Source organism: Cupressus sempervirens, chromosome 1 (genome assembly GCF_028749045.1).
Source record: "Cupressus sempervirens isolate cs-2001-9-10 chromosome 1, ASM2874904v1, whole genome shotgun sequence".
Lineage (NCBI taxonomy): Eukaryota > Viridiplantae > Streptophyta > Pinopsida > Cupressales > Cupressaceae > Cupressus > Cupressus sempervirens.
This window is the reverse complement of record NC_143118.1, coordinates 695078405-695222583: the sequence shown is the minus strand read 5'-3', so window position 1 is coordinate 695222583 and position 144179 is coordinate 695078405. Positions and strand designations below refer to the sequence as shown.

Here is a 144179-nt window from a genome sequence, read left to right as displayed (position 1 = left end):
CAAACTCTATGCGTAGGGACAAAAATCTAGTGCATAGGGACAAATATCTAGAGCTATAGGAATAAGTACAAATGTTCTTGCCATAAGTAGATCACATGATAGCATACAAAGAAATTATGTAAACATCTGATGACATGATTAGGTCAATGGGATAAAATCTAGAGTATAATGAATGAACATTGCTATCTGGATCCTTAATAGCTCTGTGATTTGGAAGTTAAGGGTCTTTTGGAAAACCTATTCAATATCAAAGAAGGTCATTAACTATTGAATATCATTGAAAGAGGAAAAGTGAAAAAGGTAACAAAGATCATTGAAAAGCTACTTATATGTCTCTATCCCTACCTATGTTTAGTAAATTCACTTCCTCAATTGTATATTCATACCATATCAATAGAGAGATGGTTGAATGTAAGGAAGTTTATCTTGAGCTTTTGTTACACACTATCTGGTCCTAAATAAAATGATTTAACTTAATTATCTAAAGTCTCTAATGCACTAACCTATATTTGAGTATATTAAGCTCTTATAATAGATAATCTACAACAATGTTTTTAGACATATGTTATTGATAAATTGGTTGGTGTCAAGCTTTCAGTTCTTTGAATTATCAGTGAAATTTATTCTACAATGAACATTGATGTTAAACTTCATGTGTAACTTGAATTAGCCATTAAAATAACAAAAATCTAATTGATCATTATTGCACATCAAAGGATTTTTTCAATATTCTACACTAGCACAAAACCCATACATTATTTATTTTTCTACATCATTTGTATGTTTGTTAGAATTAGACATATTGTTCAATAGAAGTACAAATCCAGCCAATATGAAATCATTCTTTAATAATTTTCAAGAAAGAGTGGGAAAAAGTCTTCTAAGCATGTTATATTATTCCCTAGTTTAGTAACATTTACGTAAAAATATACTTTAAAATAATATATAGTAATGAATCATCCTTCAAAAACAAACATTTATTGCTATCTTATTTTCATATATCTAAATAAATTCAAAAGCCTAGTTATTAACTTAAATATTATTATTATCAAGCATTTATTTAAAAATGAACTCTAAATATACCATTATTAAATTAAATAAATATTATCACATTCTAAATTTATTCTTATAACTTTTATCTTCAAATTTGATTATTTTCATTTAATTAATTTCCTAATAAATTAAACATAATTAGATATTAAAATATCATAATAGTTTCACATTAAATTAAATCATTACTTTTATCTTTTAATTAGACTTAATTAATGGAAAAATCACCAAAGACTCAAAACAAAATACAAAAACCCATCATTTAAAAACACATACAAGATCAAACTAAAGGGTTATAATCACAAATTAACATCATTCAACACATTTGCAAGGTACTCAACTCAAATAATTGTCCTAATTTTCTAGGACAAATGGCTTAAAGGTTTAGGATTTGGACTCCTAAATTTATCTCCCCTCTCTTACCATTGAGATAATGTGATGGGGTATGCTTATCCTGCCAATTTAGGGAATTTGATACCCAATACTTGCAACCTACATAAAATTTGTACATGTATAAACACAATATCCTATGCCAAATAAGTAATGGCAAGAAGTGGTCCATCGTGTAGATCCCGACTAGTGGGTGACTATGACTCCCTTCCTTAACCACATCAAAAATGCCATACATAAAGAAAACATACATGCACACCATACACATGCAGTATGGGGTAAGTATCCATAAGAAAACACATATGATAATTCATCTAACTAATCATCATCAATAACTAAAAACACTATAATAATCATCATGCATACATGAAGTATAGAGCACTAAGTAATCTCATCATATATGAACTAAATCTAAAAAAAATCTGATAATCTAAAAATAATGCTAGTAATCCTAAGTATAGAGTACCAAGTTTCTTTTGCCAATGTTGCAAATCATGGGGAAAGGATGGTTGAGGTTGATTCTTAATACTTTTGAGGATTTGGAGCCCAAGTATATCTAGCACCTAAGGAAACTTATAGGGAAACCAGTGTGGGCCATTGGACCTCTCCTTCCCATGAGTTATTTTAGTGGGGCTGGTAAGTATTAGTAGATTTGGTAAAATAGTTGTTTTAGTTAGTAAGGTTGGAAGTTGTAGGAGTTTTTCGGGTTGAATTCATAGACATGTGTTTTATATCTCTAGTGAAAATGAATGGTATAACTAGTATTCATTACATCTAGGTGTGTAGTTCTCAATTCAATCCATTGACTATGTTTTATGAGTAGTGGTTCCCAAGAACTCATCTCTCAATAAAATGAATCATACAATCAGGAGACATTTCATAGAGGTTGCTAGTTTTAGATTTTAATTCACTCACCCATGTTTTATGAGTACTTGTTGACACAAACCGATATCTAAATGGATGGTACTCTTGAATGGTACCCATATTTCAAGAGTAGTGGTTCACAAGAATCTTAGTTCCAATATATAATATAGAACAAATCAATTATTATTTAAGTTCTTATTTAAGTTTTTTTTTTCCATTTAAGTATGTTATTTTGAATTTTTACTTCTCTCCTTTGATATGGAAAGTGCTAATAAGGCTCTATTAAATAATTGAATGGGGATATAGATGTTTTGGTTGATGGGTGATAAAGAGTTAGATGATCAAAACATTTATCTAATGAAAGCGGCCTACTTTGAATGTATAAATCATTTCCTTATTTTTTATGTAATTTAAGTGGGATGGGATTGTTAGGATGTTTAAGTTCACATTTAATAGTTTAGTAATTAGATTACTAATAAATCTTATAAACATTCTATGGTTCAGTGCAATTAGATAAGAACATTTGTATAGAAATGAAGAGTTTAGATTCATGTTAATGTCAAGTTAGATAATCAAAATTCTTTATGGAGACATGAGAAATTTGGGTTCATGTTTATTTGGTGTTAAATAATTTTGAAGTTTTTTTAAATAAGTATTGATTGGTGCTACTGCATTTTCCTAGAAGGCTAGATATAAGAGTTAAATTTGATGTTAATATAATGTCTTCCTATTATTGATCAATAATGTAATTTAGGAAATTAACCTTTACATTTCCTTACTATCTCATGTTTAAGGGTGGCCCAAAATGAATAAATATATGAATAAACTAAAACATTCATAACAAAAATTCTTTCTAAATATAGTATTTAATGTAAATATTTTCTTTCATGTTTTTTTCCTTTTCTATAGGTAATAAGGTTAGCACATGTGGGATAATTGCAAGCATTGCTATAGATGAGTTGGTCAAATGGCTAGACTCTCAGAGAACTGGATCTATTGTCTATGTTTCATTTGGGAGTGTGATCAACCTTTCAAAAGAGCATCTAAAGGCCTTGGCAAGAGGTATAGAAAGCAACCAACAACCTTTGATTTGTTCCATCAGAGTTACTAAATCTAAGAGCTCAAGAAAAGAAAACTATCTTCCAAAGGGCTTTCTAGAGCATAAAAAGGAACAAGGGGTGGTCATATGGGGCTGGGCACCACAGCTCTTGACCCTTTCACACATGTTTATGGGTGCCTTCTTGAACCACTACTTGAGAGCTTAAGCCTTGGTATTCCAATTGTTGAATGGTCTATGTTTACTGAGCATTTTTTTAATATAAAGATTTTGGCAGAAATCAGAGTGGGGATTTTGTTGTCTCGACATCTTAGTGGGTTTCCAAATGAGGAAAAGGTGAAGGAGGTTTTGAGAGAGGTGCTTAGTGATCAAAGAGGTCAAGATGTGTGAATGGTTGTGAAGAAGCTCTGGGATATAGCCAGAAAAGTTGTTGGAGATTGAGGGTCTTCAAAAATACATGTACAAGGGTTCGCAAGTGAAATGCACAAGTTGTTAAAGATGAGGCAAGAGAAATCAAGTTTGTTCTAATTTGTGTGTACAAAGTGGTCTGTTCATTCAGTTTGAGATTTATTGTTTCTCTACTTTAGTAGTAGTTGGAGTGAAGTAGCATAATATGGTAGGAGTGAAGTTGTCTAATATGGAGTCTTGTATTTTGGTTTTTTTATTGTGGATTTGATAAACAAAAATTTATTTTGAAAAAGTTATATAGTCTCGAAAACACAATTAGTTGTTTATAATTTATTTTTTCAGAGAATAAATTTAGTTTAATGGTATGGAATTTCTCTTAGATCCACTAGTGTCTAAGTTTTCATAGGAGATTATATATTTAATATTTGTAGGAAGACATTTAATTTATTTTATTTTTGTGTCTGAAATTTCAAATCATATAATGACTCTAGATGTAATATTTACATTTAGTTCAATTAGTTGTTGCATCCAAAATTTCATACAATCATGTATCGACTTTAGATCTAAAATTTATATCTATTTTAACTATGGTACCCAATAAACAAAAAAAAACTAAAGCCTCTTTTCTCTTACGATACATGTTGATAAGAATATTAATTCACAATGTTTTTAAAATGTAACATTATAATGAACTTATTTGAACAAATAAAAATTATTGTTGAAATTGCTGAATATCTATCTCAACATGTTAACTTTATTATTGATAAATATAAGAAATCTTGACAATTAATTTTCATTCCAAGAAGACCATTATACTCTAATTCTAAACATTACAATACACATCAAGTAAAAGTTGAATCACCTTAGGTAACATGAATGCGATGAATTTTAAAACAAACTTAATAATAAGCCATAACTAGTGTAATAAAATAGGGATGTTCATTTGAATTTAGGGAGGTTTTTGTGAACAAGAAAGAGAAGTGGGGTTCTTGGGTAATGATAGGATGTAGTAAGAGGGAAAAGAACTTGGTCCCTGTGGAATAATAAAAGTGTGAGAAGATGAAAATAGATGAAACAAAAAGACAACAAAACACATACTAGGGAAAAAAACAAGAGTGCAAGAAGAATAATGTGTGGATGAAGAAAGATGGGTATTGTGTTTCTTATTTGGATTCATCATGGATTATGGAAATGTGAATTTTTGTCAAAGAAAAATTTCAGAGTTCAATGTTCTTAAAATTGATGCCATTATAATATTTTATTTTTTGTGACCTTGATCAAATTTTACTAGATGCCTAAGGACTTCAAACTATGAACAATTTATACCAAATACTTATTTGTTTAAGTCCAACGTTGCCATTCCTATTTGGAGGCTAATGTATCTAAATGGTTTTGATAGGTTATAAATACCAGTTTTAGGTAATGGATTTTTATCACTATAGTAGAATTAATTTTGTCAAATAAAGTAATTTTTAACCAACCTAATGTGTATTTTGTTCCAAAATTTCATGTTCTAGGTAGTTATCAGCACGATATTTGTAGTATTGAAGACACTGTACTTTGCCAATTAGAAATTCCTACACAAAACAATGCATACCCAATTGCAGTCAATCCATGAAAATAATTTGTAGTAAAGCATCTAATCAGATATATTTATTTTAAATAAGGCAAAAAAATCCTCGCAATGGAAACTTGAAATATATTAGTATCCACAACTTCAATTTTTTTTACCTTCAATAAAATCACTCTAGTTCCAACATGTTTATTGAAAGGTACATGTCATGAAATAAAGACATTGTGGAATTATGAGCAAAGAAGAAAGGTACATTTCATGAAGATGCATAAATAGAGTTTATGCTTTGTCATTGTAACAATCAAAGGATTGCAATAGTTAGTTAGAAAACTCATTCCATATACCAAACCTAAGAAAAATTAGATAAGAAAGATAAGTGGCTGTCATGAAAGTATGTGAGAGATTTTTGAAAGTGAAGGCATATTGTGAAAGAAATACAAGTTATTTATAGAGAGAGTGGTGGTCTCAATTAAATAAAAGGAAGGACTATAAGATTGGTGTTTAATGCAAATGACAAGTTTGCAAGGAAGAGATAGAAGCATAATAATTCCCAATAGGATAGAGATAAGGGAAATCACACAAATTATATGAAGATCATACTAATAAGGGATAGATGGAGAGATGATGACAATCCACATAAGAGCAATAAGACTTTAGCAACAACAAGCAACAAAGGTTTCATGAGGTTAGACTAAGGTATTGTTAGAAACATAGTTTCACATTCAAAAGGAGATTGACTCTTATAATGACATTTGAGTGTGACCCTAGAGAGGTTCATCCATTGTATACTTTTACATCAGGGTATATTCATAATTAAAGAGTCTAAAGGAATTAGAAGAAATGATTAATATTTTGAATACTACATGGTTGAAGTGTAAAAGGGTTGTATATACAACAGCTATAGTCCTATGGATCATCATGACAGTATCAAGGACCATTTAGAGTTTAAGCATAATGGAGCATAAACCATTTTAAAAGGAAATATTAACTCAAGTTCTATATATAATAGCTATGGATCATCATGATAGTATCAAGGACCATGCAGAGTTTAGCATAATGGAGCATAGACCATTTTAAAATGAAATATTCAATCAAGTTATAGAAGGGTTTTTCTCATTGTCCTAAATGCTCATTCTTTGTTTCCATAAATAAAATCATTGTTCTATGATTAGACTTGTGGTTTTGTTTGTTATAGTAGAAAAAAGACCATGCTAGTTGTAAGAATTGTTGATTGAAGATCTTACACCTAGCAAGAAAGGTTTGAGAAAAAGAAACACCATCATAAGAGCAGAAGAGGATCAAGTATTTTTATGGAAGAGAAGTTGGACACTATCATGAATAGACATTCATGACTAACGTCAAGAATAAGAGGCAGATATACAATGGTCACTAAGATCAAGGGAGTAAAGAAGAAGATCTACAATCAAAATATTTTCAAGAAGATGACAATCAAAATCATAGTCTAAAGAAGCCATAAATATAAATTCCTGAGGAGATATTAGATCTAACCTTGTTTTCTCGATTACTCATAATGTGACATGAATTTATGAGAATGATTAATTCAGAGCTAATCACTCATTGGTTAACATGTTGAGAGGGTGCATACTTATGAGAAAATAGACATAGTGATGAAATTCAATTGGATTAGTGAATAATTTTAAGGAAGTTTTTTTATTGTTATTGATATAAAGAAAAACTCTATTGCAGTTAAGGATTCAAAACATTGTGCCAATATTATGACTCAACTAGATATGGGACATTACATCTGTGCTATGAATAAATGTATGCTTTGGCTCTACTACATAGAGGCACAAGAAATAACAGAGCCGTATGTTTTTTGTTGTACAATTCTATCTCTGGCATCACTGATGATGTGAGAAGAACTACAATGATGGGACATGGATTTTTGTATACTCTAAACCTGAGAATACTTGAAAGAATAGTATGGAAAAACTTAAAGTAAGGCCATTTCTCCTCTGTAGCCTTTAACATCAGATTTTGTAGATTTTTTCCATCAAGGTTCTTTTATAGCCATGTGAATGGTTCTTATGCAAATAAATGAGGGATGTGAACCTCATGTTGGTAGCTAAGCCCTCAATATTTTAATATCCTCATCCCACAACACCTCCAACAACATATTCATCTATAAAATTGTCTATTGTCATCCTATCTACATCAGCAAAGGCTAAATCCAGAGCAAAGAAAGATGTTGATTAGAAAACTATTATGGATGAGAGTAATGCACCTAGAAATATGAAGGGTCCAAAGTTGAGTCATAAGCATGGAGAAGCAATGTAGGTTGATAGTCCATCTAAAACTAAAATGGAAATAGAGTCCTATTCTCAGCCTCTAGCATATCCTACTCTAGTTATTCTAGGATAGGAAAAGTACATCAAGTCTTCTGAATCAAGTCACTTGTGCTCATAGAAAACACCAACATGATTTGTGCTACTAAGGGAATTAATGCCATCTAAGTGTGAAGTGTTCACTTTTATAGATGTGATGTCATCATTTTTATAACCTAGATGTGGCTCAATTCCCCAACCTTATGCATATGTTATGTCTATTGAGGAAGGAGAACTTCAACCACCACAACTACTTCAATATGGTACATGATATCAGCAACAAGTGGAAAATTTATTGATACAACTATTGAAGAAAATTGTTTCCAAAAAAACTTATTACCAAATGTTCACATTTTCTATTTCTCAATCCTAAATGAAATCAATCACAACTTTTAACTCCTTGTGATTCCGCCATATTTTTTAAAATAATAAAGACTATGCAACTCTTGTTATCCAGTCCTGGAGACAAGATATCTATATAAAACAATAATATATAAATTATTATTTTAATAACAATATATCCCTTGGATTCATGTATATTGTAGATGTGCTAGATGATGTGTAGCATCAAGACCATCTTAAAGAATCATTGTTTGAAGTAGAGGGATACAATATTATACTTATAGCCAAGCAAACTTACAAATGAATTGACAACACTTATAATCTACCTTTTCTTGGAGAGAAAGATGTGATGTCTCTATTTTGCTATAAAGCATTTGGGCAAAATGAAATTCCAGATAAAGGATAGAACAAGGAAAATATTTTTGAGGTGAGATCTACGTCTACTCGTATAACTTGTTTATTTACATTAATAAGCCCTAAAGTATCTCAAATTTTTAATTGTAAAGACAATATTATAGTATAATCTATGAATATCTAAGGATCATTCTTTGCTTTCTATTATAAGATAGAAATTATTGTTTAGTTGAATCTTTGAAGATGTACATACCATCCTCAAGGTTCAAAGATTACAATCTATGTGCTAAATGTAGTGTCATAGTATCACATTGATGGGAAATATAGATGAAGTAGATGACATGCAGATAGTTCATGTATAAATAGTGATTGCACTGGTAGGAATAATGGTATTACTAACAAAGTCACATCATGCAAATAGTAACGTAATATTCTAATGATTTTTTTCACGTAGACATGAATTCTAAGAAAATGATAATTTTGATGGATGGTATAAATATATAGGTGTAACTCTGAAAGAAGATTCAATAATGATGCTTGCCATATGTATAAATAATGGTGTAAATAAGGGTAAAACTGGTGTGATTGAGAATTATGTCATCATCCAAGATTAACACAAAAATGACACTTTTCAATTAATTATTAAAACATTTGCATCAAGGTGTGTCACAAAACTAACAGGAAATATTATTAGGTTCACAAGATACAAACAATTGAGTATAGACCTATGAGATAAGCCAGAGTTCTTGTTTTCATAAAGCATTGTTGTATTTGGGCTTTGTCAACTTAGTTACAGTATGAAGGTGGTTTGAAGCCATATGATGAATGTGGAGATATTATTGTGAAGACTTGGAAAGTTGGAAAGATCAAATCCAACAAGTAGATGAGTTGATGCAAAGGAATTTCATACCAAAGTCATCTGTTTTGATAGAGTATAGTAACTGGTAAGTTGTGTTTATTTGATCTCATAGAAGGTTTTGATTAAGTCTTTGGTAGAGGAATAAGGAAAAATAAATCCTTGAGTACATTCTGATTTATTCTAGGTAGGTGATACACCAATCTGATTGTTGGGTTGAAAGTGGTTAATGTGTAAGAATAGAGTGTGTTGCTAACTATAAAGGAATTATCAACCGTCACAAGTGGATACAATAGGGATAAGTGTTTGGGTTCAGTCAACAAGTTTTTTGTCATGTCATGTTGGTAGACATGGAAGAGTGAAGGATCTAGTCTTAGATCCCTAGTATGAGGTATGTAGAGGAGTGTTGGAATGAGAACCAACAAAGGTTATAGGATCTTTCAATATGAATGGTGATATGAAAATTATTCAATAGGATGTTGATGAATTGTAGATTATAGATGCCGAAATAGTGAGAGAATTATTTAATATGTGAAACCAGGTGAGTATTAGATGTTGAGTGGGATGTTGGGGATATGGAGATCTTGTGGATTTTTATTATTCTCTCTGTACAGATTGTCAAACATCAAATACTCAAAAGGTAACCATTTCAAAGTGCCTCTTCAAAATATACTACTACTTCACCATTATCTACTCACTTAGAATCAGTAGTACTTGTTGAAAAATTCCTCAATAGGAGTACAGAAACATCCCAAATGAGCTTTTGAGAACTACAAATAAAATTAAGAAAATAAAAATGACACCCTTATGATTAGTTTCTAACATAATTATGATGCCTTTAATTCATAGGATATCTACAAAATTAAGGAGCTAAAAAATGTGTGCTTAAATACATTAATACCTTTGTAAGATGAAGGAAAAGTATGTACATTAGTACATAATCTTGTGATTGTGTCTCCAAAACTGACAGACTATTGAGAGCAAAAGAGACAAGGTCAAATCCTTGTATCATTCCTCCATGGGCCACCTTAGTTTTGGATAAAAGAAGTAAAATTGCATCCCAAAGAGCAATCTATCTCTAACTAGAAAATTATAGCATTTGTCCCAATATATTGCAAACGTTGGGGGACTCTACTTTCCCAATGAGTATACAAGCACTAGGGCACATAGTGGAAAGAAAAAACAACCTATTTTTATGGGAATCATTCCTTGGAAGACAATTCTAAATTTCCCAATAAATAGGGGATTGTTACTAGACTGTGTCCTAGGATAAGCCATAGTAGGAATCTCCAAAGTTGACCAATTGTGAACTTTGTCATAGACTTACCCACCCCCAAAAAAATTGTAGTTCTCCACACATGTTTCTTGGTGCAGGAGCACCAAGAGAACAAGGTACAACAAAAGGACCCTAGAAGATAACTACAAAGGTTTTCATGTTGACAACTTTTTTGTCAACTAGACAACTCAAAAATTAGTAAGTTTTAGACTATTAAAGAATAGTTGTAGTTGGTTCCAATGATGGTTAAATAACTAGTTGTTGGTTACCTCCAAAAGGGAGTGAGTCTATAAAAATAGTGAACCCTGGTATATATACATGAATCAATGTATAACTAGATTTTTAAAAACCATAAATTGGAGTTATCAAAAAATTATGTTATTCTAATTTCCTATAATTGTGTCATGAAACCATAGTCATGATCTTTTATATGGTAATTTTTTTAAGTTACTTAGATCAAATACGTTCTTCCAATTGAGTGCAAAACCTTTCAAACTTTAAAGAACTCCACTTCATTGTTCTAAAATATCAAAACCTTGAATTGAAATTGATTCACTACCCATGGGGTAGGGCATTAGGAATCACTAAAATGTAGTTTCATAATCTACTTAATGTGGAATAAGGCCCGATAGATGGCCATACAAAAATAAGGATGATCTTTTGGAGTCACTTCAAGATGCTAGAGTAACATGCAATGAATAAACATGAAAACATGTTGGGAAAATAAAATTCAAGTTTATGAGGTGGGGAAGTTGCATGCACAGATTCAACATAGTGGTAGAGAGTAAGAAGAGAAAAATCAAGCTTTAAAAGATGAATCCCATGGAGTTGTTGCAGAAAAGTTTGATTCCAAAGTTAGGTTAGATGATCCATTAAATGGGTAAATGCAATGAGATTAAATTGTGAAATGCAATGAGAATAGACAAAATGCTAGTCAACTATAGGAAATAATGATTATTCAAGAAGGACAACACCTACAATTGAAAGAGCTAGAGAGTTCAAAGGTTGAGCTTGAAGAAACATAAAAAAATCAAAACCATGCTCTAAAGCTACTTGACTTGGTCATTGGTCTAAACCGAGGTGGACTATTGTTAGATGTGGAAAACTACCAACTTGCAAAGGATAAACCAAAGGAAATCCTCCAAGAGAGTCTTTTCTCGAAACATGAAAATGAGATGGTTAAGGATTATACCTTGCACATGTCACGTGACATTGAAAACTTTGAGGCTACTTTAGGTTTGAAGCACAAAAAAGGGATCAATGATGGATACTCACAATCATATAGTCATAGAAGAAAATTGAACCATAAGACCAAGCATATTGAAGATAGGAGTTGTACACCTAATGGTGTAATATGGTGGGAGCTAAATAGTGAGTGATAAGTTTTTGACATTAGAGAAAGGATGTAAAATTGAATGTCAAAATGAAGTGTCCTTCAAGAAAGATAAAATTTTTCATGAAGAATATGACATAAAGGTTGCATATTCTTATACATGCAGAGACAAGGAATTTCTCTCCCAATGCATGAGAATGTTAATGATTTGGATTCCACGACTAGAAAAAAACAAGCTATTTCAGAAGATTTTGAACTTTTCTAATAGTGCGCCACACTATAGAATCAAGTTAAGGAACTAAGTTAAAAAGAGAAACTTGTTGATGTCAAGTCTAAGAAGTCAATATAGATGTGACCATCAATAGTAGGCATAGAGAAACTAAAAGGCAAGATAAAAGGGTTGTGTGCTTTAGTAAAAAGCCTATACCAGGAGAAGAGTCATCTTCAAGGAGAGAGTACTAATAGTAGAAATGTGGATTTTCAAGAGCTTTCCCATAGTAGGAAGGAAAATTGTTTAAGTGCGACCATTTGAGATGAAGTGGGCCAAAAAAGGTTGTATTGATGTTCACTAGAAATCTCGACATACACCAATGATATTGGATAACTTGAATTTTGCAAGAAGAGAATAGAAAATTTTGGACCTAACTTGATTTTGTCAATAAAAAACTTCAAATCCTTCAAAATGTCATTCAAGAGTTGTAACAAAGGCTAAATAGTGTGAAGAAGAAGAACAAAAAACTGAAGGATGCATATGGTTTAAGGGGTTGGATTATAAGTCTCTTAAAAATTAGTTAAAATTGCACCAAGGATAACTCAAGCAATTTTTAGAACACAACAAATAGTGATGCACCCTTTCCCCTACCATACACCTCAAATACCATTTACTATCTTTTAAGAGACACTATTTTGAATCCTAAAATTAGAGATATACCCCTTCATAATAGTAACAAGTTGTTAAACATACATTTAAGGAATGATACATTCCTATTTGTAGAACTTGAGGCAATCAATGTTGATAACCAAATGCAAAGGTTATGCCAATTCTATTTTACCTCTAGTGCTGAAATATCAATCTCCAAATCCATAATGCTTCGATGGAAAGAATCCCACCATGCTGGTTGTACAAATATGACTTTCCATAGGTATGGGGCTGAAACAAGAAAGTTAGATACTTGGGAATCCCATTTGCATTAAATCCTATGTTTAAACGATAAATTAGATACATCAATATTTGGTAATGAAGAATGTTGGTCAAGGGCACAACAAATAGAGATTACTTTAGTGGTGAATCTTCACCTTTTGGCAATCCTATCTCACGAGTCAATCATCATTTGTAAAATAGCGCATGCAACATAGGTCAACCACATCGCCAGATATTTATTAGATTTGGGTCCAACTCCCAAGGTAGTCACCCATTAGTTATCACATGATTGGTCAAAAATATCAATGCAATCGCTAATGCAATATACATTTTGGGTACATTTATTTTGAACATTTCGCCATCCTTTGCATGTTTATTGTTATTGGCCCATGTTCATTTTCCATAATTACAACCACATAATTTTCCCTTGGATTGGGCATCGCCAACCATTTTCTCAACGTGTGTCGACCACTAGCCCCATTTAACCAATTGTTTCCTAGTGTGGGCTTGTATAAGAAGGTGTGTTTCACCTACATTTGATATTCCCACTTGTTAATCCCACCTAATTAGCCAACCTAGATTAGACTATAAGATATTATTATTCTACACAATTCACTATTTTCTCAATTGGAGACTAGTATTTCCTATTGTTGCCGAACATTAAGAGTGTTGAGTGCATTGTCCATTGACTCGTGGACCCTAGTTTTTTGTAAAAGGAAAGTGATTTTTAATTTTTTTTTTATGTCAATAGTAGCACTGGACCACTAGTATAGTGGTACTAGTTATTTTTGTAGTTTTATTGTCCAGTGTCTACTGGTGACTAGACATCTCACATGATAAGATAGATTATAGATTTATGAATTATATTGGGTAGTATCATAGACTATAGTACTGTAGAAATAGTACCCTTTTTTTCAAAATGAATCATATTATTTGTATTATATGTAGTCTAAGTAGTTGAGTCTTTTGTTCAACAACTAAGTTGATATATTTTATGTAGCCTTTATCGATTTACCATGTCAAACAAGAGGGGTAATAGGAATTCTGGTAGGATCTCTAAAAGCCAAGAGAGGCCACCATTACAAAATGTAGAACCATAGCAACATATTTTAGTGGTGAAAATGTTGGCAACCTACAAGATTCACAAGTTAGATCTCCGGTGCTTATTAAAAAAGGAGATTCATCATAAGCTAGATGCTCAGACCATATTGAAGTTTACGTTGGTGAACCCGATACCTCAATTGAGGATGAACTTGAACATGATTTGGAGGCACTTCCCTTGATTAGGGAGTCACAAACTGAGATTATATTGTTGGAGTTGATCCCAGACCAGTCAAGTGAGAAAACCAAAACTGATTCCATAATTCATGTTCATGCACAAAAGGGGAAAAGAAAATTGGGATTGAAGAAAGATCAATCTCACTGGGATCTGTCCAAAATAAATTTTCAGTTGGAATGGTTGGAAAAGTTCTGGTTTATTAAACTAGTGCCCAATCTAATTGATGGTGAGCCTCCTATAGAATTTAGATGTAAGATTTGTATAGAGATAAAAAAGAAGGAGAAGAGGTTGCTACTTAAACTTGACATCATAGAAAATTATGTGAGTAAAGTTTATGAAAAGGAAACCATAGATGGAGTTGAAAAATTTGTGCTAACTTGGAAAACAAAGAACAACTATCTGCATATCAGGAATGTAAAAATATACGAGTTACACTAGCAATTATGGGAGAAGCATTTTGTAGTAAAAGGTTCCATTGAAGATTTCATTAGGAAAGCAATTGAAGTGTAAAATATGGGAAAATTAGTTCAAGTGTGGTCTTTTATATTTTGAGTAGAGGATGTCCTATGATAGACTACCCTTCAATTACTACCTTATCGCACTTTTTGAAAATTTGAAACTATCTAAATAGTCACTATTTAGTAAACAGTGGGTGGGAATGGACTAGATGTCTTGCATAGGTTGAAAAAGAAGATATGAAGGAAAAAATAAAAGAGTCAAATTTCATTGCATTATCTCTAGATGAAGCTATAGTAATTGATAATACTTCCTAGATGTGTATGCATGTTTATATTGTAAATGGTCTTTGTCATCAACCCTTTCTACTATCTATTGCTAAATTGAATCGTAGTGCCATAGTTAAAAATTTATATGAATTATTAAAGACTACTCTAATTGAATCTAGAGGTTTGACTAACATGGAGATTGCCAAAAAGTTGGTGTGTGTTGGAGCGGATGTAGCCTGTCTTTGCAAAAAGATCAAGAATGATTTGGCACCCTACACTATTCCCATTCATTGCATGGCCCATCGAATGAATCTAGCTTTTGGAATTGTCATTGATTTTGGTTGTGTAAGTAAACTGGAATCTCTTTTTCAAAGAGATTTACCAATGCTTCTGTCGAAGTCCAAAATGTGTCTAGGAATTTCAAAACTTTGCTCAAGGACTTACTGATGGGAGGAAGCTTCTTAAAGAAAATGATACTAGATGGATCTCTTTGGATGGACCAACACATCAAGTAATGTCTGAATAATTGTCATTGCTTGGACTAATCTACTCTATACGAGACAGATTCCCTTGGCTATATTCAAGTCTAACTAATTTTAAGGTACTCTTAATTTTAGTAACTATTCTCCCCATGCTATAAGACATGAGAAATATTATAAAAAAGGTTCAACAAAGAGCTATGTACATTGTAGAATATAATAACCTGCATAAAATGACATGTAATAGCCTAGTTACTCTATACCAATTAACACCATTAGATGAATCAAAGTTTGCAAAGTGGTTAGAAATCATAGATTTGAACAATCCTAGGAACTTCTTACATATTGGTGCAAATGATGAGGTATATACCAAGGTAGGTGGAGTTGACATACCAATGCAGTACTATGCCTATGTAACCCCAACCCTAACCCAAATGAAGTAGGAGAGAAGTTGAATAAGAACTCGAGAAGGTACTTGAACATGTTACAAGTGAATATTTCAAGAGGATCAAAGACTCTATGCTTGACTCTATCAAGCGAGTTTGCTATAATCTTTCATCAAAAATCAGATTCATATTCCCTCTAGAGGAACTGCTCAAAGCAATGTCAATTGGTTTTCCACAATATTGGTCTCTAAACTATCCAACTAATTTTCGAAGAAAGATGATAACTCTAATTCAATATCTTTGCAAACCTAAAGTAATCAATGAAGTAACTATAAATGGAATTTTAGATTAATCTCAACAGAGAGATCAATCATATTCTTTTCCAAACATAACGAGTAAACAATAAAATCTTATGGAGAACATAAAGACTACTCTAATTGAATTTGGAGGTTTGGATAACATGAAGATTACCAAAAAGTTGGTGTGTGTTGGAGCGGATGTAGCTTCGGTTATGCAAGGTCATAAAGGCTGTCTTTGCAAAAAGATCAAGAATGATTTGACACCCTACACTATTCCCATTCATTGAATGGCCCATCGAATGAATCTAACTTTTAGAATTGTCAGTGATTTTGGTTGTGTAAGTAAACTGGAATCTTTTTATCAAAGAGATTTACCAATGCTTCTGTCGAAGTCCAAAATGAGTCTAGGAATTTCAAAACTTTGTTCAAGGACTTACTGATGGGAGGAAGCTTCTTAAAGAAAATAATACTAGATGGATCTCTTTGGATGGACCAACACATCAAGTAATGTCTAAATAACTGTCATTGCTTAGACTAATCCACTCTGTACGAGACAGATTCCCTTGGCTATATTCAAGTCTAACTAATTTTAAGGTACTCTTAATTTTAGTAACTATTCTCCCCATGCTACAAGACATGAGAAACATTATAAAAAAGGTTCAACAAAGAGCTATGTACATTGTAGAATATAATAACCTGCATAAAATGACATGTAATAGCCTAGTTACTCTATACCAATTAATACCATTAGATGAATAAAAGTTTGCAAAGTGGTTAGAAACCATAGATTTGAAAAATCCTAGGAACTTCTTAGATATTGGTGAAAATGATGAGGTATATGCCAAGGTAGGTGGAGTTGACATACCAATGCAGTACTATGCCTGTGCAACCCCAACTCTAACCCAAATGAAGCAGGAGAGAAGTTGAATAAGAACTAGAGAAGGTACTTGAACATGCTACAAGTGAATATTTCAAGAGGATCAAATACTCTATGCTTGACTCTATCAAGCGAGTTTGCTACAATCTTTCATCAAAAATCAGATTTAGATTCCCTCTAGAGGAACTGCTCAAAGCAATGTCAATTGGTTTTCTACAATATTGGTCTCTAAACTGTCCAACTAATTTTCGAAGAAGGATAATGAATCTAATTCAATATATTTGCAAACCTAAAGCAATCGATGAAGTAACTATAAATGTAATTATAGATTAATCTCGACAGAGAGATCAATCATATTCTTTTGCAAACATAATGAGTAAACAATATAATCTAATGGAGAACCTAAATGAAGAGGGAGTGGTAACAAAGCTTTGAAAAAAATTTGGTGAGAGGAATCAGTTAAGAGAGTCAATACCAAAATATTTCAAGCTTACCAATTTGTGTTTGACAATGATATTGGGTTTAGTGGTGGATGAGAGAGTTTTTAATACTTTGGGCTTCCTAAAGTCAAAGGTTAGAAACAAATTAGACAAAAAATTGGATAATTGTTTGAGTCTCTATAGTTATAGGTATGAGGTAGAAACTTTCCCTTATGATAGGTCTATTAACATTTTGAGAAATCAATGTCAAAGAAGAGGGATTGCCAACATTTCAAACCCAAGTGGTAGTGGCAGTGGCAATGGCACTGGCAATGGTTCATGTCTTGATATTAGAAGCAATGAAGATGATGTTGACTTTGGCATGCATACTAAGTGTAACATTGACAGTGAATCTAAAGAAAACACAATGAACAATGAAATTTTATATGTAATAAATGAGGAGAATTTTGATGATAGTTGTGCTAAGCCAGTCCAAGCAGAGTGGCAACCATAGCAGCTTCTCAACTTCAAGTTCTAACTTCTGCATAAGTCAAGTAGTAGCTAGTAGGCTAGTAACTCTAATCTAAAAGTCTATCTACTAATTAATTATTTTTGTAGAAGTTAATTTATAGCCTTCATTCACTATCCTTTATAGATGCTTAAATTTATTTTTTTGAACACATTAGTGTTACAAACTTACATGTTGAGATTTTCATTGATTCTAGTTTCTTTAAGAAATTGTAACATAATGCATTTAACGGAATAAGCTCTATTTTAAAAAAATTGTATTATAATTTATAATTATAAATCAGCCTATAACATAATACATTTAACAATTACAAACAATTGCAACCCTTTGCAAATGACTCAATGTCAAATTGAAATGACCCAGAATTCCCTTTTGTAGATACAAGGGAACAACAATAGTTGTAAGTCGGTTTGTAATTGCATATATAATTATATTATTACTACATAATATATTATGTGTGTACAATCACATTTCCAATTTGGTACATTACCAATTGTACAATTTTTTCAAGTAGTAGGGAAATTTTTTCCATTTTCTTTATGTAGTAATAGTATGGTAGTGCTTGGCTGCCCAACTACCCTGATATGCTAGCTCTTGATTCCTATAACAATTAACATTAAACAAAGTTGAAATTAAATCCAAAATTTAAAATTAAAGAGCTAAAAGTAACAAAACAATTATAGTACTATCACTTACTAAGTTGTTACTTCTTAGTGCTATCAGCTACTACTACCACTAACACCAACAATAACAGTTTGAGAAGATGACCCAACTCCAATGAAGTTCTTTGAGGCACTTCATTCTACATCATTTGGAAGCTCCATTTCTTTGAGGTTGTAGGTAAATAGTTATAACCTCGTCAACAATGAATACTTCAAAGAGATAGTTTTACATGAATCAAGGAATTTATCTATAACTTCATTCATTATGGATATTGGTTTGATGCAACTTGCAATTCTTTCTGGAGTGGTTTCCTTAGGAAAGCTACCTAAATTAGAATTCATGGTGTCCTACAACATTTTCATATAATCTTATTTTTGTAGAGCCTACCCTCGTTCACATCTTTTCTAGACATATTGTTGCTATTATTATCAGACTATGATGGACTAGTTTTATGTTGATGGATTAGTGGTATTGTTTTGACACTATCAGACATTATGTTATGGATTTAGTGGTTATGTGATGAGATCATTTAGACTTTACATTTCATGCATACATGATGATCATTATATTGTTTTTAGTTATTGTCGATGATTAGTTGGATGGTTTATTATCTCATGTGTTTTATTATGGACACTTACCCAATACTTACATGTGTATGGTGTGGTTGTTTTCTTATTGTATGGTGTTTCTGATGTGGTTAAGGAAGGGATTCATAGTCACCTGCTTAGTCAGGATCTACATGATGCACCACTTCCTACCATTGTCTATTTAGCTTAGCACTATAAATATATTGTATGTACATGCATGATTTTTCTGAAGGTTGCAGGTACCGGATATTGACTTCCCTGAATTGCCAGGATGAGCGTACCCTATTATACTATCTCAATGATAAGAGAAGGGAGATAAATTCTCAACTCCAAATCCCAAACTTTTAAGCCAATTGTCCTAGTGAGGTAGGAGCAGTATCCGAATATTTTACCCACCGAATGTGTCGGATGACATAATTCGTGATTTTTAACCCTTTAGACTGATTTTGTGTGATTTTCTCTATGATGGGTTTTCATATTTTATCTTGGAGGTCTATGGTGAATTTTCTATTAATTAAGTCTTAATAAATAGATTTAATTAATAAATTAATTATTTGAGAAAATTAATATAAAATATCATGTTATTTGATATTTTGATTATAATTAATTAAATGTGAATTAATTGAGAAAAAATAATTAAATAAACAAAAATTAGAAATTAAAATTAATAATAATAATAAAATAATAATAAAGCAATAAGTAAATAATAATAATAAAAGTTATAAAAATTAAAATGGAAGTTATAAATATTTAAATAGAAAATCATATAAAAAGTGAATTGGAGTTATAAGCTTGCATGAGAGTTAACACACCTTTTCATTTCTCATATGTCAACAACACGAAGGTTAGTGCATCAATTAAGCACATGGTGTCTACAACCCTATGGCTCATCTAGAAGGTTGGAAAAGACCCATGCTTAGTTGGTGACACCTTCTAGCTGTTTCTAGAGGCATTCTAGATGTTTCCTGAGAGCTCTTTATATTCAGGCATTCGTAGAAGCTTAGACATAGCATTTGGAGAGCAATAGGAGCATTGGAGAATTCGAGAACTCTGAAGAAGGGAACTTACTTTGCGAGTTTTCTGAGGAAGAGCGAATTAGCATCACAATCCGAGTAGATTCTTGTGATTTTATTTATGCTATTTTTGCATCTTGCATTCCCTATCTTCTTCGTGTCTTCCATATGTCTTCTGAGGATATTTCCTATTTTTATTGTATGCATTCTCAATATGGATAGTTAATTTATTTGAGAATATTATATGCATGGATCTGAAAAGAACACGGGGCTAGGGTTGAGATTCATAGTCAAACCCATTCGATTAATTATTGGAAAATTTTTTGAGATCAATGGTTTATAGGAAAATTTTGAGGATTGAAATATATATATATATATATATATATATATATATATATATATATATATCTTGTGTCTATATATGTCTATGTTGTCGATTTGTATACACACACACACACACACACACACACACACACACACAGATATATATATATATATATATATATATATATATATATATATATATATATATATATATATATATATATATATATATATATATATATATATATATATATATATATATATATATATATATATATATATATATATATATATATATATATATATGTTTATATGCTATGATGTTTTTAATTCTGCATGTGTATATATATATATACACACAAATATATATATACATATACCTTCATATATATATATATATATATATATATATATATATTTATATATATATATATTTGTTAAAGAACCGAATATCATTAATCGAAAACATTTTTGAAAAAATGTTAAACTTTATAAACACCGAATTGCATACTGGTGAATGGAAAATCGCGTATGCAATTTTTTTTTTTAAACAGTGTTATGCATTAATGGGGGGGGCACGAGACCCACACCCCTGTGTCCATGGCATCACTGTGTACTGACTGTCGTAGGTACTGCAATGGCAGGGGTACACAGTACCCGCTGACTTCACAGGTCCTGCGTACCGCCAAAGGTACTCACCAATATGTATAAATGTGTGTCGATTCATGTGAATTCGAATTTCATTGATATTAAATTTTTATATATGTTTTCAATCAAAATTATTATTAATTCAATTTTTGTAAAATGCAATAATAATTTATATATTTATATGTATATATATATATATATTTTTTAAATATAAATATATATATGTATGTATATATATAATATGTAAATAGGTTAATAATAATTTGAATTATAATTATATAATTGATTTATACCAAAGGTTCATAATGGTGAACTCTTTTATATTTTCAAGATTTAATTAATTGTTTTATAAAGTATATGAAATTTAATTGATAGTTTGGTGGGGGATGTTTTCAAACAAAGTTTATAATTGGAAGATGGATTTTAAGGAATACTTTTATTCATCCAAAACGTACAAAATGTTCCTCCATTTATTCTCTAAATTTGGGAAACGTAAACTGAGACTCTTACATTCAAGTTTGTAAACTTAGCAAAACCAAAACATGTGTTTGCATTGTGTATTCTTTATGCTATTGTTTTGGGTTTTGGGTTGACTAGTGTTGACCAATTATAGGACGTCTACCAGAGGCTTAGGAGTTATGTGATTGTGATGTCATTATGATATTTTAATCTCAATCTTTATAAACCCAACCATGGTTATGTGATGGAATGCTCTATGTATTGTTTGTGATTACTGCTTGTTATAGTTGAGATTCTTATGTATGAGACACTTGACTTAACCATTATTTTTGGTCATCAATCAGTTATCCTTGGTTATTTTCTAGTCGCCATGATGGGACTGTAATGTGGATTTATTCTTGATGATGTCATGTTGTGACATGTTTGACTCAACCATTGGATACTTTGATTATCAGTGATACTTCAGTTGCCAATAGAGAGCTGTTGTGTTCATGATTTTCTATGGATGTTTGCTCATGGAGATTTGATGCTTTTATGCATATTTGATGATTTTATTATGGATTATCTTTTGTGATTTTGAGATTTATGATTCCTTGAGCTTAGGGTAGGATAGTTGCATGTAGTGTTAGGAAGTGGCTCGCAATGGGGGCTGGGGCCCTAAGAGGCTGCCAGGGTAACTCATTGTAAGTTGGATTAATAAGTGATAACATTCACACCTAATGCTAACTGAATGAACCTAAAATGATAAGAGTTTTGTTCTCACGCCATGCCTTGAGTGCTTGTATAGGCTAGGATGGGAGTAGTGAGAACGCATGGTTGCAACCTTGCATTCTGTAGTATGCCTCATCAATATGAGAGGATACTAGTGGCCACATGAGATCAGTATGGACTCGTGGAGTTTAGCTAACTGCCAGGGTAACTTGTATGTGATAAATACGATGACAATTTCTCACTTGCATAGATTTTGTGTTTGCAACCTTTCAATTATTATACTTTTAGGATTCTTGGACTTATGAGATTTGTGCTATGTGTTTTGGATAGCCTATTTGGGACTTGAGATTATCTCCTCAGCATGGTGGGAGTGGACCACTTAGGTACCACGCAGTCGGGTGGTAGTGTATTTTCCACTCTTATCATTTGAGATTTATTGAGACATCATGGCTGATGCATCTTTAATGATGGTGGATATGTATCCTTTCATTGATGATTAAGCATATGTTAGATGATGTTATCTTATGCTTTTATTTGCATGTTAGATTACTTTCTACATATGATGTTGTATATGTTAGGAGTGACATTCCTACTATGTTAGTACCGATGATCTCTTTGGTGATTTGGAATGTTACGCACGGAGGGATGGCTAGGATCCACAATGGTCTAATGATGCTATTAATGGTTGGGAGGAACCATGCACTTAATTTATTATGTTTGATATTTATGATGGATGTATATGTCTTCTATAATGATGTATCATTTGTATCATGTGACTATCTTTACTTTGATGTATCATGGATTAGAATAGGATGATGTATCTTATTCTACATATGTATACTCTTTTGAGCTTGTCATACCCTATGACATTTACAGAGGATGAATGAGCATTTGAAATGTAATGAATAGACATTGGACTTATCATTATTATTTCGTGTGGATGTTGTACTAGATGGATTCATGTATGTTAGATGTTTTTAGATGTTATTCAATGTTAAGGGATCTTAAAGAATGTAATCTATTATGTATGTTATGTTTACATTTAGATGGACATTACTATTGCTTCCGTTATTGTGCATAAGTTATATGTGGTTTTTACTTTCAAAAAAAAAATGCTACTAAACTTAGTGAAATTCTAGGTTAATTCTTTGGATCACTTGGTGGGGCATTACATTTGGTATCAGAGCCCGAGTTTCTACATTGAGAGCTCTGGATATTTTGGAACAACTAGAACTTTGAACTATTAAGTGTATCTTTTCAAACTTGAACTAGGTGAACTGAAATAGAACTTGAACTATTACTTGAATATTTTTCATACTTCAACACTTAGTATTTCAAACTAGATATTTAACTTAAACCTAAACATAGAACTGAACTTAGTCTATTGCAACATGTGATTGTAATAGTACTTTGTACTATTATAGGATGGTATCTAGGACTAGGTCTTCTATTAGAGGCCATGGTAGAGGTCGAGGAAGAGGCTGTGGTCATGGCAGAGCTATCAGTGTCCATGAGTCTACCCATGAGGGATCGGCTCATGTAGAGAGCAGGGAAGAGCACACTAGTAGGCAGTAGGAAGAGAGCCATAGAGAGGACCAAGCTGAGTCTGAAGAGGTTGGTTTGAGACAAATGATGCAGACTATTCTAGAATGTCTACCTCCTGTTCAAGAACAGCCCAAAGTGCATCAGACAAAACAAGAGCATAGACCCAGATCTAGGAGTCCTCAGAAGGATCGTCAGAGGTCCATTGTGTCCACTCAGATGAAGGATCTTTCAAGATCCAAGGTCAAGCCTTTCAATGGGCAAGGTTCTGGTTATGTGGCCAAGTATTAGCTTATTTCCCTTGACATGATTTTTCCCATGCAAGAGTTTGATAGTAATGTTAAGGCAAGATTTGCGATCACTAGTTTAGAGAATTTTGGGGCCACTTGGTGGACGATTGAGGAGAAGAAGCTAGGAATCGATATGAGCAGTGTCACATGGGAACTATTCTTAGAGAGTTTTAGGGAATGATTCCTACCAAAGGAATGGAAACAACAAAGGGCTAATGAATTTAATAATCTTAGACAGTATACCTTGTTAGTGACTGAGTATGAGCGTAAGTTTTATGAACTCGTGTCTTTTTTAGGGTTCAGTGAAAATTCAGCTCAGTTGACACAACACTTTATTAGGGCTTTGAATAACTGTATAATTGGGGGTGTCAAGGTATTTGAGCCAAAATCCATCAAGGATGCGGTATGTCGAGCTATCCTTGTTGAGAAAAGTGTCAACCTTGGTGAAGGTGGTTTTATAGGAGCGCCAGCAACATCAAGATCTAAAGGCAATTACAATTCAGGTGGTAATAAGAAGTTTTCTTTCTCTAAGGGGAAACAGTATCAGTAGCAGTCTTAGCAGACACAACAATAGAAGGGATTGAATTTTCAAGCTCAAGGTGGTGGCAAAGGTTCTAACACCAAGAACAACTGCAATGCTCAATGCAATAAATAGAATCAGTCCAATTAGCCAGCTCAGAGTAGCCAGTCTTTTGTTAGCAGGAATAGTCGTCAACAATCAAATGTACCACCTATGGGTAGAAGATCTGGCAGAAATACAAAATGCTTTTCATGTGGACAGATTGGACATTATGCAACTCAGTGTCCTAAGCGAGCACCTCAATTTTTAGGACATAGGCCTACAGTTTCAAAGCCTACAGTTGGTGATGCAGGTAGAGCCCATAGAGTTTTTGCAGTAGTTGATCACCGTTAGGTAGATCATCAAGGAACAGTGGTTGAGACCACAGGTGCTATTAGAGGTATATCTCTTTTAGTATTGTTTGATTCAAGAGCTACAGATTCATTTATTTCACCATCTATAGTTTCTAAGTGTAAGCTGGATGGGGTGAAGCAAGATCATGGTTGGCAAGTGGAACTAGCCTCAAGTTTTAAGGTCTCCACAGACTCTGTAGTTCATAAGTATGGGCTTAGCTTAGGAAGCTTTAATACTACAGTGGATCTTCGAGTCATACCCCTTGGTTCCTATGATGTGGTTTTAGGCATGGACTGGCTTGGATATCATAGAGCCAAAATAGATTGTAGGAAGAAGATTATTTTGTGCCAAGATGACCAAGGGAATGATGTGGAGATAGTTGGCATACCGAGGCCTATATCTCTGCAGATGATTTCTACTATGCAAATGAAGTGGAGTTTCCGTAAGGGATGTCAGATATTTGATGTTATGGTAAATGATCTTGATGAGGAAGATCCTATGAGGGACACTTTAGATCACCCAATTTTACAGGAGTATGTAGATGTTTTTCCAAGTGAGATTCCAGGCATGCCTCCAAAGAGGGACATTGACTTTAGTATTGATTTGATTCCTGGAACGGAGCCTATCTCTAAAGCTCCTTATCGCATGACTACACAAGAATTGGGTGAGCTACGTCTTCAGCTAGAGGAACTTTTGGCCAAAGGGAGAATTTGACCTAGTGTATCACCATGGGAAGTTCCAGTGCTCTTTGTGAAGAAGAAAGATGGTTCTTTGTGCCTTTGTATCGACTGCAAATAGTTGAATAAGGTGACTATTAAGAATAGGTATCCTCTGCCTAGGATTGATTACTTATTCGATCAGATCAAGGGAGCTACAATATTCTCCAAGATTGACCTTAAGTCAGGATACCACTAGTTTCGCATTAAAGAAGCAGATATTCACAAGACTGCTTTTCGAACTTGTTATGGACATTATGAGTTCACAGTGGTACCTTTTGGGTTGACTAGTGCTCCATCAGTTTTCATGAGTTTGATGAATGGAGTGTTTTGATCTTATCTAGACAGGTTTGTACTTGTGTTTCTTGATGACATATTGATATATTCTAAGACTCAGAAGGAGCATGAGGAACACCTGCGGTTGGTATTGTAGTGTTTGAGAGACAATCAGCTTAATGCCAATGTATCTAAGTGTGAATTCTTCAAGTCAAAGATTCAGTATTTAGGGCATGTCATTTCAGGTGATGGTATTTCAGTGGATCCTGCAAAAAATTTAGGCGATAATAGATTGGCCTACACTGACTAATGTGTCAAAGATTCGTAGTTTCATGGGTTTAGCCAGTTATTATCGTAGATTTGTCCAGAACTTCTCTAGCATAGCACATCCTATCACTTCTCTTCAAAGGAAACGAAAGAAGTTCGTGTGGATGAAGAAATGTGAGAAAGATTTTCAGAAGCTCAAGGAGCTTTTCACCAGTGCACCGATTCTAGCCGCACCTAATCCAAAAGGTGATTTTATGGTGTGTACAGATGCTTCTCTTGAAGGGATTGGGGCAGTGTTGATGCAGAATGGACAGGTGATTGTGTATGAATCATGCAAGCTCAAGGATCACGAGCTAAATTATCCTACGCATGATCTTGAGTTAGTAGCAGTAGTTCATGCTTTGACAAGGTGGAGACATTTCTTGTTGGGGTACAGATTTGAGCTACATAGCGATCATCATAGTCTTCAGTACATTTTTCCTTAGCCTAATTTGAATGCTCGCCAGAGGCGATGGATGGAGTTTCTATGCAAGTATGATTTTGAGGTTAAGTACATTCAAGGTAAGGAGAATGTGGTGGCAGATGCTTTGAGTTGTAGGAGTATCATCAATGACTCTTAGTGTGGATTTGAGGAGTCAGATTCTTCAGGCACTTCCTATGAATTCATGGTATCAGGAAGTGTGCAGAGAGATAGATTCAGGAAGATATTTGGAAGGTAGGTTTGCAGGTGACGTTTGAGAATCAAATGGTCTTTTAAAACATCTAGGGAGGATTTATGTGCCATTTCTGGATGAGCTTCGCACCTTGATACTGGCAGAATCCCATCGTACACCTTACTCAGCACATCCAGGTGTCAAGAAGATGCATGCTAATTTGAGACATTTGTTCTTTTGGTCTGGGATGAAGCAAGATATTGCTGATTTTGTGGCTAGGCGCCTTGAGTGTCAGAGAGTTAAGGCAGAACATCAGCACCCAGCTAGACTTTTGTAGCCAAATCTCATTCCTTCTTGGAAGTGGGATATCATCTCCATGGATTTCATAGTAGGATTCCCTATGACTGTTCGATGTCATGATGCTATCATGGTCACCGTTGATCGGTTGACTAACGTGGTGCATTTTTCACTGATCAAGTCTTCCTACATAGCAGCTTTTGTAGCTAATGTCTTCATGCGTGACATTGTGAGATTACATGGTATTCCTAGAAAGATTATTTCTGACAGGGATCCTGTATTCACATCTGCATTCTGGACATCGTTGCAGCATGAGCTTGGAGCGCAGTTAAACTTCAGTTCAACATATCATCCAGAGACTAATGGTTAGACAGAGAGGGTGAATCAAGTTTTGGAGGATATGTTACGGATGTATGTGATGGATAGGTAGACACATTGGGAGGACTATCTCTACTTGGTGGAGTTTCCTTACAACAACGGGTATCATAGTTCTATTGGCATGGCACCATTTTAGGCATTATATGGACGTCCTTTCATATACTATTGAGTTGGGACAGCCTTGAGGATCGCATCCTGTTGGGTTCTGAGATGCTTCGTGATATGGAGCAATAGGTAGTGCATATCCATGAGCACTTGACTATGGCACAGGATAGGCAAAAGAAGTATGTTGATGCTCATTGGACTGATAAGTAGTTTGCTATGGGTGATAAGGTTTTCTTGAGAGTGCGACCATGAAAGAGTCCGATCCAATATGGAAAGGGTTCTAAGCTAGCACCTCACTTTGTGGGACCATTCGAGATTCTAGAGAGGATTGGCCCAGTTGCTTGCCGCCTTGCTCTATCGCCTAGCCTAGCTCGCATTCATGATGTTTTCCACATTTTAGTGCTTTGGCAGAATATTCTTGATATTGTACATGTTCTTGATTTGAATGCGTTGCAGGTAGAGGATGGGCAGCTGGCTTTAGAGCCGGTTCGTATTCTGGAGCAGCGATAGTTAACCCCCAGGGGTCAAACCATCGAGCAGGTAAGGGTCCAATGGGACCCTATTGATGATTCTTTAGCTACTTGGGAGGATGTAGCTAGATTGAGGGAGTTATATCCCTACTTGTTTGTAGGCTTCCAGGAGTAAGCCTAACCCAAGGGGGGGTGGATGTAGTGCCTACCCTCGTTCACATCGCTTCTGGACATATTGTTGCTATTATTATCAGACTATGATGGACTAGTTTTATGTTGATGGATTAGTGGTATCGTTTTGACACTATCTGACATTATGTTATGGATTCAATGGTTATGTGATGAGATCATTTAGACTTTACATTTCATGCATACATGATGATCATTATATTGTTTTCAGTTATTATCGATGATTAGTTGGATGGTTTATTATCTCATGTGTTTTATTATGGATACTTACCCCATACTTGCATGTGTATGGTGTGCGTGTTTTCTTATTGTATGGCATTTTTTATGTGGTTAAGGAAGGGAGTCGTAGTCACCTGCTTAGTCGGGATCGACATGATGCACCACTTCCTACCATTGTCTATTTAGCTTAGCACTATAAATATATTGTATGTACATGCATGGTTTTTCTACAGGTTGCAGGTACCGAGTATCGACTTCCCTGAATTGTCAGGATGAGCGTACCCTATTATACTATCTCAATGATAAGAGAAGGGAGATAAATTCTCAAATCCAAATCCCAAACCTTTAAGCCAATTGTCCTAATGAGGTAGGACAAGTATCTAGATATTTTACCCACCGAATGTGTCGGATGACATAATTCATGATTTTTAACCCTTTAGACTGATTTTGTGTGATTTGCTCTATGATGGATTTTCATATTTTATCTTGGAGGTCTATGGTGAATTTTCTATTAATTAAGTCTTAATAAATTAATTATTTGAGAAAATTAATATAAAATATCATGTTATTTTATATTTTGATTATAATTAATTAAATGTGAATTAACTAAGGAAAAAGAATTAAATAAAAGAAAATTAGAAATTAAAATTAATAATAATAATAAAATAATAATAAAGTAATAAATAAATAGTAATAATAAAAGTTATAAAAATTAAAATGGAAGTTATAAATATTTAAATAGAAAATTATATAAAAAGTGAATTGGAGTTATAAGCTTGCATGAGAGTTAACACACCTTTTCATTTCTCATATGTCAACAACACGAAGGTTAGTGCATCAATTAAGCACATGGTGTCTACAACCCTATGGCTCATCTAGAAGGTTAGAAAAGACCCATGCTTAGTTGGTGACACCTTCTAGCTATTTCTAGAGGCATTCTAGATGTTTCCTGAGAGCTCTTTATATTCAGGCATTCGTAGAAGCTTAGACATAGCGTTTGGAGAGCAATTGGAGCATTGGAGGATTTGAGAACTCTGAAGAAGGGAGCTTGCTCTGCGAGTTTTCTGAGGAAGAGCGAATTAGAATCAGAATCTGAGTAGATTCTTGTGATTTTATTTATGCTATTTCCACATCTTGCATTCCCTATCTTCTTCATGTCTTCCATATGTCTTCTGAGGATATTTCTTATTTTTATTGTATGCATTCTCAATATGGGTATTTAATTTATTTGAGAATATTATATGCATAGATCTAAAAAGAACACGGGGCTAGGGTTGAGATTCATAGTCAAACCCATTAGATTAATTATTGGAAAAAAATTTGAGATCAATGGTTTATAGGAAAATTTTGAGGATTGAAATTTATATATATATATCTTGTGTCTATATATGTCTATGTTGTCAATTTACACACACACACATATATGGAATTATATATATATATATATATATATATATATATATATATATATATATATATATATATATATATATGTTGTGATGTTTTTAATTCTGCATGTATACACACACACACACACACACACACATATTTACATATACCTTCATATATATATATATATATATATATATATATATATATATATATATATATATATATATATATATATATATATATATATATATATATATATAAATATATATATATATATATATATGTATGTATGTATGTATGTATGTATGTATATATATGTATATATAATATATATTTGTTAAAGAACTGAATATCATTAATCAAAAATGTTTTTGAAAAAATGTTAAACTGTATTTAAAAACCAAATCGCATACTGGCGAATGGAAAATCGCGTATGCAAATTTTTTTTTTTTAAAGTATTATGCATTAATGGGGAAGGGGACGAGACCCACGCTCCCATGTCCATGTCGTCGTAGTGTACTGGCTATCACAGGAACTGCGACGGCAGGGGTACACAGTACCCGCTGATGTCGTAGGCCCTGCGACCCCAGGGCTTTGCGTACCACCAAAGGTACTCACAGATATGTATAAATGTGTGTCGATTCATATGAATTCGACTTTCATTGATATTAAATTTTTATAAATGTTTTCAATCAAAATTATTATTAATTCAATTTTTGTAAAATGCAATAATAATTTATATATTTATATATATATATATATATTTTTTTAAATATAAATATATATATATATATATGTATGTATATATATAATATGTAAATAGGTTAATAATAATTTGAATCATAATTATATAATTGATTTATACCAAATGTTCATAATGGTGAACTCTTGTATAATTTTCAAGATTTAATTAATTGTTTTATAAAGTATATGAAATTTAATTGATAGTTTGGTGGGGGATGTTTTCAAACAATGTTTATAATTAGAAGATGGATTTTAAGGAATACTTTTATTCATCCAAAATGTACAAAATGTTCCTCCATTCATTCTCTAAATTTGGGAAACGTAAACTGAGACTCTTACATTCATGTTTGTAAACTTAGCAAAACCAAAACATGTGTTTGCATTGTGTATTCTTTATGCTATTGTTTTGGGTTTTGGGTTGACCAATGTTGACCAGTTATAGGATGTCTACCAGAGGCTTGGGAGTTATGTGAATTTGATGTCATGATGATGTTTTAATCTTGATTTTTATAAACCCAACCATGGTTATGTGATGAAATGCTCTGTATATTGTTTGTTATTATTGATTGTTATAGTTGAGATTCTTATGTATGCAACACTTGACTTAACCATTATTTTTGGTCATCGATCAGTTATCCTTGGTTATTTTCTAGTCACCATGATGGGACTGTAATGTGGATTTATTCTTGATGATGTAATGTTGTGACATGTTTGACTCAACCATTTTTAGAGTCTTCTATCAGTATGATTGAGATATATTTTGGTTATTGAGAACCATTGGATACTTTGATTATCAGTGATACTTTAGTTACCAATAGAGAGCTGTTGTGTTCATGATTTTCTATGGATGTTTGCTCATGGATATTTGATGCTTTTATGCATATTTGATGATTTTATTATGGATTATCTTTTGTAATTTTGAGATTTATGATTCCATGAGGTTAGGGTAGGATATCTGCATGTAGTGTTGGGAAGTGGCTTGCAATGGGGGCTGGGACCCTAAGAGGCTGCCAAGCTAACTCATTGTAAGTTGGATTAATAAGTGATAACATTCACACCTAATACTAACTGAATGAACCTAAAAAGATAAGATCTTTGTTCTCGCTCCATGCCTTGAGTGCTTGTACAGGCTAGGATGGGAGTAGTGAGAATGCATGGTTGCGACCTTGCATTCCGTAGGATGCCTCGTCAGTATGATAGGATACTAGTGGCCGCATGAGATCAGTATGGACCCGTGGAGTTTAGCTAACTACCAGAGTAACTTGTACGTGATAAATGTGATGACACTTTCCTGCTTGCATAGTAGGTTCCTACATGTCTTTGTGTGCCTCTAGGGATTAGATGTCAGATTTTGTGTTTGGAACCTTTGAGTTAGTATACTTTTAAGATTCCTGGACTTATGAGATTTGTGTTATGTGTTTTAGATAGTCTATTTGGGACTTGAGGTTATCTCCTCAGCACAGTGGGAGTGGACCACTTAGGTACCATGCGGTCGGGTGGTAGTGTATTTTCCACTCTTATCATTTGAGATTTATTGAGATATCGTGGCTGATGCATCCTTGATGATGGTGGATATGTATCCTTTCATTGATGATTAAGCATATGTTAGATGATGTTATCTTATGCTTTTATTTGCATCTTAGATTACTTTCTACATATGATGTTGTATATGTTAGGAGTGACATTCCTACTATGTTAATACTAATGATCTCTTTGGTGATTTGGAATGTTATGCACGAAGGGATGGCTAGGATCCACAATGGTCTAATGATGCTATTAACGGTTGGGAGGAATCGTGCACTTAATTTATTATGTTTGATCTTTATGATGGATGTATATGTCTTCTATGATGATGTATCATGTGTATCATGTGATTATCTTTACTTTGATGTATCATGGATTAGAATAGGATGATGTACCTTATTCTACATATGTATATTCTTTTGAGCTTTTCATACCCTGTGACAGGTACAGAGGATGAATGAGCATTTGAAATGTAATGAATAGACATTGGACTTATCATTATTATTTCGTGTGGATGTTGTACCAGATGGATTCATGTATGTTTGATGTTTTTAGATGTTATTAAATGTTAAGGGATCTTAAAGAATGTAATCTGTTATTTATATTATGTTTACATTTAGATGGACATTACTATTGCTTCCATTATTGTGCATAAGTTATATGTGGTTTTTACTTTCAAAAAAAAAAAATGCTACTAAACTTAGTGAAATTCTAGGTTAATTCTTTGGATTCCCTTGTGAGGCATTACACTTTTCCAATGAATCTATCATCTAAGTTAGTTGGATTTGGTAATCCAACATTTAGTAAGTTTAGTATGATGTGATTGATCTTCATCATGTCTTTTTAAGCATATTTTAGAGCTTCACTTATTTCTATTACTTGTTCACAATTGTGACCGACAGCAATGGCCATTACAAAGGCATCCAAGCAGTTGTTTATTCCATAGTTTTCCAAATCTATGTCACTGGATCTCCGCATTTTAAATTCAAAATTTGGTTACCAAGATTTCTTAAGGAATTGGTGGAGATTCATTTTTTACCCTAAACATATTTTTTTATATTTTCAAAGATAGGTATGAGATTGTTATTTAAATCAAGCCATTCAAACAAACCATCATTGTTCTTCATTATTTTGTCCAATTTTCTTGTTTGATAAGCTTAACCATGTTTATTATAGTATCCTTCACATAATGGTCTTCAAAAGAGGTCATTATATTTTGTGCGATTACATTCTCCATCTCTTTCTTCATTTCAAACATCTCTTTTACACTTTTTTTTATATTTCCTCTAGTTCCCCTTGACAATTACTTGCTCTCTTCCTCTCATCCTCCAATTCCTTCTTCAAATCATGGAGTCTTTGAGTAGACTCCTCTTTCCTCACATTCTCCAATTCCTTTGTCAAATTCAGGATTTTCTTTGCAACTGACTCCTCTTTTTTCTTTCATTTTCCAATTCCCTCCTCATATGGTGGATTGTGTTAGTGCTTATAGTAGCAATAGACTCTATTTTCTTCACATTCTCCAATTCCTTCTTCAAATCAAAGATTTTTTTTGCAGTTGAATCCTCTTTTTTATCATATTCTCCAATTTCTTATTCAAATTGTGGATTGTGTTTGCACTAGACTCTTCCTTTTTCTTCTCATTCCCCAATTCCTTCTACAAATTATAAATCATCCTTTCCCTAGAATCTTCTTTTTTCTTTTCATCTTCCAATTCAATCTTCAAATTATTATTTTCCTTGACAGCAGAGTCCAAGTCAGTTTTTAATTTATTGTTGACCTATGCACTACTTTCTACAAACTTGAACAATTGTGCAGTAGCGACTTCTTTATGCTAAAGCCTTTTTTGGCATTTATCCAATTTTTTAGTCAAATTTTGCACTTGTTCATTCATCTTTTCATGTTGGACAATTGTCTCTATAGGAGAAGAATTCTTTATCCTTGTTTGCAATTCTTTGAACCTATTGTCTACTACTTTCCCTTGGCCTTCACATTATCAAGTTTTGCCTCTAACTTTTCTATTTTCTTTATAAGCCTTTTGTTCTCCCCCTCCACTTTCATAAGTGTAGAGTAGACCATTTTGCTGCTCTCTTTTGATAAATTGATTTTGTCATTATTTTTCACTTTTGAAAAATCTATTTGAAGACTAGTAACTTGTACATCATTACAATTTATTACATTTTTTGGTTGATTATTATCTCTACCCAAGGGCATAACATCCATGAAGTTCATCATTTCATTGTTTCGATCATATGTTGGAAATATTCTATTAGTAGATCCCTGACATTCAGCAATTACATCACTTTTCAAAATCTTTATAATTTGCCTGTTTCTTTCTCTTGTCTAATCAAACTTTGATGCAAACTCATTCAAACTAAATTCTAGGTTTGCTAACATAATTGAGTGTTTGAAAGGTGAATTATCAATTGTATTGTTGTATGCTCCTCCAACTCCAGTTAAACTTATTCCACCTATAATTGTATTTTGAGAATTGCCAACATACTAAAGATGGCCCATTCCAAATCCTAACATTTTAGAACTATTTTCATTGTTTTTTACAAAAGCTACTAGTGCATACATTGGTGAAGTAACCACTGACATTACTTGCGATGTAATTGTCATAACTTTTTATTTTTTTGCATAAGGTTTATCCATGCTAGTGCTAGTGCTAGTAGGATCAACTACAAGTGGATTTGAAGATTTAACAAATAATGTGTTGGGATGACCTTCAATAGTAGAAGTATAATATTTTTTTCCCTTTCTAGATGAATCATCTTCAATCTCAAAGAGTCCAATGATTGGTTTACTTCCTCTTTTGGGTGGGTTTGGTACTGAAACTAGATTCCAAATCCCTCCACCACTTGCGCCAATGGGCTCTATACCTACATAACCCATTTTTTGTATTATAATTTCCCCTTTACTATACAATTGTTTAATAGAATCACTCATTTGAAATTTAACAATATCTCTAACCCTAGTTGACCTAGAATCCTGAATACCTTGAATGTCAACACTAGACACAAGGTCTTTTTGTCTTTGAATATCACTATCATTGCAACTACCAAAATCATATAGTATAGTTGGATGCTCTTTATCCCAATAATAGCTAAAAAGTTCATCCTCATCAATTTTCTCAAAACCTATTGATGTCTTTGGTTCACCCAAATTTTGCCTCATTTTCCAAAAATCAGTCATCTTGGTTTAACACCATGATTCAAATGTGTGTGCCTCTTTAATTGCTTTTGGCATAGACCTCTTAGAAGTTTCAGATGCTTTCTCATAGAAATTTAAGTATGTTAGAGGCTTTGATTTTTGTGACTCTAATATGTGCAATGTCATAATTTGGGATGACAATTCTTGCATTGAAATATTATTCTCTATTGCATGTTTCTCCATCTCTTTCTTAACCTCATCCCACAAATCCTTGTTTTTTAACTTTTCTATCAATGGAATCTCCTGGTGTTGATATTTTCTTGCAAAGTTCCCATTAGCAATAAGTCTTATTTTTAATATGTTCAGTGGATCATAATTCCAGTGATTGACAAAATCAAAGCCAAAAAAAGTTACCAATTCATTTGCCACTTTGAAAGCCTTTCTCTCACATGTGACGCCTCTAATTGCAAAAGGCAAGGAAGGAAGTATCATTTTCTTTTGTTGTCCATTTAAAATTTAATCTATGCTCTCCATCTACCATACATATTCCAATGCAAAAATCCTTTCTGTAACATGCATTGGAAGTTTGCAGGCTTCAACTGCTGAACCGTAAAACTTTAAGATAGTGTACTCTTCCATGAAGAACCAATCAGCCAATTGAATTTGACTTCCCAGTTGAATGCAGTCTTTACAAGACATAGGAAATCTAGGCATTGTAGTACCTATGATTTTTTGTTAAATAGGTGTCAAAAATAAGTCTACAAAATGGTTGTAGTTTTTATTGTTAGCAGTCATCCTCATCTTATGTGTCCACTCATATACTAGACTTTGAGTCTCTGATTTCTTCTAAATTTTCTCATCAAACTTATAAACCTCAATATCAAGCTTGTTGTTGTCTATCTCAAATATTGGGTGATGCTTTGCTAAAAGAAGGTAGCACAAGTAACTTGTGAACCTAAATATCTTTGTCTTTTTTGTAGTTGTACTTTGTTTAATCATAGTAATTGTTGTTGCATAGATTCAACAATGTGCTAAAAAAAATTATATCTTACATCTCCCTTCTCAACTCACTAACCTTGACAATGGATATTATAAATCATTTCAAGAACACTGGCCCCCACTTCCTTGTTATTGTCCAATCCTAGACAAAATGATAACAAAGAAATAGTATTCTGAACCCATGGCACAAAAATACCATACTGATAAGGAGGCTTATGGTCTATGTCCAATGTAACACTAGTAGAGGACTCTAATTTTATTAAACTCTTAATATATGAATCTTGAAAAACTCTTTCTAGTTTTTCATTAGTCTATGCTAGTTTATCCAAGTCAATGCACTTGTTAAAGCTTTCTATTTTAAACTATAACCCTAAGTCTAACAGAGTGAAAAATTCACTCTTAGTTATGGATAAAATTTTCTCCTGAGCGTTTTGGTTTACAATTGCCTTTCTATTTTCATCATAATTCTGAGTGCATAGCATTACAATTTTAGGGCAAAGGAATACTTTATGTACAACGAGGTTTGCTAATCTAGTAACCAAAGTAACTAGTTTATTTGTGGGTCAGTGCAAGAAGTTGGGTCTCACTTTTGGCCAAAAAGTGGAAGTGTTTTTCCTATTTTTGAAACATTTTATCAGTTGATGCCAAAATTTGAGCCATTTAGATATTAAATATAAAAAAAAATTAAGAAATAAAAATTGTAGTGATTGGGATCTTCTTTTTGAATATGTAATTTATTTGTATACCCATATGATAGATTTATTTTTTTTGGTATGGATCTTTAAAAGCCACTTTTTCAAAATGCATGTTTTAGGACCATACCAAGCTCATGTACGGACACCATAATTTGACACAAATAAATGAATTTTTGTGAATTATTTTAAATACAATTACCTAACACACTAAAGATTGATGAGAATATTTTTTTTGAATTTTTTGATGAATTATTTTTTTTAATTAATTTTTAATTGGCTATGAAGGTAAATTTTAAAAGCTCTCATGTATGAACACCATAATTTGATCAAAATTTTACTTTTTTCAATTTTTTTATTTTTTAACTTCAAAAGAAATGAATGTAGATTGATGACATATAAATTAATTTAAGAAAAATCCTAAAATAAAAAAGTTATTAAAGTTTTAGTGATCACTATTTTACATTTAGGTACCACCTTTTAAAAAAAAAAAAATTAAAGTAAATTAAATAATAACACTATAAAAATTATATTTTTGAAACCAGGACAGTGAGAGCTCTAATGAGTTTTTGTTTCATAAAAAAATTTGATTAGAAAGACCCTCTAAAACTTATGGCAAGGCATGATATTGTTAGTTCAATGCCTTAGTCAAATTTTGAGAGGCCAAAGCATAGGCTTGGTCTCACCAAGCCTATGTCAAACCAAATCTGAGGAGGGAAAAAAAATCCCGCCTCATGTTGTAAGAAATGGGCACTTGTTATTTGAAATTCAAAAACTAAATGCAGCATGTAAAATCCTCCCAAAACTTAAAAAAATATTTTTTTTAGAAACAGGTACCCATTTTTTACTTTTAAAAATGGGGTACCCACTTTTTACTTTTAAAAAATGGGTACACATTTGTAAAAAATTCAAATTTTTAATTTTTTGAGAAATGGGTACCCATTTTTTGAAAATAAAAAATGGGTACTCGATTTTTTTTTAAAAGGGTGCCCTTTTTTAAAATTTAGGGTCAGGTACTTGAGCTGAAAATATGTGCCCATTATTTAAAATTAGGTACCCATTTCTAAGAGGTCTCATTTCGTAGATTTGACTTTCGCAGAATTGTGACCCAACTTTGTGCATTCACACTTGTATCTGCATGAATACTGCTATTATATTTGTAAAAATTTCTCCCCATTTTAAGGATCTTTCCACTTATTAAACAATGAATGTCTAATTTCCATGATTCCAAAATCTCCATGGATAATAGGATAAAAAATATCATGACATTCTTAGGTGAAACTTGGAGTTTGTAGCACTTGCCTGAGTACTATAATGTCTTTCTTTTCCTTTATGCTCTCACTTGTACAGGAGGTTTTTGACTTTGTTTTTCCCATGCCTGCTACTAGTTATTACACAAAATTCTTCTTCAAGCCCTATTTAAAATAATTGTAGAGTGTAAACCTCAGACAATTAAAATCAAGATTTCTATTGCTAAAAACTACAATGAAAAAAATTTATAAAAATTAAATACCTAGAATCAAGATTGGATAATTGGTGTTGTCGTCTGATACTGAGGTTTTACACTTTCAATCTTCAAAACACAAAATGGAATTCTGCCAATCTTTGAAAATTTGAAATTTGAAAACACTATCATATCAGACTCTTGACTTGGAGAACTTTCAACTTCATACTCTAAAAACTTAGAAGTTTAATAGTTAAAAGTAAAAATGAAAGGATTAAGTAATTAAAGGTTTTATGTAGTTTACTAATAGTATGTACAATGTACATGTAAATGACATAAAGAGTCAAGACTCAATTTAATGCAGTAATGTACATAACAATAATTTTTAAAAAGTAAAAATTTATTATATTGATATGCATTTGAATAAAGAGATGGTGAGGGAGGATGGTTGTGCTTGTCATTGTGGTCTACTCTTCAAGCTAGGGCATGCATGCCTTAGCTCTGTTTCATTTTTTTTTCTCTTTGGATGCTACGAAGGTGGGTGTTTGGGGTTCGAAGGGGTAGATTTGGGTGGCTCTTCCTATTAGGCTATGGGCTGGGACATGCTCTAGATGTGGAGATTCTTGCTACATGTGGGGAACATTGGATGTTTTCTTGCTAGCCTATGTTGAGCGTGGGCAATGGATGGGGTTGTTGGGGATTTGATATCTTGTGGCTTTGTTGTGTTTTCTATTGTGATGGATGCGGGAGTGAAGGTATAGCTTTAGAGATGGAAGGGATTGGTTTAAGGGAGGAGGGTTTACCTTCTTCATTTAGTGGCTTTTGCAAATGGCTGATGCTAGGGGGGAGACAGCAATGATGAGCCCTTGCATGGATTATTGGGCAGCTCTAGGCCCTAAGTTTTCAAATCAAGGGATGAAGACTTTTGAAAACAATCTATTTACTCTAAACTCTAAGAATGTCGATTTGGGGTTATCTAATGGCTCAAGGATTACAAAGACCAATGGATGTCTCGAGAGGTGCAAGGACAGGCCAAAATTGGTGGTCCCAGTTGAAATGATTGCAGATGATGTTGAATATTATTCACATCATTCCCTATATTGTAATTTCTTAGGGATAAGGGTAAAGGCTCGAAGGACTTGGGAGCTAGAAGGGGAAATGGAGATAATGTTGCTAGTGAACAGTTATTTCATGGTTACTTTCAATTATATTGTTGATCGCAATAGGGTGTTTGAGGGAGACCTTTATTTCCAAAATAAAGTTTGGTTGTTTATAAAGCCATGGCATGCTGGTTTTAACCCCGTAGAGGAGCTACCTAATCATGTCCCAATATGCATTCACTTGCCAAGATTCCCAGTTGTATGTGTTGCATCTTTTGGCCTTAGTTTTGGAGAACTTGTAGGGACTTCATCACAGACCTTGGGAAAGAGGGTAATGACTTTTGGTCACATTTGTGTTGAAATTGATCTAAGTATACCTTTACCAGATGCAATAGACATGTGTGTTTGTTCTTATTCTTGGGTGCAACAATTAGACTATGAAACTCAGCCTTTTCATTGTCACCTTTGTCAAGAATATGGTCATTTGTAGTGAAGATGCCCAAGGAATAAACCTTAGGAACCCCTTCCATCATAGCTTGTGAGAAATCCTCCTAAAACTAATAAAGGGAAGAAAATATCTCCATATAAGATAGGTACTTTTGATGGTTTTATTCTGGTCAAGGCTCGGAATCTATATAGGGGTCAAAAGAGGTCTTTTAAAGAAAGGCAGGATGATACCTTTAACAGGTTTGAGGTGTTGGATGAGCTTAGCCAATAGGAGGTGAACCCAGGTTTGCTCAATTTGGACCATAGGCTTGTGGACTTAGCTCAAGAGGACCCTGTCATCAATTCTACTAAGGATCCCCTAGGGGATGAGTGCAGGCAATTGGTTGCTAACTAGCAAAAGGAGACTTTTGAGGTGTAGGAACCCTTGGCCATTGTTACAATAGTAGGTATGGATTCTCTGGCTATTGGACAGCATATTGGTTCAAGTTTGGTAATGAAAATTAAGCCTCCTCCCAAATTGGGCATTTTCCAAAAAGATATCAAGAAGGGTGGGGCACAGAAACTTGTCAAACCTGGCCAAAAAAAGAATGTGGAAAAGATCAAATTAGCTAGTGAAAATTTGGTATAGTCAAGGGTAGTTAAGCCTCTGGATTCTATCTTTTCATGTCCCTTGAAATGATTTTTCTATCATGGAATGTGTGGGGCTTGAACAGTGGCCCTAGACAAAAAGTAGTTCATGAGTTAGTCAAAAGACAAGGTCCTAATGTTCTCTTTTTGTAAGAAACTAAGTTATCTATGGAGGGTATGCTAGGTCTGAAGCCTAGGTTGTGGAGTAGTGGGGAATGCCAATGCATTGGTGCTCATGGTGCTTCCAGGGGTTTGGCTTGCTTATGGAATTCTTGAAAAATTCAGCCTCTTTGGTGGATTTCCTCTAAATCCTCTCTGTCCATGATTGGTACCTACCTAGTGATAGGGGAGGTCATATTATTTTCCAATATTTATGCTCCAACTAATTTCCAAGGTAAACAAGTTTTGTGGTCCCACATCAGGATGATTTGTAGCATGTTGCCCTTTCATTCTTGGATCTTAGCTGGAGATTTCAATGCAATTTGTGAGCTAGCTAAGAAGCAGGGTGGTACTAGAAGATTGGAGCCTTCTATAGTGCTGCTTCAAGACAATATCAACACCTTGAACCTTGTGGATATTAAACCTAGCAATAGAAAATTCACTTGGAACAACCACTGGAGTGGAAAGTTTTGTATAGTAGAAAGGTTAGACCGGTTCCTAGTTTCTTGTTACTGGATTGGAGGGATGTGATCATCTTGTACTGAGATCTTGGATTCGAGAGGATTGGACCATTGGCCTATTAAACTATTTGTAGAGTCAACTCAGGTACTTCAGAAGCCTTCCTTTAGGTTCCTGCTTATGTGGCTTCAAGACTCATTTTTGTATGATTTGGTCTTCGAGTGGTGGAAGAAAGGTAGACTAGCCTATGGCACTTCTATGTATATTTTTGCTAAGCTTCTTAAATATGTTAAATTTGAGCTCAAACGATGGAAACATTTACACTATGGGAATGTCTTCCTTGAGAAGGTGGGGACCCAAGTAGATTTCTATGATATCACAAGGAGGATAAGAGAGCAGAGAGTTAGAGATGTATTCCTTCAAGATGAGGCTCGGGCTATAAAATTTCTCAAAAAATGGGAATTGAGAGAGGAAATGTATTGGAAATAGAAGGCACAAATTGAGTGGCTTCAAGAAGGGGACAGAAATACAACTTTTTTCTTCAACTCTGTAAAAGCCAGGAGACATGGTAACTCTATCTTGGGGTTGGTGAATGATAGGGAAGAGCATCTTTCCTCCTTTCCATAAATTCTTAGGGAGGCAGTACAGTACTTTGAATCTCTCTTTAGAGAGGAATCACAAGGGGGGTCTCCTGAGGAAGCACAAGTTCTTTCATATATCCCCTCTCTTGTGACCAAAGATATGAACCAGCAACTCATGAGGGATATCTCACTTGAAGAGCTGGAAGGAGTTGTTTTTAATATGAAGAAAGGGAAGGCACTAGGTCCTGATAAATTCCCAATTGATTTTTTTCAAGAGTTTTGGGATATCATTAAATTTGATCCCCTGGTTGTGGTTCACTATTCGCAACACAATAAGCAGGTGTTAAGGGCTCTTAATGCTACCTTTCTAGCTCTTATCCCCAAGAGTGAGGAGGCTGATAGGTTGATCCAATTTTGACCCATCTCTTTATGTAATTTTATTTGCAAAATTATTTCCAAACTTATTGTAGATAGGTTGAAGAAGGGGCTTGCTGATTTGATATCTGAGGAGAAAAGTGGCTTTGTTGAGGGTAAGCAAATTCTGGATGGGATTTTTATTGGAACTGAGGTCATCCATTCTATGGCTAGATCAAAAGAAAAAGTGATTTTTATCAAATTGGATATGGCCAAGGCATATGATAGAGTTAGGTGGTCTTTCCTACGGTGGGTTCTTAATGCCTTTGGTTTTGTGGAGGATTGGATTAAATGGGTTTGGAGCTGTGTTACTTCAGTCTCTTTCTTAGTGCTTATTAATGGGAGCTATTCTAAGCTTTTTGGGGCTTCAAGGCTGGAGGTGGGGTGGGGCCTTACCCCCGCAATTTCGCTTGCAATTTGTGGATGATACTGCTTTGATGGGGATGGCTACAACGTGGGAGGCATCCAATCTTTGCAGGGTCTTGGATGTGTACCTGATTCCATCAGGACAGCAGATTAATGAGGAAAATCCTCCATCTACTTCTTCAATATTTGGGCTATATTCAACAAAGAATTGCTCACACTTTGAGATTTCAGATTAGGAGTCTTCCATTGAAGTATCATGGCATTCCGATCTCAGTGAGTAGGCTTCCCAGGGAGTCATGGCAAGTTTTTTTGGACAAATTTTGGGTGAAAGTTAATCAGTAGACTCACCATTGGTTATCCTTTGCTGGTCATGTCCAGTTGATTAAGTCCATGGTGTAGGCATTGCCCATTTATAGATGCATGCTCCAGGTTGCTCCTATGGGCTTTCTTAAGGATCTAGACTCTATGATATGCCAATTTTTATGGGTAGGCTACTTGTAGACCTCCAAATGGAGTTTGGTTAGATGGGAAATGGTGTGTAGTCCAAAACAATATGGGAGACTTGGCTTGAGGCAATTAGCTTTGACAAGAGAGGCATTGGTTGGTAAACTTTATTGGCGATGGTGTAATGAGCAGGATCAGAGTTGGGCAAAGGTTCTTTCTCAAAAGTATCTCCTAGGGATTCCTCATCTTGATATTTCTAGGTACCCACTTGGGGGGGAGGGATCTATGATTTGGGATACTCTAAAGAAAGGGGCTAAGCTTATTAAGGATGGCTTATTTTGGATTTGCAAGAGTGGGGTGGAAGCCCAATTCTAGTCAGACTCTTAGGATGGATATCTCCCAATCTTATCTCTATTTCATAAACTTGTGGTTCTTTCCCAGCATTTTCTTGAGATAGGTTGGTCATGGGTGAGTGATTTTAAGTTTTTTTTTTGCTATTGTCAAATGGAAATAGCTAAATGGAAGCCCCCAAATGAATGGCTAGTTGTTTATTTATAGGAGGAGTGTGTTACGCTATAAAATATCCTCTCTAGTAGAAGGTGTTGTTCTCTTTGGGAGGACAATGTGCTTGCCTAGTCTCCCAATCCTAAAGGGACTTACACGATTGCCTCTAGGTACAGCAGATTGATGTATCATAAGATAGTTTTGTCAGAAGTGCAGTGGTGGAAGAAGATCTAGAACAAAATATCTTGGCTAAAATGTAATTATTTTATTTGGATGTTGGCTTGGAATAAGTGTTTGACTTGGGATAATATTTGGAAGAGAGGCTCCCATTGCCCTCTATTTGTGTTATGTGTGGGGCTAATGAAGAAGATTCTTCCCATTTGTTCTTTCATTGCTCTTTTGCCCTACAACTTTGGTATTGTTGGTGAGGAGTTTGGATAGCTCCTTGTGTCCATGCCTCCTCCTTTATTGAGTTTTGGTAGGGGATGGGTCGTCCCCCTTCTATGGCCCCTTTTCTACAAGAGGTGTGGTTTGTGGGGGCCTATCTTCTTATTATGGTAGATTTGGTTGGAATGCAATCAAAGGATCTTTCATGGAGAGTAGAGGTTAGTGCAACAAATTGGGTAGAGGATATTAGGCATGGTTTTAGAGACAATAGAGGCTAAGTGTGTAGTGGAATTACCTTTGATTAAACGAGATAAAATGTTGGTGGAGAGATTGGGGACTTTGAACTTTTCTTCAGCATTAACTAGGGTTAAGAGAAGGCATCATGAGAAGCAAAAAGTTGACACTGTTGGTAAATGGCAGCATCCCTCCTATGGCGTCTTGAAGATCAATATTGACAGGTCTTCAAGGGGTAATTCGGGTCCGTCTGGGATTGGTAGGATTGGTAGAGATGCTATGGGCTCAGTGATCTTTATCTTTTCAATCAATGATGGGATTCAAACCATTAACCTCATGGAAGGGTTGGTGATTCTTGTTGCTCTTGAGAAAGCTCATGCTTTAGGGTGGAGAAGAATTGTTTGTGAATCTGATTCCCAAGTTTAGATCAATATGCTTATTGAACAAAAATTGGCTAATGCTAATTGGCAATTAGCTAGGATTGTGCAACAAATTTTGCAAATTAGTTCTTTGATGGAAATGGTGACTTTTCTCCATATTCGAAGGGAGTGGAGTACGGTAGCTGGTTGTTTGGAAAAATGGGCTTTCAAGCATGCTGAGGGATGGAGAATTGAGGAATGGGAGTTGGTTCCTCAAGAGCTCCATCTCGACCTAAGGAGCATTCTTGATGATAAATAGGGTTGAGAATGATGTCAAATGATGGTGTTGGTTGTTTTATCTCTGTCTGGAGCTATACTTTTGTTTCTTCTTGGGACCTTAGGTCCTTGATTTCTTTGTATTAGTGCTTTCTAATATTTAATAAAGTTTTTACCCCTTTATTTTAAAATACACACACACACACACACACACACACACATATATACATTTGAATAAATTTGTTCATTTTAAATTAATTAATTAATAAAAATAGAACTTAATTATCAATGATTCAATATGTTTTTTGGGTGAATTTGTGGAGTGCTATTGCTATTGTCAAGAGTCATAAAGAATCATGACACATGTTAATCGTGACACATGACATGTGTCACGATTATGGATGAATCTAGGCACGTGGGAAACATTCCCCAAATTGGCCAAAAATTCATCTTGGGTCATCAATCTTTCTTTTAGTCAACGGTCAGGATTTCAATTTTTGGGTTGAATCTTGTAGTACACGTGTCCCGATTTAGGGTTAATTTAATTATCTATATAAAATATTTTTTATATATTAAAATATAATTTATAATAATTATAATATAATATAAATAAAGGATGTTATTTTCTATTATAGAAATGATTTTCTTTTCTATAATATACTTTTTATTGTAAAGATGATATGAAAAATTCAATGAAGATATATTAAATTTTATAAAATAAAATTGGTGCAAGATATGAAACAAGTATGACTAGTACTTGCCTTTAGACTTTAGTTTTACTATAAATCTAATTTAAATTTAATAAATTTATTATAATATATAAAATATTTTAATTAATAAAAATTTCATATAATTATATTTTTTGTAATGATGTTAATTTAAATTTAAATTTTACTCATAAATATATCATATAATCATTGGTCTATATGTTCTATTACATATATGTAATATGGTTATAATTATATTATATTATAAATAATTATATTATATGTTCTATTGTATAATAAATAATTACAAATAAAAATAATAATATTTTTACAATAATAATAAATCTTAAATGATTATATAATATAAGTAATATTATTTTTAATTGAATGATAAAAACATATTATAATTTATAAAAATTACTTTCTAAAATACACTATCTAGAATTTTTTCAGTCCCCAAGAGTCATGTTTCTTGCCAAAACAAAGAGTCTTATTACTTTCTAAAATACACCATAACTAAAAAGACAAGAGTTGTGTATAGCTAGCAGCTAGAATCCCTGCCATGTGAAGCAAGTTGATAACAAAGGATAACGGTGAATATTGAGCAGTTCAATCCCTACCATTTGAAGCAAGTTGATAACAAACCATGATGGTGAATATTGAGCAATTCAAATCACCTGTAATGAATCTCCATATGATGATGGTGATCTAGAGCTCTCGGGACATGATGAGAGGGTACTTGCCAAAAGAAAAGATTGAAGATTGATATAATGGTTTTTTTATTGTAATGAGTTGATTTGTTCTTATACAGATGTCTAATATAATCTACATAAGAGACTATCAAAAGGAGGGACAAAGAAAGAATAGAAAATGGAGATACAAACTCAATGAAGATCAAGGGAGATTAAAGTGATAGGCCACCAAAGAGAAGAAAAATAGGAGATTAAAATTAGAGGCCACGAAAGAAAAGAAAAGAAAAATTTATGTTACTAGATTCAATTTAAGGATTTTTTTTGATATGTGCTCAGTAATTGAAAAGATGAAGATATTTTTAATACATTAATCTTTCAATGCTATAAGACTAATTTATATCAACAATTGCTGCTAAAGAGAAGAACAAAAACTAAAAGGTAGTAGACCCTTAAGAATTCATTTGATTGCAAGTTATGGTGGGAAAATAATAATAATAATATTGGAATTCATCATGGTTCAAAAACTAGAAATAGTTATCTGCTAGTCTCCAAGGAAATTGTAATTATTTGTTTGATAACATTATCTCTACTTAAAATAATAATAGAGAGGATGATGATTTATGGATAGTGTATTGTTATAAATATGCTTATGTATTTTTTCTACTCTGCACTAGTTATGTTAGTATTATCTCTTGATATGTCCATAAGACAAAACATGTCTCAAGCCTGCTGTATAATTTATTGAATTATTATTTTCTTTTCAATATTCAATTGAATTTTCTTAGCTATATTCCTTTAGCAAGACAATGTTTTAATGAGATAATCATAAATGGGGAAAATTTATTATTTAAAATGAAATAGCCACCAAATTGTACCATTGGTAGCTACTTGCAACACTAGTCCCTGTTGTGGACATGCCTTGGATATGCTTGATGGTGCCTACTAGTTGGGTTGGATGAGGCAATGCAAGACACTATTTGCAATGGACCTACATCCTACCACTTGGATTGGTGGGGGCATGGTCTTCCACCATGGGACATGAGTTTTATTAGCTAAACTATCATTATTGGTAACAGTTGGCGATACTGGCAACCATGGCATCGACGGGTATCCCAAAATTGGGAAAGGGATTTTGATCGAGGCATGGGCTTGTGTTATGAAAAATGTAAGAATTCAAGAAGGGGATAAGATTAGAGATAGGGCTATCTTGCTCATTGATGTCCCATGCAAGACTATTGTTGTTTGGAACCCATCCAAATTAATTGGGGAAAAGTATATTCCTACCCCATTGAATTTGAATTCATGTAAGATGATGGAGCATCTCTTTCATCATGGAATGATTGGACTATATCATTTGATATTATTTTCACAAGCTCCATCTATGGTTTGTGTCTTTTTGAAAACCTTAATCATACTTTTCATTTCAAGCATGTAGATAATGTAAGGTGTAAAACCACTCTAAATAGCTTCGAGTTCATACACTATCCTGTAAACCCAAAGAAATAATTGATAGAGCATTTTTTATAGTTTATACCATATGAAAGAAATTGATGTCTATTCTAATGGATGCATTGGCATCATCTAATCAAATTCTAGAGCCAAAAATAATTTTTTTCTAGAATAGAAGAAACCGAAGAAGAGTTCTAAAACTAGACAACTATATGGCAAACTCAAAATATAAATTTACCAATATATAATCAAAGGAAGAAAGATTCTATGCTAGATAGCTTTACCAAAAAGTTCCAACACTAAATCAAGTTGAAAGTCAAGGGACTTTTTATTACAAACAATGTGAGGACCAAACCCCCAAAAGTATAATATAAATAAAGTTGACATAATGAATTCCTTGCTTGCTATAATTATGGTTTTGTCATGAAGTTTATCTAATGTAATTGGAAATTTTTATACTATAATTGTTTTGCATCTGGTCAAATTCAACACTACATTCGTTCTAACAAAATATTTAAAGCTTTAACCAAAGCTTCAACCCAAATGAATAAAACAAATGATGAGGACATAGTGCAATATACAACTAAACTAAAAAGCCTATAGATAGTGTTAGCCCTTAAGAATTTGATATTTGAATACCTAATGATTCTATAAGTAGAAGGTAGTACAGAGCAAGAGAATAGACTGCTAATGGCCAGACTAGATAGGAAACCACTTATTGTCAACATTAGAGAAACTAACTATGATTCAAGGAAAAAAGACAACATTATCAATCACAAATGTACTTCCACTAATAGAATTGAATTGTTCGATATAACCCACTTAAAAAAATAAAAAGCTAAGGAACACCCACTTATAGAAATCAATGGCTCAAGCACCCCAAATTTAACTTTCTAAGGTTGAAGTACACCCATTTATAGAAATTAATCTCTCAAGAAAACCTTCTTGTAGAAATATAATTGCACAACCACTTGTAAAATTCTAATGATAAACTTCAAATATGCTACCCCATAAAATTTATAGGACTTTACATGCCCATTGATACATGCCAACTCTTCCTCAATGTTTGGCACAATCTTTTCTCTCAGGAAAAAAACTGAATTTTCTTTTGGCTTTATTTCTACTTTGAAATAATTAAAATGGTTTTAGTTTTAAATTAAAAATGAATAAATTAATAATTTCAGTATTTAAGACAACATATTAATTTTATCTCTAAAAATGTCCTTAATTACTCTTTTATTAAGCCGAGAGGCTCTCTACAGTGGCAGCAATCTTCAATGTAAACATTTTCTATTTTGGAAAAAATTTGACGTTCATTTACATGTCAGAGAAATAAAATAGAAATAAACTAAATATAATTATAATTAAAATCATGAAAATTATAGAGAGGAAATGGAAGTAAAAATGAGACAGATCAGGAATCTCGAATCATTTTTCCACGCCTCTTAGACTCACATAAATATGTGATGATGAAAATTACGAGATTATGAAAATAGGTGCCTCTAGAAAATATCTCTCGACTTGTGTCATTTACGTGGGGTAGAGAGTCGGGCTAAGTTGGAATAAGGACGCTAATGTTTCAGGAGTGGTCCTAACATCGGACATAAGGCATCGAACCATAGATGGTATAAAATATACCTAGCATCGCATTCAGAAGAAATAAAGGACTGTAGTATATAGACAAACATATCCGGAACTCAACATACCATCTTTCATATCCTGTATAAAGATGTCATATCATATAAGTGAATAAGTAATTCTTCAGTGTATACATAGATTGAGAAGAATCAAATAATTTATTCTTATTCACATATCAGTAAAGGAAATAATACTGAAATCAGAACATCAGAACTCATGGGGTATATCGATTGAAATCAGAAACGACAATAGAACACTTCAGATTGGCTATTGAAATGCTTTGAAAAAACACGCAACAAGATAAGTAATTAGTTGTACTTCTGAGCACCACCTCATTTTATGTGAAGTCATAATCTTAGTGACAACCATTAAGAATTACCTCAAGCATAGAAGTATAATTGAAAGGAGCAACAATAAGACAATATAATACTGTATGGTAAATTGCCTGACCCAGTCACAACAGAGATCATAGTGGCCATTGTATGAAGTTCAAATTAATTGTACTATCAACTAAGGATTCATCTAGTCACCTAATTCACCATGAATAAGAGACAGGGATATTGGTCATCTAACTTGATGTTATCAATTCTTTGAGCTGATAATGGTATTAGGATTCTAAGAGTAAAGAATTAAGTTATTTACCCTTAACTTCAAGACATCTAGATTAAGGGACATTACATCATTGCCTTATTACATTACTCTTGACCACTCATGGACATAGTTTCTTTGGCACACTTGCATCAATGACAGCTAGATGACTATACCTGTAGCTGGGGAGCAGCTCGAAGAAGTCCTACTTGTCCAAATATTGTTTTTACAAAAACATCTTTATGTAATGTATTTTCTTTTATTTTTATGCTCTTACTTTGATATTGTAGATTTATATAATCTTCATTGAAATGAACATGGAGATGAGAAACATAGAAATATTTCAATAATCTTCGTTGGAGGTTATCATTGCACATTGAAGGGTAGTGAGAATGGTGATAAAAGAATGGTATGAAATGGATAGTCATTATTATCCAACACAAATAGTTACATAGCAATGGTTATAGCAATTTAGGGAAGAAGTTTAGTGTTGCCAATAGGCTATTATAGGTGGGGATTTTGAACAAAACCTGTCCATTAGTAAAAATCAGTAGTTTTTAAATAAATGAAAATCTTCGACGATCTTTGCAAAATCAAATATCTCAGTGAAAATTACAAAAGAAAGATCAGGCAATGGCGCCACTATCCCCAAAGGTGTGATGATTTACTTCTTCACATTTGGGCACTAAGACTTGGTTTTTATCTATCAAGCAGTAGTATACCATCGTTGGGGTGAAATTTGAGAGTAAAGTGGACATGATTGTTTGTCACCTTGTGAAATATGCGTACGTGGTGTATTACTGCCATGAATTACAGCGGCCAAAGGCTGCAAGAGTTCTGGTAAAGGGCAAAGATGGTATGATGATGTAGGCAGCAGCCATCTGTCACACAGACACCAGCGCTTGAAATCTGGAACAATGACACTGCAGAAGTTCAACTTGAAACCACGTGGTGCTTCTGTCTTTACAATTAAAAACAACCTTGAATGTATTGGAGCTAACTGAGATTGACAACGTGATGCTTTCCTTCTCTCCCTCTGTATAAATAGATAAATAAATATGTTTTCTGTGTTAGGGAGTGCCAGGAAACTATCTTGGTGTGACGAGCAGAAGATCTATTTCTATCATCTATCACTGTACTGGTGCCTGCCTAATAGTTTTTTAACTTTTTTTTAGTTTCCAGTATTTGTTCTTTATGTGTGGTAAACTTGATAAACAAAATTTCTTTTACATTTGTGGAGTGGTTTGAGCACTCTCAGTGACAACCACTCATTAATTTGTTCTTTTTTAAAGTTAAATCCTGATAGCAATATTACAATCTATTTTAAAGCTTTCCACAAAAACATTATTAGGCTGACTGTTTGATTTGTTTCAATAACTGAAGTAGGCTTCTTTCTTTACTGATGCATGCCATTGATTTTGTTTTTGAATGGATCCCAACAACATGTAAACTCAATTGAATTTACTTGTAAATATTGGAACACGCTAAACGACCAAAAGTTGGGTCCTAATTAAGGTACATAGAGTTTTTACACTCAATGGAAAAATCTCATTGCAGGATATCGAAAGGCTTTCAAAAGCTGTTATGTTTCTCTTGAAATTGAATGTTTGGTTGAAAATATAGAGGTTCTCAATTGCTATTATGCTTTTTGTATCATTGAATTTTTCTGGTAGACATTAACGCATGTAACTATAGTTACCGGGTTCAAAAAATTCAGTTCAATTAGGAAGTCCAAGAAGTCAAGAAACTTTCATCTCCAGAATTTCCGATAAAAATTGACAGTTACACATGCAACCATAGTTACATGATTGAAAAAATTAAGTTCATTCAGCTAGTCAAAAAACTTTGAATTTCTTGAATTTTCAAAATAACATTTGATAGAATTTATATAGAAATATATTACTTTAGACCAAATCAACAAATTCTGCCAGTCCAAAAAGCCTAGATCTGGCCAGGTTTAACTAAGAATGTAAAAATCTTCAACATAGTCATACAAACTCAAGTTCAAATTTTTCCTTTGCAATCAATGTTTTCAATTTTTAAGAGTTATTTTTTATATTCAAGTAAAACTTACGACACCAAAATATTATCTTTTTTAAAGTGTTTATACTTTCACATTCCATATATTTTTATTTAAGGTAGTTCACAAAAGAATTGTGTATACAAGAACTTGTCTTGATGACTCCTACAACTATGTTGGGCCTACCAAGGAAAAAATATGCTCAAATATGTAAAACAAAACATTTTAAGTGTGTTTAAGCTTTCACAATTCATAATTAAATTAAGGTGATTCACAAAAGATTGTGTATAAAAGAACTTGACTTAACACCTCCTACAACTAGAAGTGGCCCATCCAGAAAAACTTAAAATACAATTATTATGCTCAAGTCTCAAACAATCCTTTCTACTCTCAGCATATAATGAATATGCACAAAAACATCACTTCACATTCTCAAGCAAGAGCTCAAATATTCTGAAATATTAGGAGTGATGGCTATGGGAAAAGTTTAAATATTTATTTACATAGTCAGAATTAGATCAATTATGGAAACCCCTCTATGGGCAAAAGTTGGAATAGTGTCAAACCACCACATCATTTTTGGGGCAATAAAGACCAAGAATGATCAGCCACTAGCTGAGCCCCAATAGAACATAAGTTTTAACCTTTTCAAATTGTATACATAAATCCACACCAAAATAGCAAGTGATGATTTCCAAGGACCTACAAAAACTTATATAAACAATTTGAGCTCCATGCACGTAATGGGCGTGTAACTTGGAATAGAAATGAGAACATTCAGAGCTTGAGTCCTGGCTTATCTATCTAAAATAAGAGAAAAATGAAGGTTTTCTCCAATTTGTGGATTTTCTCCTATAATGGAATCTTTGACCAACAAATATACCTAAACTAGGCACATTAATATAGTTTGGCACTGGCAAGATCTCAAGATATAATGGCTATGGCATGATAAAGGAAAATGAGACAACTTCAACATTGAGTGTCTATCACTGTAACTCTTGCATCTTCTTCGGATGCAAGTGCTAGTTAATAGTTGATATTGGTTGTCAATGTAAAGCTCTACTTTTATAGTCATAAAGCACACGATGCATGATCAACCATCAAAATAATGATCTTGACAAGGGAAAGTATGACAGTTGCATCCATCATACCAAAGATCGAGTCTTGAGAATATATGAAACTCTGTCAAGGGATAACAAAAGTCAAAGGAATCGTAGAGTCATTGTAATAAAAACTAGTGGTACTGAGAGCTAAAAATATGTGTAAAGTGAGTAATAGTTATATAACCAATCACTTTTTCTAAATGGAAAAAATTGATATTCATTTGAATCATCACTTATGTTGATCATATACCTTGGATGTTTATTTGATGTTTGAACCAATGAATGAGCTAGAAGAAATTCAAGTAGTTTCTATTATTAATGGATTATATTGATGTACACAACATAAGAAGGAGAGATTGCTATAATAAAAAAAATGTAAATAATATTTATTATGCACAATCATTAACTTAACATTATTCTAAAAGAAATCTAAAAGAACCAAAATGCATTGTGATTTATATTAATATATATGGAATATTTTACTACAAACCTTATTGTTTTAGGTCTTTGAAAAATATGAAAATTGAAAGAATATTAAAAGAAGATTTTTTCTTCGATTGTATAACTACAATATTGATTGATCTGTGCAAAAGCCTAAGCAATATCATAAAAGGATATCATAGAAATGAAATGTACCTATTAAAGAGGTTATAGTAGTATGGTTTCTCATTTAATCACTCTAACTTGTCATGAATCAAAGAAATAACTCTACCCAAAGAATCCAAGAAATAACAATGAATGGATTTTTCTAGTCATGATCTTGTGCAAATGAGTTTTTGGCATGAACAAGTTTCAGACTACTCAGGAACAAGTTTTAGACTACTCAGGAATGACTTTTTGGAATATTGTGCATTGGGTCTAAATACAATCTCATGTAACTCTCTTTAAATTTTAGACAATGTTGATTCTTATTAGTTTTTGGTAAAAGGGATAGATTCTAATAAAATGACAATTTTTTTAATCATAGAATTTTTCTTTTGTTATTATATAATACTTTTAATTATAATTTAATTAAAATAATGTATATTTAATAGAATTAAAATTAACAAAAAATATTTTTTGTTAAATTATAGAAGGAACCCATCAAATTATAAAAGAATCCCTATCAAATGATTAAATATGTATTCAAATAACAATAAATTAGCTAGGGATTTTTGGCACAGTGAAGTATTAACACTATCTATTCAAGCTAATATTTCTACAATTAAAAATGATCATTCAATTTTAATTTTTTAAATATTAGATTTTCACGTTTATTAATTGTTTTTATTTTTGACTAATTAGTACTTGTATAGTGCCTTATGGGAATGACCCTCGAATGTGATAGTGTGTCTTGAGCCTCATACATACAAGGTCTTATTTTTTATTCTTGACATCGTTTAAAATGATTGATGTTGGTTGATTAACTATGGATTATTGTTTCCCACCCATGTAATAGTTTTAGCATACAAATGAGTAATTATTGGTGATTTGAGTCACTTATTTAGTCATTTATTTGGTAGTACATCTACTTGTTTATTTTTAGGTGACTAATTATCAAATAAATTATTTATTCATTTATTTGGTAGTCTACTTAGTCACTTCTATTTTATTGATCTTGTGATTTCACTTGGTGATCAAATTAGTCACTTATTTAGTCACCTATAGTTGTAAATTGAAAAGAAATAGTATAATGTGACTAGTTTTAGTCACATGACTACAAACTTTAGTGGTGTGACTAAAATGTTTAGCCACATAGTCACATATTTGCCAAAATGTACTAGTGTCACATCCATGAAACTGTCATCTATTCATTAATATTCTCAACTCACATTGGAAATTTATGCAAATCTTCACAATCTTCACATCAATTTTTGATACATTGCACTTTGAACTCATCTGAATCTTCAAATTTACCACATAATATAGACTTCACAAATAGTGTTGTACTGCTAGGGATGACCAAATTTAGATTAATTATTGCCATAAATTTGTTATATGATTGCTAGTGTAGACCAAACTCAACATGATTTCAACAACAATAAGTTTCATGTATTTTTTTTATGTGTACAATGGAAGGATGCAAGCTCCCAAACAATCTTTGACAGATTTTCATATTTGAGAATTCTTGCTTGAATGTTTGAAATAGTTTACTTCGTATTATATGTATAAAATGTTTTGGATGTTCAATTTTTAACCCAAAATCTTGATCTTTAATTTTAATAGTATCACATCTATTGGAAAAATGTGAGAGGATGTGGTCCAAAATTCAGTAACCTATCTTTTCACATCTTTAGAAATTTTGTCTTTTTGAGGAACTCTAAATGTATTCATCCAATTATTCTCAATGTTTTTATCGAACATATTTCTCCTCCTAATGTACCTTTCAATAGTTCTTCTTGATATATGTATGAAATCAAAAAATGCATTTACTTATTTTCTTTGTGTCAAATTTCTACTAGATATTGTAGTCATCAACACTCTAGATGCAGTGTTTAAATCACCTCCTCAAGTTGTGTTGTCAATTTTGTTATATGTAGTTTATAAATTTTCAATTATTATTTTATTAAAACTATGTGTATGGTTTTTCTTGTTATCAACACCCAAAAACTCCAAAACAAGCCTCATCTCTTTTCTCCTAAATAACTTGACAAATAATTGTGCCTTTTCAAATGTACTTCTATTTTTAAAAATTCATCCCATATGTTTTTGCAGTGTTTTTTAATAGTGTTCTCAGATACGATATGCTCAAATGAAATTTGACTAAAAAGTAGCTCAACATCCATATCCATCAAATTTCCTATGCCTAATAATCTATTTCTATGATTAGAACTATCAATTTGTTCCTCTTTTTTAATCACATCCTCTTGATGAATCTCATCCTCTTCATGAACTTCAATAGGATGATTTTGATTATGTTTTGTATGACCTTTCATTTTGTGATCTCTTAATCTATCATATTTCCTTGATCTACCCTCTTTATGCCCCATTAAATGCTTTAATCTACAAAAAAAAAAAAATTTAGATTCCCCTAAATACAATTCAAATTGCTTCATTTTAGAGTACAAAAATATTGTGGTGAAAAAACATACCTTGAGGATGATACTTCGTAATTGCCTTTCAACTACATGAAAATTTTGACAAAAACTACTTCAATATACCTTGAGGATGATTCTTTGTAATTTCCTCTCAACTCCATGACAAAATTGATGAAACCTTCTTCAAAAAATATTTTTCTCCCAAAAAAAATGTTTTTTTTGTTTCTATATTTACTTGTTTCTAAATTAAGAAAATAAAATATTTCTTTATTTATATTAAACCATTATGTGTCTGCTAGTGGTTCTGTTAGTCAGCTTAGGTTATAGAAGAAAGAGTTACAACCAAAATTGTTACAGCTAAAAGGATTTCTATTGTAACTATAAATGTGGCTACCACACATGAAAAAATGCAAGTTTTGAAAACTTCTCAATTCCAAGGCTTATTTCTCCATCAAAAATGAAGTTTCTACAAAAAATAAAAATATCCTTTTATAGATCTCAGACTCAAGATTATGGTCATATAAATTATATAGTATTTTGAATTGTTATAATATAAGTAGGAGATGATTTCCACAGCTAGTCAAATTGTGATGTGAATATCAGGATTTAACTGTGTGATTTTGAGTCAAACTCGATGACCCATGTTTCATGAGTAGTGATTCAACATGAATCCATCTCTCATGAGAATAAATGGAACACTTAGCACTCATTGGATCTAGGTGATGCTCACAAGGGTGAAGCACCGGGACTTCCCGGGAGGTCACCCATCCCAGTACTACTCCAGCCTGAGCGCGCTTAACTGTGGAGGAAACTCCATAGTTAAGCGCGCTCAGGCTGGAGTAGTACTGGGATGGGTGACCTCCCGGGAAGTCCCGGTGCTTCACCCTTGTGAGCATCACCTAGATCCAATGAGTGCTAAGTGTTCCATTTATTCTCATGAGAGATGGATTCATGTTGAATCACTACTCATGAAACATGGGTCATCGAGTTTGACTCAAAATCACACAGTTAAATCCTGATATTCACATCACAATTGTTATAATATGTTATAATTTTAAAATATTACAAGTAGGTATTTTAATATTTAGGAAGATGTCACTCCAATAAAAGAGAAAAAAGAAGTAAATAATGTTAAAAAAATTAAACTTTTATATATGCCTCTAGAGGGGAGAGTCTTCTTCAAGAATATGTAATTTATTTTCAAAACTATGTAGCTTTGATAGAAAACATTTGGCAGGGAAAGAAAGTTGTCACAAATCAAAATATATACATAAAATACATATAACTAAAAACATATACAACAAAAGTAAAAATTTAAAAAATTCGCCAGCTATACATGTCAACTATAATATATTTAATATCATAGAAAAATATGATCATTTGAATATATTTGTTTGGTAGGAATGAAACTCTATAATTTTAGTATTTTTAAAAAATGAGCTTTAAAAAGTAAAAAAAATAAAAATTCTTACACAATGTTATAAATAAATAAAAATTACAAACATAAACTTCATCCAATTTTACACATTTCATTAGTTTACATCATCTTCAATTTCTAAACAAAAATGCCACTTTTTGGTCATTAAAGTTGAAAAATTTAAGTTCTAAAACCCTTTTTTTCTTTATAAAAGATGACTTTTACACTAATTTAGTTTAGATATATAGTATTTATGTATATGTGTTTGACAGTATCTTTGTTTTGGCTTTTGTAAATGTGATATTTGCATAACGTAGTCTCTATCTCTAATATGTTTATGTATATATACCCATGTATGATATATTGCATTTCCATGCAATACATATCATCGTCTATTTATTTTTTTATAACTTAGGATGTCCTAGTAACGTAAACTTGGTAGGTTCCCTTTATAGGGTAACCTTGAGGTGAGACTAATCCCTGGGGCCACATTGCTATCTGTACCACCCCCATGTAGGCATGACTAAATAATTCTAGGTAGGAGAATCAAATGCAACACCATGGAGAACCACCCACAACCTTACAGTAACTCACCTAGCCTATGGGGGGCATGTTCGAATTCTTTAGAATAACTAAGGGTGGGGGGGGGGGGGGGGGGGGTGGTGTGGGGGAATCAGTTATCCAAGGTCCAAATGCCCTAATAATACTTTTTCACTACTTTTAATGAATCCATACACTTTTCATCCATCCAAACTTAGATCAACCATATTAGCAAGTTACAGTAAATCAACATGCAGAGATAAAACATGCAAGATCAACACATGACACAATGATTTACGTGAAAACCCAATTTGGGAAAAACCACTAGTAACATGCTACTTAATTCTCAATCTTCTAAAGTGATGCCCTGTTAAAAACCTGCCCTGTTAAAGGCTTACAACACACTGTTAAATGTGACCTTGTTAGAAGATTTTACCAAACTGTAAGGAATGGGCCTGGTTAAAGGAATTTAGAACATTCACTTGGAATGTCACCATGTCAAAAGATTTATCTCATGGCTATTAAACCAACCTAAGTCCATAGGATTTAAAATAACTGTTACAATTGCTAGAAAGTAACGATAATGGCCTTTTGATCTGATATAACTTACAACATACTTTGTAGATTTCAAATCACACTTTCAGTTCAATCCTTATGCTTGGTTTCAATCACTTCAGCTCTGACTGCTTGTCTTCCTCTCAAGCTTCGTCTCCTTGAGTCTTCTTACTCATCATACCAATGCATCCATATCTGGGGTCTTCTTATTGAAACAGGGTAACTATGCTCTCTTTCTCCTTAGCACCTCCTTCAGCATTTTATGCTTTCATGCTTGACTGCCTCTCTCTTTCTTCATGACCTTATGACTCCTTAAATAGAGATCTAATTTGCCTTTGCCGCTCAATTTTTCCTCTCCAATTTTAGGGTTTCAAATGGATTAGGTAGGATACAATGTATCTACTCCATATCTTGCTCTTATCTAGAAATTTCATCAGTTGTATCTAAAAAAACATTCTACATGGTGTTCTATGCCACCAGCTCATCATTCTTATCTTCTATTTATTTCACAAACTTCTAGATAACAACCTTGTCAGCTTAGATCTTGTGAATCTTTGATTTTCAAAATAATGCAACAACTCAGCATTATTGGTTTACTAACACTCGGCACCTCTATGTTACTTGGCACTATTGGTTTACTGACGCTTGGCACCTCTATGTTACTCGGCACTATTGGTTTACTGGTGATTGGCACCTCTATGTTACTCGGCACCTATATCTGCTCGACACTTGTATTTGCTGGGCACTTGTATTTGCTCAACACTTGATAAACTCTATATCACTCAGCATCTAAAGTTTACAATATCACTCGGCACCTAAGTTTACTCGGCATCTGAAGTTTACTTGCTCAGCTTCAACTAGGAATCTGTTCGGCACCTACTAGCTTGCTCAGCTCCCTCTCTCTAATGAACTTAGTTGGGCTTTACAAAAGACTTAGCTAAAGCTTTACATTTTGATATGTTTTAGTGTGCCCATTCTCTATGTCTTATAGTATGTCATCAAATACACTTTTTTCATCAATGGCTTAGCTGATCCTTGTACTTCATTACAACATCATAACTTCAACCTTTCTCTAGGTGTTCTAGTTACCTCTTATTGATTGCCTCCTCCTTGTCAATCAACTAATTGATAGTATTTGGATCACTAAAGCAATTGTCATTCCTGCAAGTGGCAAGTTTGATATCAATGACAAAATAATGATTGAGAACATTCTTTACCAGTTCTATATGATCATTCCAACAACTTTCCTCATGATCTTTTCAATCATTTCCAACAATCTCCCTCTTTGGCATTGATGGCAAACCAAACTGATCAATTAATCAACTTAGTTACCACCAAGATTGTATACGTTGTCTGCTACTTTTCTTGGCTACTGCATCTTTACTACTCATCTCATATATCTCCCTCTTTCATAGATATATCCCTCTTGCCTTGTATTGATCAGGTTTCTGCACATTTCTCCCTCTTTGACATGAATGCCAAAGATGTAACATCTTTATCATGCAAAATATAAACTTTAGCTTCTTGATGTTTTCTCCCTCTGTCACCGTGCTTGTGACTGATTTGGAGTTTCTACTCCTGTTGTTATCCTCTGCATCAATTTGTTGATATTTCAATTATTTATTTCTTTTGATGCAGGGCAGCTTCCTTATTGCTTTAAACTGCTTGAGTTAGGGGTATTACCCCCAACTTGCCTCTAAGATATTCATAAGCATCCTTGGGCAATGGTTTGGTGAAGATATCTGCAGTTTGTTTCTTTGTGTGAATGTATTCCAACATCACTTGTTTGTCTTCTACCAATTCTTTGGCATAATGGTACTTGATTGTGATATGCTTGGTTTTTGCATGCATTACTCGATTTTTGGATATATTTATAGCACTTGTGTTATCACAATACAATATCACAGGTTTTGTTACCTCTTCTTTCATTCCTTTCAATAGATTGTGAGCCACACAATGTTTGTGCAATTGACTGCTGCTGCCACATATTCTGACTCTGCAGTGGACTGGGATGTGCATGTTTGTTTCTTGCTAGTCCAGGTAACAAGCCCTTTGCCTAAAAATAATGCACCTCCACTTGTGCTTTTTCTATCATCAATGTTGCCTCCCCAATCTGCATCTGTATATGCATCAAGAGCTCAAATTTTCCATTCTTTTTGTAGTATAGACCAAAGTTATCAGTTCATTTAAGATATCTTATTATTATTTTTACTACTATGAGATGATTTTATTTAGGATTGGCAAAGAATCTAGCCACTCTTCCAACTGGTAATGCTATGTCTAGTCTACTATGTACAACATATTGTAGTTTTCCAATCATAGATCTGTATATTGTTTGATTGACTTCAGCTGATTCATCATTTTTGGACAGCTTATTTCATGTTTCCATTGGTGTGCTGACTGGTTTGGACTCCTCCAATCCAAACATTTTAAGAATATCTTTGATGTACTTTGATTGTGTCACAAATATACCATATTGAGTTGATGTACTTGCAATCCAACAAAAAATTTGATTTCTTCAAACATAGACATCTCAAATTCATGTTTCATTTTGTCAACAAAGCTTTTGCAAAGCACTTCCTTTCCACCAAACACTATGTCATCCACAAAGATTTTAGATACAATAATATCCTTTCCTTCTTCTGCTTTGATGTACATGTCATTGTTATCATCAGTTCTTTCAAATCCTATTTGCATTACATACTTGTGAAGTCTCTCATACCATGCTCTAGGTGCTTGTTTCAAACCATAGAGTGCTTTATGTAGCTTACAAACCATATCCCTGTTATTCTCATCAACAAATCCTTCTGGTTGTTCAATGTAGGCTTCTTCTTCTAGTATACCATTTAAAAAAGCATACTTTACATCCATCTGATAGACTTTAAAATCTTTATATGCAGCATATGCAAGTAAAGTTCTTACTCCTTCCATTCTAGCAATAGGGGCGAATGTTTCCCCATAGTCTAGTCCTTCTTCTTGAGCATAACCCTTGCATACTAGTCTAACTTTATTTCTAGTAATCTCACCATTCTCATCTAGCTTGTTTCTAAATACCCACTTGGTGCCAATCACATTAATGCTCCATATACTGTCTTCGGTTTAGATTTGCTGATCAGACATGATTCATATCTCAATCTGTTCCTTGTCATTGGTCTTGCATCTTTGTCACCAATTATCTATTCAGCAGGGTGATGTCTTTTTACATATTTGGATAATCTTGGCTCTATCCTTGTTTCCATGTTTGATCTTTCAAATTCAGGACCACTATGCACTTCATTGTCAAGTTGTTCTTTATTTATTTCATGTGTATTGTCTTCAGAATCAGATTGTACATTTTCTTCATTCTGCAACTTGGCTTTTGAATGCAACTCACCATTTACTGGTTGTGACTCTACCAAAATTAAAATTTGTTGTTGAGTATCAATTTGATTGACAATATCCTCATCAATAGGCATTCCTTCATAAGAATACACAAAGGTTCTGTACTTTTTCATTTTCTTTGGTTCTTCAACTTGGACTTCTGTGTGCTCATCAAAGTTTACATTTGTACTTTTCACAATTTTGTTAGTGTTAGTATTCAAACACTTGTATGCCTTACTTCTAGTGGAGTAACCAAGAAATATGCCTTCATCACTTTTTGCATCAAATTTTCCATTTCTAGCATCATTAAGGATAAAGCATTTGCAACCAAACACTTTGAAATGTTTTACATTGGGTGAGTGACCATACCATAATTCAAAAGGTATTGTATTTGTACCTTTCTTGACCTGTACTTGGTTCAGTGTATGAACGGCTACACTTACAGCTTCTCTCCAGTATTTTAGAGCAACAATCTTTTCCATCATTAATGTTCTGGCACAATCAATCACAGATCTATTTCTTCTTTCAACAATTCCATTATGTGGGGGAGTTCTGGGAGTTGACATTTTCCTTTTGATTCCTTTATCATTACAGAATATCTTGAATTCATTTGAAGTGAATTCACCACCTCTATCTGATCTTAAGCATTTCAAGCTTTTTTCTGTTTCCTTTTCAACTCTAGCCACATACCACTTAAACATTTGAAAAGCATCAGATTTTTGTTTTAAGAACATAACAGTCATCATCTTGGAATAGTCATCAACAAAAAACATTATGTATTTATCTTTTCTATAGCTTTATACTTCCATTGGACCACATAAATCAATATGAACTAACTCTAGTATTTCTTTAGATATATAGTTTTTGCTTTTGAAACTTGACTTTGTCATCTTTCCTAACTGACATTGTTTGCACATGATACTATCACGCTTCTTCAATTTTGGTAAACCTCTGACTTTCTTCATTTTACTGATATTGACCAGATCATGAAAGTTGACATGACATAATCTTCTATGCCATAACCATTCATCATCAAAGTTTGCAATTAAACAAGAAACATCATCCATATCAAGGTAAAACAAAATACTCCTTGTTTGATCTCCTTTTCCTATCAGTTTACCATCAGTATCATAGGTCTTTGTTGTTTTGTTTTCAAATTCTACTTTGCATCCTATATTACCTAACTGTGAGACACTCAGCAAATTGTAGTTTAATCCTTCAACATAGTATGCATTATCACATGAAATTTTCTATGTGAGCTTAATGGAACCTTTTCTTTTGATTTGACATGGAGCATCATTACCAAATCTAACACTATCTCCATCATACTGAGTAAAGTTAACAAACTTACTTTTGTCTCCTGTCATGTGATGTGAGCATCCACTGTCTATGATCCACCTGTCATTCTTGTTCACACATGTTACCAGTGTTGTAGGCTCTTCTTCATCAGATTAATATTTCATGGCTACATAAACAACTTCATCATCATTATCATCAAAATTTTCTTCAACAATATAACACTTCTTTCCTTTTTCTTTGTAATCTCTCTTGTTATCATCACTTCTGAATTTTTTTTTGTTGCCTTCCTTGTAATCATTTTTCTGTGTACACCTGATAGCAATATGACCTACTCCATTGCAATTGAAACAAATGATAGGCATCTTACCTTTGAATTTTCCTTTATCTCTGTGAAATCTTCTAGCAAGCAATGCTTCCAATTGTTCCACATCTTCCTCATCAATGCTACTATCACTGGATACATATTTCATTTTTCTTCCTTTCTTGGATTTCACCTGTTCAGCATCTTTCAGTGATAACTTGGCCTTAAAAGAAGATTCAATATTCTCTGGTCTATAGTTGTCAAAATTAGATAACTCAAATGCAGTGAGTCTACCTATTATACCTTCAAAACTTAGATTGTTTCCTAGTACACATCTTAGTTCTTGTATTGCTAATACTCTAATAGCATAGATAGGGAGCAAGGTTCTTAAGAACTTACTATTAACAGTATCTTCATCCAATTGACCACTCAAGCATCTTATTGCACTTACAACTTGCTTTATTCTTGTGCCATATTGAGCAGCATTCTCATTTTCCTCCATTTTCATATCATCAAACTTTCCTCTGAGACTTTCTCTTTTTTCTCTTTGTACATTCTGATCTCCTCCATAGATGTCTGATAGGGCTTTTCACATTTTGAATGCAGTGTCACATCCTTTGGTATCATCAAATTCAGCATAGTTGAGTGTAGAGGCAATTTCCAGCATTGTTTGATTGTGTTCCTGCTTGTTTTTCATGTCTTCTGTAGTAAGAGTACCAGTTGGATCTACATGTTCAGTGACAATTGAATTTTGGGCATAATCTCCTATGGATCCAAGATATAGCTTCATCAAGCTTTGTCATGCAATAAAGTTGTCTTTATTGAGCTTGGGAACTTCTCTCTTAGGCATTTTGACCTTTTCTGCTTATAGTCCCTTTAAACTGAATTAGCAGTCTTGCTCTGATACCAATTGTTAGAATTCTTTAGAATAACTCGGGGGGGGGGGGTTGTGAATTAGTTATCCAAGGTCCAAATGCCCTAATAATACTTGTTCACTACTTTTAATGAATCCATACACTTTTCATCCATCCAAAATTAGATCAACCATATTAGCAAGTTACAGTAAATCAACATGCAAAGATAAAACATGCAAGATCAACACATGACACAATGATTTACGTGGAAACCCAAATTGAGAAAAACCACCAATAACATGCTACTTGATTCTCACTCTTCTAAAGTGATGCCCCCTGTTAAAATCCCACCTTGTTAAAGGCTTACAACACACTATTAAATGTGACCTTGTTAGAGGATTTCACCAAACTGTTCGGAATGGGCCTAGTTAAAGGACTTTAGAACATTCACTTGGAATGTCACCCTGTTAATGGATTTATCTCATGGCTATTAAATCAACCTAAGTCCATAGGATTTAAACTAACTATTACAATTGCTAGAAATTAACGATAATGGCCTTTTGATCTGATATAACTTGCAACATACTTTGCAGATTTCAGATCACACTTTTAGTTCAATCCTTATGCTTGGCTTCAATCACTTCAGCTCTGACTGCTTGTCTTCCTCTCAAGTTTCGTCTCCTTGAGTCTTCTTACTCATCATACCAATACATCCATATCTGGGATCTTCTTATTGAAATAGGGTAACTATGCTCTCTTTCTCCTTAGCACCTCCTTCAGCATTTTATGCTTTCATGCTTGACTGCCACTCTCTTTTTTCATGACCTTATGACTCCTTAAATAGAGATCTGGTTTGCCTTTGCCGCTCAATTTTTTCTCTCCAATTTTAGGGTTTCAAATGGATTAGGTAGGATACAATGTATCTACCCCATATCTCGCTCTTATCTAGAAACTTCATCAGTTGTATCTAAAAAAAATTCTACATGGTGTTCTGTGCCACCAGCTCATCATTCTTATCTTCTATTTATTTCACAAACTTCTAGATAACAACCTTTTCGGCTTAGATCTGGCAAATCTCCAATTTTCAAAATAATGTAGCAACTCAACATTATTGGTTTACTGATGCTCGGCACCTCTGTGTTACTCGGCACTATTGGTTTACTAACGCTCAGTACCTCTATGTTACTCGGCACTATTGGTTTACTAGTGCTAGGCACCTCTGTGTTACTCGGCACCTATATCTGCTTGGCACTTGTATTTTCTCGACACTTGATAAACTCTATATCACTCGGCATCTGAAGTTTATGATATCACTCGGCACTTAAAGTTTACTCAGCATCTGAAGTTTACTTGCTCGGCTTAACCTAGGAATCTGTTCAGCACTGACTACCTTGCTCAGCTCCCTCTCTCTAATGAACTTAGTTGGGCTTTACAAAAGACTTAGCTAAAGCTTTACATTTTGATATGTTTTAGTGTGCCCATTTTTTGTGCCTTATAGTATGTCATCAAATACACTTTTCTTATCAATGGGTTAGTTGATCCTTGTACTTCATTACAACATCATAACTTCAACCTTTCTCTAGGTGTTCTAGTTACCTCTTATTGATTGCCTCCTCCTTGTCAATCAACTAATTGATAGTATTTGGATCACTAAAGCAATTTTCATTCCTGGAAGTAGCAAGTTTGACATCAATAACAAAACAATGATTGAGAACATTCTTTACCAGCTCTATTAGATCATTCCAACAACTTTCCTCATGATCTTTTCAATCATTTCCAATAGGGCATGTGGTCTTCTATATTGACATAGTAAGGTGAGGAGATTTGAGAGAAAAACCCATCATTTTTATTGTCAACTTGTGATTGATTCCAAGCTCATGTTGTAGACAAAAATGCCAAAATCCTATACACAAATTTCTTACAACTATTTCTAAATTAAGCGAGTAAACCAAATTTTTTGGATGAATTCCCTAATCTCAAGTTACCATGTCTTAGGCATGATAAAGAGAAAGGAATATGGAACATATTGTGCTCCAAACCTATAAAAGTTATGTCATGAACCTCTAGACTTAAGGATTTTGGATAAGGATTTGAGATATATGTAATTATTGGTAGTCTTATTAAGGTGGCAAAAAAAAGTATGAGAAAGGATGTTACTTTTCATATTGAATGGGTGTAAGCTAGCTTTGTGTAGGTAGAAAGAAAGTTTATATGCTTATAGTATGTTGCTACAACCATGGTTAGCTTTAAGAAACTCCCTTCTAGAAAAATATACAAATTATTTGTGAATCTTTCATTATTTTGAAAAAAAAATTAAAAATTATCAACGATCTCTCAATTTTTTATTTTAAATATTATTTACATTGGCAATAATTTTGGAATCATAAATTTTTACTAGAAAATATTGGAAAATTTCAATAATGATAGGAAGTTCACTAATCATCATGGAATATTACAAATCAAAATTGAACATGTTTTATCTCATGGAAATTATGAGGATGATTACATTATATTTTAAATTAATAATGAAAACTAAATATAGTAATATAACCATAAAGTAATTAATAATTATGATAATTATTGGTGAATTAATTTTAATTTTTTTGATAATATATAATGTTTAGGTGAATCAAATCCAATCATGTATCGAATATTGTGGAAAATCTTTGAATTTGAATTTTTTAACAAAATAAATTATTGAGCAACTTTAAATGTTTTAGAACTAAACTCAATAAAAATGTGGTGATATAGGTTGTATTAAATGTTAAATTATTAGCCAAATTACTAGCAAAAAAATTCTAATTTTCATAAAATTACAAATAGTCACCACTAAAAAACACCCTAGTTACAACTAGGTTAATCTTTTCTCTAAAGCTTGTGTTAACCATGTATTGAAAAAATAATGATTATAAAATATATAAATCATGGATGAAAAAGAATGTATTTGAAGACATCATATTTATTAACATATATGTAATTCTATCTAAGTTTGTAAAGTTTAATTAAGTCAAATAACTTGTGTAATTGGAATATGGGTTATGTTAATCTATAGCTTATCAATTGTGGTTTATAACTTGATTATTGTTTCAAAATAGGTTAAAATTATTAGAAATGATTTAACATAGCATTTTTGGAGGTCTTATTTCTTATTATTTTTAGGCACATGGAATTTCATTCTAAGTTTTTTGTTGTATAGTAGGGGAGATGATCTAATAGTTGCACAATTTAACTTCAAACCTCTCTAAGTTCATAGTAATGATGATAAAAAGGGCTAAATTTTTTGTTAGGTCTTCTTTGACAAGTTAAGCTCTTATTATGAAGGTTTCAACCCATCACCATCAAATTTGATATGGGTTTTATATGTCATGGTAAAAATTAAATTAAATTATCATTCTTCTTATCCCCTTACAACATCATAGTCGATTACCACCCCCAATCATTGGTTGAATATGTCCCAATATTTGAAAATTTGTTACATTAAATTTTAATATATAAGATGTATATGAAGAAAAAAGATTTATTACATATACAAGATTACACTTATATATAAAAAAATATGTTCCATGTTTATTTATTAATTATCTAATTAGTAATTAAACTCCTTACATTTAAAAACAAATTTGTAGTGAACCTAGTTTCTCTAATACCCTTATGAAGGAACTCCTTAGTTGTTATTGATTTATTTATTTTTAATTTGTTAATTTTTTGAAAACATCAATCATAAACTTATCCAACCATTCATCTTCCATTTAACTTAGAAGAGATGAATTTTAATCTTCTTTGTTCATTATGTGCTATTAGAGCAAGTGACTTTAAACACTAGAAACCTATGAAGTTCATTTTAAATTAAGGATATAGTTTTACACTATTGAATAATCCTAATTAAGTTGGACACTAGGAATGAATGCATTTTCTTAAATGAATTTTAAGCCTTTGAGTTGGCTAGTCTGAAGATATCCTAAGGAGGTTGTAAAAGGGAATTTGATATATGAATTAGAAATGAATATCAAAGTTTGCAATGGAAAGTAATTTTGTGAATCCTTCTTGGACAAGTCAAGTTCTTATAACTAAGGTTTCGACCTATCACTATTAAAATTGATATGAGTTTTATATGTTGTTGTAAAAAGTTTTTAAATCATCATTCATGTTACTTCTGTACAACATCGTAGTCAATTACCACCCTCAATCATTGGTTGAATATGTTCCAATATTTGAAAATTTTGTCACATTAAATTTTTAATATATAAGATGTACATGAAGGAAAAATATTTATTACTTATACAAGATCACATTTATATTTAAACAATTATGTTCTATATTTATTTACTAATTATATAATTATTTGACAAATACTATTCCGTAATTAGTAAGTAAACTACTTACAATCAAAAATAAATATGTAGTGAACTTGATTTCTCTAATACCCCTATGAAGAAACACATTAGTTTCCATTGATTTTTTTATTTTATTTTTTAAATATCAATCATCAACTTATCAAAGAATTCATCTTCCATTTAACTTAGAAGTGGTGACTTTTAATCTCCTTTGTTGATATGTGGTATTAGAGCAATTGAGTGTAAACACTAGAGACCTATGTAGTCCATTTTAAATGAAGGATATAGTCTTGCACTACTAAATAATCCCAACTAAGTTGGTCTCTAGGAATGAATCCATCTTCTTAAATGTATTTTAAGCCTTTGAGTTGGCTAGTCCCAAGACATCATAAGGGAGGGTGTAAAAGGGAATTTGATATATAAATTATAAATGGATATCATACTGTGCAGTGCAATTTTTTCATGTAATTTGAAACATTTTCATCTGTGGTAGGTATCATGGTCTATCCAAAGTTACAAAAAAATTTTAAGATAATGAACATGAATTTATAAAGATGAAGTTATAACACCCTCAATGTAATTTGATTATTAATAGTAATAATTTCTAGAAGGTATAATAGTAGAGTGGAGACTAGTATGCATCAATTGCATTCATTGGTCTTGTAAATAACATGCTATGACTTTATAAATAAGATAGCATTCTACTTGGAACAACATGAAGTTGTATATTCTTTATTCACTAAAAAAGACACATGTACATTAATCTTCTCCTCTAATTATATGAATTATAATTGATACTTGGCTGCTTTCTCAAACAAACATCTCTATATGTGATTCCTATCATATAATACAGAACATCTACAAAAAATTAAACCATAAATTGAATTAGTGAATGTGAGTAATAAAAAGTTCTTAGTTGAGAGGAAATTTTGATACAATTTCTCTTTGATCTTGTAAATTTTTTTCAATTTGTCAAAAATAAAGAGAATTGAGCTAGTTGAACTTGACTAATAACCCAAAGTTCAAGGCAATTGGTGAAAGAAGACTTCTAATAAGTTGATGGTGACTTATCCCTAAGGAGGAAGGAGAATCCCTTTTAATGTAACCACTATGCATGATGCCAAAAAAAAATTATTAAATAAAGAAAGTAATCAATCTCATCAATGTCAAATGAAGAATGCATATACAACTAGTGTTCCAATAGTATTCAATCTGCATTAACCCTTAACTAGGTACAAAATCCAAATCATTTAGAAAGATGCAATAGTTTCAAATCTTATAAAAAAGTCCATGTAAAAGAATTAATTTGGGAGAGTGGTGAGAGATGAAATAAGACATGGACATGACATGATGGATAACTGACCAACCTTTGCAAAATAATAATGACTCACAATTGGAAACATGAGATGGATATTTACACATGATAAGAAGTATATAGTTAGATGACCAAAACTTGAGGATTCTTGCATTGGTTGTCCCCTCGTATGTTAAAAAATTTGATGCCTTGTCTTTGGGCACTAACCATAATGCAACTTATTAGCTCCTAGAGGCCATAATCCTATTAGAATATATAGTCCACTAATATAACTGTGAGGGGGGGTGTGAATCAATTATACGAATAATATCACCAATAAAAACTTTAAAAAATCTTAACCATATGAGTAACTTAAAGTGAGACCACAAAAAGATACTCATACACAATAACACCAGATATATTAACTAGAGAAACCCTTGATTAGAGGGAAAACCCAGTGGAAATGGTACCCACAAGATGATGTACTAATATAAATACTCCTTGTTAGAGATATACCCTGTTAGGAGTGACCTATTACAACATTTAGTATATATGTGTCCCTATTAGGAATCTTTGAATCCTTGCTAGGATATTCCAACCCTATTCAGAGTTGTGCCAACCTTGTTAGGAGTTGTGGAAGATAGTTGGATGCACTGCCCAAATAGCTCCAAGGGCAAGACCAATGAACCTACTATCCAAATGATCTCTTGCTCTCATGTTACGCATGAACATATCTCTTTCTTCCTCACTGCAATCTTCTAGCTCTAATTCTTCAAAAAAAATTGTCTTTCCCTTTATCAAAGGTCCAGTATCCCAGACCCATGCACAATAGATGAGTCTTCATCTTCTCCTTCTAACTATCATAGTTGGCCCCATTAAATCTAGGACTATCCTTTCTGAAAAGATTAGCCATTGATTTCCCAAAATTTTTAAGATTATCCTTCAAGGACCTGAGGCTCTGATACCAATTGTTAGAATATATAGTCCACTGATATAACTAAGAGGGGGGAAGGGTCTAGTAATCAGTTATATTAATAATATCAGCAATAACAACTTTAAACAATCTTAACCATATGAGTAATGTAAACTAAAACCACAAAAAGATACCCATACACAATAACACTAGATATGTTAACTAGGGAAACCCTTGATTAGAGGGAAAACCCCAGTGGGGATGGTACCCATAAGATGATGTACTAATATAAATATTCCTTGTCAGAGGATAGACCTTGCCAGGAGTCACTATGCATGAGTCCCTGTTAGGAGATTTGAACCTTGTTAGGATTTGTGGAAGACAACTGGACCCACTGCCCAAACAAATTTGTGGGCAAGATCAATGAACTCACAGCCCAAATGATCTCTATATTGTTCCTTGCCAAATAATAAAATTGAATTGTACTTCCTTTCGCTATCTCTATCATGTCAACCAAACTTCTACTCCTAATCTTGTAACCAGATCATGAATTGTGCATCCAATAATCCCTCGGATCACTTACACACATTCAATAAACACTTTGCTCCTTTTTGCACTTCTTAAATATAATGCACAATAGATAATTTATACTTATACAATCAAGGAAAATATCTTTCTTTTATACAATACCATCATAATAATTCCTTGAGTCAGCCTTGAGGCTTTCCCAATCAATTAAAATTAGATAATTAATTAATTACAACTACAATAGTACTGTTGGCTCACAGTCTATACAAAAATTTACACATGCTACTCTAGGTCTTGTGCACTTGCTGACATCATAACTTGACTATTCTTTTTTACTGGTGGACTATGCACAACCTCATTATATCATTGCAAAAAGATACAATGCAAACATCAAAAATTGCCAAATAGATTATATGTTTCTATGCTACTCATAGTAAATCAAACACAATTTTCATACATCTTTGATTATGACTTCATCCTCTTCACCACGTCATTAGGAAACTCTCAAGAACACATTCTTAACTGCGCATCACTTAACCCTTACTCAATTATTGTGCAACATAATATCTCTAATTTCTATTCTTCTAGTATCCACAAATATACTATTAAGTTGACATCAATGACAAATACAGTCATGAATGTAACATATCAGTACTCTCCAATGCTCAGAATACTCCCATAGAATAGTATCATCAACATTCATGCTAACAACTCCATCATATACCATGTCATGCATACAAATCAAAAGTATATTTTGATCATCTAATCATGTTACTCTTTATTGGGTGTTGCTTACTCACCTATTAATAAATAAGTTACATAAATACATTATTATTTTAAATAGTCTAGACAAGCATTGTATTCTAAAAATTTTATAGGGCTTGGTTACTTTCTCAAACAAACATCTATATATGTGATATATATGGTATAATAGCTAAACATCTTCAAAAATCAATCCATAAATTGAATTGGTCAATGTGATTAATAAAAAGGGCTCACTGGAGAGGAAGTTTTGGCATTATTTCTCTTTAATGTTGTAAATTTGTTTTAATTTGTCAAAATTAAAGACAATTTGGCTAGTTGAACTTGACTAATAACCCACATTCAAGAAAAATTGGCAAAAGAAGCCTTTTAATAAGTTGATGGTGACTTATTCCTAAGGGGGGAAAGATAATCCCTTTTAATGCAACGACTGTGCATGTTGCCAAAATAAAATTATTAAATAAAGAAAGTAATCAATATCTTCAATTTCAAATGAAGAATTCATATGGAACTAGTGCTCCAATAGTATTCAATCTAATTTGACACTTGGCTAGTTAAAAAATTCAAATCATTTAGAAAGATGAAATATTTTCAAATCTTATATAAGTGTCCATGTAAAAGCATTAATTTGAGAGGGACGTGAGGGATGGAACAAGGTATGGACATGACATGATGGGTATCGCACCATTCTTTTTAAAAAAATATTGATATAGCTCACAATTGGAAAGATGAAATGGATGAAAATTTACATTAGAAGAAGTATATAGTTAGACAAACAAAAGTTGATGATTCTTGCATTAATTATCCCCTCCTATGTAAAAAGCTCACAAGACTTATCTTTGGGCACTGGCTATAGTACAACTTATTAGCATGCAGAGGCCATGCTCCATCATATAACATGCCATGCATATGATGCAAAAATATATTTCCATCATCTAATCATGTTACTATTTATTGGGTGTTGTTTACTAACCTATTAATAAATAGGTTACATAAATATATTATTATTTTAAATAGTCTACACAAGCATTGTATTCTAAATTTTTTATAAGGCTTGGTTGCTTTCTCAAACAAAAATCTATATTTGTGATTCCTATGGTATAATACCAAAACATCTTCAAAAAATCAACCCATAAATTGAATGGGTGAATGGGATTAGTAAAAAGGGCTCACTTGAGAGGAAATTTCTATATGATTTCTCTTTAATCTTGTAAATTTGTTTCAATTTGTGAAAATTAAAGAGAATTGAGCTAGTTCAACTTGACTAATAACCTAAAGTTGAAGGAAATTGGAAAAAGAAGCTTTTTAATAAGTTGATGGTGGCTTATTCCTAAGGGGGGAAGGATAATCCCTTTTAATGCAACCAATGTGTATGTTGCCAAAAAAATTATTAAATAAAAAAATTAATCAATCTCATTAATGTCAAATGAAGAATGCATATACATTTGGTGCTCCAATAGTACTCAATCTACTTTAACCCTTGGCTAGGTTCAAAATCCAAATCACCTATTAATAAACATCTATATATGTGGTTCCTATGGTATAATACCAAAATCTCTTCAAAAAATTAATCTATAAATTGAATCATTGAATGGGATTAATAAAAAGGGTTCAATTGAGAGGAAATTTAGGTATGATTTCTCTATAATTTTTTTAATTTGTTTCAATTTGTCAAAATTAAAGATAATTGAGCTAGTTGAACTTGAGTAATAACCCAAAGTTCAAGGAAATTGGCAAAAGAAGCCTTATAATAAGTCGATGGTCACTTATTCCTAAGGAGGGAAGGATAATCCCTTTGAATGCAACCAATGTGCATGTTGCCAAAAAAAATTATTAAAAAAAAAAATAATCAATCTAATCAATGTCAAATGAAGAATGCACATACATCTAGTGCTCCAATAGCATTCCATCTACTTTGACCCTTGGCTAAATACAAAATCCAAATCATTTAGAAAGATTAAATAGTTTCAAAGCCTATATAAATGTTCGTGTAATAGGATTAATTTGAGAGGGAGATGAGGGATGGAACAAGGTATGGACACCACATGATTGGTATCACACCAACCTTTGCAAAAGAATAATGACATAGCTCACAATTGGAAATATTTGATGGATGGAATTTTAGATGATAAGAAGTATATAGTTAGATGAAGAAATGTTTAGGATACTTGCATTGGTTGTCCCCTCCTATGTAAAAAAAACTCACATGTCTTGTCTTTGAGCACTGACTATAGTGAAACTTATTAAAACCTAGAGGCCATGCTCCATCATATACCATGTCATGCATATCACGTAAAAGTATATATTTTAATCATCTAATCATGTTAGTCCTTAATGGGTGTTGTTTACTCACCTATTAATTAATAGGATACATAAATACATTATTGTTTTCAATAGTCTACACAAGTGTTGTAACCTAAAAAAATTTATAGGGCTTGGTTGCTTTCTCAAAAAAACATCTATATATGTGATTCCTATGGCATAATACCAAAACATATTCAAAAAATAGATCCATTAATTGAATTGGTGAACAGGATTAATAAAAAGGGCTAACTTGAGTGGAAATTTTGGTATGCTTTCTCTTTAATCTTGTAAATTTGTTTCAATTTGTTAAAATTAAAGAGAATTGTGCTATTTGAACTTGACTAATAATGAAAAGTTTAAGGAAATTGGCGAAAGAAGCCTTCTAATAAGTTGATGGTGATTTATTCCTAAGTAGGGAAGGATAATCTCTTTTAATGCAACCATTGTGCATGTTTCCAAAAAGTAAATAAATTAATTAATGAATCTCATCAATGTCAAATGAAGAATGCATACACAACTAGTGCTCCAATAGTATTCAATCTACTTTGACCCTTGGCTAGGTACAAAATCTGAATCATTTAGAAAGATGCAATAGTTTCAAATCTTCTATAAATTTCCATGTAAAAGCATTAATCTGAGAGGGTGGTGAGGGATGGAATTAGGTATGGACACCACGTGATTGGTAATAGACGAACCTTTGCCAAAGAATAATGGCATAGCTCACAACTCAAAAGATGAGATGGATGAAATTTTACATGATAATAAGTATATAGTTAGATGAACAAAAGTTTATGATTCTTGCATTGGTTGTCCCCTCCTATGTAAAAAGCTCACACGTCTTGTATTTGGGCACTAGCTACAGTGATACTTATTAACACCCAGAGGCCATGCTCCATCATATACCATGTCATGCATATGATTGAAAAGTATATTTTGATCATCTAATCATGTTACTCTTTATTGGGTTTTTTTTACTCATCTATTAATAAATAGGTTACATAAATACATTATTATTTTAAATAGTGTACACAAGCATTGTATTCTAAAAATTTTATAGGCTTGTTTTCTTTCTCAATCAAACATCTATATATGTGATTCTTATGGTATAATACCAAAGTATCTTTAAAAAATAATCACATAAATTGACTTGGTAAATAGGATTAATAAAATGGGCCCATTGGAGAGGAAAATTTTGGTATGATTTTTTTGTAATCTTGTAAATTTGTTTCAATTTGTCAAAATTAAAGAGAATTGAACTAGTTGAATTTGACTAATAACCCAAAGTTCAAGGAAATTGGTGAAAGAAGCCTTCTAATAATTTGATGGTGGCTTATTCCTAAATGGGGGAGGATAATCCCTTTTAATACAACCACTGTGAATGTTGCCCAAAAATAATTGTTAATGAAGAAAGTAATCAATCTCATTGATGTCAAATGAAGAATGCATATACAACTAGTGCTTCAATAGTATTCAATATACTTTGACCCATGGGCTAGGTACAAAATCCAAATCATTTAGGAAAATGCAATAATGCCAAAGCTTATATAAATGTCCTAGTAAAAGCATTAATTTTAGAGCAAGGTGAGGGATGGAACAAGGTATGGACACCACGTGATGAGTATCACAACAACCTTTGCAAAACAATAATGAAAAAGTTCACAATTGGAAAGGTGAGATGGATCAAAATTTACATGGTAAGAAGTATATATTTAGATGAAGAAAAGTTTAGGATTCTTGCATTGGTTGTCCACTCTTATGTTAAAAACTTACATGCCTTGTCTTTAGCCAGTGACTACACTACAACTTATTAGCACCTAGAGGCCATGCTCCATCACATACCATGTCATGTATAATATTGAAAGTTTAATTTTTAGTGATGATAAAATTGTGAGTTTTTTATTTAGTGATGACAATATCAAAAATTTTGTTTTTAGTGATGAAAAGTTCACAAGTTTGTTATTGAGTGATAGCAATATTACTAGGTTATTTTTTAGTGATGACAATATAATAAATTTAGTTATTAGAGATGACATCTCAAGTTTACTTTTATTTTTATTAATGCTAATACTACAAGTTTGTTTTAGTGATGACCATATAACAAGTTTATTTTTTAGTGATAATAATACTGCAAGTTTATTTTTTAGTGATGATAATATCACAATTTTAAATTTTAGTGATAACAATATCATAAGTTACTTTTATGACAATGTTGAAAGTTTATTTTTTAGTGATAACAATATCACAAGTTTATGTTTTAGTGATGACAATATCAAAAATTTATTTTATTAATGATAATGTCAAGGTTAATTTTCTAGTGATAGTGATATCACAAGTTTGTTTTTTAGTAATGACTAGCACAAATTGATTTTTTTAGTAAAGATATTACCACAAATTTAATTTTTTTGATTACAACGTTGAAAGTTTATTTTTTAGTAATGAAAATATCACAAGTTTATTTTTTAGTCATGATAATATAAGAAATTTATTTTTTAGTGATGAAAATATCATAAGATTATAGTGATAAAAATACCACAAGTTTATGTCTTAGTGATGATAATATCAAAAATTTATTGTGAGTTATGATAAAATTGTAAGTTTATTTTTTAGTGATATATATTTCAAGTTTATTTTAGTGATGACAATATAGCAAGTTTATTTTTTAGTGATGATAATATCACAAGATTGTTATTTAGTGATGAAAATATCACAAGACTATTTTTTATGTATAAAAATATCATGAGATTATTTTTTAATGATGAAATGGATCTTGATCTCTATCTCAGATAGAGTACAAAGGTGACAGATCCAATCATCTCTAACCAAGTGGTGATCTATCTAACAACACAACCTATGTCAACCCACTCTGAAGGACTCGAGGGAGATACCAAGGGCGTGGCTCAAGAAACAACTCAAGTAGAAAGGGTACACAATCATCCCCTCATGTATTTCATGAAAATGCTCCAAGAAGAAGGTCATTCATGGGTGCAGACACCAATGTGGGTTAACCTAGGTCGTGGTGGTGTGTTTTCTGTATATGTCAAGTCTAACATGCCCATTCAAATTTCCTTGTGAGGGGAGTAGATGAACGGGAGTGTCCAGTGAGAAATGGTAAGGAGGGAGATGATAATTATCGATCCTAATCGAGCTAAGTCAAGTACTAGTCTAGGCATACCAGCCATGAGCTCTGGGTCTCAAATTGAAGATGGTGATGTCAACAGAGGAGTAGTATGTGAGGTACCTGAGTATCTGTAGCAGTTTTCCATGAAGTTAGCAAAGCCCTCAAGGTGGTGGAGAAACCAAATCAAGTCAAAGATAGCACTAAGCTTGAAGGGTGTGAAAGAGTCCTAAAATGGTGATAACTCAAAAGACCAAAAGTTATTGATGGAAGAAATGAGGAAGAATGAAGGGTTAGTTATAGGTTGGGTTCACAAAGGAGATGGATGATTGTATCTTATGTTGTTGTCTCTAAATCTTGTTGCCTATTAGTGTAAAACACTTAATCATATATGAGGTAGAGTAAGTTGGTTAGATAACTATGACCAAGCTACTGTATAAAGGTCAAATCTTGTGGAAGACTTATAAATAAACATGTATATGATGAGATATATCTAAGAAAGTCTTTGGTCGCCGAGTATTTTTGTTTTAGGTCAAGAAATTGAATGAAGAATAGTTATGTCTGAGCATCAGAGAGAGAAAGTGCCAAGCAACACAGAGTAGACATTAAAGTCTAAAATGTTATAAACTTTGAGGTAAATCATTTAAAGCCGACATAGGCATGACATTTAATAATTGTAGAGTATGTTACAAAGATTGTTACATATTTTATATGGATCACTGATCCCTATGAGAGGTGAACAACCAATCATATGAAGAGGAAAAAGGGAAGCATCTAGAAAAATATTTAGAAGTATTTAAATAGGAAGATCCAAACCTTATTTTTATATAGAAGTGGAAAAAGTTATCACATTAGAGATCGCAAAGTGTTTGAAGGAAGAAAAGGAGTTAAGTTTTGGATGTTGCATGCTTGAGATAGTTAAGAAGAATAGAGTATAGAAACTTTATGAAGTAGTGAAGGATTGAGTAAAGACATATTAGTTTGGAGATCAAATCTAAGATTGGAAGGAGGGGATTTGTAATCAGCAATTATAGTGTAGACCAAAGGATTAGATACTAAGACAATTCTAATAGATTGAACTTGGGATAATCTCTTTAAAATGGTTCTAATTTAGAACTTTTTAAATCTCTTAACTAATACCTTACTTTATTGTAAGTGTGAAATCCTCTCACAAGGTAAGACCTAATAGTCCTAACAACCTTTAACAGGGTAGACCCCTCATAGAGTAGATGATTAGAAGTGATCAAAGTTATAACCCTAACAGGTTAACTTTATTGCTGCAGTATTGAAGATTTATGGGTGGCATCCTCATCCTAGTGTTACCTTCACCTTGGAAGGTTTCTAGGTAACCAAATCTTTGTGTTATGTGTTTACAATTCATGCATGTGATTAATAGTTAGATCTAATTATTACAACACTTCACATTTACAAGTTATGTTATGCATGAATTACATCTGAGATGGAAAATATGGTGAATTCAGTAAAGTTATTTTAAGGGATAAAAGTTTTATAGATCCTGGTTCGTGAAAAGGGTCTGTCATCTGCTCATAGAATAAAGAAAATTTAAATTGCAATTTTGACAATCAAGATGAATCCAAATTTTAATTTTAATCCCAAAATAATCTAGGATGTTGAAATGAAGTAAGGGTGCATTGTTTAAGGAAATTCAAAACTTTGAAAACTTAGGTTAAAATACTATATAAGGGAGCCCAAAGGTCATTTTCAATTCATTTGTACATTTTTATTTTATGTACCCCAACCAACATTGTCAGTACCCCTAGGCCGTAAGTAACTAAAAATTTTACCTATTTTGAGCATTTTATGTTAGTTTCTGCTCATTTCTAGATCTGATGGTTCAAATGTTATATGATAGATAAAAGTGTCACCTAATAGTTATATGAAGTATCATACAATAGTCTTACAATAGGATAAAGTTGGACAATAGGAGTAGAATGAAATATTGAGTTGGAAATCATGTTGACCACTTTGTTATGTGTTGTGAGCTTCTTCCTTATGATCAATTTGGAATGAGTGTTTGGGCTTGATTCATTTCCACAAATATCAAAGACATACTAGGGTGCCCATGTCATTTTTGGCTCTTCTTGCTAGTTGAACAACTGGTCAATATGAGAAGATCTTACTAAAAGCCTATGATTTGGGGAAGGGAGGAGGGCATCATGTAATTGAAAGGTACCATTAGCAGACGATGATTCAAGATTGCCACCTTCAAAGCAACTTCTATGATATCCAAAGCTCATTCTAAGTTTAGTGATAGGTCTAAAATTGGGTATGCTTTTGCCTTAAATTTTGGGCATGACGTTCTAGGTAGTAATTGATGGGTGTACAAACTGCTTTGTTTTTGTACATTCTTTATACACTTTTACCTTATCTTAAGTCTATCCTAACCCTTGTTATGCCATTAATTATTAAGGAATATAATGCATTTGATAAAGTCTTAAGGTTTGAAATACTTCTTGAAAGAGTGGATGGTTAATGCATAAAATTGATATATTTTGGTTCATTCTGCTATAGGAACTAGGGATGTGAAAGTATGGAGTTGACTGTCTAAGTTGAAAGAATAGTTTTGAAAGTTGTAATTTTGTATACTATGCAAGTAGTTCTAAACAGCTAAATAGAGTAGTTTTTGGCCGTATGTTATTTCAGTTGAGTTTTGTAAATGGTTATATGGTCAAGGGCCAAAAAAAATCATCTTCTACATATAGGGAATAGGTCGTCAGTCATTCCAGATAGTTATTGATTCAGTTAAAACATATTAAGTTTGTATAAATGAATGTTAATCATATGACATGGACAGATGATATATGAAAAAGACTCTCTTTATATTATTGGAAATATGTGAGATTGAGAATGTGAAGCTTTTGTAGCAGTTGGTTTTAAACATCTCTCTCACCTTGTGAACCAGAGGAGGGCCCCCTCTCGAGAAACCTAGTGAGATCACTTTAGTTTATTTTGTAAGTATTCAACATTGATTGATTTTACGCATCTTTTTGTAGATTAAGTTGAATGTGTGAATTTACATATTTCTCAATTATCGGAGTTCGTTGCATGTATGATTGTTAATCTATATAATGTCTGTTACTGTTAATCAAAGATTTAGTTGCTCGACGAAGTAGTTGGCTGAAGCATTCATATCTCTTTCACCTATCACATATCATTGTTTTGCTACTGCTTAAATTTCCATTCATTTACTGAACCACTTCCTGTTCTAATCATCATATTTCCTGTCGCACTAATCATACTCCCTGCTACTCTTATCATACTTCCTACCGCACTCAATATTAAAACCATTCTATTGCAAACAACTTCCTGCCGCCACTAAAACCTCCTATAGCAATCCAAGTAAAATCAGACCAACCTTTTAATCGAGAAAAACTTTGTAATAGCATTTGTAAAGACATTATGATTGATTAGAGGAGTGTTAATAGTATTTGTGATTAATTATTTAAAAGTGTGTTAATAACATTCATAGTATTATAAAGACATTGTGTTCAATTGTTTAAAGTGTGAACTTTAGATTAGAGTCTATTTGCAAAAAGTAATCTTAGAGGTGTGATAATTTGAATAGTTCAATTTATTAGCCAGTAGTAATTGCATTTATAAATCTCTTGATTTATTATCTTCACCCCTTGTGCAAATAGCTGTGATATCTCTCGTGAGTTTATGAATCTTGGATTGACATTTTTAGGGTATTGTTGAATAGATCATATACCATCAAATTGAACTTCAGTTTTACTCAACAGTTATGATGCAAAAAAGTTGTTATTTAAAAGTCTTGTCAAATAAAAACTTAATTATGGCCAATAACACATGATGACAACCACCTCAATATATGAATATGTAAATACTTGTTCAACTACCATAATAATTGCCAGTGCATGTATATTAAAGTTCTAAGGTCAATAACACCCTATGACAACAAACTTAGTGTATAAAAGTTCTAATACCCCTGCACCCACCCTAATAATTGGCAATATATATTAAAGAGGCACCATTTAAAGAGCAACTTATTTGCACCTTAGTAAAAAAACATATTTGTAACAAACAATAGTATTTTAACATATATGTTAGCTAAATGTTTTAATATATGTTAGTAATTAGTAAACACTTACAATTAACTAACATACTATTATCTGTTTTTCACTAAAGTGGTACTCCATGCCAATTGAAAAAAGCAACCAACACACATGTCAGAGTACTCAACAACCACAAATATCGCGGTACTCCTTCAACTACCCACAATAATAGGGGTACATGCAAATTAAAACCAATGACAACGTCGTCAGTATACAAATGAATGTCCTAGTACTCGTTCAGCGACCTCAATAACTGCCAGATGAACTCTACATCACATATTTTTTCCGCGTTAAATAGAAATCGAGTACCCATCTATCTGCTAGTCAAATGCATCTCGTGGCCACTCCAATAAATAGACAATTGTAACTGATGATGCACGCGATTTAGTTGCCACTCTCATCTCGCCTGTACCCCTTTAGAAGTTGTCAGTGATTTCAGTTCCTTGATTTACCAGCGCCAATAGCCGGACTCCAGAAGCCACACGTAGCAGTCGTCCCCTTTCCTGCACTGGGTCACTACATTCCTTCCTCCCCTCCCAAACCGAATCTCCCAAATCCAAGCCTCACCTCTTCGGGCCTCGACATCCGACGCCTCCAATTCCCACCTCCCAAGAAGAAGACGATCTCAAAACCTCTCATTCCAATGGTGACTTCCTATTCAAAATGTACAATCTCATTGAACAATCCAAATCCCCCGTCCATGACCTTCTTCAAATTCTGAAAATCCAAATATCCGATTTCATCACCAACCTTTTTTGCACAGTCATGTTCGAACCCCGCAACTCTCTGCAAATCCTCGCATATGTTTTACTGACCACGTCGGCCTCAAATCTGTGCCTAATGCTCTACCTTCCGACCCTCCACCATCCACTGCATCACTACATTCCTCTATTGGAGCTCTCGAGGCTTGTGGCCTCCCAAGGTCTAACCGTCACTTAACGTCACAACCTCCGCAAACGTGCCATGTCTGCGAGAATTCGTAGACGAATCTGTAAATAGTGGTATTGATCTTCGCCTCCTAGTCCTTGCTACTCCTCTCTTTCAGTGCCTCCGAGAGGGCATAAGAGAGCTCCCATGTTTGTCCCCCACCGTCACATGGCAGCATTTTTGCGCTTGCCAAAAGGCTCCAACTGCCCTTTGATGATTGGATGCAGCCGCTTTTTCAACAGCATGAACTGGCGCCGCCGCCGGTTTGTATTGTGTTCGATTTGTTCATGGAGTGGGCGATAGAAAGCGCGGAAAAGTCTTAACATTTCTTGAATGGAGTTTAACCCGTGAAGGTCGGGTGGTAGAGCATCAGGCACAGATTTGAGGCGGACGTGGTCAGTAAAACGTATGCGGCGATTTGCAGGGAGTTGCAGGGTTCGAGCATGACTGTGCAGAAGAGGTCGGCGATGAAGGCAGATATTTGGATTTTCAGAGTTTGAAGGAGGCCACGGACGGGAGATTTGGATTGTTCGATGAGAGTGAACATTTTGAATAAGAAGTCGCCATTGGAATGAGGGGTTTTGGGATTCTTCTTCTTCGGGGGGTGGGAATTGGAGGAGTCGGATGTTGAAACCGGAAGAGGCGAGGCTCTGGATTTGAGAGAGGAGGAAGGAAGATGTGACGAAGGTCACTGTGAAGGAGTGGGTCGATGCCATTCGCTTGGCAAATTCTATCAAGGGAATCAGATTCCCCGTTCCCCATGAAGGGAACATTGCAATGTGGCTTTTGAGCTTCCCATTTTCTGCATTTTTGTGTGCTGCCTGGGAAGACAGAGTGTGAGACTTTGCGATGGAAAATGTGGAGCTCGGGCAACTGACAATTATAGGGAGAGCTCGTTGAATGGCAGATTTGCATTTCTGGTAAACGTTTCCATCTCAGTACCATATATGGAAGTAATTGTATTTAGGTGTGCAATGGGTACATTTAAGAGTTATGGAAAGGGAAATTGGATTTTTTTTGGATATTAGTTACAATAATTTGTGTATTATACGAATTTAAGTAATGGGTCATTTAGCAAATGATGTTGTGGGTTGAAGAAAGGTCTTAAAAGAGAAGTGATAATATATCTTCTTCAATATTTCAATTTAAAAATCTTTAAATTGAGAAGATAATAAGAGTATATTAGTAAGAGGGAGAGAGAGAACAACACAAGCCGTGCTAATGCCAGCAATCAGTCTCGAATTTGAGATGAGTTGTGTTATATTCTTGAGAGCAGATGAGATGAATCCAATCACCAAGTTTCTTTTGCCGATGTTGCAGATTGTAGAGAAAGGAGGGTCAGGGTTGATTCTTAATATTTTTGAGGATTTGGAGCCCGAGTATCTCCAGCACCTGAGGAAACTTATGGGGAAACCGGTGTGGGCCATTGGACCTCTACTTCCCATGAGTTATTTCAGTGGGGCTGGTAAGTATTAGAAGATTTGGTAAAATAGTTGTTTTAGTTAGTGAGGTTGGAAGTTGTGGTAGTTTTTCGAGGTGAATTCATGGACATATGTTTTATATCTCTGGTGAAAATGAATGGATATCTAGTATTCACTACATCTAGGTGTGTATTCTCAGAGGAATCTATTAACTATGTTTTATGAGTAGTAGTTCACAAGAACTCATCTCTCAACAAAATGAATGGTACAATTAGCACACACTACATATAGGTTGGTAGTTTTAGATTTTAAATCACTAACCCATGTTTTATGAGTAGTGATTGACACAAATCAATCTCTAAATGAATGGTACACGTCACATGTCATTGTATCTAGATGGTTTAATTGATTTACCGATGTTTCAAGAATAGTGGTTCACAAGAATCTTAGTTCCAATATATCATATAGACTAAAGCGATTATTATTTAAGTTTTGCTTTCCATGTAAGTGTATTATTTTGAAGTTTTACTTCTCTCCTTTGATATGGAAAGTGCTAATAAGGCTCTATTAAAGAATCGAATGGGGATCTAGAGATGTTTTGGTTGATGGGTGATAAAGAGTTAGATGATCAAGACATTTATCTAATGAAAGAGGCCTACTTTGAATGTATACGTCATTTCCTTATTTTTTATATAATTTAAGTGGGATGGGATTGTTAGGATGTTTAAGTTCACATTTAATAGTTTAGTAATTAGACTACTAATAAATCTTATAAACATTGAACAGTTTAGTGCAATTAGATAAGAACTTTTATATAGAAATAAAGAGTTTAGATTCATGTTAATGTCAAGTTAGATAATCAAAATTCTTTATGGAGACCTGCGAAATTTGGGTTGATGTTGATTTGGTGTTAAATAATTTTGATTTTTTTAAAAATAGGTTTTGGTTGGTGCTACTACATTTGCCTAGAAGGCTAGATATAAGAGTTAAATGTCATGTTAATATTATTTTTTCCTATTATTGATCAATAATGTAATTTAGGAAATTAATGTTTACATTTCCTTAGTGTCTGATGTTTAAGGGTGGCCCAAAATGAATAAAAATATGAATAAACTAAAATTTTCATGAAAAAAATTCTTTATATATAGTATTTAACGTAAATATTTGTTTTCATGTTTTTTTCCTTTTCTACAAGTAATAAGGTTAGCACATGTGGAAAAATTGTAGACATTGCTACAGATGAGTTGTTCAAATGGCTAGACTCTCAGAGAACTAAATCTGTTGTGTACATTTTGGGAGTGTGATTAACCTTTCTAAAGAGCAACTAAAGGCCTTGGCCAGAGGTATAGAAAGCAGCCAACAAACTTTCATTTACGCCATTAGAGTTACTAAATCTAAGAGCTTAAGTAAAGAAGACTATCTTCGAGAGGGCTTTTTGGAGTGTACAGAGGAATGAGGGGTGGTCATATGGGGCTCGGCACCGCAACTCTTGATCCTTTCACATGCATCTGTGGGTGCCTTCTTGAACCACTACGGGTGGAACTCTATGCTTGAGAGCTTAAGCCTTGGTGTTCTTATTGCTAGATGGCCTACATTTGCTGAACACTTTTTTAATATAAAGATTTTGGTAGAAATGGGAGTGGGGATTTAGTTGTGTGAACATCTTAGTGGGTTTCCAAATGAAGAAAAGGTGAAGAAGGTTTTGAGAGAGGTGCTTAGTGATGAAAACGGTAAAGATGTGCGAATGGTTGCGAAGAAGCTCAAGGATATGGCCAAAAAAGTTGTTGCAGATGGAGGATCTTAAAAGATGCATGTGCAAGGGTTCACAAGTGAAATGCACAAGCTGTTAAAGATGAGGCAAGAGCAATCAAGTTTGTGCTAATTTGTGTGTACAAATTGGTCTATTCGTTTAGTTTGAGATTTATTATTTCTCTACATTAGTAGTAGTTGGAGTGAAGTAGTCTAATACGGTAGGAGTGAAGTTGTCTAATATGGTGTTTTGTATTTTGTTTGTTTATTATGGATTTGATAAATTAAAATTTATTTTGAAAACATTATATAGTCTTAAAAATACAATTAGAAGTTTATAAATATTTTTTTCTATAGAATAGATTTAGTTTAATGATATGGAATTTCTCTTAGATGCAGTAGTGTATAAGTTTTCATATGAGATTCTATATTTAATATTTGTAGGAAGACATTTAATTTAGTTGATTTTTGTGTTTGAAATTTCACATCATATAGTGACTCTAGATGTAATATTTACATTTAGTTCAATTAGTTGTTGGATCCAAAATTTCATACTTGTATCATGTATTGACTTTAGATCTAAAATGTATATCTATTTTAATTGTGGTACCCAATATATATATAAAATTAAAGCCTCTTTTCTCTTACCATAAATGTTGGTAAGAATATTAATTCACAATGTTTTTAAAATGTAACATTACAATGAGCTTATTTGAACAAATAAAAAGTATTGTTGAAATTGTTGAATATCTATATCAACATGTTGCTTTATTATTGATAAATATATGGAATCTTGACAATTAATTTGCATTCCAAGAAGATCATTATATGCTAATTCTAAATATAACAATACACATCAAGTAAAAGTTGAATTGCCTTAGGGAAGATGAATGGAAGGAATTTTGAAACAAACTTATAAGCTAGATCTAGTGTAATAAAATAGGGAAGTTCATTGGAATTTAGGGAAGTTGTTGTGAACAAGAAAGAGAAGTGGGGTTGTGGGGTAATGACAGAATGCAGTAAGAGGGAAAAGAACCTGGTGCCTGTGGACTAATAAGAGTGTGGGAACACAAAAATAGATGAAACAAAAAGACAACATAACGCATACTAGGAAGAAAAACAAGAGTGCAAGAAGAATATTGTGTGGATGAAGAAAGATGGGGATTGTATTTCGTATTTGGATTCATCATGGATAACGAAAATGTGGATTTTTGTCAAAGACAAATTTTAGAGTTCAATGTTCTTAAAATTGATACCATTATAATATTTTATTTGTTGTAAACTTGATCAAATTTTGCTAGGTGCACAAGGACTTCAAACTATGAGTAGTTTTTACCAAATACCTGTTTGTTTAAGTCCAACATGACCATTCCTATTTGGAGGCTAATGTATCTGAATGGTTTTGATAGGCTATAAATATCAATTTTAGGTAATGGGTTTTTATCACTATAGTAGAATTGATTCAGTCAGATAAAGTAATTTTTAACCAACCTAGTGTGTATTTAGTTCCAGAAGTTGATGTTCTAGGCATAGTAGAGTCGATTTAGTTATCAACGTGAGATTTGTAGTCTTCAAGATGCTGCACTTTTCCAATCAGAAATTCCTCTACAAAACAATGCATACTCAATTGTAGTCAATCCATGAAAATAATTTATAGTAAAGCACCTAATCAAATAGATTTATTTTAAATAAGACAAAAAAATACTCACCCTCAATATTTTAATATCCTTATCCACAACACCTCCAAGAACATATTCATCTATAAAATTGTCTATTGTCATCCTGTCCACATCAGTAAAGGCTATATCCAAAGCACAGAAAGATGTTGATTAGAAAAATGTTATGGATGAGGGTAATACACTTGGAAATATGAAGGGTCCAAAGTTGAGTGATAAGGATGGAGAAGCAATGCAAGTTGATAGTGCATCAAAAAAGAAAATGGAACCAGAGTCCTATTCTCAGCTTCTAACATATCCTGCTCTAGTTATTCTAGGATAGGAAAAGTACATCGAGTCTTCTAAATCAAGTCACTTGTGCTCATATAAAACATCAGCATTATTTGTGTTACTATTGAATATAACGTCATCTGAGCGTGAAGCATTCACTTTGCAAATGTGTCGTCATTAGTTTTATAACTTGGATGTGGCTCAATTCTCCAACCTTATGCATATGTTATGTTTGTTGAGGAAGGAGAACCTCAACCACCACAACAACTTGAATATGGTACATGATATTAGCAGCAAGTGGACAATTTATTGATACAACTATTGAAGAAAATTGTTTTAAAAAAAAACTTACTTCCAAATGTGCACATTTTTTATTTCTCAATCCTAAATGAAATCAATCACAACTTTTAAATCCTTATGATTCAGCCATATTTTTTAAAAATAATAAAGGCTATGCAACTCTTGTTATCCACTCCTGGAAACAAGATATCTATATAAAACAATAATATATAAATTATTATTTTAGTAACAATATATCCCTTGGATTGATGTATAGTGTAGATGTGCTAGATGATGTGTAGCATGGAGACCATCTTAGAGAATCATTGTTTGAAGTAGAGGGATACAATATTATTCTTATAGCCAAGCACACTTACAAATGGATTGACAACACTTATAATCAGCCTTTGCTTGGAGAGAAAGATGTGATGTCTCTATTTTGCTATGAAGCATTTGGGAAAAATGACATTCCAGATAAACGATAGAACAAGGAAAATATTTTTGAGGTGAGATCTAGGTCTACTCATGTAACTTGTTTATTTATTTTAATGAGCCCTAAAGTCTCTCTAATTTTCAATTTTAGAGACAATGTTATAGTATAATCTGTGAATATATAAGGGTCATTCTTTGCTTTCTGTTATAAGATAGAAAGTATTGTTTAGTTGAGTCTTTGAAGATGTACATACCATCCTCAAGGTTCAACAGTTACAATCTATGTGCTAAATCCAGTGTCATAGTATCACATTGACAGGAGATAAAGATGAAGTATATAACATGTAGACAATTCATGTATAACTAGAAATTGCACCATTAGAAGATGTAATGGTTGCACTGGTAGGAATAAAGGTATTACTAACAAAGTCATATCATGAAGATAGTAATGTAATATTCTAATGATTTTTTTTTTCTCACTTAGAGATGAATTATAAGACAATGATAAATTTGATGTCTAGAATTAATATATAGGTGTACCTGTGAAAGAAGATTCAATAATGATGCTTGCCATATATATAAATAATGGTGCAAATAAGGTAAAACTGGTGTAGTTCAAAATTAGGTCATCAGCCAAGATTAACACAAAAATGTCACTTGTCAATTAATTATTAAAATATTTGCATCAAGGTGTGGGACAAAACTAATAGGAAATATTATCAGCTCCAAAAGATACAAACAAAATGAGTATAGACCTATGAGATAAGCCATAGAGTTTGTGTTTTGATAAAGCATTGTTGTATTCGGGCTTTGCCAACTTAGTTGGAGTATGAAGGTGGTTTGAAGCCATACGATGAATGCAGAGAGATTATTGTGAAGACTTGGAAAGTTGGAAAGATCATATCCACCAAGTAGATGAGTTGATGCAAAGGAATTTCATACCAGAGTCATTTGTTGTGACAAAGTATAGTAACTGGTAGGCTGTGTTAGTTTGATTTCATAGAAGGTTGTGAATAAGTCTTTTGTAGAGGAATAAGGAAGAACAAATCTTTGAATACATTGTAATTGATGATGGGTAGGTGGTACACCTATTTGATTGTTGGGTTGAGAGTGGTCAATGTGTAAGAACAAAGTGTGTTGGTAACTATAAAGGAATTATCAGTTGTCACAAGCGGATACAACAAGGATAAGAGTTTGGCCTTACTCAACAAGTTTGGTGTTGTGTCATGTTGGTAAACATAGAAGAGTGAAGGATCTAGTCTTAGATCCCTAGTATGAGGTATGTAGAGGAGTGTTGGAATGAGAACCAACAAAGGTTATAGGATATGTTGCTATATGAATGGTGATATGAAAATGATTGCATAGGATGTTGACAAATTGCAGAGTATAGATGCTGAAACAGTAAGAGAATTGTTTAATGTGGAAACAAGTGAATATTAGGTGTTGAGTGGGACATTGGGGATATGGAGAGCTAGCGGATTTTTATGATTCTCTCTATAGAGATTGTCAAAAATTAAATACTCAAAAGGTAGCCATTTCAAAGTGCCTCTTCAAAATATACCACTACTTCACCATTATCTACTCACTTAGAATCAGTTTTACTTGTGGAAAAATTCCTCAATAGTGGTGCAGAAACATCCCAAATGGAGCTTTTGGGAGCTACAAATAAAATTATTAAAATAAAAATGACACCCTCATGATTAGCTTCTAACAAAATTTTGATGCCTTTGATTCATAAGATATGTACAAAGTTGAGGAGATAAAAAAATGTGTGCTTAAATGCATTAATACCTTTGTAAGATGAAGAAAAAGTATGCGCATTAGTACATAATCTTGTGATTGTGTCTCCAAAACTGAAAAAATATTGAGAGCCAAAGAGACAAGGTTAATTCCTTGTATCATTCCTCCATGGACCTCCTTAGTTTTGTAGAAAAGAAGTAAAATTGCATCCCAAAGAGCAGTGTATCCCTAACTAGAAAATTATAGTGTTTGTCCTTGTATATTACAAAAGCTTGGGTACTCTACTTTCCCAATGAGTATACAAGCACTAGGACACACAGTGGAAAGAAAAACAACATATTTTTTTGGGAATCATTCCTTGGAAGACAATTCTAAAGTTTCCAATAAATAGGGGATTGTTACTGGACTGTGTACTAGGATAAGTTGCAGTAGGCAGCTCCAAAGTTCATCGATTGTGAACTTTGTCATAGACTTCCACACCCCAAAAAAACTTGTACTAGACAACTAGACAACTCAAAAATTAGTAAGTTTTAGACTATTTAGGAAGAGTTGTAGTCCGTTCAATGATAGTTAATTAACTAGTTGCTGGTTACCTCCAAAAGGAAGTGAGTCTATAAAAATAGTGAACCCCAATACATATACATGAATTGATGTATAAGGAGATTTTTAAAAACAATAAATTGATGTTCTTAAAAAATTATGTTATGTTATTCTAATTTCTTGTTATTGTGCCTTGAAACCATAGTTATGATATGTAATATTGTAATGTTTTGAAGTTACTTAGATTGCATATGTTCTTCCAATTGAGTGCAACATCTTTCAAACTTTAAAGAACTCCACTTCATTGTTCTAAAATATCAAAACCTTGAATTGAAATCGATTCACTAACCATGGGGTGGGGCATTAGGAATCACTAAAATGTAGTTTTGTGATCTATTGAATGTGGAATAAGGCCCAATAGCTGGCCATACAAAAATAAGGATGATCCGCTGGAGTCACTTCAAGATGCTAGAGTAACATGCAGTAAATAAACATGGAAACATGTTTGGAAAGGAAAATTCAAGTTTATGAGGTGGAGAAGTTGCATGCATAGATTCAACATAGTGGCAGAAAGTAAGAAAAGAAGAATCAAGCTTTAAAAGATAAGTCCCATGGAGTTGTTGCAGAGATTTCTAATTCTAATGTTAAGTTAGATGATCCATTAAATGTGTAAATGGGATGAGATTAAATGGGGAAATGCAATGAGAACATGCAAAATGCTGGTCAACTACAAGAAACAATGATTATTCAAGAAGGACAACACCTACAATTGAAAGAGTCAGAGAGTTTAAAGGTTGAGCTTGAAGAAACATAAAAAAATCAAAAGCATGTTCTAAAGCTACTTGACTTGGTCATTGGTCTAAAGCAAGGTGGAGTATCATTAGATTCAAAAAACTATGAACTTGCAAAGGTTAAAATAAAGGAAATCCTCCAAGAAAGTCTTTTCTCCAAACATGAAAATGAGATGCTTAAGGATTATACCTTGCACATGTCACATGAGATTGAAAAATTTGAGGCTACTTTAGGTTTGAAGCACAAAAAAGGGATCAATGATGGCTACTCACAATCATATAGTAATAGAAGAAAATTGAACCATAAGACCAAGCATATTGAAGATAGAAATTATACACCTAATGGTGTAATATAGTGGTAACTAAATAGTGAGGGATAAGTTTTTGATATTAGAGAAAGGATGTAAAAATGGAATGTCAAAATGAAGTGTTCTTCAAGAAAGCTAAAAATTTTCATGAAGAATATGACATAAAGGTTGAGGATTCTTACACATGCAGGGAAAAGGAATTTCTCTCCCAATGCATGAGAATGTTGTTGATTTGGATTCCATGACTGGAAAAAACAAGTCTATTTTGGAAGATTTTGAACTTTTCTAATAGAACCGTGCCACACTATAGAATCAAGTTAAGGATCTAAGTTAAAAAGAGAAAGTTATTGATGTCAAGTCTAAGAAGTCAATATAGATGCAACCATCAACAGTAGGCATAGAAAAAATAAAAGGCAAGATAAAAGGGTTGTGTGCTTTAGTAAAAACCCTATACTAGGAGAAGAGTCAACTTCAAGGAGATAGTAGCAATAGAAGAAATGTGGATTTTCAAGAGCTTTCCCATAGTAGGAAGAAAAATTTGTTTCAGTGCAACCATTTGAGTTGAAGTAGGAAAAAAAAGGTGGTAATGATGTTCACTAAAAATCTTGACACAGACCAATGATATTGGATAAATTGATATCTTGCAAAAATAGAATATAAAATATTGGAAGTGACTTGATTTTGTCAATAAAAAACTTCAAATCCTTCAAAATTTCATTAAAGAGTTGTAACAAACACTAAACAGTGTGAAGAAGAAGAACAAAAAACTGAAGGATGAAATATGGTTTAAGGGGTTGGATTATAAGTCTCTTAAAAAATAGTTAAAAGAGCACCAAGGATAACTCAAGCAATTGGTAGAACACAACAAATAGTGATGCACACTTTCCCTTGCCATAGACCTCAAATATAGTTTACTATCCTATAAGAGACACTATTTTGAATCCTAAAACTAGAGCTATCCCCCTTCATAACATTAACAAGTTGTTAAACATACATTTGGGGAATGATATATTCTTATTTGTAGAACTTGAGGCAATCAATGTTGATAACCAAATGCAAAGGTTATGCCAATTCTATTTTTCCTCTACTACTAATATCAATCTCCAAGTCCATAATGCTTCGATGGAAAGACTCCCACCATGTTGGTTGTACAAATATGACTTTCACTTGGTAGGGAGCAGACACAAGAAAGTTAGATACTTGGGAATCTCATTTGCATTAAATCCTATGTTTAAAGGATAAATTAGATATATTAATATCTGGTAATGAATAATGTTGGTCAAGGGCACAACAAAATATCATTAGATGCCACACAAAGTAGGCTTACAGAAAATATGGAAGAGGAAGATAGATAATAAATAATTCTAAAGATAAGCCCTTCAATTTAGATTAAAAAAAGAGTTTCAAGTAAAACCATTATTTAGAGGAGTCAATCCAAACCATCTGAGGTTAATAGTAAGTATGAGGCACATATGTAATATAAATCCATATATCATTAGATGATAACTAATTTTCTTTATGATGGCCCAATTAATACTTACTATTAAAGAATTAGAATGCATTGCTTCCTTTTTAAAAAAAAATAGTGAGATGTAAATTACTAGTGAATCTTTTCTTACCAAAAATGAAAAGATCCCATCAATTATGTATTCAACAATCTTGTTCGCAACGAAGGGCATAAAAATTATAGAGAAATAAAATGTCAATGCCACAAATGTTGCAACTGCTACTACCTGCACAACAATGCATATATTCAACTTTTTGTACTTAAATTTTTGTTTTTAGTGTAAGAATATATAGTAGAAAAAGGAACTACAAATTGTGTAAGACAAAGTAGTACATATGGAGGGATTTCACTGTCTGGAATTTTTTCAGTCCCCAAGAGTCATGTTTCTTGCTAAAACAAAGAGTCGTATTACTTTCTAAAATATACCATGTAACTAAAAAGACAAGAGTTGTGTAAAACTAGCAACTAGAATCCCCACCATTTGAAGCAAGTTGATAATAAAGGATGACTGTGAATATTGATTAGTTCAATCCATTTGAAGCAAGTCAATAACAAACCATGATGATGAATATTGAGCAGTTCAAATCATCTATAGTGAATCTCCATATGATGATGGTGATCTAGAGCTCCCAGGACACGATGGGAAGGTACTTGCCAAAAGAAAAGATTGAAGATCGATATAATGATTTTCTTATTGTAATGAGTTGATTTGTTTTTATACAAATGTCTAATATAATCTATATAAGAGACTATCAAAAGGAGGGACAAAGAAAGAATAGAAAATGTAGATACAAACTCAGTGAAGATCAAGGGAGATTAAAGTGGTAGGCCACCAAAGAGAAGAAAAAATAAGAGATTAAAATTAGAGGCCACCAAAGAGAAGAAAAGAAAAATTTATGTTACTGGATTCAATTTAAGGACATTTTTTTATATGTGCTCAATAATTGAAAAGATGAAGATATTTTTTATACATTAATCTTTCAATGCTACAAGACTAATTTATATCAACAATTACTTATGAAGAGAAGAACACAAACTAAAAGGTAGTAGACCCTCAAGAATTCATTTGATTGCAAGTTATGGTGGGAAAATAATAATAATAATATTAGCAATTGTCATGGTTCAAAAACTAGAAATGACAATTTATCTACTAGTCTCCAAGGAAATTGTAATTATTTGCTTGATAACATTATCATTACTTAAAATAAGAATAGAGAGGATGATGATTTATGTATAGTGTATTCTTCTACATATGCTTATCTATTTTTTCTACTCTGTACTAGCTATATTAGTATTATCTCTTGATATGTCCACGAGACAAAACATGTCTCTAGCCTAATGTATAATTTATTGAATTATTATCTGCTTTTCAATATTCAGTTGAATTTTCTTAGCTATATTCCTTTAGCAAGACAATGTTTTAATGAGAAAATCACCAATGGAAAATTTTTATTATTTAAAATGAAATAGCCACCACGTTGTACCATTGGTAAACCAACAAGGGCTACATGCAACACTAGTCCCTACCTCGGACGTGCCTTGGATATGCTTGGTAGTGGCTATTAGTTGGGCTAGACAAGTCGATGCAAGACATTGTTTAAGTGCATGGGATAGTTGGGTCAGCGAGCACGCAACTTGCCAAGTATACCCATATAGAGAGAGACCTAGTAGGGAGTGTAAAGAAGAGAGTAGCTCTAATTTGCATGTGAGAGCAACAACAGATTTCTAAGATTAGCAATTTAATAGCATGAGTACATAAATATAGAAACATCAAAGTTAAATGACATTTTTATTTGATAGTGGTCACAACATCAAACATTTTTGCCTTAGATATAAGAAGGGTTCAAATGGCATCTCTAATAGTCAAGTGATAGTATCAGTTTCCACTTTGGATTTTCATTTTATAAATAAGTTTCAAATCTCACATGACTTGTTCTATAGCAGTGCATAGTATCCATTTTTGTTGGATTGACTAAAAATTTTAATGTTTTGGTGATATAGCACCATTGAGAAATCTCTAAGAGACATGTCAAAGAGGAATACCATGAAACTGTGCAAGCTTATTTTGTGCAATTACACATGTGCCTAGGCAACCAGTAATACAAACTAGTAAGAAATCAACCATGTATATAGCCAGTAATACAAACTACTAAAAAATCATAAGTTACTAAGAAGATTGAAAGTACTTTTGAGCTTTCAACTCATGGATTCCAGCTACCACATTTAGTTCTCAACATACCAAATAGAAATAGAAAATGTGTAAATACAAATTACTAGTCAAATATGAGCTTTGATGCAAAATTGTCCCACCCCAAATTTTGCACAAAGTTGGAGTAGAGGCCAATTGGCGGCAACATTAAACAGTTGAGACCATGTCAAGTGAGTGGTGTTGAGGATAATAGAAATACAATGGCAGCCCTATCAACAAAACCGATTGGAGTAAAGGGTGAATGTGGATAATTTGCAAGATGATAGTTCAAGTCCTCCATTTGCATCAACTATGAGTTTTGATGTTTCCTTTTTTTCCTGACTTCTTTATGGAGCTTTGGTCCTTCTAATTTATACATAAAAAAAAAAGTGTCTATCATATTAAAAAGTAATTTGCAAACATATGTTTGAAAAATAATATTTTTTTATCTACAAAAGATAGTGACCAATTAAGACAATCTTTCCTAATTCCAAAAGAATCATATTAATAAAAATCATATTAATGTACACTTTAAAACCATGAATGAGTTTGCATAGTGCACTAAAACAGTACTAATAGGAGACACCATAATATCATCCAATGATATATAATAGATGAGCCAATGAAGTGTTATTTACATTGCAAAGAAAAACTCAGTGCAAAGTATAAGATAATTAGAATGGGGAGAAATAGTGAGAGAGAAGAGTGTTATAGTAGAAAGCCTGTTACAATTCAAATGCTAAGATTAGCAGCCTTTTGTAGTTTTTTCACTACCTATGCTAGAACTAGGACTTTGTGACAATTAGAATCTATATAAGTATAATGAATGGATTTTATCAGGATTTGAAAATGCCATGGTAGGCATGCCCACAAAACATTTAGACTAAACCTAAAAATTAGATAAATTGTCTCAAACAAATATGGTCTCAAAAAGAGAGACAGTTGCAAGCAATACTGACAACATATTTTATTGAATGACTTATAATCTTGAAAGAGAGTACATTTGGTCAATGTAATGTCATATTTCACAACCCTTATCAATAGTCCTTTTTGTGCACCATGGAATAAGGTGCAGAATTCACCCAAGAGAAGTGCGAAAGGGGCTAGGAAAGAATATTTAAAGGGAAACATTCAAAACAACATCTAAATCATAAACACATTTGCAATAAAAGGGAAAATGAGGAGGAACAAATAGATTTCTATCTATTGTAGAAACTAGAAAGAGATGAGTGCATCAAAGATAAAATGTCCAAAGGCCATACCTACTAATATGAAACCATGTTATGTGCATTACAAAAACTAAGTTTCTTCCTACTGATTTGAAACCATGTTGTGTGCATTGCAAAAGCAAAGTTTCTTCCTGCCAACCTAAAATCATGTTGTTTGTATTGCAAAAGCAAAGTTTCTTGTGGTAAATTTAATCACAGTAGTAATGTTGATCAATGCAAAATCCACATATAGTGGGTTGTACAAATAACATGTAGCTCACTCTTGCCAATGCTTCACATCCTAGGCAAACTATTTTTGTGTACCGAGATATTAGAACTGGACCAATGAGAATGTTGTAAAATTGAATAAAAATAATGTTTAATAGAAAGAAACAAATAAAGCTCATTTTTTTGGGATTGTTTTTCCATTTCGCAACTCTTCAAGCATGATTAAATAGAGAAATTTGGTGAAAATATTAGTCCCCGCCTATAGGCAAAAGGGACTAATAATTCTCATTTTGGTGCTAATAATTTTTTTAATCAATCAGTAAAATGCTAATAATTATTCTCAATAAAATTATACTATTAGATTATAATCATTTTTTGTAAGAAAAACTTAATTAGCTGCCCTAAATTCTCAAATCGTACCAATCACAACCAATTTACCACATACATTCATTTTGTTTTAAACTGTATGCAAAGGGACAAATATCTAGAGCTGTAGGAATAAGTACAAATGTACTTGTCACAAGTAGATCACATGATAACATATAGAGAAATTATGTAAAAATCTAATGACATGATCAAGTCAATGTGATAAGATCTAGAATATAACAAATGAACATTACTACCTAGATCCTTAATAGCTATGTCATTTGCAAGTTAAGAGTCTTTCAGAAAACCTATTCAATATCAAAGAAGGTCATTAACTATTGAATATCATTGAAAGAGGAAAAGTGAAAAAGGTAACAAAAGATCGTTGAAAAGCTACTTATATGCCTTTTTCCTTACCTATATTTAGTAAATTCACTTCCTTAATTGTATATTCACACCATGTCAATAGACAGATGGTTGAATGTAAGGAAGTTCATCTCAAGAGAATCTGCTACACACTGTCTAGTCCTAAATAAAATACTTTAACATAACTATCTAAAGTGTCTAAAGCACTAACCTATATTTTAGTATATTAAGTTCTTATAAAAGATAATTTGCAATAATTTTTTTAGACATATGTTATTGATAAATTGGTTGATGTCAAGCTTTTAGTTCTTTGAATTATCGATGAAATTTATTGTACAGTGAACATCGATGTTAAAATTCCTATGTAACTTGAATTAGCCATTAAAATAACAAAAAGCTAACTGATCGTTATTGCACATCAAAAGCTTCTTACAATATTTTACATAGGACAAACCCCATACATTATTCATTTTTCTACATCATTTGTGAGAACCAGACATATTGTTCAATAGAAGTATGGATCCAGCCAATATGAAATTGTTCTTTAACAATTTGCAAGAAAGAATGGGGAAAAATCTTCTAAGCATGTTATATTAGTCCCTAGTTTAGTAACCTTTAGGGAAAAATATACTTAAAAATAATATACAATAAAAAATCATCCTTCAAAAAAATTGTACTAGCTTTTTTTTGTATATCTAAATAAATTCAAAAGCCTAGTTATTAGTTGCCTGATAGCTACCTAAAAATGAAGGGGTACACTAGCACAAGAACTTTTGATTGCTATGCTTCATTTGGCCAGCACAAAAAGTACCCACTGAATATGCCAATTGTCAAAATATTTGGGTTGAGAAAGCCTCCTCAACCCTTCTTATGCTTTCCCTCATAGGGTTGAAACTCTAGCATGGGGCATCGATTCTTTAGACTTCGAAGCCAGGAAATTCTGAGTAAAGCTAGTGGTTAGGAAGACCCAATCTCAGCTTGGTCCAATCCTTGGTGGGTAAACTTGGCAAGGCTATTGAAGTTTTGAATATGCAATTCACATATATAAAGAATTTTGAAAGGCCTTCTATAATTATGTTGCAACGCATGAAGAATGCATAAAACATGCACAACAAAAATAAAATTAATAGAATATTGGTATATAGCCAAGCATTTCCTTCTAAATTATTTCAGTAAGGAGTCAACTTTAAGGGACATTCAAATTATGTTAAAAATCAATTAGCATGTTTTAGAAACTTTTTCTTTCATAAATTTAAGAACTAGAAGATAATTTGTAAAAGAGAATTTATGTGCATACATAAACACATATAATGATATAAAGCACTAGTGAGATCGCATAGTTAGAAAAAGAAATGTGAAATATATAAATGCATATAAAGCACTAGTAAGATCATGTAGTTAGAAAATGAAATGCAAAATATTGATTCCAAATACCCTGAATCATAAAAATGACAACTTTTAGCCACATGCAAAGAAGGTATATTCTTTTGCAAAAGTTTTATTTACTTTCATTTGAAGAATCATGGTGGTATTGCATATGCTGCAAAGCTTCGAAAACAAAATTGAGGCAAACAGATTACACAAATAAAAGTGTAATTAGGGTAATTATAATTAACATGTAAAAGTACAGAGAAGCATGGACTTCTTTGTGACAATGTCACATGCCCTTTCTATTTCCATGCACACTTATACCTATCTATAATTGTCGCATGTATGCAAATTGTGGAAGCAAAATTGTTACACATATGTGAAGTGAAACCCTCATCATGAGGTACTGGTAGACACATGCCTGCAAATTCCAGTAACTTCTTACAATTTTATTTTTATCTATTTTTTTGAAGGAGAAAATAAAATTACTATAGGGAAAATGTGAGAGATCTAATAGAAAATTAGGAATTAAAATTCAGAAATTACTTTTAATGCAAAATATTGCTTAAGTTGTAATATAAATGAGATTGTTTCTAAATATGCACAGGTTCCAAAACAACTACTAATATCACATACGATATCAAGAGTATTGATCTCCAAAATATCAACATATGATATTTATCAATTACTCAACCTAGGGTATGATATCACATTTGATATCAAGAGTCTTGATTTCCTAGAATATCGACATCTGATATTCATCAAGTACTCAAAACAAAGATTAGATATCACATTTGATATCAAGAGTATTGGCCTCCTAGAATATTAATGATATTCATCACTTACTCAAACATTTAGATATCACATTTGATATCAAGAGTATTGGCCTCCCAAAATATCAATGATATTCACCACTTACTCAAAACATTTTAGATATCACATTTGATATCAAGAGTATTGGCCTCTCAGAATATCAATTATATTCACGAAGCACTCTAAGAGTAATGGCCTCCTAGAATGTTGAGACACAATACATTCACCATTTACTCAATTTATTTTATCTCATAATACAAGTTATTGTAAGATCATCACCTTACAACAACTTCTCCAAATACAAGTGATGATCATTTAGAAGTCGTCACTTCCTCATGATTTACACAGGGGAAGGCCCATTGTCACAGATTATGAACCACAGTCCTCATGACTATCACAATTTATAGATCACTAGGGAATCCATATCAATATGTTTTACTCCCTCTCAATAAGACCAAGATAACAGAGGTTAACTAAATAGCATTCACAGTCTTCTCCCTCTCTTTCCAAGGTTGCTTCTAATAAATAGTCAGGCTCCCTTTGAATCTTAATCTCCCTCTTCCTGCATAAAACATTCTCGGAAGAAAAGATCAAGGCAAATGCTCATAAGAAGGAGACTACTATTATACTCAAGAATAATTTTGCATAGTAATATAAAATCATTTCAATGTAATAAAAATAAAGATCTAATATTAATATATACTTTGAACATATATACATATATATTCAATCTTCTAAGTATATATCTTTATTTTAATATCAAATATAATTATATTTTTCATATTTTTAAATACCTATCATTAGATAGTGCAAGGGAGCTACAATATGCAAATATAAGTATATTACCAACTTACCTTCCCTTACCTTAAAGGTGGGTCCCTTCACGTCTCACCCGATGCTTGTCTTAAGAATGCTTTTCTATCATTTATTTAGATATTTAATAATCACTTTGTTCTTCAAAATGGCATCTCTACCATAATGCATATATAGATGAAAGTGGTCCCCAGATGCATACATACCTGGCACGATTTTCTTATAATTAACACCTTCTAACATTGTCTGAATTTCTCAAAAGATTTATCTTCCTTTGATGCTGCTCCTTCTAATCTTGGTTAATATTCTCAAGACAAAGTATTCCACAATAATCTGCGCTTTCCCGGTCTTAGGACACTGTGTTAAGGGACACAGTGCGCTTTGAAGAGCTGGTCACGCGTGGTTGCGACCTACCCAGCCAGCTGGAGGCAATGCAAAATTGGCAATCATTTTCAGATGTTAAGTTTCCCGAATTGTTCTATAACGTGGAACTTATTCTCCACATTCTATCGATTAATGTCTCTAATTCATCATGAATTGATTCCATCGCCATCGAATATTTTAGACCTTTGAAGAAACATTACGTGGAATGCTTGACCAAATAGATTCAGCTTCCAATCCATCGATGGGGCATATCCCAAATATTTCCTACTTACTACCGTCGATTGATTCCTCCTGAGCACTTACACAGTTGGAAGCTGTGTGGCAGAATTTTTTTATTTAGGAAATTTTGTTGTTCCTGGGCTATCCAATCAGCACTTCTCCCCTGGATTTGCTCGGCCGGCGGCTGCAAAACGTTTGAGAGTCAAAGGAAAGGAAAGGAAAGCAGGGACTGTACACGTGAGCCTACCTCTTGCACTGAGTCTGCAGATGTCAGAGATAGGGGTCTGTGAATTGTTCGATTTCTAATATCTTCCTTTCAATGATTATATTCTGCTTCGATTTCCTGTCCTTTCTCTTTTCAAAACCACCGTGGTTGTAAGCCTGGATTTTCATTGGGCGTATTATCCCAAATTAATATAGTATAATGTTGGCTCCACTAAAAAATAGATGAGGCGTCTTCATTGTTTGTAATAAAGCTCCACTCAACTTCTTTATTTACTCTTTTATTCTGTGCAGATCCACTTTCAAATTATCTACAGATTTTATTGTTTAAACTGTCTTTCAAGTCTCACAGGCCTGGTAGCGAACCTATCTCTGATATCATGTTGATTTTCCAGGATTTACTGCAAATGTAATGGCATTGTCTTGTAATCAGGTATTTGTTTTCCATATGCAATATCCTCTTTTTATATTGAACATAAGTCATGAATAGACATGTCCCTTCATGAGACATGTCTATTCAATAATCAAATAATTATTTTATATAAACTTAACTATTGTTATATGTGTGTGTGTGTGTGTGTGTGTGTGTGTGTGTGTGTGTGTGTGTGTGTGTGTGAATATAAATATATTTCTCTTATATAATAAATTTATATCTCACATAATATTATATCTACATGTACAGTCATATAATTATCTGACTGAAGCTACCAAACATTAACAAGGACAAAGCCCTCACATGCCAAACATTAACAAGGACAAAACCCTGACATGCCATGTAATAGATTATGTAATTGGTGAGCTAACTTCAAGTACACACTTTGTTGATTCTCATACTTCAAGTTCTTTATCGAAGTATATCAGTAATTCTATTCCTCAATGTATGCCATAAGATTCATTGTCCTTTATTTGACATTTTTCATAAAGATTTCCAGAATAGAATGCAAAATCACTATTGTTTATAATGGATGCTAAGTAAAGATGAGGATGGAATATAAGAACACAGGGACATGTCTACATTTATGAATTTTGTCCTTAAACTCAGCCTTTCCTTAAAATTGGCAAATAACTATGATAGAATCTTATTGCTGCAGGATATTGTTCACATAGAGAGGGACATAGAAGAATTCAAATACGCATATAAGGAGTCCCAAACATCTATATTCTACTCCAATTTATTTTTTTCAAAGAATAAAATCAAAAAAGGCTAATTGAGAAATATTTCGTTAGAGTGCTATAGAGTATGAGAGAGTATGGGAAGATGTAGTGAAGCATGAATGAGGTTGTGGCCCTATAACTCTCATGAAGAAAGCAATAAACAATATCAAAAAATAGTAAAAATATTTAGTTAAAGGAGGCAAGAAGGATTCGATATAGAAATTCATTGCCAAATTTTAAGATAATGAGAAAAATAAAGATACATGTAAATGATTTGAAAAGGTATGAATATCCTAACAACTACCTATCATAGGGAAGGTTCAGTGCTTTACTACCTTCAGGCACAAAGTATTGACAAGGTTACGACCTTTAGAACGTCAAAATGAGAAATGACTCTAGTTGAATCAATGAACATAGTCTGATAGTAAAGAAATGATAAACTTCATCAAGAGCAGCGTGACAACAAAGGAATGTATTTAACACTAAGACTTTTGAACCAAGTCATAGCTTTTTCTTTTCTGATATGTAGTGAAGTGTGCACCTTCTGAAGTCTAAAGTGGACAGATGAATGTGATCTTTCAAACCTGTGCATTGTCCACATTAGGCACTAATACTTATTAAACAAAGGAACCTCTTCTTTTTTTAAATCACAAGTATAATCAATCAACTAGCTATAGAATGGGATATGCAATTTGATCTAATTGTTCAATAGCATACATATTTGGGTCCTCAATAGCATACGTATTTGGGTCTAGCTCTCAATCTGGAATCGTTATTTTGATAGTTTAGCTCCATTTCCATCCAAGGTTGCATCAAGACAGGTATTTAAAGAACCTAAAACCAAAGGATGGTACATGCAAGGAAATGACATTCTCTCCCATAAAACAATTGAGAGTATGCTGGTGTTGCACCTAGTGAACAAAATTTCAATCACCTCCATGATGCCTACCACAAAGCTCTACAACCTATTTCTCAATGCCTTTACACAAAACCCTCAAGTACACCATGTAATTCTAGCCGACATTTGCACTGCCAAAGAGAGAGACCCCACCTACATTTCCTACTACCACTATATGCTCAACTTCAAGGGTTTCCTCACATGCCAAGCTCACCGCGTAGTGAATTGCCTCTGGTCTCATGGTCAATTCTCCAAAGAAGGGTTTCTTAGTGTTTGAAATGGACCTACATCCTACCACTGGGATTAATGGGGGAATGGTATTCCACCATGGGATGGGAGTTTTATTAGCTAGACTATCATTATTGGTGACACTTGGCCATACCAGAAACCATGGCGTTGATAGGCATTCCAAAATTGAGAAAGCGATTTTGATCGAGGCACAAGCTTGTTTATGAATAAAGTAAGAATTCAGAGACAAGGAATTTCTCTCCCAATGCATGAGAATGTTTTTTATTTGGAATCCATGATTGGAAAAAAAAGGTCCATTTTTGAAGATTTTGAACTTTCCTAATAGAACTGTGCCACACTATAGAATCAAGATAAGGAACTAAGTTAAAAAGAAAAAGTTATTGATGTCAAGTCTAAGAAGTCAATATAGATACAACTGTCAATAGTAGGCATAGAAAAACTGAAAGGCAAGATAAAAGGGTTGTGTGCTTTAGTAAAAACCCTACACTAGGAGAAGAGTCAACTTCAAGGAGAGAGTACTAATAGAAGAAATGTGGACTTTCAAGAGATTTCCCATAGTAGGAAGGAAAATTTGTTTAAGTACAACCATTTGAGTTGAAGTAGGACAAAAAAGGTGGTATTGATGTTCACTCGACATAGACAAATGATATTGGATAACTTGATATCTTGCAAGAACATAATAGAGAATATTGGACCTAACTTGATTTTGTCAATAAAAAACTTCAAATCCTTCAAAATTTCATTCTAAGAGTTGTAACAAAGGCTAAATAGTGTGATGAAGAAGAACAAAAAACTGAAGGATGACATATGGTTTAAGGGGTTGATTATAAGTCTCTTAAAAAATAGTTAAAAGAGCACCAAGGATAACTCAAGCAATTGGTAGAACACAACAAATAGTGATGCACCCTTTCCCTTGCCATATACCTCAAATACCATTTACACTCTTATAAGAGACACTATTTTGAATCCTAAAATTAGAGCTATCCCCCTTCATAATAGTAACAAGTTGTTAAACATACATTTGGGGAATTATACATTCTTATTTGTATAACTTGAGGCAATCAATGTTTATAACCAAATGCAAAGGTTATGCCAATTCTATTTTTCCTCTAGTGCTAAAATATCAATCTCCAAATCCATAATGCCTCAATGGAAATACTCCCACCATGTTGGTTGTACAAATATGACTTTCACTGGGTAGGGGGTAGAAACAAGAAAGTTAGATACTTGGGAATCCCATTTGCATTAAATCCTATGTTTAAAGGATAAATTAGATACATTAATATCTGGCAATGAAGAATGTTGGTCAAGGGCACAAAAAAGTACCATACGATGCCACACAAAGTAGGCTTAGAGAAAATCTGGAAGAGGAAGATAGATAATAAATCATTCTAAAGATAAGCCCTTCAATTTAGATTAAAAAAAGAGTTTCAAGTAAGACTATTATTTAGAGGAGTCAATGCAAACCATCTGAGGTTAATAGTAAATCTAAGGCACATATGTAATCTAAATCCATATATCAGTAGATGATAACTAATTTTGTTTGTGATGGACCAATTAATACTTACAATGAAAGAATCAAAATGCATTGCTTCCTTTAGAAAAAAAAGTAAGATGTAAATTACTGGTGAATCTTTTCTTACCAAAAATGAAAAGATCCTAGCAATTATGTATTCTACAATCTTCTTTGTGGAAAAGGCCATAAAAATTATGGAGAAATAAAATGTCAATGCCACAAATGCTGCAATTTCTACTACCTGCACAAAAATGCATATATTAAACTTGTTGCACTTAAATTTTTGTTTTTAGTGTAAGAATATATAGTGGAAAAAGGAACTACAAATTGTGCAACCCAAAGTAGTACATATGGAGGGATTTCATTCTTTGGAATTTTTTCAGTACCCAAGAGTCATGTTTCTTGCTAAAACAAGGAGTCATGTTACTTTCTAAATATACCATAACTAAAAAGACAAGAGTTGTGTGCAACTAGCAGTTGGAATCCCTACCTTTTGAAGCAAGTTGATAACAAAGGATGACAGTAAATATTGAGAAGTTCAATCCCTTCCATTTGAAGCAAGTTGATAACAAACCATGATGGTGAATATTGAGCAATTCAAATCATCTATAATGAATCTCCATATGATGATAGTGATCTAGAGCTCTCAGGCCACAATGGGAGGATACTTGCCAATGTTGTGGTATTGGGATGGTACTTTCCAAAATAAAAGATTGAAGATTGATATAATGGTTTTTTTATTGTAATGAGATGATTTGTTTTTATACAGATGTCTAATATAATCTGCATAAGAGACCATCAAAAGGAGGGACAAAGAAAGAATAGAAAATGTAGATACAAACTCAGTGAAGATCAGGGGAGATTAAAGTGATAGTCCACCAAAGAGAAGAAAAGAAAAAATTCTGTTACTAGATTCTATTTAAGGACATTTTTTTGATATGTGCTCAGTAATTGAAAAGATGAAGATATTTTTTATACATTAATCTTTCAATGCTATAGGACTAATTTATATCAACAATTACTTTTGAAGAGAAGAACACAAACTAAAATGTAGAAGACCCTGAAGAATTCATTTGATTGCAAGTTATGGTGGGAAAATAATAATAATATTAGCAATCATCATGGTTCAAAAACTAGAAATGACAAGTCATCTACTAGTCTCCAAAGAAATTGTAATTATTTGTTTGATAACATTATCTTTATTTAAAATAAGAACAAAGAGGATGATGATTTATGGATAGTGTATTCTTCTACATATGCTTATCTATTTTTTCTACTCTGCACTAGTTATGTTAGTATTATCTCTTGATATGTCCATGAGACAAAACATGTCTCAAGGCTATTGTATAATTTATTGAATTATTATATGCTTTTCAATATTTTGTTGAATCTGCTTAGCTATATTCCTTTATCAAGATAATGTTTTAATAAGAAAATTACCAATGGAAAAATTTTATTATTTAAAATAAAATAGCCACCACATTGTAACATTGGCAAACCAACAAGGGCTACATGCAACACTGGTCCCTACCTTGGATGTGCCTTGGATACACTTGGTAGTGGCTACTAGTTGGGCTGGATGAGTCGATGCAAGACACTATTTGCATTGGACCTACATCCAACCACTGGGATTCATGGGGGCATGGTCTTCGTCATTATTGGTGACAATTGATGATATTGGCAACCATGGCATCGACAGGCATCCCAAAATTGGGAAGGGGATTTTGATTTAGGCATGGGATTATTTATGAAAAATGTAAGAATTCAAGAAGGAGCTAAGATAGGAGTTGGGGCTGTCTTTCTCATTGATGTCTCGTGCAAGACTACTGTTGTTCGGAACCCATCTAGATTAATTAGGGAAAAGCATATTCCTACCCCATTGAATTTGAATTCATGTAAGATGATGGAGCATGTCTTTCGTCATGGAATGATCAGACTATATCATTTGATATTATTTTCACAAGCTCCATCTATGGTTTGTGTCTTTTTGAAAACCTTAATTGTACTTTGCATTTCGAGCATGTAGATAATGTAAGGTGTAAAACCACTCTAACTAGCTTCGAGTGCATACACTGTCTTGTAAACCCAAATAAATAATTGATAGAGTCAGAGCATTTGTTATAGTTTATACCACATGGAAGAAATTGATGTCTTTTCTAATGGATTCATTAGCATCATCTAATCAAATTCTAGAGCCAAAAATTAAAATTTGTCTAGAATAGAAGAAATAGAAGAAGAGTTCTAAAACTAGACAACTATATGGTAGACTCAAAATATAAATTTACCAATATATAATCAAAGGAAGAAAGATTCTATGCCAAATAACTTTACCAAAAAGTCCCAACACTGAATCAAGTTGGAAGTCAAGGGACTTTTTATTATAGACAATGTGAGGACCAAACCCTCAAAAGTATAATATAAATAAAGTTGACATAATGAATTCCTTGATCACTATAATTACGGGTCTGTCATGAAGTTTATCTGATGTAATGGGAAATTGTTATACTATAATTGTTTTGCATCTAGTCAAATTTAACACTGCATTCTTTCTAACAAAAGATTTACAACTTTATCCAAAGCTTCAACCCAAATGAATAAAATAGATGATGAGGACATAGTGCAATATACAACTAAACTGAAAAACATATAGATAGTGTTAGCCTTTAAGAATTTGATATTTGAATACCTAATGATTCTATAAGTAGAGGGTAGTACAAAGCAAGAGAATAGACCACTAATGGCCAGACTAGATAGGAAACCACTTATTGTCAACATTAGAGAAATTGACTATGATTCAAGGAAAGAAGACAACAACATCAATCACAAATGTACTTTCACTAATAGAAATGAAATTTTTGATATAACCCACTTAAAAAAATAAAAAGTTGAGGAACACCCACCTATGGAAATCAATGGCTCAAGCACCCCAAATTTAACTTTCTAAGGTTGAAGTACACCCATTTATAGAAATTAATTTCTCAAGAAAACCTTCTTGTAAAAATATAATTGCACAACCACTTGTAGCATTCTAGTGATAAACTTCAAATATGCTACCTCATAAAATTTATAGGACTATACATGCCCACTAATACAACAAAATTTAGATGTGCAGGGATAGAAAAATGATAGAAATGGATGGCTGATGCACAACCACTTACATAATTAAAATACTCACCCACACCCACTTATTGAATTCAAAGTTTAAAGGATGTTGTGATCAGGTGAACCCACTTATTGAGTTCGAAGATCTAGATGAGCTCATTATCATATAGGAAGGATAGGAATCATTAAGCCAAATAATTTTTTAAAACTAGTCTATGCTACAAAAATCCATCCAAAACAAAAAAATGTAGTGGTTATAACACCTACTCTCTTCTTCCTTGCGATGTCTACACTTAGATAAGGCCGATTTATTTTGAGAGTCCAAAAGGCAAAAAGGAAAAAAATTAGTGAGGGTAAACCTACTGATGATAAAAAGATCTATTCTTTCATCTGATTAGGTACCTATTGCTGGTCCAATTAACAGACCTGGACCTATTGAGTCTACTATGGACTATGTCAAAATTGTTACCTTTTGGCATTGTTGATGATTTGCACTATGTTGGAGACCAATTGTCCACAATTTCAGAGCCTTGGGATTCTCCATCACCCTCATTTGATCATACCAAGAATTCTTCAGAGCAAGGGAAGTGGCAGATGTGGGAGATACAACAACTTGGACAGTTTGGAATCAACTCTCTTCAATCTTTGGAGTGGGAAAAATATTTGATAAAGCCTATGCTAGAAAAGGATACCCAATCTCCATTTAAATTGAGATACCACATTGCTTTTTTTTCTTCTCTAAACAACCAACCCTTGGAATCCCTAACCAAGGTGTATATCTAGTATCAAGTAGTAGTAACTTGTGGTCGAACGTACCAAAATTTGGATCAACTGTGAATAGCTTGGAAGGTCACAACCAACATCAATAACCTACCATCCTTGCAAATAGCATTACTCAAGGGCCAACATGATTGACATTTGATTCTTCAATTCTTACAAATGGTCACTCCTATGAGAAGTTTTCCAACAATTTTTGGTCCAAGTAAGACTCATTTGTCCTTTTTTTATTATAGAGTGCAGGTTGAAAAGATATTTTTTCAAATAAAGAGATAGTATATCATGGTTGAAGTAATTAGTAAATTACTAATCTATTGGATTTTAAATACCCTAAGATTTTTCACCGATACAAACTTCCATCCCATATTACTGACTACTACTTTAGAGGCCCCTTAAACAATCCTCACTAATGTACAAAAAGGGTACATCAGCCTACTCTAAACATGCACAGTAGGTGTAGAAAGGTTCCTAACAATACTAAAATTTTATAATATCACGTGTTCTATCAGTTTTTATTTGGTAACTATAAACATATAATAGAAATAATTGTCAATCTCCATTAGTTACTGGACTCCCAATATATATTTTTGATTCCTTGAAGCCTCTAGTGTCTAGGGCCAACAAATATGCTAGTTGAATGTCTGTATTTCTCCATAAACTTCATCTTCTCTACCATTGCATTGTAGCTAGCAATACTTATCTGGCACTGTGGATTTTTGTCATTGAAACCTGCGGTAAAAATAAAGCTTATGATGAAAAGAAGTGAGGCCTATTGATTTGGAGAGTTCAATAGACAGAAAGAAATTTTTTAAAAGTAATACAAAGAGTTTGAAGTAGGCAATTTATAAATCTATACACATAAATGTGTACTTAAAGTCAAGTCTTTCATAGAAGATGGACTGACTAAATGTAAAATTGGGCCACCACAAATGACTTGTCAAGCTTCTTGTCAAATCTAGGTAACCCTTATTTGATTTCACTATTTATTTTGATTAAACAGACAGTGTCTATTTCCTGCTGCAATGGGCAACCATCCGCTGTGTTCCCCAAATTATCCAAACCTAAAAATCTATGAGACTTTGAGCTCAATTGTATGGTACTATCAACCTAAGAATGAAACAATCTCATTATGTTGAGCACTAGGTTCAAAATGCCTGTCAAACTTCAGATATTTTCTTGAATTGACAAACACCCCCAAAATGAAAATTAAACAAAGCGCTGAGATATGCAAACAAGATGGTGTGTAGCGGATCTTGGATCCCCCAAGATTAATTAGGCCACACCAACCTCACTGGATCCCTAACCTGAAATACCCAAGTTGATAAAATGATGGGATACAACATCCACTAAGCCCAACTCTTGAGATTGAAAAATGTTTGAAAAGACCTAATGCGTAGAGGAGTGAGAAGATCATGAAATAATAAGCAGATCTTGGCTAAATTTGAATCTATAACCAAACAAATCAAATGTAATAAACTAAGTTTATAAAGACGTAGATTTATTTTTTTCACTTCTTTGTCTTCTGTATTCTTTGAAACTTTGTATCTTATATATTTATCCATGAAACAGATCTACTGTAACTAGCTGTTTAGTACAATGACCCAGATCTCAACAGAAACGTTTCAGTAAAAATGTAGAGCTTACATAAACTTGGTAGGGAAGATGAGCATCAAACCATGCAAGCAGGAGGGTAGAAACGACAGGAATAGGCATTAGCATCGAGCGCCTCCACAGCCCCAGGAAGCGCCTCCACAAATCTGAAAATAACTTCTATGATTTCTCAAAAGTTGAAATGCCCAGAACGACAATTTCCACAAACCATTCAGTTTGCAAACTAATCCCTATCATACAAAGCCATATTTTTGCTACTTCTACCTCCGTCGCGCTTCGTCGTATTTGCCAACTCTTCCTCGATGTTTGGCACAATCTTTTCTTTTCAGCGGGAAAACTTAATTTTCTTTTGTAAGTCCAGCGAGTGGAATTATGTGGTATGTAAAAACATGTGCACGATGGGATGAAAATGGCAGGATGAAGCAAGATATGAAAAAACATATAAATTGGATGATAATCACATTCAACACTATCAGTCCAGATTCAATATAGAGTCAAGAATTTGGAGTCTTGATAATACATAAAGATCATTCCGGTTACAATGCTCGAGAAAATAGTTTTAGGGGATCACCCGAGAAAACTAATATATTTGAATCAATTAGTAATCAAGGCAGATCGTTGGAGTAAGGACAACAATAGAGCACTTCAGATTGGCTATTGAAATGCTTTCGTTGGAGTAAGGACAACAATAGAGCACTTCAGATTGGCTATTGAAATGCGTTGAAAATACACGCAACAAGAGAAGTAATTAGTTGTACTTCTCAGAAGACAACCATTGCAACAATAGATATTCATGATGGATATAAGCACCACCTCATTCTATGTAAAGTCATAATCTTAGTGACAACCATTAAGAATTACCTCAGGCATAGAAGTATAATCGTAAGGAGCAACAACAAGACAATATAATACTGTATAGTAAATTGCCTGACCCAGTCACAACAGAGATCATAGTGATCATCGTATGAAGTTCAAACTAATTGTAATATGAACTAAGGATTCATCTACTCACCTAATTCACAAACAATAAGAGACAGGGATATTGGTCGTCTAACTTGATGTTATCAATTCTTTGAGCTGATAATGGTATTAGGATTTTAAGAGTAAAGAATTAAGTTATTTACCCTTAATTTCAAGACATCTAGATTAAGGGACATTACATCATTGCCTTATTACATTACTCTTGACCACTCATGGACATAGTTTCTTTGTCGCACTTGCATCAATCACAGCTGGATGACTATACCTGTAGCTGGGGAGCAGCTCAAAGAAGCCTTACTTGTCCAAGTATTGTGTTTACAAAACATCTTTATGTATTGTTTTTACAAAACATCTTTATGTAATGTATTTCCTTTTATTTTTATGTTCTTATTTTGATATTGTAGATTTATACAAAATTCATTGGAATGAACATGGAGATGGGAAACATAGAAATATTTCAATAATCTTCATTGGAGGTTGTCATTGCACTGTGAAGGGTAGTGAGAATGGTGATAAAACAATGGTATGAAATGGATAGTCATTATTATCCAATACAAATAGTTACATAACAATGGTTAATTGTCATACTAGCGATCAATATTATCTTGTTTAAAAGGGAAAAACCTTGAAAAAATATATTTGATATATGTTTGTGATCAAAGAGCACTGCAATAAATCAATAGTATCATTCATGAACATTCACAGTGAATCTCAAGAGAAATAAATATCATGAAGGGATAACAATGGATGGAGAATGTCAAAATAATGAAAGATAATCTAAATAGTAAAGACAAAAAACTTCAATATCATAGATACAAGTAAAAGCATTCTTAAATATTTGATAGTAACAGTGATGCTATCTCGAGAGAATGTGAATGCCACTAATATAGAGATCAAAATAAATGTAAAAAAAGTAATCTCACAGATTAAGATTCATGGAAATGCTCATCACAAGATCAATATTGATGGATACTATTCTTGAATCACAATAATAATCAAATGGATTTCTTCTAGCAGTCACAAAGGTATTCATTTGACAAAATGAATGAGAATTTTCTATCTTGAATCACATATGTTATTCATATACCAAAAAGAATTAGCTATTAATAAATGAAAAAAGTTGATATAAAAGTTCAATAAAGAGTACCGATGAGAATTCTTACCAGAGTGAGGGGTTCTATAACATGATTCAGCATAGAGCTAAAGAGTCAGCTCAGGGGCTAAGATGACAGTAAGGAACAATGATGATAAAAAATATCTTGAGAAGGTTATAGCAATTTAGGGAAGAAGTTAAGTGTTATTTAATTAGCCAATAGGCTATTATAGATGGGGATTTTGGACAAAACCTGTCCATTAGTAAAAATCAGTAGTTTTTAAATAAATGAAAATCTTCGACGATCTTTGCAAAATCAAATATCTCAGTGAAAATTACAATAGAAAGATCAGGTAGTGGCGCCACTATCCCCAAAGGTGTGACGATTTACTTCTTCACATTTGGGCACTAAGACTTGGTTTTTATCTATCAAGCAGTAGTATACCATCTTTGGGGTGAAATTTGAGAGCAAAGTGGACATGATTGTTTGTCACCTTGTGAAATATGCGTACGTGGTGTATTACTGCGATGAATTACAGGGGCCGAAGGCTGCAAGAGTTCTGGTAAAGGGCAAAGATGGAAAGATGATGTAGGCAGCAGCCCAGACTTCGGATGTCTTGAATTTCCAAAATAACATTTGATAGAATTTCAATAGAAATATATTACTTTAGACCAAATCAACAAATTCTACCAGTCTAAAATGCCCAGATCTGACTAGGTTTGGTATCTAAGAATGTAAAAAGTTTCAATCCATATTCATACAAACTCAAGTTCAAATTTTGCCTTGGCAATCAATGTTTTCAATTTTTAATAGTTATTTCTAATATTCAAGTAAAACTTATGATGCCAAAATATTATCTCTTTTAGAGTGTTTATACTTTCACACTCCATATATTTTTATTTAAGGTAGTTCACAAAAGAATTGTGTATACAAGAACTTGTCTTGATGCCTCCTACAACTATGTTGGGCCTTCCAAAGAAAAAATATGCTTAAATATCTAAAACAAAACTTTTTAAGTGTGTTTAAGCTTTCAAAATTCACAATTAAATTAAGGTGATTCAAAAAAGATTGTGTATAAAAGAACGTGTCTTAACACTTCCTACAACTAGAAGAAAAACATAAAATGCATTTTTATGCTCAATTCTCAAACAATCCTTTCTACTCTCAACGTATAATGAATATGCACAAAAACATCATTTTGCATTCTCAAGCAAGAGCTCAAATATTCTAAAATATTAGGAGTGATGGCTATGGACGAAGTTTAAATATTTTTTACATAGTCAGAATTAGATCAATTAAGGTGACCCCTCTAAAGGCAAAAGTTAGAATAGTGTCAAACCACCACAACATTTTTGGGGCAATAAAAACCAAGAGTGACCAACCAGTAGCTGCTCCAATAGAACATAAGTTTTAACCTTTTCAAATTGTATACATAAATCCACACCAAAATAGAAAGTGATGATTTCCAGGGACCTACAAAAACTTGTATGAACAATTTGGGCTCCGCGCATGAAATGGGCATGTAACTTGGAGTAGAAATGAGAAAATCTAGAGCTCAAGTCTTGGCTTATCTATCTAAAATAATAGAAAAAGGAAGGTTTTCTCCAATTTGTTCATTTTCTCTTATAATGGAATCTTTGAGAAACAAATATAACTAAACCAGTCACAATAATATAGTTGACACTGGAAGATCACAAGACATAATGGCTAAGGTAAATTTTATGCAACTGCCCTCAAAAAAGGGATAAATATATTGGTGAATCTTTAACTATTTAAACTTTTTTTATAACTAAATTTAATAAAAATGTGGTGATTTTAAATATATTTAAGAACTAAATTATTAGCCAAAATTTCCTAAATCTAGCCAATTAGTGAATATTAGCCACTTAAAAATAACCTAATAATGGCTATGGCATGAAAAAGGGAAATGAGACAACTTCAACATCAAGTGTCTATCAGTGTAACTCTTGCATCTTCTTTGGATGCAAGTGCTAGTTAATAGTTGATATTGGTTGTCAATATAAAGCTCTGCTTTTATAGTCATAAAGCACATGATGCATGATCAAACATCAAACTAATGATCTTGACAAAGGAAAGTATGACAGTTGCATCCATCATACTAAAGATTGAGTCTTGAGAATATGTGAAACTTTGTCAAGGGATAACAAAAATCAAAGACATAGTAGAGTCATTGTAATAAAAACTAGTGGTATTGAGAGATAAAAATATGTGTAAAGTGAATAACAGTTATATAACCAATCACTTTTTCTAATTGGAAAAAATTGACATTCATTTGAATCATCACTTATGTTGATCATATACCTTGAATGTTGATTTGGTGTCTGAAACAATAAATGAGCTAGAAGAAATTCAAATAGTTTTTATTATTAATGGAGTATATTGATATACACAACACAAGAAGGAGAGATCATTATAATAACCAAAATGTAAATAATGTTTATTATGCACAATCATTAACTTAACATTATTCTGAAAGAAATCTAAAAGAACCAAAATGCATTGCGATCTGTATTAACATACATGGAATATTTTACTACAAACCCTACTGTTTTAGGTCTTTCATAAATATGAAAATTAAAAGAATATTAAAAGAAGATTGTTTCTTCGATTATACAACTATAATATTGATTAATCTGTACAAAACCTTAAGCAATATCATAAAAGGATATCATTGAAATGAAATGTACCTATTAAAGAGGTTATAGTAGTATGGTTTCTCATTTAATCACTCTAACTCATCATGAATCAAAGAAATAACCCTACCCAATGAATATAGGAAATAATAGTGAGTGGATTTTTTTTGGTCATGATCTTGTGCGAATGAGTTCTTGGCGTGAACAAGTTTCAGCCCGCTTGGGAATGACTTTTTGGAATATTGTGCATTGCCTGTAAATGCAATCTCATGTAACTCTCTTTAAATTTTAGACAACGTTGACAATCTCATGTAACTCTCTTTAAATTTTAGACAATGTTGATTCTTATTAGTTTTTGGTAAAAGGGAAAGATTCTTATAAAATGATAATTTTTTAAATAATAGAAATTGTCTTTTGTTATTATCATACTTTTATTTATAATTTTATTAAAAGAATGTATATTTAATAGAATTAAAATTTTAAAAAAATTATTTATTTTTAAATTATAGAAGGAAGCCATCAAATTATAAAAGAAACTCTATCAAATGATTAATTATGTATTTAAATAACAATAAATTAGGTGAGGATTTTTGGCAAAGTGAAGTATTAACACTATTCATTCAAGCTAATATTTCTACGATTTCAATATAAATTTTTAAATATTAGATTTTAACTTTTATTAAATTTTTTTTTTTTTTTTAAACTAATTAGTACTTGTATAGTGCCTTATGGGAATGACCCTCCAATGTGATAGTATGTCACGAGCCTCATACATAGGTCTTATTTTTTATTCTTGACCTTGTTTGAAATGATTGATGTTGGCTAATTAACTATTGATTAATGTTTCCCACCCATGTGATAGTTTTAGCATACAAATGAGTAATTATTGGCGATTTGAGTAACTTATTTAGTCATTTATTTGGTATTTCATCTAATTGTTTACTTTTAGGTGACTAATTATCCAATAACTTATTTATTCATTTATTTGGTAGTCTACTTAGTTACTTCTATTTTATTGATCTTGTGATTTCACTTGGTGATCAAATTAGTCACTTATTTAGTCACCTATAGTTGTAAATTGAAAAGAAATAGTATACTATGACTAGTTTTAGTCACATCAATCTTCAAATTTATCATGTAATATAGACTTCACAAATTGTGTTGTACTACTAGGGGTGACCAAATTTAGATTAATTACTACCATAATTTTTTAATATGACTACAAGTGTAGACCAAACTCAACATGATTTCAACAACAATAAGTTTCATGTATCTTATTTATGTGTACAATGGAAGGATGTAGGCTCCCAAACATTCTCTGACATATTTTCACATTTGAGAATTCTTGCTTGAATGTTTGAAATAGTCCACTTTGTGTTATATATATAAAATGTTTTGGATGTTCAATTTTCCCCCAGTCTCTTGATCTTTAATTGTAATAGTATCACGTCTATTGGAAGAAATGCGATAAAAGTTGGTCCAAAATTCATAACCTATCTTTTCACATCTTTAGAAATTTTGTCTTTTTGAAGAACTCTACATATATTCACCCAATTATTCTCAATGTTTTTATCTATAACATTTCTCCTCCTAATGTACCTTTGAACAGTTCTTCTTGATATATGTATGAAATCAAAAAATGCATGTACTTATTTTCTTTGTGTCAACTTTATGCTAGATATTGTAGTCATCAACACTCTAGATGTAGTGTTTAAATCACCTTCTCAAGTTGTGTTGTCAATTTTTTTATATGTAGTTTATAAATTTTCAATTATTATTTTATTAACATTATGTGCATGGTTTCTCTTGTTATCAACACCCAAAATCTCCAAAACAAGCCTCATCTCTTTTCTGCTAAATAACTTGACAAATAATTGTGCCTTTTCAAATGTACTTCTATTTTTTAAAAATTCATCCCACATGTTTTTGTAGTGTTTTTTAATAGTGTTCTCAGATATGATATGCTCAAATGAAATTTGACTAAAAAGTAGCTCAACATCCATATTCATCAAATTTCCTATGCCTAATAATCTATTTCTATGATTAGAACTATTAATTTGTTCTTCTTCTTGAATCTCATCCTCTTCATGAACTTCAATAGCTTAATTTTGATTACGATTTGTATGACCTTTCATTTTTTGATCTCTTAATCTATCATATTTCCTTGATCTACCCTCTTTATGCCCAATTAAATGCTTTAATCCACAAAAATAGTTTTAACTTATATTACACTAAATATAATTCAACTTGGTTCATTTTAGAGTACAAAAATATTGCGGTGAAAAAACATACCTTGAGAATGATCCTTCATAATTGACTTTCAACTCCAAAAAAAAATTGATGAAAACTTCTTCAAAGAATATTTTTCTCCCAAAAAATGCTTTATTTTTCACTATATTTACTTGTTCCTAAATTAAGAAAATATTATTTTTTATTTATATTAAGCCATCATGTGACCGCTAGTGGTTGTGTTAGTTGGCTTAGGTCACAACTAAAAGAGTTACAACCAAATTTTTTATAGATGAAAGGATGTAAGAAAAAGTGATTGAAATGATAAAATATAATAAAATTAAAAAGCATGAAATAATAGATTTAATTCAAGAGAGCAAGAAGAGTTTTACCATACAAATGATACGAGATCAATGGAGCAATACCAAAGAGGAAGCAACACAAGAGACAAGGATTTGATAAGGGGAAAGCAAAGAAAACCCCTAGTGAGTATTATGAATGAGGCAAATGCCTAAGAATGAGAATGTGTGTGTGTGTGTGTGTGTGTGTGTGTGTGTGTGTGTGTGTGTGAGAGAGAGAGAGAGAGAGAGAGAGAGAGAGAGAGAGAGAGAAGAAATGGAGCAAAATAGCTCATTTACAATAGCATCAAAAATTTAATGTGAATAATGGAGACTAGATGAAAATGAGAGAGAGAAGCACCTCTTTTAAAGAGATGAGAAAGGAGTTTTATGTCTTTGCATGTGTAACTCTATCTCTATGAATGCCACATTCATAAAAGGTGTGTGCAAAGTGTCAATTTTCTCTTAAGGAGGAATATCTATTTTCCTTATTAAAGGAAATACAAAAATGAGTTGTCTTCACAAGTGGACAATAGGATAAGAATGACATGTCCTTTACATGTGGACTAGAGGACAAATAAATAATACATAAGGGATACCTTGGTTTATCCCAATAAATAAATAAATACAACCAAGGAAAGATTATTAATTCTAACACCCCCCTTTAATCTTTACTTGGAGAGATGTCAAAACCAATTTACAATATTACAACTTGATTTTTTGAAATATCTTCATTGTGCAAGAGGTCTCTTATTATCATGGGTACATCATTGGAGAGCCAAGAGAAGTGGATAATTCTTCAAGTGTGTTACATCTTCAAGTGGATTCATGTGGCATAGGATCTATACAACAAATAATGATATCTTGTATGTGCCTTGATGGATTACCTGAAACATAGAAATAAAAGAAACTATCCACAAGGATAATTTCATCTTATATTCAGGTTAGAAACTTTTTATGTATAAGTAAATTCTCATAGAGTAAATATAAGTGTAACTTGGTACAGCAAAGAAATCAAGATAAATCATATGCAAAGAACAAATATGTTATCAAAACTTTCAAGAAAAGATCATAGAAAAGGCTAGCTAATGAATCCAACATCAACAATGCTTCAATCACGTGGATATAGACAGTCCACTAATAAGTAATTTTACTACAAGTTAATGGGTGATCAATCCATAACCTGCATGACTCATGATTTAAGCAAAGAAGTATACATAACATTATATGGCATGTTTTCAAAGATATCAAAGGGGAGGAGTATGAGTATTAACAATTGATTGCCTTCAAATAAGAGTAAAATGCCTTCAAGATGGGTCAAATTAACTAAAATTGGAGGAAAACTCTAATAATAAATGGTATTAACCATAAAGTGCCAATATGGCAATAGAATGATGCTAGAAAAACATAAACTGCACTTATGTGCCAATCAGTAGAACAAAATAAATATTGAAGGCAATACTCTATAATAACTTATAATCTCAAAGAATAAAATAAATAAATAAATAAATTTACTTATGTGAAATAAAGAATGCACTCGTATTTGATAAGTCACAAGAGACACAATAATTTGTATATTTATCAGGATATATATGTGGGCCCTCATATATACACATGAATAAATATACCTAAACTATCATGGTATGAAATCATGCAAATAGAATTAAGATCATATATAGAACATAATTTCTAGGCAACATACTAAAGAGAAATGCCAAAAATGATGAAAGAGAATTATTAACATCAAACAATATTTGCAATAATTAATCCTCCTAGGTTGAAGTCCACCCATTCTAAAAATTGATCTTTTTTACTAAGTACTTTTTGAAATCATTTAATTTTTTCTCTTAACAAATTTATCACTATAGGAAGAGTCATGATGTATGAATGCATCATTTGTTTCAACATTAGCATTATTACCATTATCAATATTAACATTATTACCTTGATCTATAAATGCATCATTACCATTACCATTGTAAGAAAAAATAGGAGGAATAAAGGTAGATATATGAGGAGTAAGGTTTAGAGAAGGAGGTTGATCCTCTACTAAGACAATTCTACTTCCATGAACTTGTTCATTTTGAGAATTAGAAGAATCATGCACACCATTTTTTGCAAGATAAACATTTCGTACTATGTGCACTTTGTTAGTAATAGGATTATAAGCTTGATAAACTTTGATATTTTTCACGTTTTCACTCATGCACTTTGTACATGCCATCTTAGATGAAGCAATAGGAGGTAAATTTTCAACTGTATTAGATGAGATATGCTCATTTTTCAAATGAGCAAGCCTTTCATGCTCCATATTAAAAGTAATATCTTTGTGCAAAGAGTGTCTAGAAGAGGTGAACCCAAAAAGTTTAAATAAGTTATCATGGCCTAACTTAGCATTAGCAACAACTTCATTAGTGTTAGGATCAATAATAGAGCACATGTCCTTATGAAACTCAATTTTATAATTTTGAAATAATTTTACAACAGAAAGAAGATTGTATTTTAACTCAGGAACATAAAGGACATCATGTAATTTTCTATTTGAAATACTAACATTACCAAATCCTTCAACTTTGCAACTATGATTATCAGCTAATTGAATTGGAATATTAGAAGGATCGGGTTTTAAATAATCAAACACTTCTTTATGAAAAGTAACATGTTGAGACACACCAGTATCAATAATCCATTCTAAATTTTTAGGAACATTGTAACTAACAGTAAAAGCATGACGAGATGGATGAGAGTTTTGATTATTATTATTCATAAGTTGCTTATCTTTTTATTTTTTAAAAGAATTATTAGTTACATGACCATCTTTCCCACAATAAGTACAGTGAGGTTTTTTATTAGATTGATTAGGATGAGTATTATTACGATGAATGTTTGGATGATTATTGTGATTATTATTATTCATAAGTTGCTTATCTTTTTATTTTTTAAAACAATTATTAGTTACATGACCATCTTTCCCACAATAAGTACAGTGAAGTTTTTTATTAGATTGATTAGGATGAGTATTATTACGATGAGTGTTTGGATGATTATTGTGATTATTATTATTATAAGTATTGGGAGAGTCATTATTAGAAGATTTGAAATTTTGATTTCGACTTTTAGACACAAAAGCATGTTCATTAGATCTAAGAGTACCAAATTGTAACAACTTAGCTTCCTCTTGACATAACAAATTTTGAAAAACACTATAAATTAATTGAGTAGACAAAGTAAGAATAGCAATTGAGAATGAACATTAGTAATAAATTGTTGAAATTGTCTAAGAAAACATTTCTTTAAAATAATGGTAATTAATCTAATATCAGTGAGAGTAACACCTAATCCAATTAGTTGACTTTTAATATAATTAAATTTAAGTAAAAATTCATCCATGGATTTGAAATCAATATACCTCAAGTCTTCCAAATTGTCTTGCAATTGAATATTGCGTGATTCAGATGGCCTGTCATACATTTGTTTTAAAATATCCCAAGCTTCGTGGGCATTAGTGCAATGAGAAATTAGAACATATAAATTTGGTTTAAGAGATATACCAATGAGGCCAAGGGCTTTCTCATTTTTAGTATTCCATGCATTTTTTTCATTTTGTGTAGCTAAGGTACCAGGAACTTTAGAAGGGTCAGTAGCAACATCTAAAATATGCTTAAAATAAAATATAAACAAAAGATGAGTTTTTCAAGCATGATAGTTTGAGTTATTGAACTTGATTTCTAGAATTAAAGTCGACATGATTTAAAAATTACGTTTAAAATTTAAATAATAGATTTGAAATAAAAAAGTGAGACTTATTATCCACAAGAATTTTAAATAATTATTAAGAGATTTAGAGAGTCAAAATTAAAAACTAAAATGTTCCCTACAAAACCACTAGTCAAATTGAAGAAACAGGAAAAATAAAAATTTGAAAAATTGAAAAAATGTGTTACACAGAGAGTGATACATTTTTAAATTTAACTCTATTTTCAATAAAATTTAAAGATTTTTTTTTCCTTTTTATGTCTTCTAAATGCTGTTCAAATTTCAGCCAAACCCAGATAATGAATTGAGAGATATCATAAAAATACGAACTGTTGTCTTAAAACTTGAAAAACAAATAATACTGCACATATAGTATAATAAATTTTGCAATACTATTTTGATACAAATGAAATTTAAAATATTTTTATATTTTTATATTTTCTAAATGCTATTAAAATTTCAACCAAACTAAAATCATAGATTATGAGATACAAGAAAAATACGAACTGCTGTACTTTCCTTTCTAAAACAAAAAAAACAGGAAAAAAAAAAAAAAAAAAAAAACTTGAATTTCAAAAACTTAAAAAGCCTGCAATGGAAATAGGGTTAGATATAATAAAAAAATTAAAAATAAAGAATCTTTTGGTGGCAAGCCTTCCAAAGGAGGTTAGAAAAAATAAAAAATGAAGAACTCTTTGGTAGCAAACCTTCCAAAGAGGGTTAGAATGAATAAGAAAGAAGAAAATCTGCAAAAGAATAAGATAAGACTTTCAATATTTCAAACTTCAAGATCTTCACAATATCAAGCTCTTCTAATGAACTCTTCACACAGGCTCAAAACAAGGATTAGTAGCTCTGATACCATGTAAAAAAAAAGTGATTGAAATGATAAAATATAATAAAATGAAATAGCATGAAATAATAGATTTAATCTAAGAGAGAAAACCGAGTTTTACCATACAAATGATACAAGATCAATGGAGCAATACCAAAAAGGAAGCAACACAAGAGACAAAGATTTGATAAGGGGAAAGCAAAGAAAATCCCTTGTGAGTATTATGAATGAGGCAAATGCCTGTGTGTGTGTGTGTGTGTGTGTGTGTGTGTGTGTGAGAGAGAGAGAGAGAGAGAGAGAGAGAGAGAGGAAATGGAGCAAAATAACTCATTTACAATAGCATCAAAAACTTGATGTGAATAATGGAGACTAGATGAAAATGAGAGAGAGAAGCACCTCTTTTAAAGAGATGAGAAAGAAGTTGCATGTCTTTGCATGTGTAACTCTCATTTTTATGAATGCCACATTCATAAAAAGGTGTGTGCAAAGTGTCAAGTTCCTCTCAAGAGGAATATCTATTTTCCTTATTAAAAGAAATACAAAAATGAGTTGTCCTCACAAGTGGACAACAGGACAAGAATGACATGTCCTTTACATGTGAACTAGAGGACAAATAAATAATACATAAGGGATACATTGGTTTATCCCAATAAATAAATAAATACAACCAAGGAAAGATTATTAATTCTAACAAATGATTTCTATTGTAACTATCTATGTGGCGACCACACAAGAAAAAATACAGGTTTTGAAAACTTTTCAATTCCAAGCCTTATTTCTCCATCAAAAATGAAATTTCTACAAAAAATAAAAATACCCTTTTGTAGATCTTAGAGTCAAGATTATGGTCATATAAATTATATAGTATTTTGAATATTTATAATATGTTATAATTTTAAAATATTACAAGTAGGTATTTTAAGATTTAGGAAAATGTCACTTCAATAAAAGAAAAAAAATAGTAAATGATGTTAAAAAAATTAAACTTTTATATGTGCCTCTAGAGGGGAGAGTCCTCTTCAAGAATATGTAATTTATTTTCAAAACTATGTAGATTTAATAGAAAAAAATTTGCGGGAAAAGAAAGTTGTCACTAATAAAAATATATATACATAAAAAATACATATAATACTTATACATAAAATACTTATAACTAAAAACATATACCTCAAAAATTTAAAAATTTAAATTCCACCAGCATACATGTCAACTATAACATATTACAAAATCATAGAAAAATATGATCATATGAATATATTTGTTTGGTAGGAACAAAACTTTGTAATTTCAGTATTTAAAAAAATGAGCTTTAAAAAATAAAATAAAATAAAAAATTCTTACTCAATTTTAAAAAAAAATTTAAAATTATAGACATAAACTTTATCCAATTTCACACATTTCATCAGTTTACATCATCTTCAATTTCTAAACAAAAATGCCACTTTTTCATCATTAGAGTTGAACAATTTAAGTTCTAAGACCCTTTTCTTTATAAAAGGTGACTTTTACCCTAATTTAGTTTAGATAAAATCTATTTATGTATATCTATTTGACAGTATCTTTGTTTTTGCTTTTGTAAATGTGATGTCTATATAATGTACTCTTTGTGTCTAGTATGTTTATGTATATATACCCATGTGTGATATATTTCATTTCCATGCAATACATATCATCCTCTATTTTATTTTTTATAACTTAGGATGTCCTAGTTACACAAACCCAGTGGGTTCCTTTTATAGGGAAACCTTGAGGTGAGACTAATCCCTGTGGCCACATTGCTAATTATGCCACCCCCCAAGTAGGCATCACTGAATAATTCCAGGCAAGAGAATCAAATCCAAGAACATGGACAACTACCCACAACCTCAGACTAAATTACCTAACCTGTAGGGGGCATGTGATCTTCTATATTGAAATAGTAAGGTGAGGAGATTTGACAGAAAAAACCATCATTTTTATTGCAGACTTGTGGTTGATTCCAAGCTCATGTTGTAGACAAAAATGTCACAATCCTATACACAAATTTATTAGAACTATTTCTAAATTAATTGAGTAAACCAATTTTTTTGGATGAATTCCCCAATCTCAAGTTAACATGTCTTAGGCATGATAAAGAGAAAGGAAGTTGGAACATATTGTGCTCCAAACCTATAAAGGTTATGTCATGAACCTCTGGACTTAAGGATTTTGGATAACAATTTGAGATATATGTAATTATTAGTAGTGTTATTAAGGTAGAAGAAAAAAGTATGAGAAAGGATGTTACTTTTCATATTGAATGAGTGTAAGCTAGCTTTTTGTTGGTAGAAAGAAAGATTATATGCTTATAGTATGTTGTTTCAACCATGGTAAACTTTAAGAAACCCTCTTCTAGGAAAAGATACAAATTATTTGTGAATCTTTCAATATTTTAAAAAAATAAATTATTTTTTTTAGTGATCTCTCAATTTTTTATTTTAAATATTATTTACATTGGCAATAATTTTGGAATCATAATTTTTTAGTAGAAAATATCGGTAAATTTCAATAATAATAGGAAGTTCGCTAATCGTCATGGAATATTACAAATCAAAATTTAACATGTTTTATCTCATGGAAATTATGAGGATAATTACATTATATTTTAAATCAGTAATGAAAACTAAATAATGGTAATATATCCCTAAGGTAACTAATAATTATGATAATTATTGGTGAATTAATTTTAATTTCTTCAATAATATAATGTTTATTTGAATCAAATCTAATCATGTATCGAATATTGTGAAAAATCTTTGGGTTTGAATTTTTTAACAAAATAAATTATTGAGCAATTTTAAATGTTCTAGAACTAAATTTAATAAAAATGTAGTGATTTAGGTTGCATTAAATCTTAAATTATTGGCCAAATTACTAGTGAAAAATTTCTAAATTTTGTAATATTACGAATATGCACCACTAAAAAATGCCCTAGTTGTAACTAAGTTAATCTTCAAAACTTGTGTTAACCATGTATTCAAAAAATTATGATTATAAAATATATAAATAATGGATGAAAAAGAATGTCTTTGAAGACATCATATTTATTAACAAATATGTAATTCTATCTAAGTTCGTAAAGTTTATTTAAGTCAAATAGCTTGTGGAATTGGAACATGGGTTATGTTAATCTACAACTTATCGATTATGGTTTATAACTTGATTATTGTTTTAAAAGAGGTTAATTATCAAAAATGATTCAACATAGCATTTTTGGAGGTCTTATTTCTTATTATTTTTAGGCACATGGAATTTCATTCCATGTTTTTGTTGTATAGTAGGGGAGATGATCTAATAGTTGCACACTCTAACTTCAAACCTAAGTCCACAGTAATGATGATAAAAAGGGCTAAATTTTTTGTTAGGTATTCTTGGACAAGTTAAGCTCTTATTACTAAGGTTAGACCCGTCACCATCAAATTTGATATGGGTTTTATATGTCATGGTAAAAAATAAAATTTATCATTCTTCTTACCCCCTTACAACATCATAGTCAATTACCACCCCTAATCATTGGTTGAATATGTCCCAATATTTGAAATTTTGTTTCATTAATTTTAATATATAAGATGTATTTGATGAAAAAAATTTATAACACATACAAGATTACATTTATATATAAAAAAATATGTTCCATGTTTATTTATTAATTATCTAGTTAGTAAGTAAACTCCTTACATTAAAAAAAAAAATGTAGTGAACCTAGTTTCTCTAATACCCCTATGAAGGAACTCCATAGTTGTTATTGATTTATTTTTATTTTACTTTTTAATTTTTTAAAAACATCAATCATAAACTTATCCAACCATTCATCTTCCATTTAACTTAGAAGCGATGAATTTTAATCTTCTTTGTTCATTATGTACTATTAGAGCAAGTGATTTTAAACACTAGAAACCTATAATGTTCATTTTAAATTAAGGATATAGTCTTACACTATTGAATAATCCTAAATAAATTGGACACTAGGAATGATTGCATTTTCTTAAATGAATTTTAAGCCTTTGAGTTGGCTAGTCCCAAGACATCATAGGGTGGGTGTAAAACGAAATTTGATATATGAATTAGAAATGAATATCAGTGTCTACAATGGAAAGTAATTTTGTGAATCCTTCTTGGATAAGTTGAGTTTTTATAACTAAGGTTTTGATGCATCACCATCAAATTTGATATGAGTTTTATTTGTTGTGGTAAAAAAAATTAAATTCATTGTTCATGTTACTTCTCTACAACATCGTAGTCAATTATCACCCCAAATCATTGGCTGAATATGTCCCAATATTTGAAAAAAAATCACATTAAATTTTTAATATAGAAGATGTACATGAAGGAAAAATATTTATTACTTATACAAGATCACATGTATATATAAACAATCATGTTCTATTTTTAGTTTATAATTGTCTAATTATTTTAAAAATATTATTCACTAATTAGTAAGTAAACTACTCACAATTGAAAATAAATATGTAGTGAACCTGATTTCTCTAACACCCCTATTAAGCAACACCTTACTTGCCACTAATTTTTTTTTTTTTTTAAATATCAATCATAAAGTGATCCAACAATTCATCTTCCATTTAACTTAGAAGTGGTGACTTTTAATCTCCTTTGTTGACGATGTGGTATTAGAGAAATTGAGTATAAACACTAGAGACCTATAAAGTCCATTTCAAATTAAGGATATAGTCTTGCACTACTAAATAATCCCAACTAAGTTGGTCTCTAGGAATGAATTCATTTTCTTTAATGAATTTTAAGCCTTTGAGTTGGCTAGTCCCAAGACATCATAAGGAGGGTGTAAAAGGGAATTCGATATATGAATTAGAAATGAATATCATAGTGTGCAGTGGAGAGTAGTGGCATTTAATTACTATTAGTCTGATGATCAATTTTTTCATGTAATTTGAAACATTTTCATGCATGGTAGGTATCATGGTTTATCCAAAGTTATAGGTATTTTTTTAAAGATAATGAACATGAATTCATAAAGATGAAGTTATAACACCCTCAATGTGTAGTTTATAACTATTTTAATACTTGGTTATGTAATTTGATTACTAATAGTAATAGTTTCTAGAAGGTATAATAGTAGAGTGGAGATTAGTCTACATCAATTGCATTCATTGGACTTGTAAATAACGTGCTATGACTTTATAAATAAGATTGCATTCTAGTTGGAACAACATGAAGTTGTATATGATTTATTCACTAAAAAAGACACATGTACCTTAATCTTCTCCTCTAATGATTAATCAAACATGGTCCAATTAAAACCAAACTAATATTCAGACACTGTGATTGGTGAATTCAACACACTTAGTGAGTCACTTGACTAAGGCTAAGGAGTCATTATAAGTAATTGTATGATATGAATTATAATTGATACTTGCTTGTTTTCTCAAACAAACATCTCCATATGTGATTCATATGGTATAACACCGAACGTCTTCAAAAAATCAACCCATAAATTGAATTGGTGAATGTGATTAATAAAAAGGGCTCACTTGAGAGGAAATTTTCATACAATTTCTCTTTAATCTCATAAATTTGTTTCAATTTGTCAAAATTAAAGAGAATTGAGCTAGTTGAACTTTACTAGTAACCCAAAGTTCAAGGCAATTGGTGAAAGAAGACTTCTAATAATTTGATGGTGACTTATCCCTAAGGGGGAAGGATAATCCCTTTTAATGCAACCATTGTGCATGATGCCCAAAAAAATTGTTAATGAAGAAAGTAATCAATCTCCTCGATGTCAAATGAAGAATGTATATACAACTAGTGCTCCAATAGTATTCAATATACTTTGACCCATGGCTAGGTACAAAATCCAAATCATTACAAAGATGCAATAATTTCAAAGCTTATAGAAATGTCCTTGTGAAAGCATTAATTTTAGAGGAAGGTGAGGGATGGAACAAGGTATGGACACCACGTGATGAGTATCTGAAAAACCGTTGCAAAAGAATAATGACAAAGCTCACAATTGGAAAGGTGAGATGGATGAAAATTTAAATGATAAGAAGTATATATTTAGATGAACAAAAGTTTAGGATTCTTGCATTGGTTGTCCACTCCTACATAAAAAACTCACATGCCTTGTCTTTGGGTAGTGATTACAATTCAACTTATTAGCATCTAGAGGCCATGCTCCATCATATACCATGTCATGTATAATACTAAAAGTTTACTTTTTAGTGATGACAATATTTCGAGTTTTTTGTATTTAGTAATGAAAATATCAAAAAAATTGTTTTTACTAATGAAAAGATCACAAGTTTGTTATTGAGTGATGGCAATATTACTAGCTTATTTTTTAGTGATGACAGTATAATAAATTTAGTTTTTAGAGATAACATCTCAAGTTTACTTTTATTTTTATTAATGCTAATACTACGAGTTTATTTTAGTGATGACCATATAAAAAGTTTATTTTTTTGTAAGAATAATATTGCAAGTTTATTTTTTAGTGATTATAATATCACAATTTTAATTTTCAATGATAACAATATCGCAAGTTACTTTTGTGAAAATATTGAAAGTTTATTTTTATTGATAACAATATCGCAAGTTTATGTTTTTATGATAGTATCATTATTTTATTTTTTAGTGATCGCAATATCAAATATTATTTTAGTAATGATAATATCAAGGTTAATTTTCTTGTGATAGTGATATCACAAGTTTGTTTTTCAGCAATGACTAGCACAAATTGATTTTTTAGTAAAGATATTAGCACAAATTTTTGAAATTTTATTTTTTAGTAATGAAAATATCACAAGTTTATTTTTTAGTCATGATAATATAAGAAATTTATTTTTTAGTGATGAAAATATCATAAGATTATAGTGATAAAAATACCACTAGTTTATTTTTTAGGTATGATAATATTAGAAATTTATTTGTTAGTGATGATAAAATTGTAAGTTTATTATTTAGTGATGACAATATAGCAAGTTTATTTTTCAATGACGATAATATCACAAGATTATTATTTAGTGATTAAAATATCACACGACTATTTTTTAGGGATGAAAATATCAAAAAATTATGTTTCTAGTAAATATGGCAATATCAATAGAGGAGTAGTATGTGAGGTAGGAGTATCTGTGGTGGTTGTCTACAAAGTTAGCACAGCCCTTAAGGTGGTGGAGAAACCAAATCTAGTCGAAGATAGCACTAAGCTTGAAGGGTGTGAAAGAGTACTGAAATGGTGAGAACTCAAAACAGCAAATGTTATTGATGGAAGAAATGAGGAAGAACAAAGGGTTAGTTATTGGTTGGGTTTTAATGATCCCTATCATGGAGAATGGGAGAAAGAGGAGATGGATGATTGTATTTTATTTTGGTATCTCTAAATCTTGTTTTTTATTAGAGTAAAACACTTAATCATATAAGAGGTAGAGTCGGTTGGTTAGATCACTATGACCAAGCTACTCTATAGAGGTTGAATCTTGTGGAAGACTTGTAAATAAACATGTATATGTCAAGATCTATTGGATCTGAGCAAGTCTTTGGTCACTGAGTATTTTCATTTTAGGTCAAGAAATTGAATGAAAAATAGTTATGTCCAAGCATTGGACAGAGTAAGAGCTAAGAAACATAGAGTAGACATTAAAGTCTGAAATGTTACAAACTTTGAGGTAAATCATCTCAAGTCGACATAGGCATGACATTTAATAATTGTAGAGTAATTTATAGAGGTTGTTACATATTTGATGTGGATCACTGATCCCTATGAGAGGTGAACAACCAATCATATGAAGAGGAAAAAGGGAAGCATATAGAAAACTTTTTAGAAGTATTTAAATAGGAAGATCCAAACCTTATTTTTATAAAGAAGTGGAACGAGTTATCACATAAGAGATTGCAAAGTGTTTGAAGGAAGCAAAGGAGTTAAGTTTTGGATGTTGCATGCTTGAGATAGATAAGAAGAATAGAGTATAGAAACCTTATGAAGCAGTGAAGGATTAAGTAAAGACATATTAGTTTGGAGATCAAATTCGAGATTTGAAGGAGGAGATTTGTAATTGGCAATTTTAGTGCAAACCAAAAGATTAGATACTAAGATAGTTCTAATAGTTTGAACCAGGGATAATATCTTAACAATGGTTTTAATTTAGAACTTGTTAAATTTCTTAACTAAGACCTTACTTTATTGTAAGTGTGAAATCCTCTCACAAGGTAAGACCTAATAGTCCTAACAACCTTTAATAGGGTAGACCCCTCATAGGGTAGATTATTAGAAGTGATCAAAATTATAACCATAACAGGTTAACTTTATTACTATTGTAGTGAAGATTTATGGGTGGCATCCTCATCCTAGTGTTACCTTCACCTTGGAAGGTTTCTAGGTAACAAAATCTTTGTGTTATGTGTTTACAATTCATCAATGTGATTGATAGTTAGATCTAATTATTACAACACTTTTCTTTTACAAGTTATGTTATGCATGAATTAGATATGAGATGGAAAATATGGTGAATTCAGTAAAGTTTTTTAAGGGATAAAAGTTTTACAAATCATGGTTCACCCCCCTCTTAGTATCTTAGTTTCCCAATTAACCTCTTGACATTTTAGAGGGAAATGCAAGAATTAGGGCAACAAGTACTAGATGCCTTGTAGGAGAGAACTAGAGATAAGAAAGGGAAATTTTGAATTATTAAATAATTGTTCTTCAAGGGATGTTGATATAATAGATGAGCATAAGTTGGAAAAATATTGTAAAGATGACTATAGTTCTATTTTTCAATTAGGAACTTAATGGAAAGTTAGAATTACTTGAGAAGGAGATCAAAAGAATTGAGTACTTGTTCAATGTAGCAATAAAGGAAATTTTAGAAAAAGTAATAAAGAGTTGAATAAAAAGAAAAAGAAAGTATAAAAAATTTACAGTAGACCTTTAATTGGTAGATGAAATTAAATAATGTGATGGAGAAGAAAATATCTCATAGGTTGAGGTGGAAAACTTAAATGAAGAAACCTAGGAGGAGGTTTGTTGGGTCCTAGTAATTGACCAAGCTCAAGGACCAAAAGACGGTGGTGCATTTCTTATAGAGGAGATCATGAAAATTGAGTAGTTATTTTCATCGAGAAAATATATTTACTGAATTCCTATTGAAGTTTCAAGTGTTGTGAGCTGTGATGAAATATCTATGTCACAATAGTCAAGGGCAAAGAAGATATTTCAGCAAAGGTAATTACTATTTTTTAAGGAAGCATCTTAATGCTCTAGAGGAAACCATGCAACATCATAGTACTTCTTATCTGAATCCACCATCTCCTCCTTAAGGGAAAGGACATGTTCTTTCTGCATGAGCATTGTCTTCTACTACTAGTTGGATTCTTGATTCGGGTGCTTCACATCACATGACATATTTACTTGATTTGGTTACCTCACTTGCTCAGAGTCTTACTAAATAGATTGTAGTTCATGATTCTACACAACTTCTAGTCACTGGTTCCAAAACTATCTCTTTAGAGGGTGGTTCACTACAAGATGATCTATTGGTCCTAACTATTTCTAGGATCCTCATTTCTATCTTTTAGATTTTCCATTTTGGCTTTGGAAAGATAGTTGAGCTCTCACCAGATGATGTGGTTATTTGATACCTCCATGATCATGACTTGGTTGTTACTGCTAGGAGTATTGGTCTATAGTCTCACTGATATCAATTTGATGGCTTTGAGAGCTCCAATAATACATGTGTTCCTCTTATTTCTCACATGGCCATGGTGAGAAAGATTTAGCATGAGTGTTTAGACTATGTCCACTATAGATATCTACAGCAGATGAGTACACATGAGCTAGTGATTGGGCTACCTCAAATCTCTTATACTGAAAGTGTTTTTCAAGGTTGTGCACTTGGAAAACATCATAAAGATCCATTTCTAGTAGGTAGATTCACATGTGCTAAGGCACCATTGGATTTGATACACATTGATCTTATGTCATTCCCCACTCCATCTTTGTTAGGTCCTTGATATGTGCTTTCCTTCATAGATGACTTCTCTAGACACACATGGGTGTACTTTTTGAAGTATGAGTCATATGTCTTTGATTCATTTAGAATCTTTAAGATATTTGTAGAGAAGCAGTTTGGTATTTTTGTTAGGTGTATATGCACTAAGAATGGGAGGAAATATTTGAATTAGTCTTTTAGAGATATTTGCAATAGGCACGGTTTACAACATCTGTTCATAGTTCCCCATACCCCTCTGTAGAATGGGGTTGTAGAGAGAAAGAAAAAGACATTACGAGAGATGATCGATTATATGATAAAGTCTCGAGCTATGAGCTCTTCATTTTTGGCTAAGGATATCAATTATGCCAATTATATTCAGAATCAAATGTCTCACAAGGCATTGCAACACATGACTCCCAAGGAGGCTTAGATTCATGTCCGGCTTGATGTTTCTACTTTTCACATTTTTGGTAGTGAGGCTTGGGCATCTATTCCAGATGCTGCATGGAAATTCATGGAGAGGAAGAGTCAGCCACACATCTTTGTTGGCTGGCATGAGGATGTTTAGGTTTGCATGTTGTTTGATCCTGATTCCAAAGATGTCTCATTGCGATGAGATGCTCAATTTGATGACTGTTATCCTTAGATGGAGCCACCATTAGCACCTTCTCCCTCTCTACCCAATACTTGCTCAACTACTCCATATGATTATGCATCCTCTAAGGAAGATCTTGATATTGATCCCACTTCATTAACTCCACCAATTGTTCAATGAGTGCCCAAGTGGGCTTGTGCTATTGTTGATGCAACAATACCTATGGTAGGTGATCCTACATATTCTTGTTCCACTCATGCTCAAAATTCTAGTACTAGACTCTTGACTCATGCCATTTTAGATGATCCATAGAATTTTTTGCTAGAGATAGGATAGTAAGAATGGGGTAGAGATATGGATGAGGAGTATTCTTGTTTGATGAAGAAGCACACAAGGGATATTTGTCCCTTTCCAAAAAATAGAAAATTGGTTTGATGTTGGTGGGTGTACCATACCATGTATGTTGTAGATGGTTCTATTGATAGGTACAAGGCACATCTTGTTGCAAAGGGTTTTTCACAAGTTGAGGGTATTGATTACTCTAAGAGCTTTTCTCTTGTTGCCAAGATGAATTTTATTTGCCTTGTACTCTATCTTGCATCTTCATAGGGATTGACAATTTTTTAGATGGATGTGAAAATTGCCTTTTTTAATGGACAATTTTTGCTTTGAAGGTATTTATACGGTCTCAAATAGGCCCCTTAGGCTTGGTATGAGAAGATGGATTCCTTCTTGCTAGCTCCATAGTTCACTTGGTGTGACATGTCATTATACAGATACCTTGTGGGTAGTTTGTTGTACCTGACACACACACATCCTTTATTAATTTCATTTATTAAATTACCTTTACACCCTTCTTAATATTTCACTTTATGCACTTTGCATTTTCATTTAATTATTAATTAGTAATTACTAAATGTCATTTCCATCTTAGGGTTTCCCTTTTAGGTTTTTGATCTCCTTCTATAAGGATTGATCTTTTGTAATTGCTTCTCATTTATTTTCAATCTAATAATATAAATTTTACATATTTTCAAAGAAGAACCCTTGTCACTTCTTTTCTTTTCTTCTCTATGATAGGGTCTTGCATGCAAGTATTCTCTGGGTTTTTTGGATTTGTATTCGTGAAATCCTTCATTCCAATGTTGACCAAGCATGCCTATATGTGCTAAGTTTTCCAATGTTGGTCAAGCATTCCTTCCTGTGCCATGTGAACCTGACTGAGTTGCTAATACCTGATTCCTTCTTTGAGTGATTTTGTGTGTGATTGGTTCTTAATTGGAGCAAACTTGTGTATTTAACTTGGATCATGAATTTAATGTAAGGATATTTTCTTGGGATGTGTACAAACCATTTTGATGTCAACCTTCTATTACGTAAAGATCTAGACTCTTCTGTAAGTTATTTTGGCAAGTATAAATATGGGTATTTAGGTTAGGTTAGAGAGGACTTGGAAAGTTTAGGAAGAACATCCTTAGGATAAAATTTAGAGTTCACTTAGTAGAGATCATGGATCTAGAATTTGTAATCTTTTTATTGCTCGTAACCCAGAAAGCCTCATAGTCAAGCATGTATGTGGACAACTTGATGAATTAGTAAAGTAATTGGTGTTCCTTCTATACTTCGTCTTTTTCTCTATGTTATTTTCTTTTTTTGTGTTTACTCTATGAGGTGGTTGAATAGTTAGGTGCGTCGATGGCCCTAACTATTTAGAGCCCTCTGTGCATCAAGAGAAAAGGTTGACTATTGAGCATTGATATTATTCCTCAGTTTGACAAAGCTTGACCAAGAAGATAAATCATGAGAATTAGGTCAAAAAAAGAAGAAAGGAAAAAATAAATAGAACAAATGAAAAAGAAGAAAGGGGACATGAAGAGAGTAGAAATGATGAAGAAATGAAGGAATTGTGAATGCAACCTAAAAATTGAGAGATTTTCCTTGAAAGGATCCATCATCTTCTCATAGAAGAAGGAAAATTTAAATTGCAATTTTGACAATCAAGATGAATCCAAATTTTAATTTTAATCCCAAAGAAAATCTAGGATGACAAAATTAAGTAAGGGTGCAATGTTTGAGGAAATTCAAAAGTTTGAAAACTTAGGTCAAAATACTATATAAGGGGGCCCAAAGGTCATTTTCAATTCATTGGTGCACTTTTATTTTATGTACCCCAACCAACATTGTCAATACCCCCAGGCTGTAAGTAACTAAAAATTTTACCTATTTAGAGCATTTTATGTTAGTTTTTGCTCATTTCTAGATCTGATGGTTCAAATGTTATATGATAGATAAAAGTGTCACGTAATAGTTATATAAAGTATCATACAGTAGTCTTGAAATAGGCTAAATTCGAACTATAGTAGTAGAATGAAATATTGAGTTGGAAATCATGTTGAATACTTTGTCATGTGTTGCAAGCTTCTTCCTTTTGATCAGTTTGGAAAGAGTTTCTAGGCTTGAGTCATCTCCGCAGATATCAAAGACATACTAGGGTGCCTGTGTCTTTTTGGCTCTTCTTGCTAGTTGAACAATTGGTCAATATGAGATGATCTTACTAAAGGCCTACGATTCAAGGAAGGGAGGGGGGCATCATGTAATCGAAAGCCACCATTAGCAGATGATGATTCAAAATTGCTGCCTTCAAAGCACTTTCTGCAATATCGAAATCTCATTCTGAGTTTAGTGATAGGTCTAAACTTGGGTATGCCTTTGCCCTAAATTTTGGGCATGATGTTCTAGGTAGTAATGATGCATGTAAGGTTTAAAAAGTAGTTGTTTCAAAGTCTTGTCAAATACAAACTTAATTATGGCCAATAACATATGATGACGACTACCTCAATATATGAATATGTAAATACTTGTTCAGCTGCCACAATAATTGCCAATGCATGTATATTAAAATTCTAAGGTCAATAACACCCTATGACAACAAGCTTAGTATATAAATGTCATAGTACTCCTCCAAACACCTCAATACTTGCCAATATAACTTAAAGAGGCACCATCTAAACAGCAACTTATTTGCATCTTAGTAAAAAACCATATCTCTAACAAACAATAGTATGTTAGCATATATTTTAGCTAATTGTCTTAATATATGTTATTATTTTTGCAAACACTTACAATTAGCTAACATATATGCTAACATAACATACTATTATTTGTTAGCAATTTTTTTATTTTTCACTCAAATACAAATAAATTGATCCATGCCAATTAAAAAAAGCCAATAACATCCTATATCAACCAACACACATGGTACTAGTACTCAAGTACCACAAATATCCTATAGTACTCCTTCAACCATAGTACATGCAAATTAAAGCGAATTTCAACCAACCCCAATAATAGGGGTAGATGCAAATTAAAGCGAATTACAACCATCTCAATAGATGCCAGTATAGATGAACTCTACATTACATCTTTTCAAGCCCATTAAATAGAAATTGATCCTCAGTCCAGTTAATCAGTGTCAATGGCCAGACTCCAGAAGCGGAGGCCGATGAGTTTCAGGAGGAATGAGATAAATGAGAATTACTGGAGAGTAGATGAGATGAATCCAATCACCAAGTTTCTTTTGCAGATGAGATGAGAAGTTTATACCAAATACTTGTTGGTTTAAGTCTAACATTAACATTCCTATTTGGAGGCTAATGTATCTGAATGGTTTTGATAGGCTATAAATACCAGTTTTAGGTAATGGGTTTTTATCACAATAGTAGAATGAGATAAATGAGGATTACTGGAGAGCAGATGAGATGAATCCGATCACCAAGTTTCCTTTTCTGATGTTGCAGATCGTGGGAAATGGAGGGTCAGGGTTGATTCTTAATACTTTTGAGGATTTGGAGCCCGAGTATCTTAAGCACCTGAGGAGACGGGGAAACAGGTGTGGGCCATTGGACCTCTCCTTCCCATGAGTTATTTTAGTGGGGCTGGTAAGTACTAGGAGATTTGGTAAAGTATTTGTTTTAGTTAGTGAGGTTGGAAGTTGTGGTAGATTTTGGAGTTGAATTTATGGACATATGTTTCATGAGTAGTGGTTTGTAAGGTCTCATCTCTGGTGCAAATGAATGGTATATCTAGTATTCAGTATATCTAGGTGTGTAGTTCATGAACTATGTTTTATGAGTGGTGGTTTACAAGAACTTATTTCCCAACAAAATGAATGGTACAACTAGCACATATTGCATTTAGGTGTGTAGTTTTAGATTTTAATTCACCCAAACATGTTTTATGAATGGTGGTTGACACAAACCAACAACATCAACTGGCGGCACCGCCTGTTTGTATTATGTTCGACTCGTTCATGCAGTGGACGATAGAGAGCGCAGAAAAATTTACCATTTCTTGCGTGGAGTTTAACCCATGTGGGGCCCTCAGAGTGAGTGACTCGAACTTGGCTGTGCGGTTGATCTTGTAGGGGAGTTTAGAGAAACAAGGGAGGGCAAGGAGTGTGTTGTTTTGAGGTTGGATCTTCCGAGGCCGATAAGTTTCAAGAGGAATGAGATAAATGAGGATTACTGGAGAGCAGATGAGATGAATCCGATCACCAAGTTTCTTTTGCAGATGAGATGAGTTGTTTATACCAAATATTTGTTGGTTTAAGTCGAACATTACCATTTCTATTTGGAGGTTAATGTATCTGAATGGTTTTGATAGGCTATAAATACCAGTTTTAGGTAATGTGTTTTTATCACAGTAGTAGAATTCACTCAATCAGATTGAGTAACTTTTAACCAACCTGGTGTGTATTTAGTACCAGAAGTTGATGTTCTAGGCATAGTAGAGTAGATATAGTTATCAACATGATATTTGTAGTCTTGAAGACACTGCACTTTTCCAATCAGAAATTCCCACACAAAACAATGCATTACAAATTGTAGTCAATCCATGAAAATAATTTGTAATAATGCATCTAATCAGATAGATTTATTTTAAATAAGACAAAAAATACTTGCAATGGAAACTTGAAATATATTAGTACCCACAACTTCAAATTTTTGTACCTTCAATAAAATCACTTTAGTTCCAACATGTTTATTGAAAGGTACATGCCATGAAGCAAAGACATTGTGGAATGATGAACAAAGAAGAAAGGTACATGTCATGAAGATGCATAAATAGAGTTTATGCTGTGTCATTGTAACAGTCCAAGGGCTGCAATAGTTAGTAAAAGTTTTTATTCCATATACCAAACCTAAGAAAAATTAGATAAGATAGTTAAGTGGCTGTCATGAAAGTATGTGGGAGATTTTTAAAAGTGAAGGCATATTGTGAAAGAAATACAAGTTATTCAGAGAGAGAGGGGTGGTCTCAATCAAATAAAAGGAAGAACTATAAGATCGGTGTTTAATGCAAATGACAAGTTTGCAAGGAAGAGATAGCAGCATCATAATTCCCAATAAGACAGAGATAAGGGAAATCACACAAATCATATGAAGATAATACTGGTAGGGGATAGATGGAGAGATGATGACAGTCCACATAAGAGCAATAACAATTTAGCAGCAGCAAGCAACGAAGGCTTTATGAGGTTGGACTAAGGTATTGTTAGAAACATAGTTTCACATCCAAAAGGAGATTGATTCTTATAATGACATTTGAGTGTCCTGGAGAGGTTCATCCACTATACACTTTTACATTAGGGTATATTCACTATTAAAGAGTGTAAAGGAATTAGAACAAATGATGAATAGTTTGAATACTACATGGTTGAAGCATAAAAGGGTTGTATATACAACAGCTATGGTCCTATGGATCATCATGACAATATCAAGGAAAATTTAGAGTTTAAGCATAATGGAGCATACAACATTTTTAAAGGAAATATTTACTCAAGTTGTATATACAACAGCAATGGATCGTCATGACAGTATCAAGGACCATTCAGAGTTTAAGCATAATGGAGCATACACCATTTTAAAATGAAATATTCACTCAAGTTATAGATGGGTTTTTTTTCTCACTGTCTTAAATGCTCATTCTTTGTTTCCATAAATAAAATCACTGTTCTATGATCAGCCTTGTGGTTTTGTTTGTTATAGTAGAACAAAGACCATGCTAGTTGTAAAAGTTATTGATTGAAGATCTTACACCTAGCAAGCAAGGTTTGAGAAAAAGAAACACCATCATAAGAGCAGCAGAGGATCAAGTTCTGTTATGGAAGAGCAGTTGAACACTGTCATGAATAGACATTCATGACTAACATCAAGACTAAGGGGCAGATATACAATCATCACTAAGATCAAGGGAGTAAACAAAAAGATCTACAATCAAAGTAAATTCAAGAAGATAATAGTCAAAATCATAGTCTAAAGAAGCCATAAATACAAAATCCTAAGGAGATGTTAGATATAGCCTTGTTTGCCCCATTACTCTTAATGTGACATACATTTATGAGAATGACTAATTGAGAGCTAATCATTCATTGGTTAACAAGTTGAGAGGTTGTGTACTTATAAGAAAGTAAACATAGTGTTGAAATTCCATTCGAGCGAGGAATATTTTTAAGGAAGTTTTTTTTATTGTTATCAATATAAATAAAAAATCTATGGCAGTTAAGGTTTCAAAACATTGTCCCAATATTATGAGTCAACTAGACATAGGACATTACATCTGTGCTATGATGGAATGTATGCTTTGGCTCTGCCATATAGAGGCACAACAAATAACAAAGCCATACGTTGTCTGCTGCACTTTTCTATCTCTGATGTCACTGATGATGTAAGAAGAACTGCAATGATGGCACATGGATTTTTTTATACTTTGAACCTGAGAAGACTCCAAGAATAGTATGGAAAAACTTAAAGTAAGGCCATTTCTCCACTGTAGCCTTTAACATCAGATTTTGTAGATTTTTTCCATCAAGGTGCTTTTATATCCATGTATATGGTTCTTATGCAAATAAATGAGGGATGTGAACCTCATGTTGGTAGCTAATCCCTCAATATTTTAATATCCTCATCCCACAACACCTCCAACAACATATTCATCTATAAAATTGTCTATTGTCATCCTGTCTACATCAGCAAAGGCTATATCCAAAGCACAAAAAGATGTTGATTAGAAAAATGTTATGGATTAGGGTAATACACCTGGAAATATGAAGGACCCAAAGTTGAGTGATAAGGATGGAGAAGCAATGCAGGTTGATAGTGCATCTAAAAAGAAAACGGAAGCAGAGTCCTGTTCTCAGCTTCTAACATATCCTGCTCCAGTTATTCTAGGATAGGAAAAGTACATCAAGTCTTCTGAATCATGTCACTTATGCTCATAAAAAACACCAGCATTATTTGTGTTACTAAGGGACATAATGCCATCTGAGCGTGAAGTGTTCACTTTGACAGATGCGTTATCATCAGTTTTATAACCTGGATGTGGCTCAATTCCCCAACCTTATGCATATGTTATGTCTGTTGAGGAAGTAGAACCTCAACCAGCACGACTACTTGAATATGGTACATGATATTAGCAACAAGTGGACAATTTATTGATACAACTATTGAAGAAAATTGTCTCCAAAAAACCTTACTTCCAAATGTGCACATTTGCTGTTTCTCAATCCTAAATGAAATCAATCACAACATTTAAATCCTTGTGATTCGGCCATGTTTTTTAAAATAATAAAGGCTATGCAGCTCTTGTTATCAACTCCTGGAAACAAGATATCTGTATAAAACAATAATATATAAATTATCATTTTAGTAACAATATATCCCTTGGAATCATGTATATTGTATAGATGTGCTAGATGATGTGTAGCATCGAGACCATCTCAAAGAATCGTTGTTTGAAGTAGAGGGGTACAATATTATTGTTACAATGAAGCACACTTACAAATGGATTGACAACACTTATAATCTGCCTTTGCTTGGAGAGAAAGATGTGATGTCTCTATTTTGCTATGAAGCATTTGGGCAAAATGACATTCCGGATAAAGGATAGAACAACGAAAATATTTTTGAGGTAATACCTAGGTCTACTCGTGTAACTTGTTTATTTATTTTAATGAGCCCTAAAGTCTCTCAAATTTTCCATTTTTAAAAAGACATTATTATAGTATAATCTGTGAATATTTAAGGGTCATTATTTGCTTTCTGTTATAAGATAGAAAGTATTGCTTAGTTAAATGAAGATGTACATACCATCCTAAAGGTTCAACCGTTACAATCTATGTGCTAAATCCAGTGTCATAGTAGCACATTGACAGGAGATACAGATGAAGTAGATGCCATGTAGACAGTTCATGTATAACTAACAATTGCACCATTAGAAGATGTAATGGTTGCACTGGTAGGAATAAAGGTATTACTAAAAAAGTCACATCATACAGATAGTAACATAATATTCTAATGGAGACAGAATAGAAGAGGACGTGATGACTAACATTACTTTTAGTAGCTTGGATCAAGCTGGTCAAAAGAAATAGGAGCAGATATCTGAGGAGATTCACAAAGCCTATGAAGCGGCAGAAATGATGCATGAGCTCGAGAAAAGACAAAGGAATAACTTTGGTTTTTCTTTTCCTGTCTTTTGGCCTGTTAATCTGTTTTAGTTTTTTGGTTAGTTGGCTTTTTGTCTATCTGTTGAACTAGCCCTTTGGTTGGCTTTTGTACTATGGCTAGACTTTAATTGCTTATTATCAGCCTTTTGAAATGTTTTAACTTTTGGGTTTTAGGATCCCTATAAAACTTGTTTATCTTTTAAAAAATGAAATATTCTAATGATTTTTTCACTTAGAAATGAATTCTAAGATAGTGATAATTTTGATGCATGGAACTAATATATAGGTGTAATTGTGAAAGAGGATTCAATAATGATGCTTGCCATATGTATAAATAATGGTGCAAATAAGGGTAAAACTAGTGTAATTTAGAATTAGGTCATCAACCAAAATTAACACAAAAATGTCACTTGTCAATTAATTATTAAAACATTTGCATCAAGGTGTGGCACAAAACTAATAGGAAATATTATTGGGTTCAAAAGATACAAACAATTGAGTACAGAACTATGAGATAAGCCATAGAGTTCTTGTTCTGATAAAGCATCGTTGTATTTGGGCTTTGTCAACTTAGTTGGAGTATGAAGGTGGTTTGAAACCATACGACGAATGTGGAAAGATTATTGTGAAGACTTGGAAAGTTGGAAAGATCAGATCCACAAAGTAGGTGAGTTGATGCGAAGGAATTTTATAATAGAGTCATTTGTTGCAATAGAGTATAGAAACTGGTAAGTTGTGTTTGTTTAATTTCATAGAAGATTGTGATTAAGTTTTTGGTAGAGGAATAAGGAAGAACAAATCCTTGAGTACATTGTGATTGATGCTAGGTAGGTGGTACACCAATCTAATTGTTGAGTTGAGAGTAGTTAATGATTAAGAACAGAGTATGTTGGTAACTATAAAGAAATTATCAGTTGTCACAAGGGGATACAACATGGATTAGAGTTTGGGTTTAGTCAAAAAGTTTGGTGTTGTGTCATCTTGGTAGACATGGAAGAGTGAAGGATCTAGTCTTAAATCCCTAGTATGAGGTATGTAGAGGGGTGTTGGAATGAGAACCAACAAAGGTTATAGGATGTTGCTATATGAATGGTGATATGCAAATGATTGCAAGGATGTTGACAAATTGCAGAGTATAGATGTTGAAATAGTTAGAGAATTGTTTAATATGTGGAACCATGTGAGTATTACGTGTTGAGTGGGATGTTGGGGATATGGAGAGCTTGCAATTTTTTATGATTCTCTCTATAGAGATTGTCAAACATCAAATACTCAAAAGGTAGCCATTTCAAAGTGCCTCTTCAAAATATAACACTACTCACTTAGAATCAATAGTACTTGTGGAAAAATTCCTCAATAGTGGTGTAGAAACATCCCAAATAGAGTTTTTGGGAACTACAAATAAAATTAAGAAAATAAAAATGACACCCTCATGATTAGCTTCTAACAAAATTTTGATGCCTTTAATTCATGGGATATCTACAAAATCGAGGAGCTAAAAAAATGTATGCTTAAATGTATCAATACCTTTGTAAGATGAAGGACATAATCTTGTGATTGTGTCTCCAAAACTAATAGAATATTGAGAGCCAAAGAGACAGGGTTAATTCCTTTTATCATTCCTTCATGGGCCACCTTAGTTTTGCAGAAAAGAAGTAAAATTGCATCCCAAAGAGTAGTTTGTCCCTACCAAAAAAATTATGGCATTTGTCCCAATATATGTCAAAAGTTGGGGGACTCTAATTTCCCAATGAGTATACAAGCACTATGACACATAGTGGAAAGAAAAACAACATATTTTTATGGGAATCATTCCTTGGAAGATAATTCTAAAGTTTCCAATAAATAAGGGATTGTTATTGGATTTTGTAATAGGATAAGCTACAGTAGGTAGCTCCAAATTTCACCAATTGTGAACTTTTTCATAGACTTCCCCACCCCCAAAAAACTCGTACTTTCCACACACGTTCCTTGGTGCAGAGGTACCAAGAGGTCAAGGTACACCATAAGGAGCCTAGAAGATAACTACAAAGGTTGTCAAGTTGACAACTCAAAAATTAATAAGTTTTAGACTATGAAGGAATAGTTGCAGTCAGTTCAATGATAGTTAAATAACTAGTTGTTGGTTACCTCCAAAAGGAAGTGTGAAATAGTGAAACCTAGTACATATACATGAATCGATGTATAAGGAGATTTT

General features: G+C 32.5%; 1 pseudogene; it reads left to right on the top strand.

Moving 5' to 3' along the window:
- The first annotated feature begins 44387 nt into the window (after nt 1-44387).
- On the top strand, nt 44388-101787 carry LOC149579843 (scopoletin glucosyltransferase-like; annotated as a pseudogene).
- The last annotated feature ends 42392 nt before the right edge of the window (nt 101788-144179 follow it).